We start from the raw sequence: 138,781 nt of genomic DNA on the forward strand, positions 1-138,781 counted from the left end.
CTTGTGTCCACGTGGCTGAGGTTTCTATTGACTCGAGAAGAGACAAAAACTCTAGTAAGTCTCTTGGGTGTGGAAGTCTCTTGACTTCCAGAACGAAGTCTTTCGGCAAATGGGATGTCATTTATTTCCCGCAAGGATCCAGGAAGAAAGAAGTACAGACACAGGCCATGCTGTGGGAGGACTTTGGAGATGTGGCGCTCAGCAAAGAAACCTACTTAGTGAATTTCAGGCCAATAAATCCTGTCTCAGGACAAAAGAAGAAAGGGACTCAAGAAAGGACACCTGACGTTGTCCTCTGACCTCGGCATGCACAGGGCACACATGGGCAAGCATCGAGAAGAGTAGGCAGGATGCCAAATGATGATACTCCAATAAGAAGCTATTTGAGTTGGGTATTCAGTGAGGATGTAACACCCTTGAAAAAAGTAAATAAGTAAATAAATACAAAACCACTATGTTCCTCTTTACTGCAGAATTGGAAAATCCCTCACACCAAGAGGATTATAGTCAAACCACCATCCAGCTTGTTAGAAAAAAGTTGCGACCCTTCCAATACACAGATCAGCTCTGGAATCCTTGTTATTTCTGTCAGCTAACCCGAACTACATTCGCAGCCCAAAATGTGCTGAGCATTAGACAAATGTGTGGTATCTGGAATTTTCATTTTCAGGACAACTTTCATTTTTTAAACAATATTTTTAAGATTTATTTTAGCCTGGCCATGGTAGTGCACGCCTTTAATCCCAGCACTCGGAAGGCAGAGGCAGGTGGATCTCTGTGAGTTTGAGGCAAACCTGGTCTACAGCGTGAGTTGAGTTCCAAAACAGTCAAGGCTACAGAGTAACCCTGTCTTGAAAAAAAAAAGATTTATTTTTATTTATGTGTATGTGTCTATGTGAGGGTATGTGATGTATATGTGGGTGACTTGAGGGGCCAGATTAAGGCATGGGATCCCTTGGAGCTGGAATTACAGGAAGTTGTAAGTCATGGGATATGGATGCTGGGAACACAGCTGGATTCCCTGGAAGAGCAGTAAGCACTCCCAGCTGCTGAGGCATCTCTCTAAACCCTCACAACAACCTCTCAATCTATTTTCTTCTTATTATTTTTGTACTTTAAATTTTTATGTGTATGAGTGCTTCGCCTGCATGTGTGTCTGTGCAGCATTCACAAGCCTGCCTAGGGAAGGACGACACCAGAAGAGGACACTGAGCCTCCTGGGCCTGGAAATACAGGTGGATGGCTGTGGCTGTTAGTGGCCTTGTAGGGGCTGCAATTCAAAGTCGGTTCCTCCAGAAGAGCAGGGAATTCTCTTAATGGTTGAGCCATCTCTCCGGCCACCTCAATCTTATTTTTTTTTGTACATAATCTCATGTATCCCAGGCTAGCCTTGAGCTCACTTTGTGGCCCACACTGTCTTTCAACTCCTGATCCTCCTATCTTGACCCCCAGTACCAGCATGCCAGGTATGTACCGCTAACACTCCATTCATGCAGTGCCGGGGATCAGACCTGACCTCATCCCCAGGATCTCAAGTCAATTTTCTTTTCAGTCAGAGTCTCATTATATAGCCCAGGCTAGCCTCAAATTCACCATCCTCCTGCCTCAGCCTCCCAAGGCCTGGGCACAGGTATGCACCTACCGCCCTTGGCCTCAACAACGCCCTTGCTCCCACGCTGGCACTACTGATCCCATAGCTGTCCTGTTTTGTCTTTCTGTTGCTCTCATAAAAGACACAGACAGAAGCAACTTAAGGAAGAAAGGGGAATTCTGGGTCACAGCTCCAGAGGAAGAGAGGCCACGGTGGGGAGACGGCATGGCCGCAGGCAGGTGTGGCAGAAACAGGATGCTGGCCAGTCTCTATATATCCAATAGTCAGGAAGCAGAGCATGAAGGGGAAGCGGGGTCTGTCTAGAAAGCCTCAAGGCCCACCCTCTGTGACCCACTTCCTCCAGCTGGGCTCCACCTCCTGAAGGCTTTAGGACCCCTACTGAGCACAAAAGAGATAGTACAAACTCAAATTACAGTTGTCATTTTATTATTATTAATTACTAGTGTGTGTGTGTGTGTGTGTGTGTGTGTGTGTGTGTGTGTGTGTGTGAACGCCATCGGTGGGCATCAGATTCCCAGGAACTGGAGGTACAGGTGGTTGTGTGCCACCCTAGGTAGGTGCTGGGACCCACACTCAGGAGAACAAGAGCAGCAAGCGCTCCTAACCACTAAACCATCTCTCCAGTCCCAACAACGGGGCTATTTCAAATGTGTCCACTTAAGAGTTTTCCTTTCCAGCCCCGCCTAGTGGCACACGCCTTTAATTCCAGCACTAGGGAAGCAAAGGCAGGTGGATCTCTGAGTTTGAGGCCAGCCTGGTCTACTTAGTGAGTTCCAGGACAGACAGGGCTACATTGTGAGACCCTGTCTCGAAAATAAAAAGGGAGGAGGGAGTCTTTCTTTCCAGTACAGTAGCCCCTCCAAAACACACTGAAGAACAACCAAACAGGAAATGAGATTCCTCCTTTTGTTAAGTTATCTCTGAGTCTGACGCGTGCGTGATGATGTGTGACTGGGAGGCTCTCTTGCTATGGCACATGTGGAGGTCAGAGGACAACCTCGGGCTTTGGTCTTCACTTTCCACCTTGTTTGAGGCTGCTGCGTTCACCGCACTAGCTGGCCCTTGAGCTTCCAGGAACGTCCCTGTCTGCACCTCCCATCTCTCCCTAAACGCACTGGGATCACAAGCACATATAACCTCAGCGGGCTTTTCCATGGGTTCCGAGTATTTGAACTCAGGTCTTCACGCTTGCACTGAAAGTGTCTTTCCCACTGAGCCCTGATTGGTTGTATGAATCCCGTCCAGGCATCCATTTAAGCCATGGGAAGGTCTCCCGCCTGAAACAGCAGCACATCCACCGGACACAACCTTTCCCCTGTTTTCCTTCAGGCTTGTTCTTTATCAACAGATCAAGACCCAAACCAGCCCTAAGTCAACCCCTCGCCTAGCTGTTCAACAATGTGACTAGAATGCCATGCACCTTGCTCTCCAATATTCCTTTTGCAAAGGTGATCGGTAAGTTTCCAGGGCTTCCATGTGCTGGGGAGGCAGAGTTCCTGGACCTCTGTCTCCGAGAGAGAACGCATAACAAGGTGGATCAAAAGCTTTTGAAGATTTCTCTAGGCAAAGCAACACGCCAGCAATTTGCTTTTGCGGTGTGTGGGCGGATGCGTGTTTAAATTTAGAACCGACAAAAAGACTTTGCTGAGAAATCTATACGCTCCTTGCCTCTTGAATATTAGTGCCATGAAACCCTAATCGTCCCCCTTCACGTGCCAACCGCGAGAATGCTCAGAAACGAGTTTCCTCTCGATCTGTGTCTATTCCCATCATGCTTTGTATGCATGCCTTTTCTTTTACACCACCAAGAAATCATTTTGGAAGCAAGCTTCATACGGCTCGACGGAGCTTGGATAAAGAGTCATTAACTCAAGGAGGGAGGGAATTTATTGAGAAGAATGCCTGAGCTGTCTAAGGACTTGAGTGTGTAAGCAGAAACGGGGCTTTTTTGGGGCAGTCAGCAGAGTGCACAGAAAGGCTTCCGAGGTGGGGTTTTCAGTGCTATCAGCCTCTGGGAAAGGGTCTCAAGGTTGCGGTTTTCCCCCAGTGTCTTCCCAAGACTTTTCCAGTCAGTGAAATCTCCATCAGGGTAGCAGGGGAGCTTTCTGGCTAAGATGCAAAACTCACCCTGCAGTACAGGGGCTTTCTCCTGCCTTTCCCTGAGCCTCAGTGAGGACCAGGGGTTCCACAAGTTAGCTGGGACCTGGTGAGGGTCAGCAGCCCAGGCTCAAGTATTCTCATCCAGCATCAGGAAAGCAGGTCAAGCATCAAGCTGAACATCAGGGAAGGTCAGCGTGGGGTCAGACCACACATTCAGGCATTCTGTTTTCAAAGGGGCTCACGGCGTTTCTAAGGGAGCTGCAAAAGATGAAATTATCTAGGTCTATAGCAACAAAGGAATGGGTAAGGAAAAGATGAATTATATACACAGTGGAGCCTCCATCATCAAGAATGAGGTGAGGCCAGCGAGGTGGCTGTCAGTGAAGTTCTCATCTTGCAAACACAAAAACCAAAGTTCCATCCCCAGAGGCCATGTCTAAAAGCCTGGAGATCTGTCCCAGCCTGTGAGCCCAGCACTGGGGAAGTGGAGACAGGTACATCCCTGAGCTTTCTGGCAGCCCCCTAGCCTAACTAGTGAGCTCTGAACCAGCGATCCTACCTAACTCAAGAAACAAGGTATAGCTGGGTGTGGTAGCACACCTTTAACCCCAGCGGAGGTGAGTGGATCTCTGAGTTTGAGACCAGCTTCGTGCGCATAATTAGTTCCAGGCCAGTCAAGGCTACATAGTGAGAACCTGTCTTAAGGGGGGGGGGGGGGAGAGAGAGAGAGAGAGAGAGAGAGAGAGAGAGAGAGAGAGAGAGAGAGAACAGAAAGAAGGGGAGAATACAGCTCCTGAGGAACAGTAACTAAATTGACCTCTGACCTCCACACATACCGGCACCCCCACCACACACAGGAACCCACACACACAAATGAGGTTATGTCATTCTTAAAAGTAGTCGAAACCGAAGATAATCATGTTAAGCAAATTAAGCCAGTCTCAGAAAGACAGATATTGTATGTATTCTCTCACTTGCGGTTCCTAGATTTTACATAGTCACAGGAAACGTGTGTGTGTGTGTGTGTGTGTGTGTGTGTGTGTGTGTGTGTGTTAAGTGAAAGAAATGAATTTGTTTGGAAAAACAAAGAGAATTAACAGGAAGGAAGAGGAGGAAAGGGCAGGTAGAAGGAATAAGGGAAAAACGCTCAATTTGAAATCTATCGTTTTTAATTTAATGGCTCAATGTTAAGAGCATTTGCTGCTCTTGCAAAGAACCATGTTTGGTTCCCAGCATCTACATGGCAGCCCACAACTGTCTGTAACTCCAGTTCCAGGGAATCCAACTCCCTCTTCTGGCCTCTGAGGGTACTACATGCACATGGTACACATACATTCGGGCAGGCAAAAATATTCACACAAATAAAAAATAAACAAATAAATACTGTTTAATTTTTTAAAGAATTCTGTCAGGTGAGCAATACCTAATTTAAATGAGTAGACTTGTTTCTCAATACCCAAAAGAAAGGAAGGAAGAAATGAAAAACAGAGGGAAAGAGGAAAGAGATTAAATGGGGGCTAGGGTTTAGCTCAGTTGGTGAGTTTGCACAAACTCCTGGAGTTTTTTGTTTTGGTTTGGTTTCTGGTTTTTCAAAGCAGGGTTTACTCTTTGTAACCGTGGTTGTCCTGGAACTCGCTCTGTAGACCAGGCTATCCTCAAACTCACAGAGATCTGCCTGCCTCTGCCTCCCAAGTGCTGGGATTGAAGTGCATGTGCCACCAACACCCAGTCAAACTCATGGATTTTATCCCCACACCACTTAAACCATGTATGGTAGGGCATGCCTGTCATCCCAACACTTGAAAGGTGGAAGCAGGAGGATCAAGAGTTCACGGTCACCCTTGGCTAACCTAGGCTACTTTTTTTAAAAAATATATATATATTTAATATTTATTTATTATGTATATAATATTCTGTCTGCGTGTAAGCCTGCAGGCCAGAAGAGGGCACCAGATCTCATTATAGATGGTTGTGAGCCACCATGTGGTTGCTGGGAATTGAATTTAGGACCTTTGGAAGCCATCTCTCCAGCCCTAACCTAGGCTACTTAAGACCCTGTCTCAAAAAAAGAAGAAAATAATCCCAGAACTCCGAAGGCAGAGGCAGGCAGATCCCTGTAAATTCAAAGCCAGCCTGGTCTACATAGTGAGTTCCACAACAACAGGGCTACATAGAGATACTCTGTCTCAAACACACACACACACACACACACACACACACACACACACACAGAGAGAGAGAGAGAGAGAGTCAAAGTCAGGTACACACCAAATGAAAATAAATATAAACCGGGCGGTGGTGGCACACGCCTTTAATCCCAGCACTTGGGAGACAGAAGTAAGGGAATCTCTTGAGGTCGAGGCTACACAGAGAAAATCTGTTCCCAAAAACGAAAAAAAGAAAAGAAATAGTAACTATTATTGCCATCCCACCCCACAGCTGGGTCCACAGCAGGGACACGAAGCCCTCTACACTGGGTTCAAGCGCCGCCCACAGGGTGTTGAAGCTTCTAGACCCATAAACTGCGCAGAGTTCTTTAATCACGAAGTCTGGCGGGCTCCGTAGCAACGCGGAACCTAAGGCTCTGGGATTGAGGCGAACCACGGACCGGACCAAAGACCGGAACCGGAAGTTCTCTGCTCGCGCGTTTGTTAAGTGTGAGCTGGCTCCGCTGTTCCCGGACTTTTGTTTTTCGTGTGGTTGATACGGTGGTCGCTGGTTGCTGCCGGTTTCGGGCCCGGCTGCAGTCGGTAGTGCCCCAACCGTCCCCAGCCCTGCGGGGTCGGGGTTCCCGGTGAGCTCGGTAGTTTCCTTTCTCCCTGGTATCTACAAGTAGGTGACAGCGGGGAGAGCACTGGGTTGTAATCGCAGGCAGTGTGGCTGGACAGACACTAATAGAAGCCTATCTGAGCATGCGCACACTCGGTTTTGAGTCGGGGCAGGGTATTAAGATAGTGTCTCTCCCATGTAACCCAGGCTGACCTCGAACTCGGGGTCCTCCTGCCTCGGTCTCCCTTGTGCAGGGATTACAGGCATGTACTTGCAACTTGAAATGGCTTGCTTGGCATTTCTGCTTTGGAGCTCCAGGTAGTACCTGACTGACTGCTCCCTCCCCTATTTCTTTCTTTTATGACTGAAGCTCCCACTGAAGAACACAACCATGGAAGACAAACCATTGGTAGTATCTAAACAGAAGACAGAAGTGGTATGCGGTGTGCCCACCCAGGTGATCTGCACGGCCTTCAGCAGCCACATCCTGGTTGTGGTGACCCAGTTTGGGAAGATGGGTACGCTAGTCTCCTTGGAGCCCAGCAACGTGGCCAATGACATCACCAAGCCAGTACTAACCACAAAAGTCCTCCTCGGGAAGGACGAGGTAAAGGGGTTGGGAGAACAATCTTTTTCTGGGAATCATTTGTCCAGAAGGATATGGGGTGTCTGATAGACGCCCCTCTGTACGCACCCAAGGACACAATCGGCGTTCTCCAGGACCTTTCAGATCTGAGGGTGCCCTGGCTGCCCCTAATGATGCTTTCCTGGCGTGTCAGCATTTTACCCAACACTCAGTGGAGGTATTGATTTTGTGACACAGCCATCTCCTCAATTTGACCCCATTGTGTGGCTTTATGCTAATGAAGGCTTTATGTGTATGTCTGCTTCTTGAGTCTTGACAGCAATCCCCTCTGCAGGCGTGTCTGTCTGGGTTAGGGGTAACCACAGAGATGGTACCCAGAGGCACCGAGAGAAAATCTTAACGATGCCTCGTCAGCAGTTGGCTATGTCTGCCGTGTGCGGTCCACTCTGCGCTCTGAATCACTGTGGCTTTGGTGTCCCTGGAGGTGATTTAGGGAAGGTGTGGGAAGCTGGTCTGGGTCCCTGATGGGTACTTAAGGAGAGCATCAGAAAAATAGTGTTTGAGTCGTGTGGTTGTGCGTGCCTGTACTCCTCCCTTGGGAGACTGGAGCAGAACGGTTGCTACGAGTTTGTGATCAGACTGAGCTGTGTGGTGAGTTCAAGGCCAGCTAGGGATAGACCCTTCCCCCCCCCCCCTTAAGAAGAAACAAAAACGAGGGCTGGAGAGATGGCTCAGCCGATAAGAACACTGACTGTTCTTCCAGAGAACCTGGGTTCAATTCCCAACACCCACATGGTGGCTCATAGCCATCCATAACTTCAGTCCTAGAGGATCCAGCACCCTCCTCTGTAGACACTGCACACACATGGTCCACACTCATACAGGCAGGCAAAATGTCCATACACACACACACACACATACATATACACACACACACACATACATACAGCAGGGCAGTGGTGGCAAATGCCTTATATTCCAGCACTCAGCACTTGGGAGGTAGAGGCAGGTGAATTCTGAGTTGTCCTGGTCTACAGGGGGAGTTCCAGGACAGCCAGGGCTACACAGAGAAACCCTGTCTCAAAACAGGGTTTGTTTTGTTTGTTTGTTTTGTTTTGTTTTCTGAGACAGGGTTCTCTGCATAGCCCTGGCTGTCCTGGAACTCCCTCTGTAGACCAGGCTGGACTCAAACTTGTAGAGATCCACCTGCCTCTGCCTCCCAGATCCTGGGATTAAATGTGTGTGCCACCACCACTGGGCCAGGAGTTCAGTTTCATTCCCAGCTCCATAAGGCCAGCATGGGCTATATGAGACCCTTTGTTCAAAAGGCAGGGAGCTATGAGAGAGCCTGGGGGTAAAGCACTTGGCTTGCAAGCCTGTGTTCAGTCCCCTGAACCCACAGTGAATGGAGAGAGTTAGCTGCCACAAGTTGTACTCTCATTCTCTCACACATAAAAGACACACACACACACACACACACACACACACACACGTAGACAAAGGCTGCTCGTTCGTTTCCTGGCCACCCAAACCCAAAATAATCGCACAGAAACTGTATTTTAAAACACTGTTTGGCCTATTAGCTCAGGTTTCTTATTAACTAACTCCTACATCTTAAAATAACCCATTTCTGTTAATCTATGTATCGCCACTAGGCTGTGGCTTACCAGTGCAGGCATGTTACTCCTTCTGCAGCTACATGGCATCTCCTTGACTCCGCCTACTTTCTGTGTCTGTTCAGATTTCCCGCCTGGCTTTTCTCTCTTAAGCCATTGGCCGAAATAGTTTCTTTAATAACCGATGGTAATAAAACATTCATAGCATACAGAGGGGAATCCCGCATCATCTCCCCATTTCTGTCTTAATAAAAAGGAAGATGGGGCTGGAGAGGTGACTCAGTGTTTAGGAGCACTGGCTGTTCTTCAGAGGACCTGGGTTCAATTCCCAGCACCCACATGGCAGCTCACAACTGTCTGTAACTCCAGTTCCAGGGGATCTGACATCTTCACAACAATGTATATAAAATAAAGTTAAATCATTTTTTAAAAAAATAAAAAGGAAGATTTTTAATTTTAACATAGAAAAATTAAACATAACAAAACATAGAGAGAGAGAGAGACTGAGACTAAATAGCCATGTATATCAGTACACATCTTTAATCTTGACACTTAGGAGATGATAGTAGGCCCTGGTCTACATAGCAAGTTCTAGATCAGTCAGGGCTACATAGTGAGCTCTTGCTTCATAAACAAAACAAACAAATAAATAAATAAAATGGAGACCGAGGAAATAGCTCAGTTCCTAAAGTCCTTGCAAGCATGACCTGAGTTTGAGTGTGAGACTCGGCTTGGTGATGAGCGCTTTTAACTCTAGCATTGGGGAGGCCGAGGCCAGCCTCATCTATATAGCAAGTTCCAACCATAAAGAGGTTGAACCCTGTCTCAATATTTACAAAAAAATAAATAAATAAAAGATATTCCCAGTGCTGGAATGGCAGAGACAGAAGGATCCTGGGGTTTGCTGGCCATGCAGTCTGGAGAATTCCAGGTCAATGAGAGACCCTGTCTCATAGTAGATGATGGTGCTCTATAGCTCATACCTAGGGTTGTCTCCAGGCCTCCTCATACCTACGAACATGCACATACTCTTTAAAAAAACAAACAAACAAAACTCACTATGTTAGCACATGCCTGGAATCCCAGGAAACTAAGGCAGGAAGATCGCCCTGAATTCAGTAACCTGGGCTATTTGACTTCCAGGCTAGCCTGGGCTACAGAAATTGACAACCTGTCTTTAAGAAGAATAACAATAAAAATGAGGTTTCCTGTCTTCTCCCCTCCCCAGCCACTCATCCATGTCTTTGCGAAGAACCTGGTAGCATTTGTGTCTCAAGAAGCAGGAAACAGAGCCGTCCTCCTGGCCATGGCTGTGAAGGACAAGAGCATGGAGGGGCTGAAGGCCTTGAAGGAGGTGATCCGGATGTGCCAGGTGTGGTGACCTGAAGTCAGCAGTACGTGACAGTCGGATCCAGTGGACGCTCTGCAGGGTCTCTGAGACCCATCTTCCCAGCACCAGGACAGTCAGGCGGAGGCTCATTCCCTGGCTTTAGCCCTTGAAGCTGGGAACAACATTCAGATCTCAGGGGACTCGCCCTGTGTGGCTACCGTGTTCTGTCTGGTGCACCGGAACCGTTCTGAGATGCAACAGAGGCATCTGCTGAGTGGAAATCACCCATTTTAGGGACTGGCAGCCCTCACTGTGCAGCAGCACCTGTGGGGAGACTTTTTTTTTTATCAAAAATAAATCTAAAATACTTGGATAGCCTTGTCAATAATTCTGAGACATTATGGCCACGTGTCAAGGTTCACTTCAGGACACTGTAAGGAAAACCTCCTGTTTGGCAAAAGCACAGTGTATGGTTGCTGTCGTGGGCGTGTGAGGTAGATCCCAGGCATGTGGGGGCATGGGCCAGAGCCTCAAATTACATAATATAGTGAGGGACAAGCGTGTGCAGAGACTGGACATGTGACAAGCAGAGCAAGGGTGGCCGTGCAGGTGGAGTCCCTAAAGATGGGCTGGATGGGAAATCCATGGGGGAAGTAGGGGGCGCAGGTGAGCCATCCTGAGCTCAGAGAGGAGGAAGTCTGAATCAAGTTGGAATATGCCATTAGAAATACTTCCAAGGCTCACTGCAAGGATTGAGAGCCCAATATTAGGCCTGGACATTAGGTTGGCACTGATGCCCAGAGTTGGCCTGTTGGTGCCCATTCCTCTGAAGATTGGCATCCTGGGACCCCTGGGTCTCCTGCCATGGGAGGAGATGGGCAGGAGGTGGGGTCTCTGATCACAGCTGAGTGGGGATTCCAATAGGGAATCTGCTATGACATTCTGACGGTCACCAGAGGAAAAGAGGCCACAGAGAAGCCAGGTAGAAATCCAGGATGGAATGCAAGCCAGTGCCTTTTCGGGGACCCAGGATGTCACGTGTGTGCTCAGGAAACAAGGACGGGATTGCTGACTTGGCCTCTGAGCCAAAGGTTCAGGAGTGCCTGCCAGGTCCGGGGATGGGTGGTGAGCTTCGGTGGCCACTTTCACTTAGAATGAGTTAGGACTAGCTAGCCTCAAGTCTGGATGCTTGGGCAGGTCTAGGGATAGCTGGGGAGAGCTGTAGGCTGAAACCAGCTCAGCTGGGGTGGGAGTGGGGAGTTGTGCCCAACTTCTGGAAGGTGTTACCGCCTATAACAGGGATGTCCCAAAGCCTCTGAGAGCCCCGTGCTTGCACCCCCATCCCTGGCAGGCAGCTCTCCCACACAACTTTGCCCTTTGTCCATCCTTCCCCAGACCCTGGTTTCCCCTCTCCTTTATGTCCCCTGGGTAGACTGACGGTGGGGTCTGGCACTTGCCAACCAGGCATCCCCTCTGTAACCTCTTCCCCATCCTCCCAGTTGCCACCAGCCTCTGGAGAGTATGGGCCGTCAGAAATCTCACAGGCCACGAAGGAGAAGGACTGGTGTGGAACACAAACAGCTGGTAGAGCCAGCCAGGGCAGGGCATGCTCAGGTGAGCCCGGCAGGGTGGTAGCACTGGCCAAAGGTCTCTGTTTGGTATCGCCCTGTGATTATTCAGATGGATAATAATCAGCAAGCCCCAGCTTCCTTGCCTTAGCAGATAGAGAGCACCCTGGGTGGAGCTCAAGGCCAGGTCCAAGTTCTGGCTTATGGCTTTGGTTTTCTGATTTGGTCCCTAGGCAGACAACTCACATGGCCCATTGGGTGACCCATTACCCTTCGCCAACCTTTTCCCAACACCTGTGCCCCAGAGATGCTATGCAGCAGCTGCTCCTGGGTAAAAGAGCTGGGATTCGAGCCAGATGGAGCACCCAGCCACCAGGTCCTTTAACAGCTCATTCATCAATGTCAGCTCCATCCACCAATAAGGCTCAGGGATGCTGGTTTTGCTTCCAGTCTTCTGGTCCTGGGTCAAGCCGTTTCCTTTCCAGTCATCTCCTTGGGCCCTCCACCAACCCAAAAACGCAAGTGGCGGAGTGTATTCCACATAAGTGATAGCTGGGAGCGTAAAGGTAGCTTCATTCACTTTGTCTGCAGGGCTAGAGGCTGCCTGCTTGGGAAGGGGTACTGAAACTGACCTGTAATTGAACCGGCTCCCTCTCCAAGCTGGGCAGTATTTACAGCTGCTTGAAGCTGTCTGGAGCTGTCTGGTAGCCATAAAACACAGGCCCATAACAAATGCCTTAATCATCTAAGCCAGTGCCCCTGGCCCAAATCTGCTGTGTAAGTCAGCCAAGGCTCTACTGGAGAAGGGACCTGGCCAGAGTGTCCTCTGTGCTCTGCTGCTACCGTAACCCAGGAGGGACCCACGTCACCCCGAAGAGATCCACAGCACCAGCAATTTCTGGGTGGAAAGTATTTCTGTGGACGCAGGGGCTGCACGTGGCACACACCTGGGGTAGATCGGTAATCAACTCCTAGCCCACATAAACATGGATTGCTCTGCCTGTCACCCGCCACGGGCCAGGCTGCCCCCTAAGGGCCATGCCTTCGCCACCATGAGGTCGGTTAGCAGTTTTCTCCTGAGAGCAAGCAGCCTCCCCAGTGGCTAGGACAATGTGCTCTCGCTCAGTCAGTGGCGGCACTAAAGAGGTCAAGGGAGGCCTAGGAAGGTATATATCCTCAGGGGACCCTGCAGGAGCCTTTCCAGGAGCTTGACCAAGCCCTACCTTGCTCCCTTTAACCAAGTAAGCAGCACACGGGCAAGCCAGTGAACTGTCCTGGCTAGAGGTTGAGGACTGGGAAATCAAGAGGCCCAGAGCTGGGATGAAAGGCTTACCAAGCTTGAGGGCTGGAGTTAAGATCTCCAGAACCCATGGAAAAGCCAGGCAGATGAAGCAGTTGCCCAAAGTGCTTGCGTGCCACATACCAAAAGAGAAAAAGACAAGCCCTAAGTGAGCAACTGGAGCAGGGGCCTACGGTGAGGGAGGTCAGGAGCCTACATGATGCACAGGGTGACTGCAGGGGCATTACCGCTATGACTTACAGTTTGCCATCACACATCGGGGCTTGTCTGTAGGGTCAAGAATGCTAGGCTCGGCTGAAAGTGGGAATAAATAGATTCTACAAGGATCACAAGCTGGAAGACCCCAGAGCCCTGCTCAAGTGGCAGAAATCTCTAGATACAAGCCCAAGTAACACAGCTTAAGAACTACGTCCCGGGCCTCAGAGCCCACTGCAGAGTGGACACGGTACCTAAGGCTTCATGGAGCCCTGAACCCAGCCCCACCACAGAGACACAATAGCGTGGGGCGTGACAGACTGCCAACATCATGATGGAGGGCTGAACACAAATGAAGTCAAGGGTGATAGGAAGAAGCAGGGAGATGGGGAGAGAGCCTCAATAAAAAGATTCGGTGGTACCTACCATCCATGAGAAGCATTGGGCATCCCTCACAACTAGGGCCCAACTGCAACTCCCCAAAGCCTTACCAAAGATATAGGACAAACGAGTTTTTTTTTTTTTAATTTGTTTGTGTGGGCATGCATGTCCCATTGCATACATGTGGGGGATAGTGAGGAAGTAAAGTTTTTCCTTCTACCATGCAGGCCCTAAGGATCAAACTCAGGTCATCAGGCTTGGTGGCAAGCACCCTTTTGTTTCCTGAGCCACCTTGCTGGTCCCAATCCCCAAGATTCTGGGAGCGCCCTGACCCACCCACTTTCAAAGCCCTTGGACAACCATGGCAGGCACTTACTTAGCCTGTGTCTCCTGATGCCAGCATCCTGGGACAGATGTCAGTGACCTTGATCAGAGGTTAGAGGTGATGTCTGCCTTCAGGTGCTTCAGAGATGAAAGGAGAGGGAGCTGTGTGGATAGATGGAGAAGCTGGAAGTCATCCTTGCCCTTCGGTCCATACATGTCACTGGCATCATGACCCTACCTGAGAACCCATGTTGGATGTGGAGACCAGCTCCCACTGGGTTCATGGTCACAAGCCTGTCTATCCATCGCAGCTCTAAGGACTCAATCTGTGGACTCTATTGACCAGGACAGGGAAAGAAAGGTTGGTCCCAGAATCCAGGATGACAGAGGGTGTGGCCTGGTGAAGGGTGTGTTCCTACAAGGCTGTTGGGCAGGCAAGGCAGGCCAGGCAGGACTGGGAGGAGTTTCAGGGCCTCCGAGAAGCCATGCTCGGGAAGCAGCAAGGGTATTCAAGGGGCCTGGGCTTCCCTGGTTGCTGAGAAGAAGGACAACAGAGAGCTGGAGACCACACTGAGGAGGGACCTCCTCAGGTTCGGAAACTGCAAAGTGTGTCCTGAGAAACCAAAGCAACGCACCAGCCCAGTGGGCCCTGCCAGCTGCCCAGAGCCACCATGGAGGTGAGCTGTGTGGGTGTGAGTGAGTGTGCATGCGTGTGGGGCTGGCCCAGGAATAGAATGGTGTCCAAGCAGCAGCCCCACGACACCAGCAAGGTGGGGACACACTTGCTGCCAAGAATCAGAGAATCACATCCCCTAACCAATCTTCTCCACCTGTGTCCAGACTCCCTACTTAACTACGAAGGGTCTCAGGACCGGGGCAAGGCTTTGCCCATCTCCAAGTGGAAGGGCCCCCAGGTCCACACCCAAGTCTGGCATCTGACAGATTCTCTGAAGACTAAAGAGTCGGGTCTAGAGAGGGAGGTGGGTACAGGAGCAGGGAGGGGGCACAGTTGGCAGACATCACGGGGATGGCCCACCATGGGATCTAGGGACTTTGGGCACAAGCAGACCCTAGTCATCCCCATGGATGAAAGTCAGGGATCTACCTGTGCTTCAGCTGACACCAAGGCAGCTGAGCTGGCACTGAGTCCCAGGTCCTCACTGGCCTGGTAAGAGAACCTGTAGCCACCTGAGATTAGCAACCCGAGTCCCCAGCTGAGTGTCCAGATCCTCTGTGAAACCATAAACAGAAAGATAAATAGCCTGGGGAAACTGAGGCAAGGCTTGGTCATGTTGACTTGTCTGGCCCCACCTTTCTCAAGGCTGCATCTATCCAAGTGAGGGGCCACATCTCGGCCACCAGAAGGCTCTACATACGCATTCTAGACTCCAAGGCAGGTATGCTGGAAGTCTCAGCTGGAGGAGGCACAGGCAGAGAGATGGGGTGGCTGTGGGGATCCCCAACACGGAAGGCCAGCAATCTGGACTCATCACCCAGACTTCCTGGAACCGGCAAAGAGAGATACCCAGGGCCTCTCAACCTACCTGAGCACCTTGACCCATAGGGAACTCTTGGCTTCATCTCCGCCCTGCCACGCCTCAGGTGTGGGTGCTAGCTGGCTCAGGGCCAGAGCGCTGACAGAAACAAACCTCACTGACAAGGGCTGCCCGAGACCCAGTGAACACTAGCAGGGGATCCAGAGGGTGTGGAGATCAGCCTGGGGCGACTGGATGCCAAAATTATACTGCCCACCCTGCAGGGCCGGCCCTGGACGTGTCAGCTGAGCCAGCGAGTTCTACGAGCAGGTTACTTACCCCGGGGCAAATAAACCCTGACCCCGACTCTAGAGAGACCAGATGGCCAGCTAGAGACTTACCAAAGACCAGCCTGAAGCCGAGTGTGGAAACCTCAGCCTGCATCAGAGGTGGAGGCCATGGGACAGGGGTGGAAGCGAGGAACAGGCAGAGCGGCTCTCCTAAGCCCTCACCCCCAGTTCTCTCAGTACAGTCTGCTGGATTGGCCAGGAGTCTAGTGTCCTGGTCACAGTGAACAGTAGGCTAGTGGGGACTATCCTCATATGGGTGTGGCCAGGGTCCAGCCCTCTGTGAGTGTGGCCTCTGATACCGGCCTCTAGTGAGGCCTCACTCAGCAGTGTGTGAAGAAGCAGGAACAAGAAGCTAGCTAGCCTCTCTCTTGCTGCCTTCCCCTGTGACTCCTCACTTCTCCAGTTGTATCTGAGCTCAGCACAGCAGCGCCCCCTCCTTCTTCAGCTCCCGGAATGTGGTCCTCTATCTAGACTATGGACTCCCTCTCCAGGCGAATCATTTGGCAAACCCTTCCCTTGTTCCAGAGCCAGGCAGCAAAGAAGGTCCCCAGTCCTAGCCAAATCAAGGATGTACAGCGTCAGGTTCCCAAAACTCCTAACAAGGAGGACAGATAAGCACCCAAACAGATCTCAGATGAAAGTTTTTAGCAATGGGATGTGGAAACATTGCTAGGCGTGACAGAAGGCCGGGACATCAGTATCTGGGAGGTGAGGGTGCAGAAGCCATGATCCAGGGCCTGTATGTCAGGGACAGAGGTGGCCTAAGCAGTCAGGGAATGACTCCCATGGCATGTGCTATCAGGGGAAGTACCGGGTGAGAAGACATGGATTGTAAGGGATCGTGGGGTTGGCAGATCTCAGCTTTGTACAGCTGTGTACTTCTGGAGTATCCCAGACACGTGCTAAGCCTCCAGTGTCTGTGTCTCAAGTCCAAAAGGAAAGTAGCCTGAAGCCATGTCTAAGTCATCAGTAGGGTAAGGTGGCACAAAGGACCGGATGGATGACATCATAACACACCCACAGTGGTAAAGCCCATATGAATCCAGAACAGGCCTGAGATATGGCCAGAGCCCCCACCTACTCCAGGAGCCAGAGCAGGTGAGCCTCTTTCCACAGGCATGTCACATGGTAGGGATTCTAGGCAGGTGTTCTACCACTGAGCCACACCCCAGCCCCTCACTGGGTGATTCTAGGCAGGGGCTCTACCACTGAGCCACGCCCCAGCCCCTCACTGGGGGATTCTAGGCAGGTGCTCTACCACTGAACCACGCCCCAGACCCTCACTGGGGGACTCTAGGCAGGGGCTCTACCACTGAGTCATACCCCCAGTCCCTCACTGGTGGATTCTAGGAAGACAGTCTAAAGATGAACTAATGTAGCACACTTTTTACATTTTATTTTTAGATAGGGTCTCCCTAAGCTGCCCAAGCAGCTTGAATTCACTCTGTATCCTTAGCTGGTCTTGGATTACCAGTGCTGCCTCAGATTCTGAAGTAGCTGGGATGACAGGCCTGTGCCATGAGGTTTGATTAAATTTACCCATTTTTATTTTTTCACTCATTTGTATATTCATTCACGAATATGTATAGTGATGGATTCAGTGGGACAGGATTTCAAAGTCCAGTTTAGCCTAAAGCAGTTTGTAGCAAGAATGACCTTGAATTTCTAATCCTTCTGCCTTTACCTCAGAAGTGCTGGGGAAACAGTCAGGTACCATCGTGCCTGGTTTAGGAGACACAGGGGGTGGAACCTTGAGCTTCATGCATGCTAGGCCAGCCCTCCACTAACTAAGCCGCATCCTCAGCACAGCCCAGTTTTAAGCGCACAATTCTGGGAGTAGTAGGGATGCCCACAATAGGCAGCCTCCACTTTGTCTAGTTCTAGACCTTTCTCACCACTCAAAAAAGAAGTTCTATGTCCCTGAATCCCCATGGCCTTCTTCCTCCAGCTGGCCCAGCTCACGCACGCTCTTCTCTCCTGTCCCTGCCTGCTCAACTGCCTGACAACCTGGTGCCAGCAGGTGAAGGTACCTGCCAGCCAGGCCGTTCCTGGAAGCCAGCTGCTGCTGAGCAAACAGCCCCAGAGGGATAGAGTGTCAACAGGGGCGGGGACAAGCCTTAGCTCCTCCTCCCTTTGCCCCTCCCTCAGCCCGAAGCCCAGGTGGGTCATTGGCCAGGTGAGGCCCTGTGTACCTTCCCTGGCCTAGCGTTACCTTCCACGGCTTTACCCCAAACCGAAGCTTGGCCTCCAGTGGGGGCCATGTGGCCGCGTGAATGACCAGCCAGGCTTCCCACGAGGCAAGGCCTCTCAGGCCTGGGCCAAAGAGCTTCCTGCTCACCGAGGTAGGCTCCCGCCCCCGTGACAGACAACTGAGGGTAGGAAAGAGGCCCAAGGCTATTGGCTCCCAGCTGGCACAGGCGCTACTGCTTGCTGCTGGAGCTTGTGGAGACCCTAAAGAGTGGCCAGAGTCAAAGGCAAGCAAGAGTCGGGTGGGGGCGGACTGGCACCGGAGGTGGGGGTGGAGCACCTTCTCCTGCCTGAAGGTATGATTACTGGCTATCCCTCCCAAATGTCCCAGGCAGGTGGATCCCCACTTCCCAGACAAGTTTCGGGTTTGTTGTTTGCTTTGAATTTGAGTTTGGAGATTTTTTTTTCTATTTTGAAACTGAGTAACTAGGTAGTTACTCAGGCTGGCTTTATAGTTGCAGCCAGCCTGCCTCAATACTAGGATTACAGGTGCGTGCCATCGCCACCTGGTTAGAAACAGTCTTTGACTCCCAGGAAGTAGCTGTCAGTGAGCCCAGAGCACAAAGGAACCTGAGGGGGCTTCCTCCCAGAACATCCACCCAGGATCTGAGCCCCAGGCAGCAAAGCGGCCAGGTCCCTTGTCCTTCAAGTGGGATCCCACGCTACCCAGAGTCAGGAGAGTAGATGGGAAAGGGCAGACTCCCACAAAGGGGACAGGTGGCCACGGTGGGCCCCCAAGGAAGCTTCTGTGGATATGGGCGGGGTGCTAGGGATGGTAGCCAGGCAGGCAGAAACGGCTGTGGGCAGAGCTGGCCCCTGGGCGACACCCACATGGCCTTGCCCATCTCCTGCCCCACCTCCTGCCCCTCACACTCTCACGGAGGGGAGGGGGCTGCCCTGGCTGCTCACTCCTCTGCTGGCTTCTGCAGATGAGGAATGCATCAGGCTTTTTGAAAACAGCCGGAGCTCCCCTGGTGTCAGCGACCTGGCTTCCACCCAGCCCCCCTCCGGCAATGCCCACGGTGGCAGCCGGGGCCGCAGATGGAGCGCGTGGACAACGGCTCACAGGGGCCCCCCCAGCTCTTCCTCACCAGTGCATTGGCCCGAGGCGTGTCAGGCGTGTTTGTATGGACTGCTCTGCTCCTAACCTGCCACCAGGTAAGCACCCCAAAACCCTACTGGGCTCACAGTCTCTATGGGACCTGGCACGGCTCAGATGGACCCCCATGGACAGATACTGGGATCATGGAACCTCCAGTGACAGCCTCCAGTACTGGACACTCCAGGCATGATGTCCGTCTATGGCCCTTGTCCAGGGCTTACATGCAGGGGGCCAAACCTAAGGTGGGAGGTCTCTGCCAGACAGAGGGTACTTTGCTGGGTGGGCACCCCCAGTCATATCTGAGGCCTCTCACTCTGCTCACCAAGGTCAGTGATTGGTCCCAGGGTCACAGACAAGAACACTAAGACTCCGAGATGACTGGGGGCTTCCCCAGGCTCACACAGTTGGAAGAGAGAGAAAGGGCCCTTTCCCTCCAGGAATGGCCAGGGCTTGGGCTTTGCTCTATATAGAGAATCTCAAGCCAGACATCGGGACTTTGGGGAGGAGGGCCAGGAAGATGGGGGAAGGAGCTAGGAGAGTGGGGACTGAGAAGAATGGGAAACGGGCAATGAAGGGTACTGAGGGCAGTGAACCGAGTGGTAGGGGTTGGAACTAGGAGAGTATTGAAGTAAGAAGCTGGGGCTGGGGGCTGGGCAGGCAAAGTGGGGAGCTGGGAGAGAAGATGGGCAGCCGGAATATGGGAGCAGTTGGGGAGCTGGAGTCAGAGAGCTGAGGACTTGGAGTTTGGTGTTGGGAGCTGAAAGCCTCAGGCCCTTTGGAACACCCATTTGGCACCAGGGGAGGGTCTGAGTCAGTAGGTAAGCTGTGTGCAGGAACTAAGCAAACACCTCTGCCTGTGACAGCCACCTGCTGACTGGTACCTGGCCAGGTGTGCCTCAGTAACCAGGATACAGAGCTGGCCCTGAGGGCAGGCCAGGCAGGTGTCAACCACGTGTTAGGATCAGCAAGATGACCTCTGGGAGGGGTAGGGGCTGGCAAAGAGAGGGGATCAACACCTCCATTTACAAATGGAGAAACTGAGGCAAGAGAGGGCAGCAAGTTGTCAAGGTCACCAGCCAGGCGGTGCTAGCCTGGGAAAGGTCTCCCGCTGGCTGGTCACGTTCTGCCCTCCCTCACTCAGCGGATGGGGAGGGAGGAAGGGATTGATAAGGAGCTGGTCTCTGACGCCAGCAGCCTTCGCACCCCACTGGGGCCCATGCACACACACAGCATGACCTCCGTGCCCCGCAGGGCACCTCCCTAAGAAGAGTCTTCCTCACAGTGGCCTGGAACCAGGAGGAGGCACCCAACTCCCAGCCTACTTCCTTAGAGACTCTGTACAGAGGGGCTTAGGGGCACAGGCTGACACGAGAGGATCACAAGTGAAGGCCTCCATGGAGTCCACACTGTGTTCAAGACCAGCCTGAACAGCTAGTGAGACCCCCCTACCCCCAGATAAAACAAAGGAAAAAGAATGGCTCAGAAGTAGAGAGCTGGCTGAGGGCACACAAGGTCCTGGGTTCTGTACCTGGAACCGGGGGTGGGGGTGGGGCAGGTTCCTGTTCTGTTTCTGGTAGAAAAAAATACAGACAATTCAGAAAACTTTAAGACGAACAGCATAATCACCTTCCTGGATTGCTTTTTTTTGTTGTTGTTTGTTTGTTTTGTTTTGTTTTGTTTTGTTTTGTTTGTTTGTGACAGCATCTTGTAGGCCAGGATGGCCGGCCTCAAACTCCCTATGTAGCAGAGGATAACCTTGAACTCCTGATCTTCCTGCTTCCATTTCCCAAGTTCTGAAATTACAGGTGTGCATCACACACCTCCCGGTTGATGTGGAGCTGAGGATGAAGCCCAGGGCTTCCTTTGTGCTCGGCAGGCACTCTACCGACTGAAACACATCCCCAGTCCTTTCCTTCCTTTTTCGTTAGGCAGAGATGACGCTTGAACCTGCTCGGTTTCCTAGTCTGACCTCAGGTACCTCGTCTTGTCAGAGGATTTCCCATAGAGCTGTGCACTGGAACCTCGTTCTTACTGACTATATAGTGTTCCTCCACACATAGGCTCTATGGGGTGAGCCTGGCCTCCCATGGTGAGCACAGCCCCAGCAGTCGTTACTGGGGTTCACTGTGATGAACCTCTTTGCACACAGTTTTTTTTTCCCCTCTTTATTTCTGTAAAGGGACAGATTCCTAGAAGGGGTCAAAGAGCAAGAGGCCTTCCACAGTCCCCAAGTTGAGAGCCTGCCTGTGCCACAGGGGACATTTAGGTCTCCTTACTGAGTTCTGACGCTTAGCAGGACCTAGGAAAATCTTGTTGGATGAGTAAATGAGCGTCCTGACTTCTGGAATGTTCTTCAAGATGACCCCACAGGGCATCAAAATACGTTACAGGTTTGAAAATGCCTAAGGAATGAATTTTAGGCTTAGTGTGACAGACAGACTTATCACTTCACCACTGGGGGAGGCTGAGGCAGAAGGATCATGCATTCAAGGCCAGCCTGGGCTACATAGTGTGACTCTCTCTCAAAAGCAACAACAGTGATTTTTTTTTTTTTTTAAGATTTTACACCATGTCACAGAAGCAAGTAAGACATGAGGTTGGCTGGTCTCAGCCTTTTATGTGTCTGTCAAAACAGGAGACAAGCTTGGGGACCAGAGCTCCATCTCTGGGATCCACAAAAGATATGCCAGGCAGAGCAGGACACATCTATAACCTCAAGGAGGGGTGACCAATCAGATCCCTGAAACTAACCAGCCCGCTGTGAGTTGAGTCAAATCAATGAGCTCCAGGTTCAGTGCGAGATCTCATCCCACAGTATGAGCGTGGTGTCTGAGGAATGACCCTGGAAGGTACACTTCTGTCCCTCCTCTCAAGAGTGGAACAAGCACTAGCAGTGTGGCTCAGTGGTAGAGCGTGTGCCTGCAGATCCCCTAAGGACGGGCTGGGAGATGGCTCAGCAGGTAAGAGTACTTGAGGCTCTCGCAGAGGACCAAGCGCCCGCAGACTCAACTGTCTGTAACTCCCGCTGCAGGGGATCTGACACCCTCTTCTGGCCTCCATAGACACCCACACATCATATCCTCAGTGCAGATGCTATAGATGCATAGTGTTTTTATTTGTTAATTGCAAATGCTCTTTTTCTTGGTGGTACTGGGGATTGAACCTGGGACTTCACCCATGCTAGACAAGTGCTTTCCCACTAAGCCACACTCTGTGCCCACTGATACTGTTTCAAAGAGCTGAAGATATGAAGATATGGTTCCGTGGGAAACCACTCACTTAGTCTGTGCAAGACTTTGGGTTACATTCAATAATAAAGTCTAGCTGTGGCTAACACCTTTAATCCCAGCATTTGGGAAGCAGAGGCAGGCAGATCTCAATTCGTTCAAGGCTAGCCTTCTGATCAGCCAGGGCTACATAGTGAGTCAGGCTATACTGAAAAGAAAAAAAAATTAATATATATTTGTATATATTAAGCATGTATTCAATTTTGAGGGAGCATGTCCTAGGGATTGAATCCAGAGCCTTGCTCTTGTTAGGTAAGGACTCTACCTTAGCCAGGCCTCTGCCCTGCTACCTCTGGTATTATTCCTCAGGTACCATCCATCTTGCTTTTAAGGGACAGTCTCTCACTGATACCTGGAGTTCCCTGATTTGGCTGTACTGGCTGACCAGTGAGTTCTAGAGAGCCAGCTGTCTCTGCCTCCCCAGCACTGGGATTACAGGCATGCATCACTGTATCTAGTTTTTTTGTCCATGAGTGCTGGCTTGAACTCAGGTCCTTATGCTTGCAAAGCAAGCATTTTGCTAACTGAGCCACCTCCCCAGTCCTACTTTCTAGTTGGAGCCAGGGATGCTAAACTGGTCTTGCACCACACCCACCCACGATGCTCCTGTCATAAGCAGATTTGACTCTTCCTCTAATATATATGCTACAACCTCTGTCTGATGGCTTCCACTCCCCGTACTAATCCTGTGCTCTATGGAGCATTAGGCAGTGTAGGAGAGGGAGGGCAGCCTGGAGCTCTGCCTGGCTCCGGTTCCTCTTGTATTCGGGCTGGCACCCATGTGGTGGACGACAGGGCCAGGAGCAGGGACAGAGGCACCACGGAAACTCTTCTGCCACAGATCTACTCGCACCTGCGTTCCTACACCGTCCCACAAGAGCAGCGCTTCGTCATCCGCCTCCTGTTCATTGTGCCCATCTACGCCTTCGACTCATGGCTCAGCCTCCTCCTCCTCGGGGGCCATCCATACTACGTCTACTTCGACTCTGTGCGAGACTGCTACGAAGGTGATACTCCAGGCTGGGCCTGCGGGAGCTCAGCGGGGACCCTCAGCTTCACACACGCACACCTACCTGCACACACTTCCCCTGCCATCATCCCCAAGGTGCCCTGTCTCAGCTGGGACCTGCTTCCGGGGTTGCGCAATCGGCAACCTCGATGCCTGGGACTCACAGTCTGAGTAAGCTCGCTCCCTCTCCTGGGGTATGCTGAGTGGATCTGGTGGCGCCTGCATGCGGAGGGGCTCTGTGACTGACCCTCACTGTCATCCCCTGTCCCCCTGCAGCATTTGTTATCTACAGTTTCCTGGCCTTGTGCTTCCAATATCTGGGGGGAGAGAGCGCCATCATGGCTGAGATCCGTGGCAAACCTATCCGGTGAGTCTACCCACAGGCCCCGCCCTGGCTGGGGCCCGAGCCAGGCCACGCTGTAGAACCCCCCCCCCCCCCACAGTTGTCTTCCTAGTGACCTTAATGACATCTTCCTCATCTGCAGGTCCAGCTGCTTCTATGGGACCTGCTGCCTCCGTGGCATGTCCTATTCCATCACTTTCTTACGTTTCTGCAAACAGGTGAGGGGGCCTGCCCACCCCACCCGGCCCCATGCCCTCGCCCCACCCCATCCCAACCTCACTCCCTTCCCCCACCCATCCCAGGCCACACTACAGTTCTGCATCGTGAAACCTGTCATGGCTTTGACCACCATCATCCTCCAGGCTTTCGACAAATACCACGATGGGGACTTCAAGTAAGGGGAACTATGAGCAGGTGTCTCACTGGGGCTGTGAGGGGCAGGGCTCCCCGCAGGTCCCTTCCTGAAGCGGCCTTCTTCCCCCTCTCTGTGGGCTGTAGCTCAGTTGGTAAAGTGTGTACCGAGCATGCATGAGCGTCTGGGTTCTATCCCCAACTTCATATAAACTAGGTGTGGTGGTACACACTTGCCATGCAGCACTTGGGAGGTTAATGGAGGAGGATTAAAAACTGGAGGTCATCCTTGGCTATCTGAGGAGTCTGAGGCCAGCCTGGGTTACATGAGATCCTGTCTCAAAACAAACAAAGACATTGCTAAGGTTGTGGGAGTGCCCAAGAGGACAGGCCACAGCTCTAGGGGAGGGGCCTGAACCATGCCCTGTTCCTGAGGGGTAACCCCGGGCCCCAGCCACTACTCACTTTGGTATTGTCTGAGGCCCTGGAGGGAGGATCTAGATGGAGCTGTCCTGGGGTTGTGGTGCCCAGCCAGGGGACAGGCTAAAAGAATGTCATGAGGGACAGGGACTATTCTAACCAGCACCTCCTCTGACCCAGCATCCACAGCGGCTACCTGTATGTGACCCTCGTGTACAATGCCTCAGTTAGCCTGGCTCTCTACGCTCTGTTCCTGTTCTACTTCGCTACCAGAGACCTCCTGAGGCCCTTTGAGCCGGTGCTCAAGTTCCTCACCATCAAAGCCATCATCTTCCTCTCCTTCTGGCAGGGTGCGTGAGCCTGGGCAAGGGTGTGGGGCCAGGGCTGGCATCCCTGGGACCTGGGTTCAGATCTGACCTCTGTGCCAACCTTGTGTGCCTCGGCATCTGTAACCTTACGAAAAGTCAATAACTCTGCTGCTCAGCTCAGAGCTGGCAGAGTCTGGAGGGGAGCCTGTCGACCGTGAGATCTGTCAACAATAGGAAGCCTTGGCTTCCAGAACCCTGGTCCCCACCAAGCCCCCAACAGGCCATGAGATCTCCCTCAGTCCTCACAGCTACCAGCATAAAACCAGGGATCCCCAGGCCCAAGTTGGATATGTTTGGGAGAGAAACAGGTTGACTTTGAGGTACCCAGCCCTTCTCAACCACAGCCCCTCCACCAATGTGGTCAGTATCAAAGAAGCCCTGGGATAAGGCTAGTCTCCCCCCGACCCCCGCATACCCTTGGCTTCAGTAAGAACCTTGGCAGGGTTCAGCTTCCGTCCAAGGATGGGGCCTGAATGGTTGTCTCTGTCTCTAGGAATGCTGCTGGCCATCTTGGAGAGGTGTGGGGTCATTCCTGAGGTCCAGGCCGTGGACGGCACCAGGGTGGGGGCTGGTACCCTCGCCGCTGGCTACCAGAATTTCCTTATCTGCATTGAGATGCTGTTTGCCTCGCTTGCGCTGCGCTACGCCTTTCCCAGCCTGGTGTACTCAGAGAAGAAGAACTCGCCAGGTAAGCTGGGCCCCACCAACGAGGGGCACCTGCAATGGCTCAGCCATGATGCCCATCCCTGTAGGGGTCTTAGCCAGGCAGGCAAGGGGAGATTATGAGCTCTGAAAGATGCGGACAGAGGAAGCTACTCTCTCATTTTTTTTTAAGACTTTATTTATTTATTATGTATACAGTGTTTTGTCTGTATGCTTGCTGGCCAGAAGAGGGCACCAGATCTCATTACAGATGGCTGTGAGCCACCATGTGGTTGCTGGGAATTGAACTCAGGACCTCCAGAAGAGCAGTCAGTGCTCTTAACCTCTGAGCTATCTCTCCAGCCCCGGAAGCTACTCTCTTAATACTTGGTGCTTGTGAAGGGTGTCAAAAGTGGCTGGGTTGGCTGGCCTAGTGAGTGTGCCGTACTGACCACATGGCTGGTGGCTGCATGGCTCCTGCCCACTCAAGGTGAAGGGCTTCCCCTGGATAGCCCACGACCAAGGCTAAGATGCAGGAGCTAACACCTTTAACCCCAGCACTCAGGAGGCAGAGGCAGGTGGATCTCTGTGAGTTAGAGGACAGCCTGGGCTACAAGAGCTAGTTCCAGGAAAACTAGGGCTGTTACACAGAGAAACCCTGTCTCAAAAAAAGAAAAAACAAAACAAAACAAAACAACAACAAAAACGAAAGAAAGAAAGACAGACAGACAGATAGATAGATGGATGGATGCAGGGGTTGAGCTGGGTCTTGAGTGTCAAAGTATTGAGTATCTAAGGTCACCTACTAGCCAAAAGCAAGGCCTGGATATGCTGGATCCTCAGACCCAGATAGCCCAAGGTGAGACAGGGCTGAGGGACTGGGTTAATGAAGTGGGGAGCTGTGGACCAGAGGACCTGTGATTCAGGCCCACATGTTCTACCTTCCAGCCCCACCAGCACCTATGCAGAGTATATCCAGTGGCTTAAAGGAGACCATCAGCCCACAGGATATCGTCCAGGATGCCATCCATAACTTCTCACCAGCATACCAGCAGTATACACAGCAGTCCACACACGAAGCTCCTGGGCCTGGCCAGGGTGGGCACCCATCATCCAGCACCCACCCTGGCCCAGCCAGCGGCTCCGGAGGGGGTAAGAAGAGTCGCAACATAGAGAAACGCATGCTGATTCCGTCAGAGGACCTGTAGGGACATGGGGTGTGTGGAGCCTAGCTGGGGACCATCAGCATTTCTTTTGACAGAGGCCCAGCCTCTCCTGAGAGCTCACTGTGGGGCACATAGGGCCTTTCTATTCCATATATCGCCCAGAGTGAAGTCACCTGGGCAAGTTGAACAAACCTAAGGACCCAGTGAGATGTCTTAGTTACAGCCTGCAGGTGGAACTATGAGTTGGCCCTTTCTTCCAGGGGCAGAAGAAGCACATGGTTAGATCCCAGGCTGTGTCACTGCAGAGAGAGATGGCCAGAGAGAATGGGCCCAGTCACTCAGGCCTGGGGAGCCGCATAGCCTCGGCCTGGCTGTGTCTATCTTAGATGTATGAAGAAGGCCCCTTGTCCTGCGTTCTAACACAGATACTCGGCGAAGCCCTCCCAGGGGCAGCCTAGCCTTTTCAGCACAACAGGGTTGCCAGTGCGCCAGCCTGCCAGCTACTGACTGCTTATTTATAGATAAACTCCTTGCATTTTTTAGAGTTTGTTGGGCTTTCTTTTCATGTGGGGCTTGTCTTCTGAGTGATGGATCACTAAGTAGTGGGTTCACTGGGGCCTATGGAGCGAGGCTGGGTGTCAGAAACAGCCAAGGTGTGAGCCACGATGTGGCTCAGAGCAGTATAGGGCAAAGGGTGTGGACCTTGTCCCCAGATGACCAGCTCTGTTCCACAACAGAAGTTGGGACAGTCACCTCCCTCTGAACCTCAGGTTGGCCCAACCCTAAAGTGTTTAATAAAACTTGTGGCACAGCCTAGCATGCCTGAGTACAGGGACTCGGGCCTGGGAGCCCCCTTCTGTCTTTCCTCTTCCTGTGGACCCAGTTCAGTGCTCAGGGAGTCTGGGATAGGCTAGACTGGCTTTGGAAACACAAAGGACAAAGGTAGCAGGAGGAGGGAGTCAGTGACCAGCTGTCCAGGCAAGCAACCAGACAGAAATGCCTGGTGGAAACCACCCAGGAACAGCATCACTTTGCCCAGTTACCAGCTCCCAGAGCCCACAGTATCAGACAAGGCGGGTGCACTTCCCTGCCTTCTTGTTCTCGGGGCCCAGAGACAGGAGGAGTCAAGGCCAGTGGCCTCTCCCTGGCCCTTCTGGGTTGATAAGATAGACTCTGTTCCTCCCTGCACCTGACTGTAAAAAGCCACCCACACCTACTTATCTGCCTTCTGGGACAGGCAGGCCCACAGGGTGCCCCTGCCCCCCTACCCCTCCACACACACACCCTCGCAGCCCTCACAGTCAGCAGAACTGAGAGAGGCTCAATACTCTGAGAGACCTACACTCTAGAGGCTCAGCGCTGGCCTGAGGAGTCTTAGGGCTCGGCCAGCAGGGGGCTGCTTTCCTTTGCCCTGGAGAGGCCATATGCAGTGACAAGCTAGGAAAGGTCCGCCTCCCAGGAGCTCAGACACAAAGTAAGTTCCAAGGCCTTGGGCTACCGGTATCTGGGGTCTGCACTTTAGAGAGAAGACAAAATTGATATCACTAAATATCCACACATGCACCAGGAACATCTGTACCCTGATCCTGGGGAAGGTGTGCCAACCAAAGAAATTGAACAAGTTGCCTGCAGTTACTGAGCCAGTAGGGAATGCTACCAGTAGGGGTCACTGTGCCTTGCTTCCCTCTCCCCCTCCACCCCCATTCAGACATGCCTCAGTCCAACCTGACACCAAGCAAAGTTGGACCAGGGATAACATGGCACCCAGGGCTCTGGTGAAATGTGGCTGCGGACTGACTCAGAAGGATCTGACCAGGCCAAGGTGCTCAAAGAATAATGGGGAGTCATTGGAATACCAGGGGAAGAGGGGTGTTTTGGTCTCATGGCCTCTGGTGAAAGGACCAATTGCATGTCTGGCCCATGGGGCCCAAGGAGGGACAGCTTGCCAGGCAGTAGCTGTGCTGATCCTGGCACAACCTTCTGCTATTTCATGTGTGTGTACATGTCTGTGTACATTTGTATGGTCAGAGGTCAATTCTGGGTGTCTTCCTTGGTTATTTTGCACATTAATTTTTGGGACAGGGTACACACATCTAACAGGTGTTTTTTTGTTTGTTTGTTTTATTTTGTGGGTTTTTTGTTTTGTTTTGCTTTGTTTCGTTTTGGTTTGGTTTGGTTTGGTTTATCAAGACAGGGTTTCTCTGTGTAACAGCTATGGCTGTCCTGGAACTTGCTTCGTAGACCAGGCTGACTTCAAACTCGGAGAGTTCGTAGACCAGGCTGGCCTCAAACTCAGAGATTTGCCTGCCTCTGCCTCCCGAGTGCTGGGATTAAAGGCATGTGCTACCACTGCCCAGCTATGTGACAGTTTTTTATGTTGGTGTTGGGGATCTGAATTCAGGTCTTAAGTTTACACGGCAGGCACTATACTAAGCCATCACACTAGCCCCACTCCTTGACACAGGGTCTTACTTTGTAGGTTAGGCTGGCCTGGAACTCACTATGTAGACAAGGCTAACCTCAACCTCTTATGTAGCCAAGGCTACCCCTGGACTTGGAATGATCCCACCACCTCATCCTCCTAACCACAGTGATTTATAGGCATGAACCACCATGAAGGGCTCCTGCCATTTTTGAACCTGTCCTGACCTCTGGTCCCCATGTGTGAGGTGGCCCAAAGTGGTCTACACTGTGCTGAGGGCCCTGGAGCGGACCTAGTATGGGTGTGCCACGTGAGTGGACCTTTTATAGTCTCTGCTCAGAGGTTGGTTACCACTCAGGGACAGGAAGACCAGAAGATTCAGGGGTCAGCTGTAGAGAAGTAATCTGGCCTAGCTAGAGACTGTTTCTGTCTTGAAAAATCACCAAACGGGCTAGGCCAGCCGGCCAAGCCCCAGAGGTCTACTTGTCTCTGCCTCCCTAACACTGAGATTACAAATATGCACCTGGCTATTCTGTGTGGTTTCGAGGGATTGAACCCAGGTTCTCATGCTTGCAAGGCAAGCACTTCAACAAGTCAACGGAGCTATCCCGAGCTCTAGTCAGACTTCTGAGAGCATTTCATTAGCTTCAGCGAACTGGAACATTGCTCTGGGCCTTACTTAGGCCCTGCCCCTCTTGCAATGCATGTCCATCCTAGACCCCGTCTATCATTGCTCAGGGGCTGAGGCCAAGCAGCCGATATGGCCCACCCCATGAGAAAGGGGGGTTCAGGTCCCAGAGGTTCCCAACTATGAAGCACAAGTTGTTCTAGCCTGGACATTCAGACATATGTGCTGGTGAGCCAGGAGTGCAGGTGGAAGGTGTCACCTTGTGCTACTTAGTCACTGTATCTCAGAAGACGGCCTGGGGAGAACACCCAGGTGAGCAGAGTAGAAGGCTAGGCCTCAGGGAAGGGCCAGCCCAGGCTGTAGGGCAGGACACGGGGTTCCCAACCACATCACCATCCACACACCGGAAAGCATCTCAAACAGGAAATTCTTTATTGCAAAGATACAAAAGCAGTCACAGCGACATGTACAGCAATAAATTAGGTGGTGGCCATGAGGCAGGGCACAGACAGGGGGTCAACAGTCTGTGATCTCTTCTCAATAATTTATAACATGAGGGAGGAAGCACAAAAATAAATATTGAAATGAAACTGCCAAGGAGTAGGTGGCTGGGGACACCAGGCCTCCGCGTGGTCAGCATGCGTCCCTGCCACCTTTTGAAAAAGTAAAGCTTGCTTTGAGAAGTCAGAGGAACAAGACAGAAAACTCACTTTTATCTTAAATAAAAACTCCATATATTAAATTGTGACGATGAAATTTCAGTAACAAAGAGCCACGGGGCACGCTCACACCCTTCCCAGCCCCTTTCAGGCAGGTACCCTGCACAGGCGCTCCAGGTGGCATTGAAAGTCCCATCCAGCCTGTAGGCCAACAGTATGGAGTCTCCTCGATGGAGACCACCACAGGCCTGCAGTGGGCAACAACCCACAGCCAGGGGTCACCTGCCTACCACTGGAGACTACCCTGGAGACCACGCATTCAGTGTGATACCTGCTGGAACAAGCTTCACCAGTGACCCAAGCATGCCCAACGCAACCACAGAAAGACTGAGGGAGGCTGTTGGCACTCTGAGCCTCCATCCATGGCCAGTTCCCCACCTCACTGTCCAACCTACTCTGCATTAATAAAAGATCTACAGTATCAAACTGGGAAAGAAAATCGTTATGAAAAAATCTGTACGATAAAATGTGTATATAATTTTATATATATATATATATATCTTCTCTCTCTTTAAATATCCCATGGTCCTTATTGATATCCAATATGGATTACCTACCAAGGCAATGGTTCCAACAGTGCTTCCTAAGTGCCTGGCTTTGGCTCAGCCTGCCCCCAACTCCCTGTCCACCATACTCCTCTGAGTCTGGAGGACATAATCCCTTCAGTAAGAAAGCACAAGATGGCCAATGGCCCAGAACGATATGAAGGAGGAATAGGCAGGTAACAATTGGGCACCAAAGTTGTAGAGTATCTGCACATATAGTCTGCCCTGGGCCCCTGCTGACACCCACAGGGGGTGTCCACAAGGCCCTACAGATGCACCCTTTGTCCCTCCATACTATCTATGCCTCTTAGGCCTCTTCTACATCCCCTGGGCCGCCAGGACTTCACCCTGACTTCACCTTATTCCTATTTTGTTTTGTTTTTTTCCCCAGCAACAAGACACATCTTAACAGCCATTTCTGTATCCCTCAACATCTCTCAGGCTTCACCGGCTCCCCTCCAGCCTCTCCTCTCTGCTAAGCTCTAGAGAACCCGGGCCCTGCTGTTTGCTGGCTCTATGGACAGATGGCCCCTGCACCACAATGGGCAACTTTAACTAACAGACCCCCAGGGACATTCCAGAACATCCATGTAACCCTCACTTACACATACTGGACAGGCTCTCCTGTGTGGCCACCTGGCCCAATGGCTTCCTGTCTTCACACAGGCTGCCATGACAGCCTGTGTACACACAGGAACACATGAAGTAGCCTCTGCAGGAAGCTAAACTGGGAACTGTTTCCCAGGGCGTGGACTCGGCTCTAAGGGCTAAAGCAGGTAGTAGCGCCCTTTGATAAGGACAAGGCCAGAGCCCAGAAAGTGACAGTATGGTATCCACCCCAGCTGGAGGCCCTTAGGGGATGGCACTGATGGCGCTGACAGGCAGGCACCAGAGAAGTGGAAGACAAGTTCTCACTCCCTCCCACAGGGGCCTGGAATTGTTCACACCAGTGGCCCATGTGGCTCCTATCGGCAACGAAAACCACACCCCTGGGGGATGGAGAGATGTGAGTGGGGGTTGCTTGTAGCACTGGCTCATGAGAGCCTCCCTTTTATCCTGCATCCGCCTGTCCCTGCTCTCCTTGCCCTCAGCCCCACAGGGTCCACAGTGGGCAAGTGGACATGAGGAATCTGTACCAGGGAGCCTGGGAGAGGTGTGAGGGCTATGCCACTGCCCACGCCCTGCCCGGCCCCGGCAGGCACTAGGAGGCAGCTGAAAATGGCACAGAGGTGGAGGAAAGCTCTGCAGATTTGACGATGGTGATGACACTGGTGGTGGCCACCTTGGTTGGTGTGACAGGCCCCCGGGCCACGGTGCGTGCAAAGGTCTGCAGGGCCTCGTACTTGGAGCGCAAGGCATCCAGCTCCAGTCGCATGCTGCTGTTCTCCCGGGCCAGCTTCTCTACTTCCTGTTGCAACTCTACACGCTGCCGCTCCAGCTCCTCCTTCTGGGTCACACGCTTGATACGGCAGCTAGCTGCGTAGCCGCGGTTCTTGAGTGTGCGCCGCCGCTGCTTCAACCGAGTCACCTCCTCTTTGGTGAGCCCCCGCAGGTGCTGGTTCAGCTCCCGCACCGACATGGACACCAGCTCATCATCACTAAGCACAGGGGCGTTCTCGCCCGCCTCCTTCTTAACCTAAGGAGCCGTATAAGCAAGAGTCAGCATGGAGGAGACAGCGTCCACAGGACTGGACAGTCACCAAAGGCTGGGATCTGGTACAACAAAGGCCCAGAAGTGCATCTCCTATTGTGTAATGTTCCCATTCTACATCAAGGTGGCAGCATGGGACTCTAAGATTATGCCCATGGCAGGGTACCACAAACAGCCCCGCTGCTGTTGCTGTGACCCCCTTATTGAACAGGAGGACCTGACAGCCAGTCCCTTGGGAAGTAAGGTTTGGGGTCAACTTAAGCTTTCTAGACACTTAAGGAACTGGGCTATTTCACCTCAGATGCTCTTCTAGGTAAGGGACAGGATGATACAGCGGCCTTGCTCTTCCCTGACATCTACCCACTGGTGCAAAGCTTGAATCTGGCTGGTCAGGGCTCACTCAAGGGAGTCCAGCACACAGCACTCAGGAGCCTGCGAGGCAAGAAAGCTGACTCAGCAGCACCTTTGGTGACAAAGGTTGAGAAGGCCCAGAAGGGAGTAAGGGCCTGGGCCGGCAGATGGGACACCAGCTTACCTGAGGATACCCACTCTGCCCACCTGGCATGGGGGTGGGTGAGCTTGGGCAGATGAAGGGCCTGTGGATGCAGCTCCAGGTGGCTAGGATCTATGCAGCACCTGCCTTATCAACCACCCCTCCACCTGTGAGCTACCTTCCTGGTCAAAAAGGCCAGGCTCTTCTGGGCCACTGTACCACCTCTCCTTCTGGGATCCTTCGCCAATCCCTGAGGACAAAGCTGACCTCATTTTAGGGGCAGTGCTGTACAAGTGGGACTGCCAGGACAGGGTGAGTCTTCCCTGTGCCATGCCAGGACAGTGCCAGTCACAGCCCATGCTGGCCCACCCAGCCCACCTTACCTTCAATGCCTTGTTCGGCTTGGGATTAGTCGTCATAACCCGGGCCCTGTCACCAGGACGGAACCACCAGGAAACTGTCGCTGGAAAGACAGAAACAGTGTGCGTCAGGACCCAGCAAGCTACGGGTATTGCCTCTGAGTAACAATACTTGGAAACAGTTTGCTCTCAACAACCCAAGACAGTAACAAGAGAACCTCAGCTCTAAAACAAAGGGGACACACATGTAAATCTGTGTGTGTTCCTGTCCTAGTATGTCTGGCCAACAACTCTATAACATGTTTCAGAACAAGCCCAATTCAGTTACAAAGTAACATGTCCCCCATCCAGTTTACAAGGGCGTACAATAGTGAGTCTTCCTAATGCTGTGACTCTAATCCTGTTTCTCATGTTGTGGTGACACCCCCCCAACCATAAAAGTATTTTCATTGCTACTTCATAACTAGTTTTGCTACTGCTGTGAATCATAATGTAAATATCTATGCTTTCTGACGTCCTTGGACAACCCCTGTGAAAGAGTCGTTTGATTCCCTAAGGGGTCATGTCCCACAGGCTGAGAACCACTGCCTCGAGCAATCTGGAGTGGCCATCCTGGCCAGTCTGCATCTGCCTAGCAGGCAGACATGAGACCCAACCACGCCTCATGCTCCAGCATCAGCCCTCAGAGCAGACAGGCCCCCTAGGTCAATGGAGGCTGCCGTCCTGTTCCCCACCCCAGCTCACGCGGAAGCCATCAGCACTGTGGAGTATCTGCCGGTCATGAGCAATTGTTGCTTTCTGCTCTGGGTCCCCACAGCCCGAATTCAGACAAGATATTTACAGCCGTGGGAAACCAGGTGCTGCATCCTCAAGACCAGAGGGACCTGCCAGCTGCAGAGCCGCAGTACTCAGCTCGGAAAGAGGCCCTGGGACAGTGTCCCTTAGCAAGGGCTCCGCAATGGCTAACCAGGGAGAAGAAAGGCCCTTTCCCGAAATCTCACTCACCCCTAAAGACAGATGGGGTACAGAACACCTGCCACTCCTCCCTAGCCCTGCCCTCCAGCAACCCATGGGACACCTACCGCCGTGAAGGACACTGCAGCTGTGACATCACCACTCCTCCCAGGCCACCCCAGCCCCTCAGAGTGACCCCAAGGCCCCTATGGGTGGGGTGGGGGGCTACTGGCAGGTAGGAGGTTCAGAGGATCCAGGCAGAGGCACACACAGAGAACCGCAGCCACCTGACAGACCCACTAGGCTGTCTGGCAAGGAACTGTCCCTGTGGCCGGCCCGCCAGCCCCCTGGCCCGCCCTTCTCATTCTCCAGTCTGCATTGTGTCACACACCCTCATCATTCATGAAAAAGCCAGCCAAAGCATCCCAAGCATGATTCCCCTCTGATAGTTGCCATGGCGACCTTGGGATGTAGCCAACCCCCCATGGTCTCCATGGCAACGGAGAAGCCCAAAAGCATTCAGGACTTGTGGGTCAAGCCTGTGCAGAAAGACAACACGAGGTTCTCAGGCAGTAAACAAACCCATTCATTTCCTGACAACTGGGGAAGGGGCAAGAGGGATGGGGATGGCCTTTGGTGGGATGCACCTCCATCTCTTGAATTTCAAAGCGTGGCAATGACAGGCACAGAACAAGGGATGTCAGGGAAATCACACAAAGGAGAGTGTGGAGGACAGGCATGAACAAGACAGTGAGTGACCTCCACCGCCCCTCCCCCACAGACCTGGGCCCTCAGGCCCCATCTCTCTACCCTATGATCCCACCTCTGATGGGGTCCTGTCTCCAGTGCCCACCACCCTCACTGTCAAAAAAAAGTCATCAGTGAGAGGCAAGATATTGACTCTGGCAATAGACACCCAGCACCCTGGTGACATCACCGGTCACTCTCAGAGGCAATGGCAGTAGGCAGAGCAGGACAGGGACAGAGCCATCCTAGAGGAGGCTCAGGTAAGCCATCATGCATCTTGACACAGTACCCATCTGGGACCTGAGCTGGGACCTGAGCTGGTGGGTGATCTAATGGAGATAAGAAACCACATGGGGACGTGGGCAAACTATGTAATCACAGATCACCTCCAGCTCCAGCTGGGTTACAGTGGCACTAGGGAAGTCACGGGTTTCCGCCACTCCATTAGGAACTCTCAGGAACCAGGCGCCTAGGAGCCCCAGGAGCCCTGAGAAAGTTTTCCGTAAAGAGGGAGGAGGGGTTGGGCATCTCTTCCAACTTGTAACCCCAGCGTCAGTGACATAGCTATGTGGTGAGTCACGGGCTGTTTACAGAGTCGGCTCACATTCCCACACAAGGACACCCCTCCCACCCGTATGCTCACGGGCCCCAGGGGCCACTGCCAGCGGAAAAGGAAGGTGCTGGGGAAGAAAGGGGACTCAACTCAGACCACGGGAGCTGAGATCCGCAGGCCAGGGCTCAGCCTGGGCAGGACTCTTTCCACTCCCATGATGATGGCGCTGTGACACCCAGGTGGCCAGGATGTGCACAGGGCAGGGGCCTGCCCCCAGGTGACACCATGAGAATCAACTGACCACTGGATGGGGCCACGCGGCCAGCAGGAAGGGCCCCTCCCTGGCTCTCTCCATCTACACCCACCTCATGGGCTTCTGCTGGGGTCTGAGTTCAGGGACCCTTCTTCAGTCCTCGGCTGGCTTCAAGATGAAACATGAAGCCAAGAGGCCATGGACAAATGCCAACCCCTCCCAATGCTCTGGTCTCTTCCTCAGGAAAAGATGAGAGAACCAGCACCAGGGACGGCCGGTGATCCTGGCTGTGACGCCCCACTCAGGAGTCCTGGGGGCACACTTATAATGAGCTGCTAAGTTCACCCCAGCTTATCCTGCCCCAGCTAGGTTTCTGCCTCTGGAACCCCCTGCTCACCAGGGACACTTGAACCCCTGTCAAGATAACTCAAACTTCATCCTGCATGTCCAACACTGTAGAAGTGTGTCCGGGTGAAAGGTGAGGCACACATTGGCCCTGGGTCAGAGCCCTTCTGCCTGCTGCCAATCATGGGGTACAACCTAGGGAACAGAGATCTTCAGCCACTCAGCATGTGGCTAGGATGGTGCTGGAAGGTGCCCCTGCCCCAAATACATCAAGCACATGGGTATCATCCCAACCTATCCATCATAGATCAAGCCAGGCCTCTCATCTTAGTACCCTGGGAGGCTGAGGTAGGAGGATCACAAGTTGAAGACTGGCCTGGGCTACAGAGTGTGTTCACTCTGGACAACTTAGTGAGACCCTGTCTCAAAATAAAAAGCAGAGAGACCTGGAGTTGTAGCCCAGTGACAGACTGTGTACCTAGTATATACATCCATCCACAGAATCATTAAAAAAAAAAATCAAGGAATGTAAAGGGGCCCAAGGGGGAATGTATTGTTTGGAGGTTTCCTGTGGTGCTGGGGATAGATCCCAGGACTTGGACGACCCCTGAGCCTTGCCTGGGCAGCAGAGATCCCTGCATTCGTGATAGAAGTTTGTAAGACAAATGTGATTTCAAAACATCGAGTCACATGGTGGCCATCACAGCACTTAGAACTCAAAGGCAAGAGGCTTGGTGCAATTTCAAAGCCAGCCTGGACTATATGGGGAAGATCCTGTGTAATAATAATAATAAAGCAGCCACACCTGTCATTACAGCACAGGGGAGGGAAAGGCAGGACGGTTAGGAGTTCAAGGTCATCCTTGGCCTGACTGGGCTACTTGAGGTCCTGTCTTAAACAAAAACAAATTTTTTTTCTTGGTTTTTCAAGACAGGGTTTCATCGTGTAGCTCTGACTGTGTATTGGAACTCGCTCTGTAGACCAGGTTGGCCTTGAGCTCACAGAGATCTGCCTGCCTCTGCCTCGGCCTCTGCCTCCAAAAGTGCTGAGATTAAAGACTTGCCACCACCACCCACAAAAAAACAAACTACTCTTAATGGTTTCTGTAAGCCATGAACTCTCAGAGGAGCCTCAAGGCCTCCTTGCTGAGCCAGGGGTTAGAGATTCAGTAGCCACAGACAAACTACACAGGACAACAGGCTGAGGCATAGGAACCCCCAGAGAAGCAGCTGACCCCCTCCCATCATTCCTGTTGCCTTTTGCAATTTGAAAAGGCCATCAAGACAGGGGTCCTGGGTGGCAGTTCTAAGTCACCAATCCAAGCTGGGCACATCAGCCAAGAAGATCTGCCCTAGATCTTCTGATAAACACAGCCAGCCAGCAGGGTACAGGGTGGCCAGATCTTCCATTTCAAGATGGACTGAGGGAGAAGGCCCTATGCATAAAGAGTAGGGAGGCATACTGCAGAGTGTGGGGATCCAGCCTGGGCACCCAGGGATAGCAGGCAGTCCAGGTAGACTGCGGTCTAGTAAACTGTCCTCAGAGAGTGAGCGAGCCAGCATAACATCTCCCAACCCACTTCTCACCCCCACTAGCTGTCCCTCAGACATCCCTCCCTACACAAAGGACATAGCACACAGCTAAAAGGGCCATGTCCAAGTCAAATGGAAAAATAGACAGGAAGCCATGGGGGCCTTGCTACCAGACCTATGGTGGATCAGAAAAGAAAGTCCCACAGTCTCAAAGAGTCCTCATCTTGTTCAAGGTAATATGAAGCCTGGATCATCCACCTCACTCTCTGCTGCAGTTGAGGGTTCTAGATGATGTCCCCTGTTCCACAAGGTGTTACCAACTGCAGCTCCCTGACCCTGGCTCCTTCTGCTCCATCCAGCTGGCAAGGATATGTGCTCTTCAGGTTCCCAGTCTATCAAAATGGGGAAAGGGAGCAAGGAGCAAGGAGCAGGGAGTGAGGTGGATGAGGAGGAGGATGGGAGACCCATTCTGCCCAAGGGAACAGGTTCAAACCCCAGACACCAAATCCAAACCTCTAACAGCTGCAAGCCACAGAACCTAAAGCCACTAAGGATGTGGCCACCTCTGCTTGGGAGCCTTTGACAAGTACCCAGAGTCAAGTACCCTTTCCAGGACCCCAAGGGTACATGGGGCTGACGCATCACCTGCCAGCACACAGTGGGCACATGCTGATGAACCACACCATAGCCGGTCAAATGAGCCTCCTCCCACTACAGACCACTAAGTTTTTACTGTGCCATCCTCCCACAGCGCATGGCGGGGCACCTCCGCCCAGCTCTGGCTGGCCGCCCTCCCATAAGCCACAACTGTCTGCCTGGCCTAGAGGACGTCTGGTCACCTTGCATTTGCAATCTCAGGAAGCTGTGTCATCCCAGCTACATCCAGAGGTGACTCAAGCAGCTTCCAGGCTGACAGCAGGCTGCATGGCACAGTCCCCTCAGCTGTGGCTGCCCTCCCTCTGCCCCTCACCCAGACCTCCCCTCCCTGACTGGCTGAGCGGTTCTCTCTGTCACCAGGTCCTTGTTAGGGTTCCCATCCTGTCCCTGGTGGTCCTCGGGTTTCAGCGACCTTCTAAGCTCCATGTTTCGCTGGGGATGTCTGGTGGGAACAGCTAAGCCCAGATTTGCATATGTGTGTATGTGTGTACTGTCATTCGTCAAATGGTTTATCTGCTGTTTTTCTTTTTAAACTTAAAAATTACGTTTATTTGCTTGGTGTGGTGATTCACACCTTTAATCCTAGCATTTGGGATCCAGGAGTGTGAAGCTAGCCTGATTTATATAAGGAACGTGCATGTGTGCATGCATATCTGTATGTATATGTGTATATATACTTGCCAAATTATATATGAAGGTCAGAGGATAATTTGTGGGAGTCAGTTCTCTCCTTCCATGATGTGGGTCTTGGGGAACTGAACTCAGGTCATTGGACTTGATATCAAGTACCTTTACCCCCTGAGTCATCTCGTTGGCCACACCTCACTTTTTCAAACCAGGGTTTCTCAGCAGCCTGGAACTAACCACTAAGGCTAGGCCAGTGGACCAGCCAGAGAGGCTCAGTGATCCTCCTGTCTCTACTTCCCCAGCACTGGGATTAGAGTGTGTGGCCACACCTAACATGTTTATGTGGGCTCAAGCAAGCACTTTACTGGCTGAGTTCTCTCTCCAGACCTGTTTGTTTAAAGACAGAGTCCACATAGCCCAGGCTAGCATGGAACTGACCTTCTTCTCCTGCCTCTACCTCCTAAGTGCTGAAATCACAGAACCAGTTCTTAACCTCAGCCCCATGGTCTCCTGCCCAGCCCCAAGTATGGTTCAGCGTCTCTCCTTGGTACAACAGATCCCCAATCTGCTCTGGGTGCAGGTCGTGGAGTTCCTTTCTCAGTTTCCTGCTCTGGGCTTCCTTCTCTGGCTGGCGAGTGCTCCTGGATGTGGTGGACACAGGGTCTCTACGCCACCCTCAACTTCTGCTTCTTCCAGAAAGTCCTCCTAATTGCTCTTTGGGAAGTTAGAACTAGACCTGGTTCTAGAATTTTCTTCCAGTAGCTTTGTTGTACAATGAGCCCCAGTTAAGCAGAGAACTTGTGTTACCGACACCAGCTCCCCTCAGGGTATCAAGATACTAAACAAGTTCTGTTTTATAGGCAGAGGGGGGATTCAGACAGGGGAAGAAGCCTTGGAGAAAGTGTGCACCCTTACCCCACCATACCAGATGGTCTCATGGAAGAACCGGCAGATGTGTCACCAGACATGACAGCCCCTAGCCTCTAACCCTGACCTCTGACCTCAGGTCATGCCATCAGGCAAACAATGTAGGCTTCAGGATCCTCCCCTATACCAAGCAGTGCATGATCACCCAGGCCCGGGTCTACCCCTGTGAAATTCTACAGATTTTCAGATAACACTTTCAGTTTCCTGAAACTGCAGTTAAGAGGAACTATAACGCATGTGTGACTTATAAAAAGCAAAAGTAAATACGAGCGACCAGGCATCTTCCCGGAGTGGAGCGGGGGACAGGGAGGGTGGGGCGGGAGAATGAGTCACTGTTTATAGCTCCCGAGATCGGCCACACAAGAGAATTCTCCCAGCTGGCCTGATTTCCATTTCCCGTGTGGACTAACTAGACCCGAGACCCAGAAAGTCCACTCCAAGAAACCTTTAGACTCAGAACAGCCAGGGCAGAAACAGACACAACTTCTTGGTCTAGACTGCGATCAAGAATTGCCAGAGACGGTAAACAAACCCTGGGGCTGGCAGAGCCAGACAGAAAACTGAGGGTCCCTGAGATAGAGTAACCAAGAAGGTCTCACTAGAAGCCTTGAAGGGGCTAGAGGAAGGGCTGGGACACAGAAAGGGCCAACTCTGGGGGAAACATGGCTTCCTAGGACCCTCTGTCCATTTCCCATTTTTAGCAACTACCTGGAAAGTACACAGCCCTGAACTTGGAACCCGGCCCTGCAAGCCCAGCTCAGTTCAAGAACAAGAGGGGAATGTACTCCAGAGAAGCCTGGCTTGGTTTTTGACTCTAATAAATGTTTTATTTTAGAATCACAAAGGAAGTTTAGTTTTAAGTTATAACAGACTTACTTTCTTTACCAAGGTCAAACTCATGACATTTCTCCAGTTGATTTATCTGAGGAGCGAGGAAGCTTTTGTCGTAAGGATTGTCCACAGTGACCCAGACTGTAGGTATGTCCTGTCTATCTACAGCTGTCCTTGTTCCATCCACATGCCTAAATCCATACCTTTTTGTTTGGGTTTGTTTTTTGGTGACAGAGTCTCACCATGTAACCAAGGCTGGTCTTGAACTAGCTAGGTTCAAACTCAGTATCAAACTCAAACTGACTTCAAGCTCAGTATCTTCCTGCCTCAGACTCCCGAGTGGGCACGAGCAGGCATTATAGATATGTCGCCGCCACCATAATATAACAGCTTTAGATCAATGCGGGGGGGGGGGGGAACAAAACAAAACAAAACTCCCTGGCCCTAGAAACACCGGGCTTGAAAATGCCGTAATGAGGCATCACAGTACCCACGTGCAAGCCACCAGATGCCTTTCGAAACGTGGTTGTCACAGTAAGACCTCAGCAGCGCCAACCCTAGGGTCCCAGAGCTGTTTCTGGTGACTCCACGGAAAGTGACGCTTTGCATTAACTACCAGCTGTGGCATAAGCTGGCTTTTTGGGACCGAGGACACCAGGCAAGGGAAAGCTGAGTGCCTGTCGGTCCGTTGGCGGGTGAATTATTAAAGTGCATCTGTGCTGGCTATAGAGCTGTGTGAAAAGCAGGGTGCAGCAAAACTTCACAAGAGAAACAAGAGCACCAAGCAGCCTGGCCTCCCAAACATCAACCGCCTGAGAACAGGGCAAGCTCTGGGAGGCTGGAGTGGCTGCCATCTCTGGGTGTAAGAATGCCAAAAGAGTCGCTCCGGCAAAGGGAGCTAAGCCAGGCACCTAGGACCCACGAGGCTTTCTCCACCTGTGGTCTGCTAGATTTTGCTTCCGATTTCTCGTTGCACACTCTTAACACACCTATCCGCTCACCGACAAGGGGACCTCACACTTCAGAGTTGGAAGAGACCTTGGCCCCTGACCACACCTGAAGAAAGTGGCGGAAGCGATAGGCTGGCCAAGACGGTCACCTGCCTCGCTCCCCACCCACAGCTTCCACATCCGGCACCGCTGGCCGGTCAGCTGATTATAAAGGGACACCAGTTATCCAGGCCCCTGCCGGGTCGCGGCTGGCGGGGCTTGGGGAGCCTACCCCGATGGAAGTGGCCAGGTGAGCACGGCTCCCGGGAGCTGCTCTCCCGCACGTGGCGAGTCCCGAGTGGGCCCTCAGCCAGGTCCCGTGTGACACGTGCTCGAGGCCCACGGTGGGCCTCGCGGCCTTCGCGGTGCGCCGCCTTCAGGTGCGCGAACTCGGGGTCCCCCTACCCCGTCCCAAAGTCCCTCACTCACCCGGGTCGCGCGCGGGGCCGGGCGCGGCGGCTCCTCGTGGACACGCACTCTCCACGCGTGCTTCTGCTCTCTCCCCCCCGTAGTCGCCGCCTCCGCCTGCGCGCTCAGGACTCCACGCTCCGACTCGGCGAAGAACAACAAGTCTCCGCCGCCCGCCGCCCGCCGCCGGCTCCCCAGTACTGACACCGCTTCCGGGATCGCGCGTCAAAGCGCGTCACCGTCCCGCCCCCGTGTGGCCACGCCCCCTACCCGACCACGCCCCTTGTTGTTCACGCCTCTTCGCACACTAAAATCACGCCCCCTTCAGCCGAGCGTTGGCGCCACGCCCCTGTTGGCCACGCCCCTTGCCTCCCTAGTCGCTGACTCCACCTAGATCCTTCCACGTGCTGTTGTCTCAATGCTGAATCCTTGGCCCTGTCCTCCTCCAGCACACCCGGGGCGGAGTCAGTGCGCCCTTCCCAAGATGGGGAATGATAGGCGAGCGTGGCATACACCCGGGGTGTCTGTGTCCCATGTTTCCCAGGCTTTTTAGTCGGACCACCATGTCTGTATGCCACCTACTGTTGTCTGTGCTACCTACTGTGGTCCTGAGACCATGGCTGCTGGATCCTCCCGGGGCCTTAGCAGAGGGAATGGAGGCCAGCTGGTGTTGACTATGTTCTGGACATAACCAAATCCAGGTCAAGGAGGCGAAGGGAACTGAGCTCTGGGAAGTGGATCCCTTTTACCACATAGTCTGCAGGGCAGATGCACCCCACAAAGAAGGAAGAGGTACCTCTTCTGACCCACGCCCTCACCTTTTGACTTAATCTGTCTGAGACAGATAGCATAGGGTCATAACGATGCAGCTCAGCCTGACCTGGGATACTTGTAAAACTTTCAATTTTTTACTTATTTATATGTGTAGATGTATGTATGTGGACTGTTGTGCGCATGCTGCCTCGCATGTGTGGAAGTCAGGGTAACTTTGGGGGGAGTCAGTTCTTTATTTACACCATATGGGTTCCAGAGATCAAACTCAGGTCGTCTGGCATGGAAGCAGATACCTTTACCCACTAAGCCATCTCACTGGCATTGGCCTGGAGCTCTTGATCCTCCTGCCTCCACCTCCTGAGTGAGTGCTGGGATCCCAAGCATGCAACAGAACGCCTGCCTTCATTTCTCTCTCTCTCTCTCTCTCTCTCTCTCTCTCTGGAAGTAATGGATAGAAAGCCATTTCTCTCCAATGTGGTAATATGCTGATGAGGGACAAAATCATTGTCCCATACAGAGCCTCCTGTACTCCAGCCAATTGCTAGGAGTACCAAGATATCCTTAGATGGGAGGCAATGCCCAGAATGCATTTTAACATCCTTCTTTCAGACCTAAGTGCTGCCCAGGGCTGGAACCCGATGAACAGGAGTCAGGCCTCCACTCTAGCAACAGTGACCAAGGCTCTCAAACTCACACACCAAACCTTCTCAGGACTTTTTGGAGTGAGTCGTGAGGCACTCTGGACGAATGTTGGGGGCAATGGCAGCAAGTACCTGGAGGCCCTTGGCTTTTGGTGTCGTCAGTTCCACACTGTAGCCCAGTATGTGGCTGCAGACCCCATGCATGACCTCTGACAGCTGACCCCGCCTCTATTCTTGCTCCTAAATGTTCTTCTGGCACCGACCACTAGAGGGAGCCATCCTAATCTGCCTACAGCAGCAGTGACAGCAAAGCCCATCTGGCGAAGGAGTTTTCAAAGCTATCCCCTAAGATCAGGAGGATGCTTCCCTTCATTCTCACCAGTGCTCCCGCAACCCCACGCACAGCTGGACCTGTCCCAGTTGGTCCTCTCTGAGGGACTCTCCCAGAGGTCGGATGGTTTTGCTGCCATTTATCTGACTCCAGGACTCTGTTCTCATGGAGATTTTGTTAGGAAAACTTATTCTCCTAAGTTCCTTCAAAGCAAGAGATCTAGAAAAGCCAGGCGAGGTGACTCGCACCTTTAATCCCAGCACTAGGAAGGCAGAGGTAGAGGTGAGTTCAAAGCTAAACTTAGTCTATACAGAGAGCTCCAATACAGCCAGGGCTACATATGGAGATCCTGTTTCAAAAATAAAAATCCAGAAAAACAGGCAGGGCAAACATGAGGACTTGAGCTTGACCCCAAAACCCAAATAAAAAGGTGGGGTGTTGGAGAGATGACTCAATGGTTAAGAGCATTTGCTATTTTTGCAAAGGACTTGGCTTCAGTTTCCAGGACTTACATGGGAGCTCTTAGCTGCCTGTAATTCCAGTTCCAGAGGATCACAAACCCTTTTCTGGCCTTCGAGGGTATCAGGCACACATGTAGTACACAGACATATATGAAGGCAAAGCACCATACGCATTTAAAAAATAAATAAATATTTGGCAAAAAAAAAAACCAACCACAGCAAGTGTAGTGGTGTGCACATTGTGTTATTCTGAGAGAGGGAGATAGCTGAGGGACTGGGGCTCACTTGACAAGCCAGAAGAAGCAAGGTGGGTAGTGCCTCAGACACAATACCTGAGCTTTCCCTCTGGCCTCAACATGCTAGTGCGCGCACACGTGCACACACACACAGAGAGTCACAGCTGACTGTGGTGGTGTACACCTGTAATAACACCTGGGAGGCTGAGGCAGAGGGGTTGTGAGTTTAACGACCTGAGCTATGTACCTTAAACTTAGGATTCCCATCTTTACCTCCTGAGCGCTGCGATGGTGGTGATCCGGTGCCCCACCCGACCCATTTCACGTGGGTTCAGTTGCTGAGTGGTTGGGGAGACCTGTGGCCATGGCTTGGCTTGCCCAGATAAATGCTCCTTTTTATGATGGCTTTTATGGTAGAGGCGATGTGGGTTACACCCTGGTAATCTGTCCCTTGTTGCCCTGGAAAGGGTCCTGTAACCACCATCAGTGCCCAAGGCTAAAGCAGGACACGCCCTTCATCCCAGCTGTCCTGGGCTGGATCTTGGGGGAGGGAAATCCACCTCTGTAGGGAAGCTGGGCATCCTAGGAGGTTTAAATACCCTCCAATCCACCTACAGAGAGCAAGAGATGGGAAGAACCCAGATGGCCCTGGCAAAGCTAGGAAAAGGGATATGGCTAGCATCAGAGGTCATTAAGCAATAAAGCTACAGGCAGGAGTGGGCTAGCACCAGCCTGATGGAAAAGGGTAGCAGTTCTGCTGACATTGGTGACCCTAAACACCCCTTTCCCAGGAGCTCAGACTCGCTGAAAAGAGAGACTAGATCCTTGGAGGGGCCAGACTCCAGGATATTCTGTGGTTTCCCCTTAGACATTGGAGCATGGCCCTCTCAGTGCTAATAGGGCAGTGTCTGCTGCCGAGGCCTGAGAGACAGATGATGGCAGACGGAAGTTCATGCCAGTACGACGGCTGCCTCCTGCTCGAATGATGGGTGTAGTGTTTAGCCAGGATTGCCCCCTTCATCTTCGTGAGGGTCGAATCGATGAATAGACAGATGGAGACTGAACAGACACAACTCATTTGTCTAGCCACAGCCGTGCCCTCAGGGATGAACTCTAGTCCAGTTCCCTCCCAGGAGGGTAGGAGTCGTGAGATCCCATCCCTGGCATTCCCTGAGGCTAGGAGGAGAGCTACAGGTATCTATGATGGCTTCTGGGGTAAGGAAGGCAGACTGGCTACGGCTGCCGGCAGACAGGGTCTTAGTGCGAAATAGGAGGTAAACGGGAGCATGGCGGGCTTGAAGGGGGTGGGGAGAGCTTAGTTTTCAAAAGTACCTTGACCTTTGTCCAGTTGTTTGGCCTTGGGCACGTAGTCTCCACCTCTGTGCCCTCATCCTCCACTTTAAGATGACAATCACTGTGATTGTCCTGTGATTCCAGGTAATCCTCCTGCCTCAGCCTGCTGCATGGGAGCCACTGCACCCATTGTATGGCAGCTTCCTGGGCATTAAGACATTCCCTCCAGGAGACTCATAGAGGTAGACAAAGGGCCACTGTGTCCAGGAATGTGAAACTTGGAAGGCTCTCGAAGACCCCTCCCCAGTTTTATAAAAGGAATAAATAATTGCTAGGTGTGGTGACGTGCCCAGCTGCCCTACAGAGGGAACAGATTCTCAGGCTGTCTAGTTGCCTGTGCATCTTGCAGAGAGCCCCAGGGTTGCAGCTTTGCTGCATTGTCTCCTTTGTTTGGGGTGAACTTTTCCATGATGCAACCACTTTTGGGTCATCTCTGCTCCATAAGTAAACCCCCTCCCCCGCCACACACACACACACACACACACACACACACACACACACACACACACACATTTCCGTTAGTACTGCCATGAAAAACTGATTAGTTTACCAAGTTGGACTTTGGTGCAGTTGTTACTTTGGTCTGTTGTGGGGCCAGCTGGAACTTCTGTGCAGCTGAGGAGGGGCTTGAACTCCTGATCCTCCCGCCTCGTCCTCTGAGAGCCGGAAGTATGGGTGCGAGCCACCCATCATGTTTAACTTGCGTGGTGCTGAGATGGCTCTCAGAGCTTCATGCTTGTCAGGCACGCACTCTACAGTGGAGCTACATCCCCGGGCCTGTTTCAGTATCTTAGTGGCAAAGTCACTTATTCAGGGCCACCACCTTCTTAGTGGCCGAGGTCAAAGTGTCCAAGTTCATTTCTACCAGGACCTGTGGCCCAACTCTTGTGAGTCACAGAGGAGGTGGGCCCGAGGTGGTCACAATTATGAGACCACATTCCTCACCCTAGGTATCTCAGCAGTGTATCTGGAATGGGTACCTGCCAGTGAGGTACATTCTCCTTACCTAGGTGACACAGGAAGCCACCAGGGCTGATCACTCCGCAAAGGGTCAAAGATCTAGAGAGTTCTAGCGTAGTATATTTCATCTATGGGTGATTGGTAGGTGGGCAGACGATTTTCCCAGCCAGATCTTTCCTACACACACACACACACACACACACACACACACACACACACACAAGGTCAAGTACCTGGCTTCATACCCACTATGTAGCCTCGGACAGTCTTGAACTTCTGATACCCCTGTCTCTACCTCCCAAGCTCTGGGATTACAGGTGTGTGCCACCACCCTAGGTCTATGCAGTGCTGGGACTAGAACCCAGAGCCCTGTGCATGCTAGGCAAGCATTCTACTGACTGGGCTATGTCCCCAGTCCCAGTCCTTTTCTTTGAGACAGAGTCCTTCCTCAGCTTCCTGTATGCTGGGATGACAGACATGCTCCTCCAATGCCCACTATTCCCAGTCTGACTCTAGTCAAGCTCCTCTGAACTCTTCGACTTGACTCTGACTTCTGGGGTGCTGTGCTAGTCTCTGCACAGTCCAGTTTGGCAGGAATCCCTCCCACAGCCTTCTACGGTCTAAATGTTGATGCCTTCCAGCTTCCAGAGCCACATGTTGAGACCTGAACTTCTGTTTGCCCTTGTGATGTGGCCTTGGAGCTATTAGTAATTGAAAGAGCCTGTGCTCAGTGTGATGGCCAGGCCTGTCATTCCAGCAAGGGGACCTGAATTAGAGGAACAGAGCCTATAGAATGTGTGTGTGTGTGTGTGTGTGTGTGTGTGTGTGTGTGTGTGTGTGTGTGTAAAATGGGGGGATGCTTACATGTCCTTTATATAGGTTACCAGCAGAAGTGTGGTCCAGATTAAAGGTGGATCCTCCCGCCTCAAGGATCTGCATTAGAAGTGGGTCTAATGATGTCACACGCCTTTAATCCTAGCCCTCTGGAGGCAGAGGCAGGATCTCTGAGTTCAAGACCAGCCTAGTCTACAGATCGAGTTCCAGGGTAGCCAGGGCTACAGAGAGAAAACCTGTCATGAACCCCTCCCTGAGAAAAATGTAGGTCTTCCCACTTCAAGTGATTTACTTAATAAAAAAAAAATCCCTCACAGATGTGCCCAATCATTTGGGTTTTAGGTAATTCCAGATGCCGTCAAGTTGACTAGCAAGAATAGCCATCACACGACATGAATTTGAAGACAGCCTGGGCTACACAATGAGACCCTGTCTCAAAACAGAAGTGAGGTGGCTGGTGAGGTGGCTCTGGCAGTTAAAGCGCTTACCACACAAGCCTGGAAATTCTGGAACCCAAGTTAAAAGCTGGATGCAGTGGTACACATCTTTAATCCCAGCATTCCTGTGGAAAGATGGAAAGCAATAGACAGAAGAATTAACCAAAACTCCAGGCCAGGTAGCCTGGAGTATGCAATACTGCAGAAATGATAGCAAGACACTGCTTGAGCAGGACGGAAACCAAGAACTGACTCCCAAAGCTGTCCTCTGACTTTCACACGTGCACCACGGCACATGCATGCCTGAGTGTGTGTGTGTGTGTGCTCAACAGAGAGAGAGAGAGAGACAGACAAACAGACACACACACACACACACACACACACACACACACACACACTTTTAATTTTCTACGAAGAAAAGAAAAGAAGGCTGGAGAGATAGTTCTATTGGTCCTGAATTCCGTGTTTTAAACTCACACACAGAAAAACCCAGGACAATGGCCTGTGTTTGTAATCTCAGCTCTGGGGAAGCAGAGACAGACTCCTGTGTTTCACTGGTCTGCCTGCCTAGCCAAATCAGTGAGTTCCTGGCCGGTGAAACACCCTGTTTTCTGCAAACAAGACAGGAGCTGGAGAGCTGACTCAGCAGTTAAGGATGTGTGCTGCTCTTGCAAAGGACCTGAATTTGGTTTCTAGCAGCTCCAAGCAGATTCTGATGCCTCTGACCTCTGAGGGCATCTGTGCACACATCCACATACCTTCTTCACACACACACATAACTAAAAAATAAAAGTAAAAACAACTCTTTTTTCATTTTTTTGAGACAGGGTTTCTTTCTATAGGCCTGGCTGTCCTGGAATTCGCTTTGTAGACCATGCTGGCCTCAAACTCAGAGATCAGCCTGCCTCTGCCTCCTGAGTGCTGGGATTAAAGGTGTGCACCACCACTATCTGGCAAAACAAACCTTTTTTTTTCCTTTTTTTTTTTGAACTCAGGACCTTTGGAAGAGCAGGCAGTGCTCTTAACCACTGAGCCCTCTCTCCAGCCCCAATTTTTTTTTTTAAAAAAAAAGAGGATGGGGCTGGAGTTCAGTGGTTAAGAACACCTGACTGTCTTCCAGAGGTTCTAAATTCAATTCCCAGCAACCACAAGGTGGCTCCCAACCATCTATAATTGGATCAGATTCCTTCTTCTGGTGTGAATGAAGACAGAGCACTCAGATACATAAAATACATGAATAACAAAATTTTAATATATATACATATATGTACATACATACATACACACATACAAACATACATACATATGAAGCCTGAGGAATGACCCTGAAGTTGATCTCTGGTCTCTACATTCATATGTACACACACATACACCTGTACATACGAACATGTATACACATATACACACAACAATCAAAGAAAGGTGTAGAGAAATGGCTCAGCAGTTAAGAGCACTTGCTGCTCTTGCAGAGGACCCAGTTTCGGTGCCCAGCACCTCCATGGAGCCTTACAACTGTCTATAACTCCAGTTCCAGAAGATCTGATGCCCTCTTCTGGCCTTTGAGAGCACCAGGCACACATGTGGTGCACAGACAGGCATGCAGGCTAAACACTCAAACAGAAAGGGAGCCTGAGGCCTGGAAGTGGGGGAGTTAAGATAGACACATTGTCAGGTAGGACCAAATGTCTCCCAGCCCTGGCAAGTCCTTCCCCGGACCCCCTGTCACACATTGTCTGTCATCCTGGAGGCTCGCCCACTGCCCGCTCCCCTTCCATCCCTGATTGTTTTCCCCCAGGCATTTGAGATCCAGGGCTGAAAAATCAGGGCACAAGATTCTTTTGAGGTCAGGAGGCCTGGAGGTCCCTCCTCTGCGTGCTGCCAGTGTCAATAACCCTTCCTGTCCCACTGCCCCTCCCCATGATCATGACGAGGATTCATTTCCTCGTGAGCTGCCTGGGCTATTTTCAGACAATTGTTGAAAAGCAGGTCTCAGTCCCTGGCCAGAGTTGATCTCTGGGCTTCCACTTCTCAGGCAGAGTTTGCCCAGTGCTGGAGGGTAGCAGCACGACAGGTCTCAGGTGTCAAGTGCAGAGGCTGCTGGACCATGGCTCCCTGGCCCCGCCTCTGGTCCTAGGGATAGAAACCTAGGATTTTGCATATTCTAGGGAAGTGTGTTACTGCTAAGCCACACCCCAGCCCCTCACTGGGGGAGTCTAGGCAGGTGCTCTTCCACTGAGCCACACCCCAGCCCTTCACTGGGGGATTCTAGGCAGATGCTCTACCATTGATGCATCCACACCTCAGCCCCTCACACTGGGGTTTCTAGGCAGGGGCTCTACCACTGAGCCACACCCCCAGCCCCTCATTGGTGGATTCTAGGCAGGGACTCTACCACTGAGCCACACCCCAGCCCCTCACTAGGGGATTCTAGGCAGGGGCTCTACCACTGAGTCACACCCCCTAACCTCCTCTACTCTTAAAATCATGAAGAATTGGGAACATATTTATCATTTAACAAATACTTTGAAAAAATATGAACCCTGAGGCCATGACAAACACTTTACTAACTGAGCCATCTCTCTATCCCAGCCCTTGGGTTTTTGAGACAAGATCCTGCTCTGTAGCCCAGGCTGGAGCAGAACTCAAAATCTTCCTTCCACAGCCCCTACAGTGCTGAGATATCAGGCATGCAACATTATGCCTCGCTCATGGGCTTCCTGAAGATGCTGCTTGCTGCTGCTGCTGCTGCTGGAACATTGCAGCAGGGAATTTAATTAGACCCCTGTTAGGAACAGTCTTCTGCAGAGGAAATCCTGGACACTTCCCTGGACTGCAGATGGGCACCAAGCTACTCTCTCGGGGCACACAGATATGTTGCTGGTTTGAGTCTCTGAGACCCAGCCAGCAGGAGGCTCCCTAGACAGAGAAGCCAATTCTAAATTTAATGGGCAGAGAGGCTGAGGAAGAACCCGCACATCCAGATCATCCAGGGCACGATTCCGGGCCTCTCCACTATGAAATTTATCCCCGGGCCTCTCAGCAACACTCCTGAGTATCCATTTGACAGGTCAGAAAACTGAGACCAAAGATGAAACTTGAATGTTTTTGGCTGGCTTTGTATCAGTTTGACACAAGATGGAGTCATCAGAGAGGAAGGAGCCTCAGTTGAGGAAATGCCTCCATGAGACCCAGCTGTAAGGCGTTTTCTCAATTAGTGATCAGTGGGGGAGGGCCCAGTCCATTGTGCGTGGCGCCATCCCTGGGCTGCTGGTTCGGGGTTCTGTAAGAATCCAGGCTGGCCAGGGGGTGAGGGGTGGTGCAGGCCTTTAATCCCAGCACTTGGGAGGCAGAGGTAGGCAGATCTCTGCCTTCTAGGCCAGCATGGTCTACAGAGTGAGTTCCAGGACAACTACACACAGAAACCCAGATCTAGATTAAAAGTGTCTCTTCCCACTTTGAACGATTTAATTAAGAAAAAAAAAATCCCTCACTGGTGTACCCAAGCTATTCAGGTTTTAGTTCATTCCAGATGCAGTCAAGTTGGCAACCAAGAACAGCCACTGCCCTGACTCAGTGGCCTGGGGACAGTAACATGACGATTGCTTCGAACTGGTGGTGGTGGCACACTTGTGTCCCACCAGCCGTAGGAAGCTAAGGCAGAAGAATTCTAAGTTTGAGCATACGGTGTGAGATTCTATCTCAAGAGCAAATCTAGAAGGGCTCGAAAAATGGCTCAGTGGTTAGAAGCATGGGCACATATGGGTGTGTGGCTACACGTGCGTGTTGGGGGCAGGTCGAGATCCACGTCAGGTGCCTTCTCCCGTTGCTTTTCTACCTTTTTTTTCTTTTAAATTAGTGTCTTTCAAAACATGTAGTCTTGGCTGTCCTGGAACTTGCTATGTAGACCATACTAACCCCAAACTCACAAAGATCCTCCTGCCTCTTTCTGTGGAGTACTGGGATTAAAGGTGTGTGTCCCCACAACTGGCTCATCTACCCTTTAATTTTTAATTTTTTATTATTTTAAATATATATGTATATATATATATATATACATATATATTTACGTCTGTGTGGGTATGTACACATGAGTGCGGAGGCTGACAGACGCCATGGGGTGTCAGATGTCCCAGGAGCTGGAGTTACAGGAGATAATCAGCCGCCTGATGTGGGTGCTGGGGATTGAACTCTGGTCCTCTGAAAGAGCAGCACATTCATTTAACCCCTAAGCCATCTCTCCAGCTCCACTTTTCTACTTTTTTTTTTTTTTAAAAAAGATTTCTTTATTTATTGCGTACACAGTTTCGGTCTGCATGTATGCCTGCAGGCCAGAAGAGGGCGCCATATCTCGCTATAGATGGTTCTGAGTCACCCTGTGCTTGCTGGGAATTGAACTCCGGAAGAGCAATCAGTGCTCTTAACCTCTGAGCCATCTCTCCAGCCCCACTTTTCTACTTTTTAAAGAATAATTTTTAGTGGTTTTTTTTGCCTGCATTTGTGTCTATGCAACATATCCTGGCTTGGTGTTTGTTTTGTAACTGGAGTTACAGACAGTTGTGAGCAGCCATGTGGGTGCTGCTGAGAGTCAAACTCAGGACCTCCAGAAGCGAAGCCAGTGATCTTAACCATAGAGCCATCTCTCCAGCCCCTCTACCATTACATTTATTTATTGAGTGTGTGTGTATGTTTGTGAATGGCTGCCACACCATGCATGTGACAATCAGAAGACAATTTTATTTTTCCAAGATTTATTTATTTTTTTGTTATGTGCATGAGTGATCGCCTGGATGTATGCATGTGTATCACGTGTGCCTGGTGCTTGCAGAAATCAGAAGAGGGCATCAAATCTCTTGGAGCTGGATTTGCATATGATTGTGAGCTGCCATGTGGGTACTGGGAATTGAACCCAGGTCCTCTGCAAACACAGCCGGTGCTCTTACCACTGAGCCATATCTCTAGCCCCAGAGGAAAGTTCTCTAGAATCACTTCTATCCTCCTACTATATGTGGGTCCTGGGGTTAAACTCAGGCCGTTTCTAGTGGCCAGTACCTTTATTCACTGAGCCATCTCTCTAACCCCTCCATCTTGTCTCATCTCACTCGTTGATCTGGAACTTGCTGTGTAGACCAGGCTGGCTTCAAACACAGAGATCAGCGTACTTCTGCTTCTGTGTCTGCCTCCTGAGTGCTGGGATTAAAGACATGTTCCACCATACCCTGCTCTTGTGCTAGCTTTTACCCTGGTGCCAGGGATCTGAACTCAGGTCCTCGGACTTGCCATGTAGGTATTTTAGTGGCTGAGCCATCTCCTCAGCCACAAGGCTTACATTTAAACAGAGGGCAGGGGTGTGTGTAGCTAAACAGTCCTGATCAAGGCGTGGTCCCTGCCCATCCCTGATCCATCACTCCCTCAGCTCTAGTTTCTTCTGCAAGGTTCCCAGATAAGTTGTCAGAACTGTGTGAAATCTACTTCATGGGAGACAAGATTCCCCTCTGGCTGGCACTAGGTTCCAGGTTTTTCCTTTTCCTAGCATGAGGTTCCTGGCAGAGCTCCAACCTCTTAGGGCCCATTGTTTCAACAGTCTGATAGTCAACAGGAAGGCCACAAATCTCCTTAAGATGTCTTCTTTTATCTGGGCATGGAGGCACACACCTTTAATCCCAGGACTCAGAAGGCAGAGGCAGAGGCAGAGGCAGGCAGATCTCTGTGAGGTTGAGGCCAGTCTGGTCTACAGAGTGAGTTCCAGGACAGGCAGAGTTACACAGAGAAACCCTGTCTCAAAACACCAAAAAAGGAAAATTCTTCATTCCTGATGGATTATGGTCACAGGTCACAGGGAAAGGCTGAATGATGTATGAAAGTTAGTAGTCACTTGAAGGGTTGGGTTTGCACTGGCAGAGATGTACCAACTTACCCAAAGTTTTTGGAGAGACAGTTGGCTGTCCAGCAAGGAAGGGGAGACTGTAGGAGTGGTTAGGAATCACCAGTGGTCCTGGTGGAGGAGGTTAGCTTACCTTTTGATGGAAAGGATGAAGTCCAGGCCCTCAGTGAGATGCTGAGCACATAAGTCTGGACTTCCTGAATTCTATCTTCATCCTCAGGTGTCCCTACTTCTCATGTCCTTGAATGGATGATAGGGCAGGCAGGCCTGACGTCTGCTCCTTACATGCCAGAGCTTCCTAGGCACCCTGGCCCTGATAGGAGGGCTTCTGGCAGGGCCTATCTTGGCATTGCTGTATGGAACCTCACATGGTAAGGAGTTCCAGCAGGGATGGGAAGGAAGGAAGACAGCAGATATTGAAGCTAGTACCATGGAGAGGGGGAGTAACTGTAAGTAACTCAGACAGAGCTGGGCTGGAGACACTAGACCCATGCAGGGAGCCACAGAGCCCTGGGGACACTGTCCACTGCCAAAGCTCAGCAGTATGAGGCCCAGACTGGCTGATGGGGACAGCTGCTTCCTGCCACTGGGGCAGTTAGACCGCAGCAGCTGCTGGTCTTCTCCGGCTTGTTTCCAGCACCCTTACCTAGGTTCTGGGGCCCCTCTGTCAACCTTCCCCAAGGGTGTCCTCAGAAGGTCTCAGAGATTGAACTGGGCCACATTATCACTCGGCTCTAGTAGAGTAAACAGACCTTTCATTTTTTTTTGATTTGTCTGTTTTTGTTTTGAGTCAAGGCCTCTCTACGCAGCCCCAGCTATCCTAGAATTCACTGTGTAGACCAGGCTGACCTTGAACTCACAGAGATCCACCTGCTTCTGCTTCCTGAGTGCTGGGATTAAAGGCGAGTGCCACCGCACTGGCTTATCTCTTTTTAATCTAAATTTTATTTAATTGTTATTGTGTGTATGTGTGTGCATGGTATGTCTGTGTGGGCAAGCATGGCATGGTACACATATGTAGGTCAGAGGATAACTTTGTAGAGCTATCCTTTGTAGTTCTTTCCTTCCATTTTCATGTGTGTTTGGAGATTCACCTCAAGTCACCAGGCTTGCTGCATAAGCAAGCTCCTTCATCCACTGAGCCATCTTGCTGGCCTTTGGTCGTTACTGCAGCTCTGACATGACAATAAGCCCCCAAACTGTGGGCATTGCCTGGCATCAGGAGGCATGTTCCTGCGGCTGAACCGGGCTCTCTGCCCCAGTGCCAGGGTGTTCACATACACTCTTCACTTTGCCCACAGACATTTTTTTGTTAAAAATTTTATTTATTTATTATGTATACAGAATTCTACCTGCATATATGCACGCATATCAGAAGAGAGCATCAGATCTCATTATAGATGGTTGTGAGCCGCCATGTGATTGTTGGTAATTGAACTCAGGACCTCTGGAAGAGTAGTCAATGCTCTTAACCTCTGAGCCATCTCTCCGGCCCCACCCACAAACATTTACTATACATCTCTGGGTACCTGTTGGCACCAAGGAGGCTGGCCAACACGGGGACAACTTACTAAGGGTGCCTGGTCTTGGACTCTCGATCCTAATTCTACTACCTTGGAAAACCTATTCATTCACCACCCATTCACCCATCTGTCTGTCTGTCTGTCCGTCCATCTATCTATATGTGTGTGTATATATACATACATACACATAGGCATGCAACACACACACACATACATATATGTATACATGTAAGTCCGCGCGCGTGCACGCACACACGTATATAGAAACATGGTCTCAGAATCATGTTGGTCCCAAAGAAAGATCTGAAATTTTGTTCTTGTCCCAGTATCTAGGCAGCCTGCCCAGGTACTCGGCACTGGGAATAAAACATGGTCAGACCTTGGGACTTTCATGGAGGTGGGAAGCTGGAAGTAGCTCTCTTGAGGGAGAATTTGGGCTCTGATCTCCATGTAGAGGGAGGTGACCAAAGCAGGTCAAATCCAGAGGCCATTGCAGGAGGCCTTCAGCATCTCTGACTTCAGAGCATGTCATTGATGGATCAATAGGGAAGTAGGATCCTGACTTTTTGAACTAGGACCAGCCTCACCTTCCAAATAAGTGAGAGAATTTATGGCCCTCTAGCGGAACTTTCAGACTGACGCGGGGACGGTCTATCCAGCCTCCTACCACCAGAGGGCGGTGCACACAGTGTGTGCACGTTCTGCGGTTCTCTCTTGTCTCTTCCTCACTTTCGAGTCTGTTTTACTTCCGGTTATGTGAAAAAATCGGCGCTGGAAGCGAGCGCTGATCAGTTTCCACTTCCGGAGCGACCGTACTGCGGTCCTGTAGAATGATGTACAGGAGGTGAGAGGTCCGTGCACCCAAGTGAACTCCACTCCCTGCGGTGACATCCGTCTCCGCGCCCGGCCGCGTGTGCTCTGCACCCGGTCCCGTTCTGTTACCCCAGCGAGCGGCCCTGGGCACTCAGCTCAGTGGCCACAGCGCGAGGGATGAATGACTGAGCGAGCGAGTGACTCCCGTCGCCTCCTCCCAGGTGACGGCGCTTCGGCGAGGGGCGCCAGGGCCGCGGGCAGGATGAACCGAGCCAAGCCCACCACCGTACGGAGGCCCAGCGCGGCCGCCAAGCCCTCAGGTGCGTTCCCATGCGCGGCGGGGCACAGTTAACCTAGGGCTACTGCAGGGCATGGTTATCCAAAACAGCATTCCTGCAGGAATGGGTACCCAACCCAGGGTTCCTGCAGACATAGCTACCCTGGAGGCCCTTGAAGGCCAAGGCCATTCATGCTCTGCTGAACATCTTGGAAAAACAGGGTGCCTTGACCAGAATCACAGACCCTGAAGCCAGATGATCTTAATTGGGGTCCTGGAGCTACTTCTTGCTCACTGTGTGACAGTGGACTCATTACCTAACCTCCGGGTCTTATTTGTTTTGTTTTGCTTTGGGCGGGCTTGGTTTTTGAAGACAAGGTTTCTCTGTAGCTCTGGAGCCTGTCCTGGATCTCGCTTTATAGATCTGGCTGGCCTCAAACTCATAGAGATCCACCTGTCTCCCGAGTGCTGGGATTAAAGATTTGTGCCACCACTTCCTGGCCGTGCCTATTTGTAAAGTGAGGTTCTTACTCCTTTTGAAGAAACTCATTGAGAATTAAGTAGACCGGTACTTGTGAGTTAGAGATGGCTTGGCTTGTGGTCAGCACTGGATAACGGTCAGCCACTGCTGGCCCTGGCGAGGTCTTGCTGAATAATCTTGGGCTCTACTTTTATCTCCTCTGGGTCTTGTTTGTCCTCTCTAAGGGTGGGTATCACAAAAGTGGGTGTTCTTTTCTTCTGCAGGGCATCCTCCCCCTGGAGACTTTATTGCTCTGGGATCCAAGGGCCAGGCCAATGAATCAAAGACAGCATCCACGCTGCTGAAACCGGCCCCTTCGGGGCTGCCTTCAGAGCGTAAGAGAGATGCTTCAGCCTCTCTGACTAGTGCCTCCGCGCTGACTGGCCTCACTAAGCGCCCCAAACTGTCATCCACTCCCCCACTGAGTGCCCTGGGACGTCTGGCTGAGGCTGCGGTTGCAGAAAAACGAGCCATTTCTCCCTCGATTAAAGAGCCATCCGTGGTACCCATTGAAGGTAAGATGAGACGGCTTCCTTGCCCAGAGAACTTCCCTCATCCTGTCCATCACCCCAGTGCCCACTGGGGCCACTTCAAGCCTGGGTCTGTTAGCACGGCGGGGTCTTCTGCAGGAGTGGTGTGATGAGCTCTTGGCTTCCTGTGGGCTTGCTTCTTGACATTGTGCACAGATGTGCCTCCCAGCCCCACACTGCTCTGGCCTCATCATTCCAACATTTTTCTGGCATGTCTTTGGCATGCCCCTCTTTAACAACACTGTCCTGAGCCCTGCTGGAGCGGGTGCACCAGGTGTGCTGGCACCCAAGTGGTTCTGGTCCTCAAGTGGGAGGAGATCTTTTCCCCACAGTTTCTCCCTCGGGGACAGGGAGCATTTTGGTGCCGTTTTCCAGGTGGAAAACATTTCCTGATAGCACCAAAGAGACCTTAGAGGGGAGATAACTGCGCCCACTGCCCTGTTCCTAACACTTGTCATTGAATAGCTATTTAATTGTTCCCTGCTTCTTGACACTTATCCAGTGACTTCTTTGATGGTGCCAGGATTGAGCCTAAGTCCTGGTGCATGCAAGGCAAGTGTTTTACCTCTGAACTACAGCCCAGCCCCGTTCGGGGACTCGTAACAGCTCCATGATGCCTGTAGCATAGACCTGTCACCCACTAGCTCTGAGCACCTAACACTCCAGTAACAGACACCGCTGTCTGCATGCCTGCTTAAAGCACTTTCTAGGAGGCTTCCGTGTGAGAGCCCAAAGGACGAGCATCCTGTCCTGCAGGCGTTTGAAGCTGTGTCTCATAAAGCTACTCTATCCCTTGTTACTGAGATGTCATTTGAAAGGCTCAGAGAGTAGCCAGGTGTGGGGGACCTCAACTGCTTGGCAGGCTGAGGCAAGTAACTTGAAAGTTCAAGGTCAACCAGCTATTTAGTGGTAGAACACTTGTCTAGAATCCCCCAGTGAGGGCTGGAGTGTGGCTCAGTGGTAGAGCACCTGCCTAGAATCCCCCAGTAAGGGGCTGGGGTGTGACTCAGTGGTAGAGCCCCTGCCTAGAATTCCCCAGTGAGGGGCAGGGGTGTGACTCAGTGGTAGAGCCCCTGCCTAGAATCCCCCAGTGAGGGGCTGGGGTGTGGCTCAGTGGTAGAGCCCCTGCCTAGAATTCCCCAGTGAGGGGCTGGGGTGTGGCTCAGTGGTAGAGCCCTTGCCTAGAATCCCCTGGTAAGGGGCTAGAGTGTGGCTCAATGATAAAGCACCTGCATAGTGTTTGTGAGGACATGGGTTGGGAAGAAAGGCACTAACTCTAACCCTGGGTGTGTGGCTTCTGGGAACTCAGAGCCTTCATGTGCTGGTGAGATTCGTCTGTGTTGCCTCTAGTTGTCTGCTCCTCTCTGTGGCTCTGGGTGTGATCTCTGCCCCCACCCCTGCTCTAACTTGAACCTCCCGTGTGGTCAGTTCTTCCTACCGTACTGCTCGATGAGATTGAAGCTGCTGAGCTGGAGGGCAATGACGACAGGATAGAGGGAGTGCTGTGTGGGGCGGTGAAACAGCTGAAGGTGACACGGGCCAAGCCTGACAGCACGCTCTACCTGAGCCTCATGTACCTGGCCAAGATCAAGCCCAACATCTTTGCCACAGAGGGTGTCATTGAGGTGAGACTGGCAGCCTGCTCTCCACACCCTCCCTGGACCTGCTGCTGTCTCTGTGTGGTGTGAGCATCTCATGACAACTGTGACTTTACCATCCTTTCAGGCCCTGTGCAGCCTCTTGCGGAGAGATGCCTCTGTCAATTTCAAGGCCAAAGGGAACAGTCTAGTGTCTGTACTGGCCTGCAACCTTCTCATGGCCGCCTACGAGGAGGATGAGAACTGGCCTGAGATCTTTGTGAAGGTGAGTCGTCCCTTCAGGGACTCAGGGAGCAGAGCATTGTAGAAGGAAGGATTCTGGAGACCCATACAAGTGAGGGAAGCGAATCGAGGCTCCCAGTGTGCTAGCCTTCCTCCCTGGGTGTTGACGAGGGTACCTGGCCAGCATCAGGCAGGGTCCAAACATAACTCAACTGCAGGTGTACATTGAGGACTCACTGGGTGAGCGCATCTGGGTGGACAGCCCTCACTGCCGCACCTTCGTGGATAACATCCAGACAGCCTTCAACACCAAGATGCCCCCAAAGAGTGTGCTGCTACAGGGAGAGGGGGCCCGCGGTGGAGGTGACCTTGGTGCAGGTAAGAGATGTCAGATGTTGGGTGGGGTCCAAGGGCATTGCCCACCAACATCTCTTGGAGGGAAAGGTACCCATTGGCTCCCATGGTGCCTGCAGGCAGCAGCCCCCACCCCTCATTGACAGAAGAGGAGGACAGTCAGACAGAACTGCTGATTGCTGAGGAGAAACTAAGTCCTGAGCAGGAGGGGCAGCTCATGCCAAGGTAGGTGGGCTGACAGCCTCAGTCTCAGGAGACCAACGTGGGGGCCCTGGAGCTGGCATCCTTCCTGGCCTCCCTTTCCCCCCTCTGGCCTAGGTACGATGAACTCACAGAGAGCGTAGAAGAGTATGTTCTGGACATGCTTCGTGACCAGCTGAACCGTCGCCAGCCCATCGACAACGTGTCCAGGAACCTCCTGCGGCTGCTCACAGCCACCTGTGGCTACAAGGAGGTGCGACTGCTGGCCGTGCAGCGGCTGGAGATGTGGCTGCAGAACCCCAAGGTGCGCTGTGTTGGTGAAACAGTTCATGGGGGCCCTCCTTGGGGGTCTGGGTTGTCGTGGTGGTGTGCTCAGTGGTCTTCCTGGCCTCCCTGCAGCTGACCAGGCCAGCGCAGGACCTGTTGATGTCTGTGTGCATGAACTGCAACTCGCATGGGCCAGAAGACATGGATGCCATCTCCCACCTGATCAAGATCCGCCTCAAGCCCAAGGTGCTCCTCAATCACTATATGCTCTGCATCAGGTGTGTGGCCAGCTGGGGCAGTGGCCAGTGGGGAGCAGGGGAAGCCTGGCCTGTGCCTCCTCACCTGCTCGGCTCTTGTGTCCAGGGAGCTACTGAACGCACACAAGGACAACCTGGGCACAACCATCAAGTTTGTGATCTTCAACGAGCTCTCCAATGCTCGCAACCCCAACAACATGCAGATTCTCTACACTGTGCTGCAACACAGCTCTGAGCTGGCGCCCAAGGTGCGGACACTTAGCACGGGCCAGCCCACGGGTTTATGTCTAGCTGAGGCTGGGGACTTGTGGAACTACACAAGGAGGAACTGCCAGGTTGATGGGTATGACAAAGGGACCTGGATAGCCATTGACCCCAGCCCTCTGTGGTTCCTCTCTGTCTCAGTTTCTAGCCATGGTGTTCCAGGATCTGCTGACCAACAAGGATGACTACCTCCGTGCCTCCAGGGCCCTGCTGCGCGAGATCATCAAGCAGACCAAGCATGAGATCAACTTCCAAGCTTTCTGCCTGGGACTCATGCAGGAGCGCAAGGAGCCACAGTACCTGGAGATGGAATTTAAGGTGCCTTGTGGCCCCTGCTCACCACTGCCCACTTTGCACTTTCCTGGCCTTGACAGGTTTACCCTGTTGTAGGGATGGCCACATGCCAGGCTCGTGTGCAGACGTGGGCTCAGTGGTTCACACATCCAAGTGTGAAGTGTTGCTCCATCCCTCATAAGGATGGGGAGGGGCTGACCAAGCTGGGGAGCTGGTGACCCCAACATGAATGTGGACATTGCAGCTGGCAGAACTGTGGAATGACTGGGAGGATGGACAGGGCACCCTAGTAAGAGGTCTGCTTGACTGGGGGTGCAGAGCAAGAGATGGAGGAGGCGTTGCTGAGCAGATGAAGCAGGGAGGCTGGGAGATCTCCACGGTCCTGGGCAGGACGGCAGTCCACCCTGGTGGCAGTCTGCCATTGGGAGAGGGTTTTGTCTAGCTCGGTTGGTTGAATTCTTTCCTAGTAACCTAATCGGGAGCTAGCTCAGCCTGGCCATCTCCTTAACCCCAAGGCCTGCTTCTGCTAGCTGTTAGCTTAGCATGGTGGTCTCTAGATGTGTGGACATGCTGGCCTCCTCTATGTTGTCTGTGTGTTCGTGTCTCTATGCCATGTGGGACCTGTGGGAGGGCCCCTTGGTCATGCCAGCCTTGTTACCCTGTATGCCTGTAGGAGCGGTTTGTGGTTCACATCACGGATGTGCTGGCTGTGTCCATGATGCTGGGCATTACAGCCCAGGTGAAAGAGGCTGGCGTCGCCTGGGACAAAGGAGAGAAGAGAAGTAAGACCTGCTGGGCTGGGGGGTCTTCAGATGCAGGCATGCGAACCAAGCCTCGCCGGGCGGTGGTGGCGCACGCCTTTAATCCCTTTAATCATCATGAGACAGAGGCAGATGGATCTCTGTGAGTTTAAAGCCAACCTAGACTACAGAGTGAGTTCCAGGATAGGCTCCAAAGCTACACAGAGATACCCTTTCTCAAACAAACAAGCAAATAACAAACAAAAAAGAAGGAAGCCTTGAGTAATTGCACATTCCTGAAGTTGAGCTGGCTCCTGGAGACAGTGTGTGTGTGTGTGTGTGTGTGTGTGTGTGTGTGTTGAGGGGGGTGCCTCAGCATGGATTCTGGCGGAGGTGGAGGGGCTTCCAGCAGCAGCAGTGCCCTCCTGCCGTCTGGCTGGGAGGACTGTCTGTGCTTGGGACCTGCTGGCTGCAGGCGTCCTGTTGATCTTTGAGGCCCAGAGTGGGGTGGGATGTTCATAACAGGGACAGGGGTGGTCTCTGTAGTGGCTTGGCCTGCTTGAAGCCATGGCCAAAGGGCACCCATGAGCCTCTCACCTTCCTAGATCTTGAGGTGCTACGCACATTCCAGAACCAGATCGCAGCCATCCAGCGTGACGCAGTATGGTGGCTTCACACTGTTGTCCCCTCCATCAGCAAGCTTGCCCCCAAGGACTATGTGCATTGGTAAGAGTCAGGTCACCTATCAGCCTCACAGTGCTGCCTGTTTGGTGCTGCTTTGTTACCTCTGCTGCAGCCACTGACTGGACCTTAGAGCCCCGACACTGGTCGACAGCAGAAGGGCCCTGAGCATGAGACCATGTGTGGGCCACTGTTGTCACAGAGCCCCCATCGATGTCACTCGTTCACTCGTGGCCACTGTGGGCAGGTGGCTTTGGAGTTAGGAAGCCCCAAGCACTTTTCCATCACTGGCTTTTGCCAGGGTTGTCCGTGTGGGGCACTGTTGTGGTGGAGACTCCCTTCCCAGCCTCGTCCTGATCGACACCTGCTCTGTCCCCGCAGCCTCCACAAGGTGCTCTTCACCGAGCAGCCCGAGACCTACTACAAGTGGGATAACTGGCCACCGGAGAGCGACCGCAAGTGAGAGCTGGGGTGGGCGGGGCAGCCAGAGGGTGCAGCCTGTGGGTGCCTGCTTAGCCCATCCTGCCAGCCCTGTACTGTTCTTCACCTACAGTGGGATCTGCCCCAGTTCCTGCCTCTTCCCCATTCCCTGGTCCCAGCCCTAGGCAGCCCCTTCCACTCTGCACTGCCTTGGCTGACTGGCTATCCCTTCTGACCCACTGGCCACCTGCATATCTGCCCTGCCCCCCACTGTCCAGTCCAGCTAGTAGACACTGCTGTCCTCTTGTACCCCAAGCTCTCTTCCTACCCTAGCTGCTACATTTCCCAGCTGCTTTCCAGGGGTTCTATACAGCCTGTCCATCCACTGATGGATGAGCAACCATGAGGTAGAGGAGCAGTGATCTCCCACTGGCTGTCCAGCCATTAAAGGCCAGGACCTAGTGTGCATTCCCCGCGTGGGTCCCTCGACTGAAGAAGATTGCGTTTGTGAAAGGTGGCCTGGAATCGGGCCACTGGCCACGGAGACCCCAGTGGCCCTCACCATCCTCCCAACATCACTTGCAGTTTTTTCCTGCGCCTCTGCTCAGAGGTTCCCATTCTGGAGGACACCCTGATGAGGATCCTGGTCATCGGACTGTCCCGAGAGCTGCCTCTTGGCCCTGCAGACGCCATGGAACTGGCTGACCACCTTGTGAAGCGAGCCGCAGCTGTACAAGCTGACGGTAACACCCCTGGCTTTGCCCCTCGCTCCACATGAGTCTGAGGTGTCACCATCCCAGCTGGGTCTCACACCCCCTGTGTAGCTGTGACTGTTCTCCAGGAGGTCAGGGGCCCAGACTGAGGACCTAGAGGTCCCCCCGTGCTCTGGCAGGCGCTGCAGTTCACCCGTGTTCCCACAAGGTGGACCCTGGCGTGGAGGTGGAGTGGCCCTGAGCATGGAGCTTCCTGTTCTGGGTTCTCACAGCACCGCTTCTCAGACCCAGGGTGGGCTGCTGTCAGGGTTCTGCCACCTGCACAGTCAGTGCCTTGCCTGTCTGTTCTTCCTCTGGTTTGGCCCACCATGCTGTGGTACCAGTCACACACATACCTTGCCTGGAGCAAAGTCCCAGTCTCTCTTCCTACTTATTCCCCACTGCCCACCGAGAGCTGGGCCAGACTCTAGAACCCAGTGCCTTTGAGTTTCAGATGTGGAAGTTCTGAAGGTGGAGCGGATCCAGTTGATAGACGCGGTTTTGAATTTGTGCACCTACCACCACCCTGAGAATATCCAGCTGCCACCGGGGTAAGACTGCAGCCCTGTTCCCGGCAGGTTGGCCTTGCATCAGCAAGGCTGAGGCGGAGCTGGCTTCCAGGGCCACAACTGCTAGCCACCATTCCTGTGTGAGCCATTCCTCATCCTTCTTTTTGGGGTCTCTGACTTTTGGGCCTTTTCTTTCATTTCCTTCCTTCCTTCCTCCTTTCCTTCCTTCCTTCCTTCCTTCCTTCCTTCCTTCCTTCCTTCCTTCCTTCCTTTATTCCTTTTTTTTCTGGCACAGTCTCTTGCTACTATGTAGACTTGGCTGACTTCAAAATCAAAATCTACCTGCCTCTGCTTCCTGCGTACTGGGACTAAAGGCATACACATCCATGTCTGGCTTCTTTAAATTATATTTTCAGAACAAACAGTAGCTCCCAGGGCTTTGCATGTACTAGGCAAACCCTGCCACTGAGCTATATTCCCAGACTTTTTTTAAACTCAACATTTTTGTTTTACTTATTTAGAGAGAGAGAGAGAGAGAGAGAGAGAGAGAGAGAGAGAGAGAGAGTGTGTGTGTGTGTGTGTGTTGAGATTAGACTGCAGATCCTCAGACCTGCTGAGCCATCTCTCTAGCTTTTGTATGTTTGTTTGTTTTAAGGTATGTGTGTGCATGCACTTCTGGTGTTTTCTGTTTCATTTTGTGTGCATGTATACATGTAAAAGTACACATGCCAAAGCCGTGTGTGGAAGTCAGGACAACTCGTGGGAACCAGCTCTCTCCACCATTTGTATCCTGGGGATTGACCTCAGGCCTTCAGTCTTGCTCCCTACGCCGTCTTTGTCCCTGTCTTTTGAGCCGAGGTCTCTTACTTGAAACTCATTAGTTTGGCTGGCCATGGGCCCCAGGGCTCCTTCTGTGTCCGCATCCTAGCACTAGGATTTACAAGCATGTGCAAACATGTCTAGCGCTTTTTTTTTTCTTTCTTTCCTAAGACAGGGTTTCTCTGTGTAGCCCCGGCTTTCCTGGAACTTTCTGTAGACCAGGCTGACCTTGAACTCACAGGGATCCTCCTACCTCTGCCTCCCAAGTACTGGTATTTAAAGCATGCACCACCACTACCCAGCATGTCTGGCTTTTTTACTTGGGTTCTAGGGAACAGAACTGCCCTGGCACTGAGCTCACACTTTTGATGCCCTTGCCTTCCAGATATCAGCCCCCAAACCTTGCCATCTCTACCCTCTACTGGAAGGCCTGGCCCCTACTACTGGTTGTTGCCGCCTTCAATCCAGAGAACATCGGTGAGTTGTCCTGTCCATGGGAGATAGATCATGGGCCAGAGCCTAGCAAGGTGCCAGCTAGCATGCAGATGAGGCCAGAGAAAATGCTGTGGGCAACCTCCTGTTTTCCTTCCCTAGGCCTGGCTGCATGGGAGGAGTATCCCACCCTGAAGATGCTCATGGAGATGGTGATGACCAAGTAAGTGGGTGAGCATTCTTCATCCTAGGGTGGACCGCCTCCCTGGTCTCTGCCTCCTTGTGTGCAGTTTCTGCAGCCAAGTCTGTTGTTCATTGGTCTCATCTCCTTCCTCGGAGCTGGGAAATGTGGTTCATCACCATGGGAGTCCTGTGCACATGAGCTGGACAGCTCGCATACGGCTCACTGGGAGGAGGACAAACCAGGCAGACAGTGGGAGCAGAATGGATGTGGGCCTGGCCCACGGGGAATACAGCAGGTGCACAGCCATGGTGACCTGCACAGTGGTTAGCACAGTTGACAGAGCGTCTTGGTTCTTGCGCTGAAGCCCGTGTGGGTCAGGGTGAGGATTACTGCTGCAGTTGGTCCAGCCCAGCCGGGCAGGCACCACACACAGCAGTGGCGTTAGGTCGCAGCCTAAGGATGTGATATTGTGGAGGTCAGACTTGTATGTGGCCATGATGTTGAGGCCTAGGTGTTTGACTGTGACATTGGGGACTGAGTGTGTGTATGACCATGGCATTGAGGAACAGATGTCTGGCTATGGTATAGGATACTAGGTGTGTAGTTTATGCTTGGGAGACATGGGACATGGAACCTTGTGGAAGGGATTCCTCAAGGAGACAAATTTTTGAGCATGTAAAAGAAAGGGGAGTGTTTGCCTCACAGAAACCTGTGCGTCTCTATGAGGCTGTCATAATGAACAAGGGTCCCGTGAGGTGTGATATGGTGTCACATACTGTGGCAGAGCAGGTGTCGTTGACACTGGAAATCTGACACTAGCTAGATTCCATGCTGAAGGTGGCTGTCATGCTGTGTGAAGTTTCTATGCTTAGTCCCCAGAGCTTGGAGCGGGGGGAGTTACTGGACAGCGTCATTGCTGGCCTAGTGCTCGGTCTGTGCTCCTGCAACAGCAACCTTGTGTGCCTGACCCTGAGCATTGCCTGCTGGGGGCCCATGTGCAGGGGTGGGTACTAGGCCTGCATGCTTGGTCTCCAGTAACTACTCATACCCACCGTGCACGCTGACGGATGAGGAGACACGGACCGAGATGATCAACCGTGAGCTGCAGATCTCTCAGAGGGAGAAGCAGGAGATCCTGGCCTTTGAGGGCCACCTGGCCGCCGCCTCCACCAAGCAGACCATCACCGAGAGCAGCAGCCTCCTCCTGTCCCAGCTCACTAGCCTGGACCCCCAGTAAGCCACCCTCCTTGCCCCAATCCCAGGTGTGAGGGAAGACAGATGGCGAGCAGGCAGAGCTGGCCTTGAGCTAGTCACGCTGCCCCCATGGTGTGGATCTTTGGGGTTAGGCCTTAGGGTGCTAGGGTTAGCTGAGGTGTCCACCCCTCAGCTGGTCACCGCCTGGGCCGCTGGGCGGGGACAAGTATGACTCTCCTGTACTGGGCGGGGACAAGTATGACTCTCCTGTACTTGCACTCTGGTTTTCTATGTGTGGCGTTCTGACTCTCATGTCCCCCATGGCACACAGAGGTCCTCCTCGGAGGCCACCCCCTCACATCCTAGACCAGGTGAAGGCCCTCAACCAGTCCCTGCGCCTCGGACACCTATTGTGCCGCAGCCGTAACCCCGACTTTCTCCTGCACATCATCCAGCGCCAGGTAGGTCCTGCTTTGAGAATGGTGGACGGGGCCACAGGCCAGGAAGGTTCCAGAGGTTTTCCCAAAGGCAGAATGTGTCAGGATGCACTGTGTCCATACATGCTGGTGGTGAACAGACACCATGGATGGTTCAGATGCACACTGACGGCTGCAGTTTGCCACTTACCCTACAGAGGGCACACTTGAGCACCCACAGGCCAGAGGATTCAGGACCTAGTACCTGGGCCTTGTTGGTAAGCTGTCGCCCATGCTGCCCACTCAGGCCTCCTCTCAGTCCATGCCGTGGCTGGCGGATCTGGTGCAGTCCAGCGAAGGCTCGCTGGATGTGCTGCCTGTGCAGTGCCTGTGTGAGTTCCTGCTACACGATGCTGCTGATGCCACTGCCTCAGGGGAGGAGGATGAGGAGGGCGAAAGCCGGGAACAGAAGGCCAAGAAGCGACAGGTATGTGTGTGCAGCTGTCTACCCCACCGGATCTAGCCAAGCACTGGCCCTGACAGCTCTTCTTGGTCCACAGAGGCAGCAGAAACAGCGGCAGCTTCTGGGCCGCCTGCAGGATCTGCTGCTGGGCCCTAAAGCAGATGAGCAGACCACGTGTGAGGTGCTCGACTACTTCCTCCGGCGTCTGGGCTCCTCACAGGTGGCCTCCCGGGTGCTGGCCATGAAGGTGAGTGTGGCCTGGTGTATGAGAGACTTGCTGTATTGGCAGGGGGTCCTGTGGATTAACAGCTACGCATGCTAGGTAAGTGCTCTACCATTAAGCCTTGTCCCCAGCCCCTCACTGGGGGATTCTAGGCAGGGGCTCTACCACTGAGCTACACCCCAGCCCCTCACTGGGGGATTCTAGGCAGGGGCTCTACCACTGAGCCTCACCCCAGCCCCTCACTGGGGGATTCTAGGCAGGGGCTCTACCACTGAGCCACACCCCAGCCCCTCTCTGGGGATTCTAGGCAGGGGCTCTACCACTGAGCCTCACCACAGCCCCTCACTGGGGGATTCTAGGCAGGGGCTCTACCACTGAGCCACACCCCAGCCCCTCTCTGGGGATTCTAGGCAGGGGCTCTACCACTGAGGTACACCCCAGCCCTTCACTGGGGGATTCTAGGCAGGGGCTCTACCACTGAGCCACACCCCAGCCCCTCACTGGGGGATTCTAGGCAGGGGCTCTACCACTGAGCCACACCCCAGCCCCTCTCTGGGGATTCTAGGCAGGGGCTCTACCACTGAGGTACACCCCAGCCCTTCACTGGGGGATTCTAGGCAGGGGCTCTACCACTGAGCCATACCCCAGCCCCTCACTGGGGGATTCTAGGCAGGGGCTCTACCACTGAGCCACACCCCAGCCCCTCTCTGGGGATTCTAGGCAGGGGCTCTACCACTGAGGTACACCCCAGCCCTTCACTGGGGGATTCTAGGCAGGGGCTCTACCACTGAGCCACACCCCAGCCCCTCTCTGGGGGATTCTAGGCAGGTGTTCTACCACTGAGCCACACCCCAGCCCCTCTCTGGGGGATTCTAGGCAGGGGCTCTACCACTGAGCCACAGCCTGTCTCTCTGAGTATGTATTGGATAACCACTGGCTCCCCCATACCTATTTTCTAATCTGCCTGGGCAGAAGGTTCGGGTGCTGCTAGTCTAGTGTGCAAGAACTGGAGCCCTTTGTCTCTTGCCTGTGGCTCTCCCTGGATGGACATACTCTGAGAGTGGTTGGTCAGACTGCGGTTTGCAATATCATATCATACAGGATACTGGGCTGAGGCTCAGGCTCTCTATTCCATCACTAGCACCAAAGAGAAAAGCTTCAAGCACGTGTTTTATGTCGAGTGTGTTGGGCAATCTAGGAATCCCAGCATTTAGGGTGCTGAGATGGGTGTTTCCAGGTCAGGTGACTGCTTAGTGAGTTTGAGGCCAGGCTGGGCTGAGTCAGACCTGTCTCCAAAATCAAGCAGAGTTTAAAGAACTCAGCTCATATTCCTTTTCTCCTCTCAGTCATGTTAGCAATAGGGAGCTGGTGAGTCCCCTTTCACAGGAGCTACCCTGTTTCTGTGGGGCTTGAGGGAACTGGCGTGCTTCTGAGAATAAGGTGGGCCTGCTGCATACCAGGGCAGGCAGTCTTAGGTCTGTGTGTGTACCTGCAGGGCTTGTCACTGGTTCTGTCTGAGGGTGGTCTTCGTGACAAGGAAGAGAAAGAGCCCCCTATGGAGGAGGATGTAGGGGAGACAGACGCGCTGCAGGGCTATCAGTGGCTGCTGCGGGACCTGCCCAGGCTGCCCCTGTTTGACAGCGTGAGGACCAGCACTGCCCTGGCTCTACAGCAGGTGCGGAATGGGCAGAGCCAGTCCTGGAGGGAAGGGGCGGTTGCACGCTCTGCCAGGATCCGTCTCAGACATCCGCACCCTCTCCTCAGGCCATCCACATGGAGACTGACCCCCAGACCATCAGTGCCTACCTGATCTACCTGTCCCAGCATACACCAGTGGAGGAGCAAGGCCCACACAGCGACCTGGCCCTGGTGAGGAAATTCTGACGGGGCGGCTCAGTGTTGCCAATGTTGTGACTGCCGGCTGGGCTAGTGAATGGGGAATCTAGGAGATTGGGCCACTCATGGCCGGAGTCTTTGAAGATTCTGACAGCCCTTACCCCCCTCAGGATGTGGCCCGGTTGGTTGTGGAGCGCTCCACCATCATGGCACACCTCTTCGCAAAGCCCTCCTGCAGCACTGCATCTGATGCTGTACTCAGCGCCCTGCTGTCCGTGTTTTCCCGCTATGTACGGCGCATGCGCAAGAGCAAGGAGGGCGAGGAGGTCTACAGTTGGGTGAGGGCCCAGTGGGCAACAACCCAGTCAGTGGGTGAGAGGAGACGGGGTGGTCATTGGGAGTGAGGAGGGTGTGCGGTGAACTGAGGCGGTCAATAGCTAGGGGCTGATACCCCAGCGGGGCGCAGGGTAGGTGAACTGTCACACCGGGGTCAGTCTTACTCTCTGAGCCACCTGGTGCCTGTCTCTCTGCCATCTCTCACAGTCGGAGTCTCAGGACCAAGTGTTCCTACGCTGGACCAGTGGGGAGACAGCCACCATGCACATCCTTGTGGTCCATGCCATGGTCATCCTGCTAACATTGGGCCCACCCCGTGGTAAGTAGTCTGTCCCAGGCTTTTTGCCAGTTTTTGTTTTTCTAGACAGGGTTTCTCTGTGTAGCCCTGGTTGTCCTCGAACTCTCTTTGTAGATGAGGCTGGCCTCGAGCACACAGAGCTCCACCTGCCTCTGCCTCCGGAGTTTCTGAGTGCACCACCGCTGTCTGACTGTCCTGGGCTTTTCTGAACTCAGCTTCTAGTTAGGACGGTCTGGGAAGAACCCTGTGGCCTAGCTTGGGTGTGCCCCCGCCCACTGCACCGCAGCTGCTGAGTGCAGCATGAGTGTACAGTTGAGCTCCCATTATCCCCCTGGTCCTGTGGGTTTGCCTGGGAACTCAGTGTGGCCAAGTTCAGAGCCTGGTAAGCCCAGGCTGACTGGAACTTCTCTAGCCAGTAGCCTTCCCTCTGGTCCTGGTCACTGGCAGCTTGTACACAGGTACCCAGTTATGCCTGAGACAGTAGAAAGGGTAAAAGATGCCCTGACTGGGACTTCCGGGGAATGTGGGTGGGTTCCGCTGTCATACTTAGGGAGAGGTGGTCATCTGTGGTGTGTGTCTGCCATGTTGCCCTGAGAAAGGACATCAGGGAAGGTTGACTTCACGCTGTCTCATCTTGTTGGGTCTCCTGGGCTCTACAGAGCCCAGGGCTGAAGGCACTTTGAGAACAGGCACTTTGTGCTGAGATTCTTGTGGTCACGTGAGTGCAAGTATGGTGACCTTGTACAGGAAGCTATGTTTCACCCGCAAACCCAGGATACTGTTTGCCACCCTACAACAGACAGGGTAACATGAAGTCATGGGCCCCGTGCCCTGTCATTGTCTGCATTTGAGCCTTTTCTGTTCCCCTAAAACTTCAGTTTCCCCACTGCAAGAAGTATAGCCCTTGGTGGTCTGTGGTCCCTCTTGGGTTCGTGGCTCCGCAGATAATACCACTGTTCCCTGTGTCCTCCCTGAAGCTGGAGATGGCGAGTTCCATGAGCTGCTGGACATCTGGTTTCCCGAGAAGAAGCCGCTGCCCACAGCGTTTCTGGTGGACACCTCTGAGGAGGCCCTGCTGCTGCCCGACTGGCTGAAGCTGCGGATGATCCGCTCTGAGGTTCCCCGGCTAGTGGACGCTGGTACAGCAAGGCTGGGCTGGGGAAGAAATGGCTATAAAAGACCCGGCCTCTAGAGGCACAAGAGATGGTGTCGGGCTCTCCGGGTAGTCCTCGGAGGGCGTGTGGGCTATAGGCAAGCTGCCCTGAGCAGAGGATCCCAGCAGGGGTTGGGCATGTGTCCAGCTTAGCAGGGAGGGAAACTTCAGAGTGACCCGGGGAACTTGAAAAGCCCAGTGAAACGTGTACTAAAGAGTCTGGACGCCAGTGAGCCATAGGGTCTTTGGTGACGTCCTACCTTCTACCTAATGGAAGTCTTAGTGGACCGCATGTGGTAGAGATTGGCACTGTCAGGCCCTGTGGTGGGGCACCTGAGGGTTACCCTTGCGAGTCCAGGGCTGGTGACGGACCTGGAATGGCTCAGTGGGCAGCTGAGCATGCCTTGCCCACAGCCCTGCAGGACCTGGAGCCCCAGCAGCTGCTGCTCTTTGTGCAGTCCTTTGGCATCCCTGTGTCCAGCATGAGCAAGCTGCTGCAGTACCTGGACCAGGCAGTGGCCCAGGATCCCCAGACCTTGGAGCAGAACATCATGGACAAGAGTAAGAGGCCCTGGGTGCCTATGGGACTAGACACTGTTCTTGTTAGGTTGGGGGTCATCTACATTTGGTGGGTCCTGGAACTCTTGATACTAGATTGCCCCATACTGACTGACTTTGAGGCTGGAGGGAACCCTGGATCCTCTGCTGGGAATCTGTAGCTCAGCTCCTGCAGTCTTTGTTTTGTTTTTTGTTTTGTTTTGTTTTTGAGACAAGGTTTCTCTGTGTAGCCCTGGCTGTGCTGGAACTCACTCTGGCCTTGAACTCAGAGATCTGCCTGCCTCTGCCTTTGCCTCCTGAGTGCTGGAATTACAGGTGTGCATCACCTAGCTCCTGCAGTCTTAGAAGAGCTTGCTGGGTGTGGTGTGGCAGCCTCTGGTCCTTTGTTCTGTGGGAAGGCAGTCTGACTTCACCCTCCTCCAGTGATCCCTTGGCTGATGTCTTGCAGATTACATGGCCCACCTGGTTGAGGTGCAGCACGAGAGAGGAGCTTCCGGAGGCCAGACCTTCCACTCACTCCTCACGGCCTCCCTGCCACCCCGACGAGGTACAACCCCCACCACCACCACCACGTTACTGTCTAGGCTGAACTGCTTTGGCCTGCATGCTGTTCCCTGGCTGGTACCAGCCTCCAACCAGTGGGGCTCTTATTTTTTATCTACCCTCCATGTGGGCCCAGGCAGGATGGTGCCAGGAGCTGTTTGGAAAGTTTTGAGGCCACATACTTTCTGTTTCTCTGCAGACAGCACAGAGGCTCCTAAGCCAGAAAGCAGCCCTGAGCCCCCACCAGGCCAGGGCAGGACTCGGGCAGGGACACAGGTTCCGGTGCTTGGCCCTGAAGATGACTTGGCCGGCATCTTCCTACAGGTACCAGGGCTGTCGTGTGAGGGTCTCCCAGCAGTACCCCCTGCACATGTATGTCTTCCGGTCTCTCACGGCATGTGTGTCCAGCTACTACTATACACTCACTCACCATGCTCTCAGTATGAAGTCTGATTCTGGCTTCTAGCCTAGACTCTGTGGGCTCTAGGTACCTCTGCCCTTCACAGCAACTTCTGGGGTGTTGGGGTCCTTTGCCACTCTTCCAGCACAGATCCCAGGTCCCTTAGTTCATGCAGTTGAGCCCAAATTAGACGGGCTTGAGGTATACATGGGAGCCACGGGCACAGGGCCCCTGCGTTCTTCACACCTTCTGCTTTCAGATCTTCCCACTGAGCCCCGACCCACGGTGGCAGAGCTCCAGCCCACGCCCCCTTGCCCTGGCACTGCAGCAAGCCCTAGGCCAAGAGTTGGCTCGCGTCCGCCAGGGGAACCCTGAGGTGCCGGGCATCACAGTGCGCCTTCTGCAGGCTATGGCCACCCTGCTGAACTCCCCACATGGTGGCACTTTGGCTCTGGCTATGCACCATAGCCACTTCCTTTCCTGCCCACTGATGCGCCAGCTCTACCAATACCAGGTACACTGGCACATGAGCAGTTGGGAGGGAAGGGCAGCGGGAGACTGGTGGCCCGGAATGCATGGACTCTGCCTACTGCATCTCCCAACCCAACTCCAGCAGTCTTTTCTCAGCAGGCCTAGATTCCCTGTCCTTAAATGTAAAAAGCCAGCTACCTGGAGCGGGCGTGGACAGGGGTCTTGTAGTGGAGGGTGAATGAGGTCTCTGTCATCCTGTCTGCAGACTGGTCTGGGTCTGCTGTGTTGCGCACACACATGTGAGTGCATCTCTGTATGTGCTGTGAATGTGTGCACACCTGTGTTTCTTCTCTGCTGTATGATTTGTTAGTGGAGGTCTCTCCCCAAGGGACAGGTCTTTAAACTCCTTCAGGGTCATCCTGGCATTTAAGAGACTTGAGTGGCAAGTGGGCTGATGTGGGGTCCTGGCTATGGTACTGGTCCCCAGGCAGGGCTGTTGGAGTCCTTTGCCAGTGTGCTCGCTCACACATGGCTGGCTGTCCCCACAGCGTGCTGTCCCTCAGGACACTGGCTTCTCCTCGCTCTTCCTTAAAGTGCTTATGCAGATCCTGCAGTGGCTGGACAGCCCCGCCGTGGAGGATGGGCCCTTGCAGGCCCAACTCAAGTTGTTTGCTACTCGCTACTCAGCAAGACGCAGGATCAGTGACGGTGAGCAGTTGAGGGCGGTAGGCAGGCAGGGGCTGGTTGGTGTTAACGTGGGAAGGAGGGAGGCATGCCTTCAGAGAGGCAGGCTGAGAGTGTGTGGGCAAACCAGAGCCCTGGCATTAGTCACATGGTTTGCTCCACCGCTCACAGTGCGCAGTGGGCTCCTGCACCTGGCTGAGGCCCTGAACTTCCACCATGACCTGGAGGTGGCCAACTCCACTGTGCGGGCCGTCATTACCACCCTGAAGTCTGGGGAGAAGTGTGCTGTGGAGCCTGAGCTCATTAGCAAAGGTACCACCCAGCCCAGTACTGTCCCCCATTCCCTGTGTCCCACATGGACCCTCTTGAGTTGTGCGTGTGTCTGCCTTGAACTCCGGGTTGTTGGCCTACTTGATTCAGCCAGCTTCCTGTCCCACAGTGCTCCGGGGCCTCATCGAGGTGCGCTCCCCCCACTTGGAAGAGCTGTTGACAGCGCTTTTCTCAGCCACTGCGGAGACCTCCTGCCCGAGTTCGGCCTCTGGGCCCATTGTGGTGGTGAGCTCCTTGCTGCTGCAGGAGAAGGATGAGCTCCTAGGCCCTAGCAAGCAGGATGCTGAGGGTGCCGGGTAGGTAGGAATGTGGCCAGGGGGTGGGAGGGTGGTGGCTCTGCAGCCCGCTCTCTGTTCTGATCCTTCTGCCTACAGCACAGAGACCATGCGCCTGGGACCAGCCTCTGGGCTACTTGTAGACTGGCTGGAGACACTGGACCCGGAAGTGGTCAGTAGCTGCCCTGACCTTCAGCGGAAACTGCTCTTCTCACGAAGAAAGGTGACAGGGACATGGCCCTCCAGTCTGTCACTCCAGACTTTGTGTCTTTTAGCCCCCAGAGGAGGGGCAGGTTAGCCAGGCCCAGCCTTCCTGGCCCTGGTGGTGCATGTCTCTTTGGATCGACATTGGTAGCCACATGTATGACAGGGGCTGGAGCAGGGGTGAGCGTAGGACAGTTGCTCCAGCTCCTAAAATCTAAGGAAGCCAGGTTAGCCAGAGGTGTGGGGAAGATGAGAAGATGGAACCCCGGGACCCTGCCTGGCATGGCGGAGATGAGATAGTGCCAGGCCCAGCCCTTTGCTGCCGTTTCCGGGGCAGCCCCACCAGAGCATGGCCAGCTGATGTGACTCGTCAGAACTGGTTGTCCCTGGACCCAGTTGAGACCATCCTGACTTCTTTCCTTTCCAGGGTAAAGGCCACATAAGTGCTCAGGTGCTGTCTTTTCGCCCCTACCTCCTCGCCCTCCTCACACACCAAGCCAGCTGGTCCACACTACACCGCTGCATCCGTGTCCTGCTAGGCAAGAGCCGGGAACAGAGGTGAGGCCAACCCCAAATCCCTGGGAGCCATGAGTTATGTTCTTGCACCTTGCTTCAGGGCAGTAAGCACCTCCTGAGGGGTCTCCTGTGTGCTCAGTGCCTTAGGACACTTGCATACCCCCAACTGCCGGGCCAGGATCCTGATATGGGTGGGTACCCAGCCCCTAACCAAGGGTAGACAATCCAGCCTCTCCTATCTTTTTGCCACATTCTCATCTGTGGAGAATTTGGCTTAACTCCATGCCGTGGTATGGGAGGCAGAGGGGCTGTGAGAAACTGCCCATCTGACCTCGTGGTCCCTTGGCCGTGACAGGCCCATCCTATGGGCACAACCTATGCTTGAGTTTTCTCACAGGAGCCATCAGGTGCCCAGCTCACAAACACACAGGGAGTGCTTGGCTCAGGGAGACCCGTGTTGCCTCCCATTGTGCACCAGGGACTCCTCAGAAAGACAGTGGGGCCCTATACAGAGGCCCTTTTCCAGGAAGTTTGCCCTGGCTCTGTGTTCAGCGGCTGCTTGCTTCCTCCAGGCTCGACCCTTCAGCCTCCTTGGACTTCCTCTGGGCCTGCATCCATGTTCCACGGATCTGGCAGGGCCGGGACCAGCGTACTCCACAGGCAGGTCTCAAGTTGTCTCAACCCTGTGGGTGTTGGCGACATGTCCTGGGGCTGACCTGTGGCCACTTGATTGCAGAAGCGGCGGGAGGAGCTGGTGCTCCATGTCCAGGGCCCAGAGCTGCTCAGCCTGGTGGAACTGATCCTGTCTGAGGCAGAGACCAGGAGCCAGGATGGGGACAGTGCCGCACGTACTCTCATCCAGACCCGGCTGCCCCTGCTGCTTAGCTGCTGCCAAGGCAACAGCGAGAGCGTTGGAAAAGTGACGGAACACTTGACCAGCTGCATCCAACAATGGGGGGACAGGTACCTGAGTCCCCACTGTGACCCCTTGCTGTAGGTGACTGCTCTCACTTGAGAGTGGCTCCTTCAGCACGTGGCCCTCCCCTGGCCACATCATCCCAGTGACCTGGTCCCTCTACCCTGTGCTCTTTGCAGTGTGCTGGGCCAGCGCTGCCGAGACCTGCTATTACAGCTATACTTGCAACGGCCGGAGGTCCGGGTGCCGGTGCCCGAGGTCCTGCTGCAGAGTGAAGGTGCCACCAGCAGCAGCATCTGCAAGGTGAGGGGCACAGTCTGCTGTAGTCCTGCAGCCCACAGCCCCTGAGCAGTGGGAGGAGGGGCTGTGCCATCAATCTCACCTGACCTCACTGGAGCCCTGAGGGTGCTGTCGTAGGCTCTTTCCTGGAAGAGCCGCCTGGATGCATAGGGGTGCTTTCCACTGCCCCTCGCTGCTCTGCGCTCAGATGGTGGACAGACAGGAGGTGGCACATATGTGTTGTGTAATGTGGACAACATGGCCTCCGTCAGGAGGGGTGTGCCCTGTCACCCCGAGTGTCCCTGAACCTGCCTGCTTTCTACACAACTTGGCCAGCACTCCACTGTACCTCGGTAGGGTGGTCAGCTTGTGTCCTCAGCTTTGTGTGAGAGGCCACATGTGGTCCTGCCTGTGGCGTGATCTCCAAAAGTCCATGCTGAGCATGCTGCTGCCCAGTGAGATGGAAGAATTCAAAGCGTGCATGGACAAGTATTCCCCCTCATGTCTCCCCTCCCCACAGCTCGACGGGCTCATCCATCGCTTCATCACGCTCCTGGCAGACACCAGTGACTCCCGGTCTTCTGAAAGCAGAGTGGCCGATGCCAACATGGCCTGTCGGAAGCTGGCTGTGGCCCACCCCATCCTGCTGCTAAGGTACTTACTCTCACAGAAGTGGGCACACCATGAGGTTGGGGTGTCTGGTGGGAAGACGTGACCCCGGGTGCCCTTCTCTTGCCCCCCAGGCACCTACCCATGATCGCAGCCCTCCTGCATGGCCGCACACACCTGAACTTCCAGGAGTTCCGGCAGCAGAACCACCTGGCCTTCTTCCTGCATGTACTGGGCATCTTGGAGCTGCTGCAGCCGCGTGTCTTCCAGAACGAGCACCAGGGGGCTCTGTGGGACTGCCTGCGCTCATTTGTCCGCCTGCTCCTGGTGGGTGCCAGGCAGCTTGTCCCCACAGTCCTCAGCCCAGACATCCACCCATGCCCCCTCTTGTCTTTCCTTGACTTCCTTCTGCTCCCACAGGAGAATCTCGAGCGAGGGCCAAAGCCAGGCCACCCCTCTAGTGGCTTCATCCTCCGCTGTCTGGAGACCAACTCTTTACTAAGGTTCCTGAGCCCCAGCATCTCCTGCTTGGGGAACCCCATATTCTAGACCTCTGGTGCTAAGCCCCATTGTGTGCTGTTTGTTGGCATCAAATGCCCTTCGCTCTGATATTATGACAAAGACAGGAGTCATGCCAGCCAGGTGTAGCAGCACCTACACCTTGGGTGACTGAGGCAGGAAGATTGCAAGTTCTAGACCAACCTTGGCTATAATATCGTGAGGCTATATATAGGTTAGATATCTCAAAAAAAAAAAAAGAAGAAGAAGAAGAAGCAGCAGCAGCCCAGGGGTTGAAGCTAGGACTCAGTGATTAGCGAGCACTGGCAGCTTGCAGAGGACTTGGTTCCCAGCACTCACATGGTGGCTCACAACCATTTCAAACTCCAATTCCAGGGGTTCTGTTACCCTCTTCTGGACTTTGGGTTCACTTGTGTGATGCACAGACATTCAGGCAAAACATCATACAGTAAAATCTAAAAACCAAAGCACCGGGCCCCAGTCAGCCTGGCTTTGGGCCCAAGGTCATCATGGGGGGTCATGTGTCACCACGAAGGTCTGAGGAAGCCTCTGGTGCCTCTGCCCTCTTTATAGAACTACCGGAAGTCCTCCCGCCACCTGGCCCCCTTCATCAGCAAGTTCGTGCAGTTCATCCACAAGTATGTGGCCTGCAGCGCACCAGCAGCCGTGGCCTTCCTGCAGAAGCACGCAGAGCCCCTCCAGTGAGTTCCCACACCTGCCGTGGCTGGCTGGTGTCCCCATACTTGAGCCAGGAGGGGCAGTCCAAATACAACTGTCCTGGTCGGAACTGCAACCCTCATCCGCATCCCCGCTTGCTCCTCCTCACTCACTCCTCCCTACCTCTCTCTTTCCCACTGACCTCAGCCCAGGCAATCCTTCCTGCCCTGCTGCGTTGTCTCTTCCCTGCCTGGCCTCTAGAGCAGTGGTTCTCAGCCTTCCAACTGTCATTTGCTACTGTTGTGAATCATAATGTTAATATTTGAGGGGTTAAGGTTTGCCAAAGAGGTCGCAACACACAGGTTAAGAACCACTGCCCTGAAGTGAACCCATGCTCTCTCCACAGTGACCTGTCCTTTGACAACAGTGACCTGGTAATGCTGAAGTCTTTGCTGGCAGGGCTCAGCCTGCCCAGCCGGGACGGGAGAGCTGAACAAGGCCTGGATGAGGAAGGCGAAGGTGAGGGGAGAGGTAGCTTCTTGAGTGAAATGTAGGAAGGGTTCTGGTGGGACCTTACATGTGCATGTGCTTGGGTGGTCCCATGACCAAGTTGACTGATCAGAACCTTCCTGTGGGAATGTCGGGTTCTGCTCCCATGTCAGACATTAACCTTCTAGATGCTTCCTGGGCAGGCTGGTCCTTAGATCAAGGTCTTTCCCCTTGCTTGTTTAATGGTGGCACATGCCCACAGGCAGGGCTCTACGCTTTGCTGACATGGTCACTGGCGGGTGAGTGATGACTCAGCCAGGGATACCTAGAGGCTCAGTGATTGTGGCTGGGCTCTGCTGCCTGTGTGGGCCTGATGACTGCAAGCACAGACGGTATTTCATAGAGGACACACTGTCCAGACATCAGTCTCCCATGTGGAGTGGCACCCTGAGGACAGAACCAAGAGAATGGTCTCCTAGGCTGGCTGTAGGTCTACGGAAAACATGTGCTGTGTCTCCCAGAGTGGCCCAGCATCCACATGATACCTCCCAACCCCATGAACACCACATGTACCAAACACTGTTGCGTCCTGGGTAGTAGTCAGTGTGCCTCTGGGATGGGCATAGTCTTTCCATGGAGACTGCAGGTCTGGCTGAGCCCTCAGTGTTCAGCCATTGCCTGACCCTGGCTAACTTTTCACAGATGAGCGTTCAGCCGGCTCCCTACCCCTGGTCAGTGTCTCCCTCTGCACCCCACTGACTGTAGCTGACGTGGCTCCGCACATGAAGAGGCTCTCCCGGGGCCAGGCTGTTGAGGGTGAGTGGGCCAGCTGATCCTAGACCACCCTGGGTGCACTGCACCATTGACTCAGATAGCACAATGGACCCCAGAAGCATTGAGGTGCTTAAGGAAGACCCAGCAGGGTGACTGATAGACCTGTCCATCTTCAGAGGAGAAGGAGGGATTGAGAGAGGGGGCTGTTTCAAGTATCCTGATCACAGGGTGAGCCCCTTGTCAAGTCCTCGCTGGGGACCAGTGTGAGTCCAAACAGGAAGGAGGGCATAGTGTCAGTACCAGTGGGCATGGCACCCAGTGCCTGGTGCATCCCGGGGAGCCTCTGGAGGACTGGGATGTCTGGGGACTGTCCCTTCCTGTCTCTGGGTTGCTTGGGGTGGGAAGGAGACCCCTTAGGTCCTCCTAGATGCCCCAACCATACCCATTGTTCTCAGATGTGCTTGAAGCGCTGAGCGACATAGACGAGATGTCGCGGCGGAGACCCGAGGTCCTGGGCTTCTTCTCGGTGAGTGAGGCTAGGAGGGACTCATCCTGCTGCCATGTGAGCCGGGCACTGCCCCAGACTGAAACAGGAAGCCAAGCAGGCTGTCCTACTGCCCTGGTGGCACCTTGGGAACAGTCCATGTAGCTGCCACTAGGCTGAGTCTCCATGGTTGCCTAGTGACGTTCTTCTCCCACTTGAACAGACCAACTTGCAGCGGCTGATGAGCTCCGCGGAGGAGTCTTGCCGCAACCTGGCCTTCAGCCTCGCGCTGCGCTCCATCCAGAACAACCCCAGGTGAGTAAAGCCCCCACCGAGGGCACTGTCACCCCCAGCTAGCCAAGCCAGACCAGGAAGACTCCTGGGCTATGGGGCAGTACCCACTGGAGCGTGTCTCTTGCAGCATCGCTGCTGACTTCCTGCCCACCTTCATGTACTGCCTGGGCAGCCGGGACTTTGAGGTGGTACAGACGGCCCTCAGGAACCTCCCAGAGTACACCCTGCTCTGCCAAGGTGAGTCACCCACCCCGCACCCACCTGCTGCCCTGGGAGGTGCCGCTGGCCCACAGCTGTCTGACTTCAACTTTTCCGTAGAGCACGCAGCTGTGCTGCTGCACCGAGCCTTCCTGGTGGGCATGTATGGCCAGATCGACACCAGCACTCAGATCTCGGAGGCACTGAAGATCCTGCACATGGAGGCTGTCATGTGAACCACTGTGCTCACCCTGATTCCGAGCTCTACCAGCAAGCCTGCTCTGTGATCGCCTCATCCCTGAGCCCCCTGAGGCTGGGTGGGACTGAGAACAGCTCTCTCCAGCCATCAGCTGGTGCTGGTAATTGGAGTACTCGCCAACTCTCTGGTCACTGGATAGACAAGGAGAGGCTGTTGTGCCAGCGAAGCACACTGAGGGCCACTTTAAATGAAGCATCAAGTCCCTCTGTGCTGTCTGGTGTCCTGTGTTGTCCCTGGCCAGTGTGGTCTGGGTTCCTGTACTTAGCGCAAGGCTTTTAAGGGGTTGAGCGGAGGCCTGGTGGGGGCAGAGCCTGAGGCCTCCTGATGGACCACCTGCAGGCTACCCACATTGGCCGCCTCTCTCCAGTGGTCTGACCTGCTTGGTCCTCTACCTGATCTGGGTCCTCTACCCCAAGATCAGCCGGGTGGACTGGTCTCATCCCAAACAGATGATAGAGCCATGTGGTGCAGGCAGGAATAGCCCAGTTTGTGATCCTGGGCAGGCCCTATGGGTAGCCCCAGAGATGACCCACCAGTTCTCATCCACCAGGCGACATAAAGGTTCCCGAGGGGAAATTGCAGTTGGTGTGGGATTTGTCTCTGATGGGCTCCTGCCCTCCACGGTGTCTCAGGGTGGACAAGGGCCCTTCCTACTGTAGCACACCATCTCCCCAGACTGCCCCAGCAGGATTGGCCCTGGTGAGCAACTGTTCCATCTCTGGCCACCAGGGGGCACTGTTTCCTAGGAAACCAGTTGAGTCTTAGGTTCCCCAGAAGTCATACTGCTTCTGGTGATGACCTGGGCTGCACAGGTTCAGCTCCACAATCCCTGGGCCCATGGTCACCACTGAGCCAGGGCTGCCTACCCACACACCTTTCCAGACTGGCTGACTGCTTCCCATTCTGAGTCTTCCATAGCAATGTGGGTTCGATGGCAGGGGCTCTGATGGGCCAAGGCTGGCTTTGTCCCCAGTAAAATCCTAGGGTGATTTGAAGGACCAGGTTAGGCAAGGAATGAAGACCAGGAGGCAACCTCAGGTGGTCTTGTTCTCCCCAGGCCTTCGCACACCCAGGCCCATGCATAGGAGCTGGTCTCGGTGTGTACAGGTAGGGGTGGCCGTGATGGTCCCCCTGGATGGCTGAAGGTGCCTGGACACAGGGAGGTTGCCTTGTCCCCCTATATCACTACTCTCTAGCCCTCTGACTTCTGCTGCGGGCCAGTCCCACCGAGACCTGGTCCCACACAGATCTCACCTCCAGGGCCATTCATGGCACCTGTGCTCTTCCCTTGGGGGACCTTGAATAGGACCCCTGGAGCTGGGTGACCGCTCCTCAGTGTGGGCCAGTCCCACCCATGTATGAGAGACCAGAGAATGAATGGAAGGGTGTCCACAGCACAGCATGGAGGCCACTGTGCCCCCCCCCCCCAGTGAAGGCCACTGCACAGTGTACTTTGTACCCTGCCAAGGTGGGGCCCAGCGTGGTGTCCAGGAATCAGCACATGACACCAGTTACATCCCATCTCCTTGCTTAGTGCCTAAACCTGGCCTTGTGGGTCACTGCCTTTGGCACATGTACTTATTTCCAATCCAAGTGCTGCCACCTCCCTTCAGACCTGTCACCCGGCCAGGCAAGCGGTACCTTCCTGCCCCTAAATCTTGGAAAGGCAATGGGAACTCCATGATGGGAGAGTTGAGACCACACCTTGTGCCTGCATCTGCCCCTCCTCAAACCATAGTGTATAGAACAATGGGTACCAAATAGCAAGTGGCTGCCTCTGAGGGTGAGTGCAGGAGTCCTGGGCACTTCCCACATGAGCACCCAGCCAAGGCCTGGGGCTCTCCCTCACTCCCAGACAGGGTTTCTCTGTGTAGCTCTGGCTGTCCTGGGACATTCAATTCAGCAGAGACCCAAGACTCATGAACACCAGGGGCCCACATGGGTTCAGTTGGCCAGAAGTAGGTGCCTGGGAAGTTTTTTTGCTACAGCAAACAGCATCTGGGTGCCCATCCTCAGCTACTACCATCTGCCATACACAAGAGGCTAGGTGGCAAGGGCAGGGTGCCCCTGATATAGGGAAATGGATCCTAGAGGCAGCAGGACTCCTAGCTTAGTAGCTTGTGCAGAGGGCCAGAGGTCTGTCCACACCCAGTGCTGAAGCTCACAGCTCACGAGACAAGGCAGGGCTGCTGACAACTCCTGGAAGTGGGTGTGTAAGGTGCACGGCATCACTCACAAAAGCCATAGGGGTTACAGAGCGGCAGGTGTCCCCAGGTCTGTTGGGTCTCAGGATAAATCTGAAGGCTGATCTGCCGTTAGCCTGGAACCTGCAGCAGACCACACGCTAGCCTCCAAATCCAGACTTCCTCTGGGAAGGCACCTACATTCCACACTCCAATGCCACATTCTCTGGCAGCCTTGGGCCTGTATTCTCCTGCTCTGTGCAGAGCTGGGAGATGGCCAGTGTCCAACTGTGTGGCAGAATCTGTATCTTAAACAAGGCCCAGCCCGAGGAGAGGGAATGAGATCCAGGTTAGGGTCGTGAGCCTGGCTGCTGGAAAGGGTACAAGAGTCAGCCATGTCCTTGAACCTGAGTCCAGAGGGACAGCTGATGGCCCCGCTCAGTGTCCAGTACTCCCGGTATACGGAAAAAACGGGCAGGAGCTGAGGTCATCTCTAGGTCATTCTGGTCTCAGTTTCCCCTCATTGTAAAGGGAGTGTTCACACTTTTCCACCATTCTGGGGGAGGGATGGGGTGAAGGGTGCCCTACACTATAGCCAGGCTGTTGAGGACAGGGTCCAGGGACTCCACATACACCAGGCCAATGATTTCCATAGTTCTTGGAGAACAAGAAGCCCAGCATGTCCCCAGTTCAGAAGGGGCCACAGTGTAGCCTAGATGAGACAGAAGGCAGACATCATGGGCAGGTCTGCGGTGGGATGGCTGCAGGGCCCCTGCTAGTGAGGGACTGTCTGGTGGGATTAGGGTCTGTACAGTATCAGGCCAGCCAAAAACACACACAGGACCTTGGTGCAGCCCGTGAGCTGGCTCCAGGCTTTGCTTCCTCCCCATCAAAATCCCAGAGGTCTGCTATTGGGCACTTCATAGAGTACAGGACAGCCACATTCTGGGGTGGAGAATATGGGGTCAGCCTCCTGCAGTGGGGCAGAAGTTCCCCCAGGCAACCCCATCTAAGCCCAGGGTCTTGCCAGTCCTCAACCTTTTATTCTGAGAAGGAAGAAGAGATGGATATAGGACAGTGTTCCAAACCCACCTGCTTCTCTGTGGCTGCTAGCTGGTGCCTGAACTTAGGGTGTGGTGTTGTCATGGTGATGAGCATACCCGCTTCCTCCTTGCCATAAAAAAAGCCTTTGGGTTTCATTTTCAATTCTGGGCAACTGACCTTCACATGAGGTGAGAGTTCTGGGAACCCCACACCTGGGAGTTCCAGGTACTCAATCATCTCTTCTGCCAGGTAGACAGAACAGGGAGGCCCATGTGGCTCAAGGTTGTGCTTGAGGGTGGGAACCTGAGACCTGGGAGGTTCTGGGGACTCATGCCCCTCTCCATTTCTTCCTGAGGGCAGCCAGGAACTCTGACCCAGTTAGCCTGACCAGGTAGGCTAGGGTCATGCCAAGTATCTACACGCGAGGCTATGTCTAGAAGCCTCATGGGACTGTGGCTCCTTCCTTCCTAGAAGGTGACCTGCTAGGAGGACAGGGAGGCTCAGCTAGTCCTGGATATCCCTCCTCAGCCTGCATAGCTGTCGATTTGAAAGGACAACTTGGGCTCGCTGGTCCAGTGGCTTACTAGAAGCATGAGAAAGTAACATATCAAAGGGATGAAGAGGAGCCAGGCATGGTGGTGTGCGCCTTTAATCTCAGGAGGCAGAGGCAGGTGGATCTCTGAGTTCGAGGCCAACCCAGTCTACAAAGAGAGTTCCAGAACAGCCAGGGCTCTTACACAGAGAAACACTGTCTCAAAAAACAAATAACAACAAAAAAAGGGGTGGGGGAGAGAAGAGGAATTTTCCTGGGAAGTTCTTCAACACACTGATTTCTGCTGAGGACTCAGGAGTCGCACTGACCCTGTGGGCATTTGCACAGGAAGCAGTCTGGTTCCCGTGACTCCAGGGAGGGAGATAAAGACCCAGAGGAGAGAGAGGCCCTCCTGGAGATAGGAGGATGTCACTCAGCAAGGCTTGGCCTCACTCACCCAAAGTCAGGGCCACCCAGAGAGTGGGACGGGCTCAGGGCAGGAGCCTCTTCAATGCCCAGGACCCCACCAAACCCTAAGTTGAGGGGCCTTGTGCTGTCCGTCAGTGGCTCTGCACTGGGCTCCTGCTGGGGCTACAGGTCCTGGGAGCAGAAATGCTGGGGACTGTGCTGGGTCCCTGGTCCCCTCATCTGTGGTGGCAGTACAGCAGGGGACCACAAGGTTCCTGTAGAGACCTCTGGGTGTGCTGGGTAAGGTGTGTCACTTAGAGGTTGTTAGCCAGGACTGGATCCTGCTCTCCCTTCCCTGGCTGGGCCCTCAGGCACATTTCTGAGCCGCAGGGAGGCTGTGGGGAAGAGTGGGCTGTGCAGGGTGTGTGGAACAGCTTCTGGCGCTACGTGAACCGAGAAGGAATGTGATTTGACAGGCCACACAGCCAACAGCACAGGTCGGCTCCCTCCATCCATGGATCCTGCTGCCCTCAGTGCCGAGTACTGTTTGCTGTGTGTGTAGCGGGTCGGGCCCTATTACAAGGGGTTCCTATCAATGGTATGAAGAGGATTAATAATGTATTTATAGCACATCGTTGTGGTAGCCGAGAATGATCTATAAATGTGCGGTAAATGTTTTATAATGTTTTTGTAACCCGTTATAAATGATAAATGGCCGACTCTAGATGCGGGATCAAATATTTATAATGCATTGTGCGCAACGCTGGCCTGCAACAGTCCAGGAAAGCCATTAATAATAAAGTGGATGGAAATGTAAAAGTTACGGGCATGCCCGGCAAAGCCATTTATAATGAAATGTAAAATTTGGCTGTTAGAAGCAGCCCATGGCCAAAGTTCCAGCTATGGCCAGTGTCTCCCATCTCCTGGAGGCCAAAGAGAGGTGAGAGGGAATGTCCAGAAGACCATTCAAGGCTATTAACGTACCCACAGTGACCAGTACTCTTTTGTGAGGCCTAATCAATTAGCTAGTGGGCCTACAACCGGGATTCACAGCCTTCTCTCACTCTGCTCCCTTGCCTGGAGCTGTAGGGATACCTCCCTCCCCAGCCACCCACACAGATCCATGAGCAAAGTCACGTTGGGAACCGCTGGGCAGCATCAGGATGTAAAGGCTCTGACAAGTCCTGCAGGGAACAGTCTGCTCTAGGTCTTGCTGCGACGTTTCTTTTACACCTGCCCATTTCCTACTGTTCTGTTGTCTCTGCTTATCAGCCCTGAGCCAGTCACCACTTTAGGGGTACACCCACCAGTGGAAAGTCTACAGGCTCTGCTCTGTGAGGTACCCCACCCAGAGTGAACCACCAAAGCCCCTATAGGCTACAGGACAGAAGTGGACCATAGGACTGAGCTAGTTTTTAAGTGTGTGTGTGTGTGTGTGTGTGTGTGTGTGTGTGTGTGTGTGTGTGTGTGACCAGAAGAAGGCACCAGATTCCCTGGAGTTGGAGTTATAGGTGATTGTAAACCACCACATATGGGTTTGGGAACCCAGACCTGGGTCCTCTTGAGCTATCTCTCCAGCCCCCATGCTAGCTTTTGAATTAATGTGAACGATACTTCCTTTCTGGATCCCCAGCTCTGCCTCTGCTGCCTTAAGACAATGCATCACAGATAGAAACAGGAAGCAGGGAAACTGAGGCTGACCTGGAAGTTCTGCCCTAGACCCCCTAAGGAGGCCACACAGAGAAAGAACCACTGAACTGGCTGGATCTCCAAACCCCTCCCCACGCTGGGATGGGGCAGAGCTGGCCTGGGAACCTTGTTTTCTTCAGCCAGAGTGAAAAAATGGAATGTGAGGATGGCTGAAGAGGCCAGGCCAGGGCCACTGCCCTCCCCAGCTCTCTCCCAAATCACCCTGTGGGCCTCACCAGCTGTACTTCTGCCCATTCCTGACTCAGGGCCTTTGAATGCCTGGCCCTCTGGCCCTTCCTCCTCCTGGCTGATGCACACCTCCTTCAGGACTCAGTTCTGACATCCTTTCCCTGGAGAAGTCTTCCAGCCTTCCGGACCCTGGTCCTATCTCCATGTGTGCAAGATCCAGCTGCAGTCCCAGCCGCTTTGCTCTCAAAGTTCTTTGCTGTGTGGCCCTGTGGAATCACCACACACACACACACACACACACACACACACACACACACACACACACCGCACGCACGCACACACCACACCACACCACACCACACATACACCACACCACACACACATACTACACCATACCACACGTACCCCCCACACACATACCACACTATACTACACATACCACACACACACCTGCTAGGTGCCACTGGCTAGTAGTAAGGGCTTAACTTTCCCTAAGGGAGCCAAGCAAAAGGGTGGTTTCCCTAACACCTACGCCCACCTGCTCTCGGTAAGGATGCAGTCAGCAGACAGCACAGACGGAAAAGCCTCAGCATGCCTGGTGCTGGGGGATACAACAGGGAACCCGCAGACAGCTTTCCTGGTCACAAGAGGCTGCATCACAACAGGTTGGATGGAAAACCGTGAGAGGAACTTGGGGTTTGGAGTTAAGCAGGGGTGGTAGTAGTCTCTCAACAAGAAGGAGATATTTGAGCAAACAGCCAACAGGAGATGAGGGGGAAATCTAGCAGACATGGGGCAAAGGTCCTGAGGCAGGAATGTCGGACCGCAACCCAGGCACAGCTGCGGAGTGGGTGTGGGGATGCTGAAGGGACTGGGACAGAGCCCCATGCTCTGATGTAAGTGAGGTGTGCAGGGCTTAGGAAAAGGGATGGGACCAGAAATGGTTTGTCCAAAGAGACAGGCAGCCTGCCCCCACTTAGCAGGCCCCATAGAATCCCAGGTGAGAACTAGGGGAGCCACCGGGGTGATGTGCAGCAGGTAGATTAGGGGCCAGTGCTGAAGGCTAGACTCAAAAGTGTCCAAGAGCCAGGCTGTCTGTCATCCAAGCAGCTGACCGGAGTGGTGGCCTCAGCTTTGTAGGGCTGGGATGCGTGGCCCTGGGCCAGAGAGTCAGGCCTTCAGTTTGAGCAACAATGAACATGAGGCTGCCTGGAGTCATCTAGGATGCTTGGGCCCAGGCCAGAGGCAGATGCCTGGGATTCATCAACAAGAATGAGAGTTTAGGAGCTGAAGAGATCACTTAGGAGTTAAGTGCACTTGCTGCTCTCACAGAGGACTGAAGTTTGGTTCCCAACACCAAGACAGGTGGCTCACAGTCACCGTCCTTGATCCACTCCAATGGTTCTCCAATCCCCTGGCATCTATGGGTCCTGTACCACATCCACGAACTTGCACTTGGACAAATATATAATTTATTAAAATAAATATTTATTAAAAATAAATAGTCGGGGGGTGGTGGCACAGACCTTCAATCCCAGCAGCACTCAGGAGGCAGAGGCTAGCCTTGTCTACAGAGGGGTTTCCAGGACAGTCAGGGGTACACAGAAGCCCTGTCTCAAAAAAAAAAAAACCAAGGAAATAAGTAAATATAAATAAAAAATACATTTTTGTTTGTTTTTTTCAAGACAGGATCTAGCTGTGTAGCTCTGGTTGTTCTGGAATTCCCTCTGTAGACCAGGCTGGTCTTGAACACACAGAGATCTGCCTGACTCTGCCTCCTAAGTGCTGGGAATGAAGGTGTGCGCCACTATGCCTAGCTTTAAAGATAAATCTTAAAAAACAACACAAAGGGGGGGCTGGAGAGATGGCTCAGCGGTTAAGAGCATTGCCTGCTCTTCTAAAGGTCCTGAGTTCAATTCCCAGCAACCACATGGTGGCTCACAACCATCTGTAATATCTGTAATGAGGTCTGGTGCCCTCTTCTGGCCTGCAGACAGAATATTGTATACATAATAAATAAATATTTTAAAAAACAACAACAACAAAGCTGGACAGTGTTGGCACATACCTTTAATCCCAGCACTTGGGAGGCAGAGGCAGGCAGGTCTTTGTGAGTTCAAGGCCAGCCTGGTCTACAAAGCTAGATCCAGGACAGCTAGGGCTGTTACATAGAGAAGCCCTGTCTCAAAAAAAAATTCAAAAACAAAGCAAAACAAACAAACAAACAAAAAACAAAGAAGTCAGAATGTTCAACTAAAACTGGTGGTGGCTATGTGCCTGTCATCCCAGTACTCAGGAGACTGAGCCAGGAAGGAGTTCAAGGCGAGCATGGGCTAGCATGGGTTACACAGCAAGACCTAGACTCAAACATGCAAAAAAACAACTAAAGAACCTGTCATGAATTCACCAAGGACGAGAGAGGGAAGGCAGTCAATGGTGGGATAGGGGGGGACGCAAGAGTGGGATCAGTGGCCTCGGGATCTGGCTGTAGGCTGCAGTATGAAGGAGGATGATGGCCTTACCTGAGTGACTGCGGAAGTGGTGGGGTGGGGACCTCGGGCAGCAGATTCCTGGGCACATGGAGGTGGGACAGGGACAGTGTGGTCCACTGCTCTTCGTCTTGCTATGGAGGGAGAAGTTGGGGAGGGATGGGAGAAGCCACAGATCTGGGAGGCTAGAGGGAGGGAGCTACTTGGAAGGGCTTGGTTACGGGAGAGTCATCATAGCCCAGGGTGGTCGCAGGAGATGGCAGAGCCCACGGACTCATGCTGAGACAAGGGGGACAAGGTGGGAGTCCCCAGAGGATTCCTCCAGAGAAGCCCAATTTCTGAGTGCAATGACATCTGCAGTATAATAGGATGAAAGCCTGTGTTCAGCCTCCCTGCACACACACACGCACACGATACACACACACACACACCACACACACACCACACACATACACACACACCACACACACACCATACACACACCACACACCACACATACGATACACACACCACACACACACCACACATACACCACACACACACCATACACACACCACACACCACACATACGATACACACACCACACACACACCACACATACACACCACACATACGATACACACACCACACACACACCACACACATACCACACACCACACATACGATACACACACCACACACACACCACACACACACCACACACCACACATACGATACACACACAACACACATACACACACACCCCATACATGATACACACATACCACACACATATACACACACACACAATACACACAATTCTTCTCTGAACAGCTGTAGCACAGTGGACAATGGCGCAGGTTGTACACTGCACATCTCCAGGGGCAGCCATGTGCTTGGTCCCATGTGTTCCTCTGCACATGGCCCTGTGACTCATCTCTGATGGCCTCCCCAAGGCTTTCCAGGCTCAGCCTACCTCACTCATAGGTGTGTCCTCCGGCTCTCCCGACCTTTAGAAATAGGCCACCCAAGACATAAATCCTGTAAAAATGGTATGGGGAGCACAGGGACCAGAAATCTCCGAGCATGTGTGGGGGTGGGACTCACCTCTGACATTGCTGCAGCTGCAGTGGCGACACCTCTATCTCCCTTTTAAATGTATCTGTATGTTTTTCTGACATGTATGTATGTGCACCGTGTGCATTCAGTGTTGTTGCGTAGGGTTTCCTCCAAGACGGAAACACCCCATCCTGCAGGGAAGTACAGAGATCCACCTGCCTCTGCTCCCTGAGTCCTAGGATTAAAGGCGTCCTCCACCACTGCCCAACTGAGCTATTATTTTTCATACTTTTAAAAAGCCAAATCTCCTGGATGGAACTGGAGTCACAGATGGTTGTGAATCCCCGTGCGCGTGCTGCGGACATGACCTGGGTCCTCTGCAGAAACAGCAAATGCTTTCAGCGTCAGCTGCAGAGTCGCAGAGGCCCTGTTAGCCTTTTCCCGGGAACTGGTCGGTCTTCTGTGCTCTGTCTCTCTAGTCTGTATCTCTCTCTGTCCTGAGTCTCTGTCAGCATCTCTCTCTCAGTCTCTCAGCATCTTATTCTCTTTGTTTTTCTCTCTCTGTGTTTCTGTCTTGCTCTGTCTCTAGGTGTTTCCCTCTGTGTCTCTGTTACTCTCAGACTGAAATTAGCAAAATGCCCTACAGGGTCCAGACACCCCACCACCACCACCCAGGGGACCAATCTGAGTAAGAAAGACTCGTCTGTGAGCACATGACCCTGCGTTCATTGAGTACCTACTGTGCATATGCTCGCTTGTGGGGGAAGAGCTGTGTTTTCCTTTGCGGCAGGAGAAACTGAGGCTGAAGGTGGTAGGGAAAGCAGTGGGTTTGATACCCATCTTCCTGACCTCCCCGGGCAGGTCAATAGGTCTGCTCCCCCACACAGTGACCATCACCGATGAAAGTTGTCTTGGTGAGAGTTGGGGCTGGGTGCCACCAGAGTGGAGGCGACGGGGTGGGGAAAGTTTTCTCAGACAGCCATGGGGGCCAGAATTTGCACTGGTGGTGGAGGCTTCGAATAGGCAAGCACCAGCTATAGCGGGAGAATGAGGGCTGAAGGGGAGGCAGGAAGGAGCAGAGAGGGGCACTCGGGTACATCAGTGGCCCTCTGGCGCTGGACAGTGGGCTCCTGAAGAATGCTCTGTGTGGTCAGCTGGGGAACCAAGGCCCAAGGGGAACATGGCAGGGTGTGGCCTGCTGAGAGGCGCGATAAGCAAGACTGGCAGGTTCTAGGAGCTGATAAGGTTCCTGGACTTTATTCTGAGGAGAGCTGGCAGGAGGGCATCTGGAACAATCAGGGGGTCCGCAAGGTGTATGAAGGCACTGATGTCATGATGGGTTGAGTTGTAGGAAGGTGGCAGTGGTGGGCAGATTGGTGTATTCTGGCTTTGGGGACTCTGGGAAGGCAGGTTCTGTGAGGTGCTGGTGGTGACATCACTGGTGGCCCCAAGGGACTGTCACAAAGGCTGTCCGCAAGCTACTATGGGAACAGGAGCTGGGGGTGGGGAGCATGCGGAGGTTGGCCACATGGTGACCCTCGAGATGAGCTGAGCGCTCAGACTCTGGCATGGCCCTCTCTGCCTTTGCTCACCCTTTCTTCCCACTTCTAGACAGTTGCCTTCTATACCAGCTTTTCCGGTTCTTGTAACTGCTGCCCTCAAGGTTGGGAAAAGCCTGGTTCCGGGACCAGGCTCCGGCTGAATAGGCGTGATGCTGCACTTTGTCCCCTTGATGAAACCCTCAGGCAGATCAGCTGCTTCGACTGGGCAAGGGTTGTGACTGTAATCCCAGGCTTGTGCACTGTGTGGAACAAGGACCTCGCTGCCCTCTCACGGACTCCACACCTGCTGCCTGTACCCAGGGGCCTTCTTGATGCCAGTTTATGGTTTGGGCATGGAAAACCTGTTTTCAGTCCTTATTGAGGGTGTAAAAAGTCACCTGGTTCCAAATCAGATGCCACTTTTTGGAAAATCCCTACCTTCCTAAAGGTCCTGCCTAGACAAGCCTTGGAGCCCAGTTGGAAGGTGTCACCTCATTGTTGGATAGTCTGGTTCATCTGACTACATGCAGATTCCTGAGGAGAAAAAAAAAAAAAAACAAAACAACACAGCTAGGTGGTTGGTAGGTCTTTAATCCCAGCACGCTGGATGCAGAGGCAGGGGGATATTTGTAAGTTCAGTGACAACCTGGTCTACAGAGTGATTCTAGGACAACCAGGGCTACACAGAGAAACCCTGTTTCAAAAAAAAAAACAACAAACAACAAACAAACAAACAAACAAACAAAAACAAAAAAAACCCAACCAACCAACCAAACAAACAAAAAACCATAGAGGGCAGCCACCTGGCCAGTTGAAGCTCTGAGAGAGATATTTTCCTTATCATCCATGTCAGCTATGGAGGCTCCAAGTAGAAAACAGACCCCACAAGCATGCAGGAGGCCAAAACTCTCCTGTCTCCACAGAGACCTCAGGAGAGTCCCCCACAGCCTCAACTTCCTCCTCCGTGAATGTGAGGCGTGAATGTGAGGCATTACTCTGGCTGGCTGGCATCCCTGAGGGTGAAGGGAAATGAGGCGGCATTTTAATGTTTGCGACAGGGTCTCAGGTAGACCAAGTCAACCTGGAGCTCTCTATATATCAGAGGACGAGCTTGAATTTCTGATCTTCCGGCCTCGACCCGCTGGGTGTGGGATTCCAAGTGTGAGCCACACACACAGATTCTGCAGGGCTGAGGAGGAAACAAGGACAGTGTGTGACAGGCAAGCATCCTACCCGCCAAGCTGCACCCCAGCCTCTAGCCGGACAGCTTTGTCCACCCTGAAACAGGGGGTTTCCTTCTCCACCAAGTTTGCGTTAATTCTACCCCCTGTTTTCCCAGATGTCAACAGGCCCCGTCCTCCACTTTTGCACCAGGGTGCTAGGGGGCACCTGGCAGTACTGGCCTGCCATCCCAGCCAACTCTAGAGGCTGAGTCCGGAGGGTGACAAGTTTAACTAGTTAGTTCAAGACCAGCCTGGGAAACTTGGACTCTATCGACTTTTTTTTTTTTTAAATCTTTTTTTTTTTAAAATTGTGGTTGGTTTGGGCTGGAGAGATCAGTCAGTAGTTAAAAGCATTTGTTGCTCTTCCAGAGAACCTGAGGGGTTTAATTTGCAGCACCCACATGGTAGCACAACTGGCTCTAACTCCAGTTCCATAGGAGCCAGGCCCTCTTCAGGCCTCCTGGGGTACCAGACACACAAGTGGTAGAGATGCACGTGCATGCAGATGCATGTTCATACATGTAAAATAGTATTAAAAGTTAAAAAGAAAAAGAAAGAAAACTGTGGCTGTGGATGTAGCTCAGCTGCTGGCATGCTTGCCTGGCATGCAGGGAGCCCCCACACTGCCGAAACCAGGAATGGTGTAAGTCAGAAAGGCTTGTGATCTCAGCACTAAAGGAGGTGGAAACAGGGCAATCTCAAACTCAACTCAAGGTCAGTCTTGCTTACATAATAAGCTTCAGACAAGCCTGAGCTACAGAGGTTCCCGTCTCAAGGAAAAAAAAAAGAAAGAAAGAAAGAAAGAAAGAAAGGAAGGAAGGAAGGAAGGAAGAAAAGAAAAGAAAAGAAAAGAAAACCCCGACGCCTCTGCTGGGAGTCATGGCTGAAAGCCAAGGCTAGAGCACCCGGCCTCTATTCTCCCAGTCCCAGGAAGGAGGGGGCGTGGTCTTCTATGGGCGTGGCTTTCCCGGGGCATGGGTGTGGCCTGAGCAAACTGGGGCGGGGCGGCCAGAACAGAGGCGCCTGTGTGGAGCTTGGGGCTTGTGAGACGGGCCTCCAGGGGGCGTGACCATATGGGGGCGGACCCGAAAGGGCGGGGCCTCAAGGGGGCGGGGCTGGCGGCCTCGCCGGCGGCTTCAGTGTGGGGCGCCGGTCGCGTTTTCTTCCAACTCGGCTGGTCGGTGGTCTGCGGGTCTGGTCCTCGTCCGCGCCTCGGGCCCGACCGGGGTCTGTGGCCAGCTCCTCGAGCCGCCGGCCCGGCCCGCCGCCCTCATGGCGGCCATCAAGGCCCTACAAGAGTGGTGCCGGCAGCAGTGCGAGGGCTACCGAGACGTGAGCATCACCAACATGACCACCTCGTTCCGCGATGGCCTGGCCTTCTGCGCTATCCTGCATCGACACCGGCCTGACCTTATGTGAGTGCTCTTTGACTCCTCAGTCCGACTCTGAGGTGCTGTTGCAAACGGGAAACTGAGGCCACGCCTGCCCTGGGTTCTGGGTCAGAGTTTGCAGACACACCCCTCTCAGATGGGCCACCAGGACAGGATGGAGTACTGCAGGCACAGTCCACTCGGTGGTCCCCAATGCTGCTGCAGTCAAGTGACCTCTGTGCAGGCCACCAAGTGCAGCTGGGCCAGGGGCCAGGACGTGGGCTGTCCAGCCGGCTTAGTCAGTGGTGACTCAGGGCAGCGTCCGCTTTCCCCTGCTCCCTGAGAAAGGGCAAAGGAGCAGCGTCTGGGAACCTTCTGAGACCCTGTACTGTCCTGAGGTTTGACCCCAAGATCAGGGTTATTTGAGGCATCTAGTGGAAATACTACCTTTCCCCCTGCTTGTCCAGGCATCTTTGGGCAAGCATTCAAAGAGGGAAGTCCAAGGCTTTTAGCACCTTAGAGTTATGGGGGAACAATGAAGACTGCGTCACTCTCCCTGGAAGTAGCAGGAGTGGGCAGGGGATGGAGTCTAAAGCCCTTACCAAAGAAGAGGCTTTGGCATAGGACGTTGGGAAGTAAGCTGGCTCGGTTTTGCTGAGGGACCTTGGCCCACGGCTGAATCTGTTCTGTAGGTAATTCACTTAGCAAACACTTTGGCAGACTGTTACAGAGATCTAACTTAGGCTGGTGGCCAGAGTCCTGGAATGGGACAAGATCACCTGTAGCCCATGCTCTTCTGAGAAAAACTGTGCTGAGACATGGTAGCTGGAGTCGGAATGGCTGGCCTGGGAGTGTTTCTCAGGGAGGACTTGAGGCTAGATGAGGCAGCTCCTTTGGAGCCAACCTTATTCAGGCTTCTTGCAGTGCAGACAGGGAAATTGAGGTTAAGGGGAAAAAAAGCAACAAATGAACAAACAAACAAAAATTCTTATTCAGGTTACACAGCGTGGCAAACAGAGCCAGGCCTGGTACCATCCGGTTCCCTTGTGCCAAGCCTTGTTCTGCTCGGGAAGTGGGAATCTTGAGCAAGAAGTAGTATTCTGCCCCATGGTTGTGAAATACGCTGCCCCCAACCCCCGCACCCTGAGCTGCTTGGGGAGGCCCCATGGCCTCAATCACCCTCAGGGAAGTGGATGGTGTGAGTTCAGAGGGTCATTAGTGATATGGCAAGCGAAGAAAGCCTTGGTGGATATCGGGCCAGGGATGTGGACCTTGGAAGATGGCCTTAGCACATGGGGATGTGGGTAGCCAGGTCTCTCTGGGCGGTGCAGGGGGAGGCTGATGATGGTCCAGAGCAGGGAGCCTAGATGAGAACTGTGGGACAGATTTTCAGATGGCGGAGACAATGGCGTTGGTTTCTGCTGGTCTAGCAGCCTCAGTTGGTAACTAGATGGGGACAGGACCTTTGCAGATACAGAGTTTCCATCTGCTCCGAGGCAGGGGGTTTATGTGCTCCGACCTGACACATAGTACCCACAGACGAGCAGGGGCATACACACGGTGGTGTACTTTGTGCTTGTCTGTGTACTTGTATGTACACATATGCCGGCACCAGCAAGTGCCAAATATTTGCTCATTTGACTGACAGTTACTAGGTGCCTGCTGTATACTGTGTAAGATTGCCTCAGCCCCCAGTGTGCAGGGAACAACTTCCTGGTCTCAGAAACCGAAGCTCAAGGTGATGACAGGGAACCAAGAGACTGACAGGAAGGAGGCTGGAGGAAGAGGCGCCTGCTGAGTTCCACTCTGGGTGGGTTATCTCACACCCTGCTGACTTCCTTGCTGCCTGTTCCAGTTGAACTGAGAGCTCGAGGTGATGGGGGGGGTGTCTCTTAGTTAACACTGTGTGGAAGCTGGAAGCGGCTTGTCTCTATGTCGCTAGAGTCCCACAGATGAGGTCATGACGCTGGAGCTCGGTAGATGTTGATAGAAGCTTGGGAGGAACCCCTGTAGATTTGGAAGGAGTTTGGAGGTGACAGAGATGGAGACATGAGCTAAGGGACACCCTGGAGTTCCCAGAAGCTGGGAGAGATAAGAAGGACCCTCCCCTGGAATGAGTGTGACCCTGTGACATCTTGACACTGGATACCTGGCCTTTGGCGATCGGAGGACACATATTCCTTGGTGTGGACATCTGTAATAGCAGCGGTGGGAGAGGAGTGCAGCTTTCGGCAGAATTGCAGTGGTTGGTGCGAGGCTAAAGCAGTGGTTCTCAACCTGTGGGTCTCGAACCCTCTGCGGGTAGAGCACCCCTTTCACAGGTCATACATATCAGATTACAATTTATAACAGTAGCAACATTACAGTTAGGAAGTAACAACGAAAACCGTATGGTTGGGGGGTCACGACAACATGAGGAGCTGTATTAAAGGGTCGCAGCATCAGGAAGGTTGAGAGCCGTTCTTCTAAAGCGTGGCTGAGTGCAGGAGGAGGGACGGCCATCTGCATCTAAACCTTAAAACCCTCCCAGTGTTGTGGTCTGGTCCAGAGTTGGGCTTGCCACCAAGCCTGATGATCTGCCTTGGATCTGCGGGACTCACCCACGTGATGGAAGGAGAGAGGTGACTCCCAGAAACTGTTGTTTTTACCTGCACGTGTGCAGGGCTTCATGCGTGTTCTCCTCCAAATAAATAAATGTCGTTTTTTTTATTTTTTTAAAAAGCTTCCGGCCCGTGTCCTGCTGTGCTCTGGTGCAGGTGGTGGGTGGGCTGGGAGATGTCTCACTGCAAAGTTGGGTGACTACCAGGAGGGGAAGAAAAGTGTGACGGACCACAGGTACAGAGGGGTTGTCCTCTCTGAGGAGCCCTGAGGTCAGATCTTGGCAGGGGGTGGGGAGACACAGGTCCCAACACCCCAGTACTCTGTACTCTAGTTCACTTCTCCCCCCCCCCCCCCCACAAGACCCTCTGGCAGCAGGAAGGTGGACATCCTGTCTCCTTGTCCCTAGCTTTGCCACCAGGAAGTCCTTCCCTTTGTCTGTTCCTCCTGCCTGCTGAGTGCGCTTCCTGTGGCCCTTGGCGGAGCAGAGCTATGAGGGAGCAAGCCTGGGCACGGAGCCAGCCAGGTGGGGCCAGGCTACAGGCAGTGAGTTCACGTGTGCTGTGTCCCTGACCCTTCCACATCGCTAGGCCCACAGGACTGAGGAAGCAGGCTTTCCAGTGAAGCCACCTGGGCCAGCTCCCTGCCTCATGCCACGTGTCCCTCCCTGCTCCGCCTCAGAGCTTGGGTTTTCCACAGAATTTAAGAGGGCCTGCTTGCAAGGACATTTCCGCTATGATGCCACCGCGCAGCTGCCAGGTGAGAGCTGGGAAACCACCCAGCACAGCAGCCCAGCCCACCTCTAGTCAGCAGCCCTGCCCCAAGTAGGGAGCCGCCGTGGGCCAGCTTCCCTTTGGACCTCACCAGGAGGAGCCACCATACGGTTCTAGCTGGGCCATGAGGGCAGAGGCATAGTATTCTGTTGGTCTGAGCCAAGAGGTGGGGGAGGTTGCTTCAGAAAAGCTCCCCTCTGGCAGGAGAGCCCTGTGGGACCCCAAGATTGAACTCAGGTTGTCAGACATGTATGATGGAAGAGCCTTTACCCAATGAACTGTCTTGCTAACCTCTCTCTCTCTCTTTTTGTGTTTTTCTTTTTTTGAGACAGAGTCTCATTATATAGCCCTGAAAGCTGGGAACTCACTATGTAGATCAGGCTGGCCTTAAACTCACAGAGATCTTTCTGCTTTTGTCTCCCGAGTGCTGGAATTAAGGTGTGTGTTACCACATCTGGTGTCTTTTTCTTTTGTTGAAATGGGGGGGGGGTGCTCATTTCGTCCAGGTTGGCCTTGAACTCCCTATGTTGCCAAGGATGACCTTGAACTCCCGATCCTCCTGTCTCCCTCTCCTGGTGGAATTACAGATGTGTGCCACGATGCACCATTTTTGCTGTGCCGGGGATAATCAGAACCCAGAGCTTCATGCGTTCTAAGCAAGCCACACCCCCACCCCCAATGGCGGTGTTCTGTTGTTTATTTGGAGACAAGGTCTTGAACTTGAATTTGGAGACAAGCTTGTCTAGAACTCACTGCATAGCCCAGATTGGCTCAGATTTGGGCCAATTCTCCTGCTTTAGCCAGTGAGCTCTGGGATTATAGGTATGCACTGTCATGGATGCTATAAAGGCAGAGTTCTGGGGAAACTTCCTGCTCTTGGTCATTGGTGGGGTGACCTGAAGGTCCTCAGGGTCCCTACAGCTCTGGAAGCTAATGTCAAGGCCACCGCTAGAAGCAGCAGGTGGCCGAGGCAGCCTTTGTATGGGTCCCTTGTGGTGCCTCTGACTCCTGTCTAGACTGCAGACTGTCCTGCTGAAGGTCAGGGGTTTCCCAGGGTGTGCTCTATCCCAAAGCACCTCTGGCCAGAGCTGAGAGTGGACCAGGAGGCAAAGCCAGCTTCCTTCCCTCCCACGAAGGCTTCGGCCAGCGGGAAGCTGCTTGGGCATAGAGGCCTTCTGTTCTGCAGCCTGAGGCTGGCTGCCCAGACCCTGCCACTGCCTTCTGGCTGAAACTGTCCAGGACTGTGGGAGGGGGCTGCTGCCCTCCCAGGGGACAACCCAGCCTCGTGCTGGCCTTTCAGAGGCCTTGTTCCCTGTGCCCGATTCCCAGACTCCTAGAGGGCTGGTCTCCGGCTTGGTCCCCCTGGTTCCACACTCACCCTCATTCCCTCTCTCCACCTTGGAGCCGAAGACCCCTCTCTAGCTGTCTCTTCTCTCTGCCTTCTTGCCAGTGAGATTAACTCCAGATGTGCTGGGAATTCCCCTCCTAGCCTGGTGCCTACCCCTGCATAGTTGAGTTTTTTTCCAGGAAATACAAGAATGCGAAGTCAGCCATGTGGGAATTTAGAAGGGGGGGACTATTCCCAAGAGCCCCCCAGAGGTGCTGGGGGGGAGGGGCTGGAGGCTGGCTTCCTCCACAGCCAAAGCTCACAGGGCTGGGAGAGAGGGCCATTGTGTTCCGTGGTGGATGGGTGGGTTGTTCTCATCCCAGACTATTCGGCCATCCACACACTGGCAGGTGACTTTTTACCCCACTTATTGATTTGTTCGGTTCCTCATAAAATGAAATACAGCAGTGACTGGGGAGGTGAGGACACAGTTCGCTCCCCAGCACCCATGATAGTGGTATGATAACCAGGGATAGTGGTGTGCCCTTGTCACCCCAGTGCCGGGGAAGCGGAGACAGGAGACTGTCAGAACTTGCTGGTTTGCCAGCCTGTTCTAACGGGCAAGCTCCAGGCCCCAGTGAGAGACCCTGTCTCAAAAAATGGGATGGACGGCTGGCTCCCTAGGTCGATGTCTGGCCTCCATATGTGTTCACACATTCTTGCACCCGCATGACCCACCCCCTGCACACACAAACATACATGAAATAAAGGAAAGAAGGAAAATGAAAGAAAGGGGAAGGAATGCCAGGATCTTCCTTAAGATGTCTCAGACAGAGGAATCTAATACACGTGGTGCCGCACACCCCTGGTCCCAGCTCCAAGAGGCTAAAGAAGGCGGATCTTAAGTTCCAGGTTGGTTTGGGTGGTGGAGTAAGTTCCAAGCCAGCCTGAACTGGGAGCTCAGGGAGACACAGTCTCAGTGAGTGTGAGGCCGACTGCTGGGGATTGTAGCTTTGTGGTAGAGACCAGCAGTGTGTGTGTGAGGCCCTAGGGTTGATTCCCCTCCATCCCCCCCCCCCCATACTAGAGAGATAAGTGAAGCTGGAGGGCAGGGCCGTTCTTCAGAGGCTGTGGAGAGAAGTCTTGCTTATCTCTGCTGGTTTGTGTACAGCCTGTTGCCTGCTGTGGTCCGTCATGTCCTCACGCCTTCCCTCCTCTGTGTGCGTCTCTGTTCAAGTTTCCCCTCAGCGTAGGGACACAGGCATCTCTGGTCAGGCTACCCCAATGACATCATGTTTATTTGATCACATCTGTGATGACCCTGTCTCTAAGTCCAGTTACACTGGGAAGTTCTGGGGTACTGTGAGTGCGTGTGTACCTCCACGTGTGCCCCAGCACAGGCATGCGTGTGTGTGCGTGTTATATGTGTGTGCTTCAGTGCATGTAGGGGGTATTCTTATTCCTTGAATGTTAACCACGTTGTTTTTACTTTTTTAAAAAAGATTTTTAAATGTTACTTTATGTATATGGATATTTTGAATGCATACATGTCTGCGCACCACGTGCCTGCCTGGTGGCCTGTGGAGGTCAGAAGAGGATTTCGGGTCCCCTGGAACTGGAGTTACAGAACGTTGTAAGCCATCATGTGGGTGCTGAGAACTGAATTGGCCCTCTGCAAGAGCAGCAAGTGCTTTCAACCACTGAGCCATCGCTGCGGCCCCTACCTTGTTATTTATTTATTTATTTATTTAATGTATATGAGTGACCTGTCTTCAAGGACACCAGAAGATGGACTCAGATCCCATTGTAGAGGGTTGTGAGCATGTGGTTACTGGGACTTGAACTCAGTACCTCCTCAACAGCCAGCACTCTTAACCGCTGAGCCATTTCCCCAGTGCCCTCCCCCACAACCTTGTTTTCTGAGACAGAGTTGCTCACTGGCCTGGAGCTCACCAAATTAGCTCGACTGGCTGACCAGAAGGCCTAGAAAGCTCCCTGTCTCTCTACCTGCCCAGCACCGGAGCTACAAGCTTGCACCACCATGCCTGGCTTTCTGCATGGGTTCTGGGGATTGAACTCAGGTCCTCATGGTGGCACACGGGCAGACGTGGCTCTAGATGAACTGAGAGTTCTACATTCAGATCCACAGGCAACAGGAAGAGAGACGATGGACCTGGCTTGAGCATTTGAAACCCCAAAGCCTCCCCTGGGTGACACATTTCCTCCAGCACGGCCACACCTACTCCAACAAGGCCATACTTCCTAATCCCTGTCAAGCAGGACCACCCCCTAAAGACCAAGCATCCAAATATATGAGCCGATGGGGGCCGTTCCTATTCAAACCACCAAGGGTTCATTTGGCTTCTTACACTTTCAGTTCACACTGTGTGGTTGAGGGAGGTCAGTGCAGGAACCTGGAGGCAGGAGCTGGAGCAGAAACCATGGAGGAATGCAGCCAACTGGCTTGCTCCCATGGCTTACTCGGCCTACTTTTTTTTTTTTTTATAGCACCCAGGATCACCTGTTCAAGGTGTGTGGTGGGTGCACAGCCCACAATGGGATATGCCCTATCACTAATCAAAAAAATGTCCCACCAACTTGCCTCCAGGTAATCTGATGTAGGCATCGTGTCAGTTGAGTTCCCTCTTCCCAAATGACCCTTGCCTGTGTCAAGGTGACGTCATAACTAACCAGCGTAGCCCCCTAGGGAGCTCAGCCTAGGCTATCGGAGACACAGCCTCAGACACTAGCTGTGACGTATCCACTGTAAGTACTCAGTTTGGAATGTGATGCTGGATCCATGCTGTGTCCTGGATGCTTTCTGGGATGGTCAGCCCTTACTTGGTGGTCTCTGTCAGGACTCCAGGGCATGACTCACACCTGTAATCCTAGCACTTGGAAGGAAGAGGCAGCAGGATCGAGAGTTCAGGGTTATCCCTGGCCACAAAGTGAATCTGAGGCCATCCTGGGCTATGTGAGCGCCTCTCAAAAATGAGTAAGTAGGAGGTGGAGAGATGGCTCATCGGTTAAAAAAAACATTGGCTGCTCAGCCAGAGGTTCAGTTCCCAGCATCCAACCAACCCAGATAACAACTGTTTATCACTCCGGTTCCACAGGGTCCAAGGCCTTCTTCTGGTTTCTGTGGATGCTGCACACACATGGTTCACAGATGTATGTGCAGGCAAAACACCCATCCACGTAAAATAAAACTAAAGCTGGGCAGTGATAGTTCACGCCTTTAATCCCAGCACCCAGGAGACAAAGGTAGGTGGATCTCTGTGAGTTGGAGGCCAACCTGGTCTACACAGTGAGTTCCAGGACAGCCAGGGCTGCTACCCAGAGAAACCGTGTCAGAGAAAACAAAACAAAAACCAAAACCAATAGGTAAATAAATCCTTAAAGCAAACGTAAATGAAGTCATAACGAAACTCCAGGGCCAAAGAGATGGCTTAGTGGGTAAAAGTGCTTTCTACACAAACCTGGTGACCTGAGTTTGATCCCCAGCACCCACATACAAATGAAGGAGAGAACCAATTCCATAAAGCTGCCTTCTGATGTCTACACATATGGAGCAGACATAGCACCCTCCGCGTCATGTGTACACACAATCATAATAATGACAAAGAATTCTAAGGTAGTTCGGATGGACTGCCTTGTTGGCTAGCTCAGGTGACGGCAACTGAGGGACAGAACCGCTACCTCCTGTACCCCATGCCAGCGGGGGACATGAGCTCAGGGAATGGAAAAGCAATGTCCACCTGGGGACCTGAGTGCCCTCAGGTGACCCCGGTCAGTGTGTCGGGCAGAGGCCGGGAACAGCTTGGGTTGAGGTGCCGAGGCTGGGCCTGGTGTCAGCAGGATGTGGTGATTGAGGGACTGGTCAGGGTGCTTCCATTCAGTCATGGAAACCTTTGGGCCCAGGGAAGCAGTTTATACTTGGTCCCGAGCGTCAGCTGGAAATGGATGTTTAGTCTCAGTCTCTGTCCCATGCCCCTTCTCAGAGTGTGGCTGCACTGTTGGAAGGCTCGGCAGTACCTGGAGCTGTGGGCTAGAGGACAAAATAGAGCTGCAGGGAGGCGCTGGGCCCCCTGGGTGTTCAGAGGCGAAAGTAGGAGGCTGGTAGCTCGCCTCTTCCTGTTCTGTTTGGAAACAAAACACAGCTTGTTGTCCGGCCTCCTAGCAGTAGCCATTTAGGTCAGTGACCCTGGGCACTGGAGAAGAACTTGTGCTTTCTTTGAAAGGGGTGGGGGATGGGAGGGACCAGTGTGGCTGGAGGACTCGGGCTTGTCGGGTGCTGGACACTCCACATGCCCGGCCGTGGACAATCTAGAAACACCTGGCATCTGGGGACAGGCTCAGGTGGATGGTGCTCACGTCGGTGCATGAGGCCACCCAGACTTTGGGGGCCTGGAACCCGCCCTTCCCCGCTCCTGTCATCTGTTGGTGCCCCTCTCGCTGTGCGGGTGGTCTTGGCATCTGGGATGCGTTATCGGAGCTGGTCCTGGCCGGAAGTGCCGAGAGTTTCCTGAGGGGCTGGGTAGCTGGCAGCTGGCTGGCTGGACTGAAAACTGAAGGGGAAAGTTTTTTAAGGAGGGAGGGGACACACTGCAGCCCTCCCCCCGCCACCGTGTGGCAGGACTGACTGGTCTCATTTCACTTGGTCTATAAAATGGGCTTGCAGCCCAGGCTTCTCCTGATGTAGACTGGGCAAGGCTTGACTTCTGCAGGCAGACTGGCTTCAGAGCTAGGCTGTCCCAGCTGAGGTGGCCATAGGCACCCAGAACCTTCCCGCTTCTTTGTTGAGACAGCCTGTGTACTGGGGACATGGCTGTCAAATCTGATCAAGTGGTGTCCTGAGTAGGACTCAAATTTGGGGCTGAGATGGAGCCTAGTGATAAGAGGTGTTTTTAGCATGTCCCCAAAACGTCAGGGAGGGGAGAGGGGGAGGAGGGAAGTGAGGAGGAGGGACTGAGGAGATAGTTCAGTTGATAAAGCATTTGCTGTGCATGAGGCCCTGAATTCGAGGCCCGGAACCCATGGGAAAAGGCAGGTGTTGTGGTACACATCTGTAATCTCAGGGCTGGGGCAGTGGTGGTTGGAGACAGGGGGATCTCCGGAGTCCCCAGCCCTCCTAACTGAATCTGTGAGCTCCAAGTTCCCCGAGAGACCCTCAAAAAGTAAGGTGGAGAGTGATTGAGGAAGACACGTGACAGCGACCTCTGGCCTCCACATACGCCTGCACACAAACGTGCACACGTGCATACATAGAAGACTGAGACTATAGCACAGTATAGTACATGCTTACCTAGCATGTGTGAGGCCCTAAGTTCAATTCCCAGCACCAGGAAAAGAAAAAAGAAAAAGAAAAAGAAAAAGAAAAAGAAAAAAGTTTTAGGCTTGGGCTGGCAAAATGAGTCAATGGGTAAAGGAGTTTGCTGCCAAGTCTGATGACTTGAGTTCAGTTAGGATCCACATGGTGGAAGAAGGGAACCGACTCTATCCTACACACACACACACACACACACACACACGCACACACACACACACACACACACACACACACGGCACACCCATGCCCACGCACAAGCACACTGGCTAAATAGATAAAAATGTAATAAATATTTTAAATAGAAAAATAAGACGAAGGAAAAGAAAGAGAATTCTGTCTCTTTCAGAAACTTTGCTGTCCTCACAGGCTGGGAAACTGGGGTCCCAAGGGAAGTGGCCTGCCCGAGGCAGACACTAAGAAACAGGACACAGTGTTTGGTCAGAGACCCTTCCTCTGTGCCAGGAAGCTTCTGGAACAATTTAGGTCACTCAAGTGGCAGCAGCTGCCTCCTGGGACCCACAGACAGCAAGTGGATAGATGGGCAGTTGTCGGTCTTTAACCAGTTTGCCCAGGGTGCCAACAGGCTCTGGCTGACCTCTCTTAGTAACATCAGGCTGGGCAAGGCAACTTGCAGGTGAGCCGGGGTGTGTCATGTTTGGGTGTGTCAAGGGCATGTTGTGGCATGCACATGGAGTCTGGGGCCCCCTGGGTACCTGGGCGGGTGGCACCCTTGGCTTCTCCAAGAAAACTCGACTGTCCAGGCTGCTTGGGGCACCACCTTGGGTACTTCCTAGGACCACATGGTCACATATGAACTAATTTCTGGCACCCCGGGACCAGGTGGAGCCTCTGGTGAATAGCAAGTCACACCTTCCCGTGAATGAAAGATGGAGGGGTTGGCCCTGCCTCCTATGGAGTGACTTGCATGTGCCCCCAAGCCTCTCTGCCTTCACAGTGTTTCAGCCCACAAGACCTGTGAGCGTTCAGGAAGTATGTTTATGAGTGGGTCAGAACAGCGCCCCCTGCAGGAGGTGCCGTAAAATTGTAAGTGGTGACCAGATTGATAATATGGGCAGTCACTTGCTAACCCTGTGGCATTCCATCCCTCTGTGTTGGCTTTGCCCTCTGCCTTAGGGCCTCTCATGTTCACCATGTCTTGTCCTTTCTCCATTGGATGGGGCCTCCTCTGAATTGTCTTAGCGGGACCGCCCTGAACTGGTGGCTCTATCTCTCTGGATTTGGGGCCTGCTGCTTCTAATGGGGCCAGGAGTGGCAAGCAAGGGCTCAAGCTCCTCAAGGGGCTGGAGGTGAAGGCTGTTCTGGGGGTCCACTGTGGGTCACCAGTACCCAGATTTTAGGGGGAGATCCAATCTGTTTGTTCTCGGCTGCCCAGACCCAAAATAATCACTCAAAAACTATACTATTTAAATCACTGCTTGGCCAATCACTTAAGCGAATTGCTAATTAGCTCTTATATCTTTGGTTAACCCATTTCTATTATTTTATATTTTACCATGAGGTTTGTGGCCTATGGGCAAGGTTCTGACTGGTGACTCACATCTTTCTCCTCTGGTGGTTCCATGGCTTTTCCTTGACTCTGCCTTCTTTCTCCCAGCATTCAGCTTAGTTTTCCTGCCTAGCTCTACTCTGCTAAGCCACTGCCTGAAACAGACTCTTTATTCATTAGCCAACAAAAGCAGCACATATACAGAAGGACTTCCCACACCACCCAGATGATAGGAGGTGGGGACATCATTGTGGTCAGAGTAGGTCACAAGCCAGACCCGGTACCAGCCTGGCTCAAGACCTGTTGAATTCACAGCCCTGCCCTAGCCTCAGTTTCCTCATTTGGGCAAGATAGTCCCCGAGGCCCTGCTTCCTTCTTAGAGTTGAGTGACTTTGGACATAAATACTTTGTTTTGTTGAGACAAGGTCTTCCTACATAGACCTGCCTGTCCTGGTACTTGCCATGTAGACCAGGCAAGCCTTGAACTCACAGAGATCCACCTGCCTCTGCCTTCTGAGTGCAGAGATAAAAGGCATGCGTCATCACACCTGGTTTGACATAAGTGTTCTTATCTTCCAGAAACTTCAGTGCCCTCCGGAAGGAAAACATTTACGAGAACAACAAGTTGGTGAGTTGGCGAGCTGATGCCCTCTGTCCTGTCCTCTAAGCCCTCTGCCTCGAACTTCCAGCTCTTGTTTTGTTTTGTTTTATTGTTTTTCAAGGCAGGGTTTCTCTGTGTAACAGTTCTGGCTGTCCCAGAACTCGCTTTGTAGACCATGCTGGCCTTGAACTCACTGACACCTGCCTGCCTCTGTCTCTCAAGTGCTGGGGTTAAAGGCATGTGCCACCACCTCCCAACCCAGCTCTTTTCTGAAGGCCACTGCACCTCAGTGGAGAGAACCTTCCACTAGGTTATCCAGGGGTCCCCTTCTGGGAATTTGGCCTCCCCATGACTTCTCAGCCTGTCCCAAACTGGGCAGTCTGTGTTCTGAGAGCAACTTTTGATCTGGGATCCTAGGCTAGGCCCCATGGACCCCTCTCTTCCTCACCAGGACAGAGAGTCCCCAGGGAGTAGCAGCCAACCTCCTTTCCTGTGGATGGCCTTGCCAGTTCACCCAGGGCAGAGCAAGGCCTGTGGAAGCTGTGGAGTGGGGGGATCCTGATGGTCCTGGGGGTGAGCAGGACCACCTTCCTGGCCCCTTGGTTCCAGACCTGCTCTGTACACCCATTGTAAGACCCTTCCCTGTGCCAACTTAAGTTTCCCTGCTACAAGATATACCCCACTATCCCTTGGACTGATACATATCTGTTCTTGCTCTGAGCCAAGGAGGGTCCGCATGGGCCCCAATACTGGTCTTTGGTGCCGATGCATGGGAAGTGGGGACAGGGGACCTCAAGAGCAAGCTGTCTAGCCAGACAAGCCCAGCTGGCTAACTTTGGATTCAAGTGAGAGACTCTGAACCAGTACATAGGGTGGAGAGTGACCCAGGAGGACCTTACTGTCAATCTCTGGACTCTACATGTATGGGCACATAGTACACACACACACTCCATGACACGTACACACATGCACATTTGAACATGTGTGCACATACCCCCCCTCCAAACATATTTAAAAAACTAAATATAAGGTAGAGAGCAATTTTGGGAGACATCTGACCATGCACTCTGGCTGCCATAGGCATGCATACATGCACACAGGGACACACACACGCACACACACCAAAGAGAGTTTGTTTAGTGTTGGCCACATTGTAATACACTGCTCTAATAGCACTGGGCGTGAGATGGGGAGATGAGGCTGGTGTCCATGGATACCTTGTTGGCAGGCTGTGGATGGTTTCAGGAAGTCATTCTGGGGCTACAGAGTGCTGGGCAGGACACGTAGTTGAGGAGCCAGGGTGGGGGTGGCGTCTCGAGGCAGATGCAGATCACGGTGGAGAAAGGATTCTGGGCTTCTCTCCAAGCCAGTGAGACTGGACCCCTGGGAAGCATGGACCTGCCTGGAGGCCCTCCTTCTCCAGACTCTGCAGGAGAAAGGAGTGTCTGCTGAGGTCACACGGGAGGGACACATGGCCTTCAGTGGAAGTGGCCAGATCCTGAGCCTGTTCTGTGGCTTAGAGATCGGAGGCTTGGTATGAATGTGGCATGGGGCCCTAAGGAACTGCACACGTGTGAGCAGTGTAGGACCCCAACTTGGCATCCACATGGAGGCCACACAGGCATCTGGAAGAGAAGCCTCAGTGAAGGGATCTACAAGAGAGTCCTATGAGTCATCAGGGACCGGGTGAGGACACCAGGGACTTCTGCCCTGGGCTAAATGGAGCTGGTGGAGTTTTACATGTTTTAGATTTTTTATGTATTTTGTTTTGCGGTACTGAGACTTAAACCTAGGGCATACATACTTTACCACTGATCCACACCCCAGCCCCTCACAGGGGGATTCTAGGCAGGGGCTCTACCACTGATCCACACCCCAGCCCCTCACTGGGGGATTCTAGGTAGGGGCTCTACCCCTGATCCACACCCCAGCCCCTCACTGGGGGATTCTAGGCAGGGGCTCTACCACTGATCCACACCCCAGCCCCTCACTGGGGATTCTAGGCGGGGGCTCTACCACTGATCCACACCCCAGCCCCTCACTGGGGATTCTAGGCAGGGGCTCTACCACTGATCCACACCCCAGCCCCTCACTGGGGATTCTAGGCAGGGGCTCTACCACTGAGCCACACCCAAGTCCCTCACTGAGGGATTCTGGGCAGGGACTCTATCACTGAGCCACACCCCAGCCCCTCACTGGGGATTCTAGGCAGGTGCTCTACCACTGAACCACACCCTAGCCCCTCACTGGGGGATTCTAGGCAGGTGCTCTACTACTGAGCCACACCCCAGCCCCTCACTGGGGGATTCTAGGCAGGGGCTCTACCACTGATCCACACCCCAGCCCCTCACTGGGGATTCTAGGCGGGGGCTCTACCACTGATCCACACCCCAGCCCCTCACTGGGAGATTCTAGGCAGGTGCTCTACCACTGATCCACACCCCAGCCCCTCACTGGGGGATTCTAGGTAGGGGCTCTACCACTGAGTCACACCCCAGCCCCTCACTGGGGGATTTTGGGCAGGAGCTCTAAGGCTGAGCCATAGTCTCAGTACCCATTTTACTTTTTATTTTAAGATAGTATTCCTAAGTAGGCCTGGGTGGCCTTGAACTGACTCTGTAGCCCAGCATACTGTTAGACTCATAGTCATCCTGCCTCAGCCTCCCAAGTAGCTGAGCTATGCCTGCATCCACAGTTGGCAGTTGGAGAAGGGCTTGAGTGGGTGGAAGTTATCAGCAACCACAAGTGGGTATCTCAGTGAGGCCAAGAGTCAGATGCAGACAGGGGATATACAGGGAATCCACCACATCGGGGATTACTTGATGAGGGAAGCAAGTGGGGAAGGCAAGCATGGCCATCGGTCAGTAATTGGAGCCTCCCTGGGACTTTGGTGCTGGAGGTGGGCAGCAGACAGTAAAGGTGGGAGAGACACTGAGCTGTCAATCATCGACCCAGCTGTAGAGGCTCAAGGTTGTTACTAGAGTGATAAGCCCCAGGGGTGGGGTGAGCATACACACCAAGAGCCTTCTAGAGCCAGGCTGGGTGGTACAATCCTGTAGTCCTAGCTACTCAGGAGGCTGAGGCAGGAGGATTACAAGTCCAGGGCCAGTGCTGGCACTCGGGGTATGACTCAGTGGTAGAACACCTGCCTAGAATCCCCCAGTGAGGGCTGGGGTGTGGCTCAGTAGTAGAGCACCTGCCTAGAATCCCCCAGTGAGGGGCTAGGGTGTGGTTCAGTGGTAGAGCACCTGCCTAGAATCCCCAGTGAGGGGCTGGGGTGTGGCTCAGTGATAGAGTCCCTGCCCAGAATCCCTCAGTGAGGGACTTGGGTGTGGCTCAGTGGTAGAGCCCCTGCCTAGAATCCCCCAGTGAGGGGCTGGGGTGTGGCTCAGTGGTAGAACCCCTGCCTAGAGTCTCCCAGTGAGGGGCTGGGGTATGGTTCAGTGGTAGAGCCCCTGCCTAGAATTCCCCAGTGAGGGGCTGGGGCATGGCCTAGCAAGTTGGAGGTCCTGGGTTCAATTCATAGCATCTGCCCCTATCATACAACTTAGCCTTCTGGGTCTGGTCTCCTGAGGAACATCTGTTGGGATGTTGGTACTTTGAACCTTTATACAAATGGACACACTGAGCCTGGGAGGTCATACAGGCAGGGGTCCTTGGACTTGTAGCCTAGGCTTCTATTTCATCTGGGCTGGTGGCTCAGTCAGAGGCTTCTAGAGCTATGTGGCTCAGTCATAGTTCTTTCTACTGTCTGCCCTGCTGATTTAAACCTCTCTCCAGGCCTTCCGAGTGGCTGAAGAACAGCTGGGCATCCCAGCCCTTCTGGACGCTGAGGACATGGTGGCCTTGAAGGTTCCAGACCGGCTGAGCATCCTCACCTACGTGTCACAGTATTACAACTACTTCCACGGCCGGTCCCCAAGTGAGTCCCTGTCCAGGGGGGCCCTCCCGTGCCAACAACATGGCCAAGATTGTCGATGCTCTCAGGACCACCAGCCCAGGCTACAGTCTCCCCTTTTGAGCTCCATGCCCACCCTCAGTCCTCACGCCACAGCACTGGGCCCAAGGGTGGGTAGTGATGCAGGAAGGGTACCTTTCTGAGACTACTCATGTGGGTTCTCGTAGCTGTATCTGTTACCAAGGAGACCAGAGGCCTTTGTGCAAGTATAGAGTGAGGCCCTGGGCTCCCTTGTTCCCCAACCTAGTCCTACTGGGAGACACTTAGCAAGGCTTGTGCCTACCCTATGCTCCTGTATGACTCCTGTCCTCGTCTTTCTACCCTCTTTGCCCATCCTGACCCCCAAGGTCTTAGACAGCTGCTGGAATCATTCAGCAGACCCTGGGTGCTGCTTGCTTGACTGTGACCATGGAAGCTGTGTGTCCCAGGCAGGGATAGTAAGGGAAAGGGGCACAAGCGGGTCTTTGCCCAGCTCTGTGAGTGGGGAGCTATTTGGCTTCCTGCACCACATTCCTCTTAGAAATCTCCGGAATCCCCCTGGGCCGAGGGCCAGCCTGGAGGAATGGTGGTTTGGAAACAGAAAAGTCCCTTTCCGTGACCCTAGATGGGGTTGTCGGCCGGGAGACGGGGTGAGGGCCAGGTCAGGGTTTGCTGGAAAGAATGTGCCCTGGGGCTGTCCTTTCCCAATTCTGAGCCCACCAGCTGTCCTAGGAGGCCCAGGCCTTTCACTGTGGGCACAAGGACCTCTCAGAGGGTACAAGTTCTGGGTGAGACCCTCCTGACCCGTTTCCTGTGTCTCATGCCAGTTGGGGGCATGGCTGGTGTGAAGAGACCCTCATCAGACTCGACTGAAGAATGTTCTGAAAAGAAGGTCCTGCCACCACCTGCCAAGGTGCCCTCACCAGCTCCAGCCCAGAGGTCACCACTGTCTCCAGCTAGGACAAACCCCGTGGTTCGAAGGAATGAGAGTGGCTCAGAGAGGCCGTCTCCAAAGGCTGTAAGCATGTCTTGGTTGAGTAGGCATTATAGGGCTAAGTATATCCCAAACAGAACTGTGTGGGATTTTCTCTTAGGGTACAGTACCCCTTCCCATGCTTTGTATCCAGCGTACCCACTGAGGTGGCTCTGCTCAATGTGGCAAGAGTTGTGATTCCCATAATACAGATGGGTAAACTGAGACATAGGAGGTCATCCAGGTGGGATGGAGCTGAAGGAAGGGACACTGGTTTGGACCTTGGCCGGTCCTGGCCAGTCCTGAAGTGCTAAACTTCAGTGCCGCCTGCTGTCTGTTAGTGGTTACTGCAGCTTCCATGAAGGCAGAGCAAGGCAGGCCTGGATGCCCGTGGATTGGCCTGATTTCAGAGCCTGGTGGGGTAACAGAGGGTACTAGGCTTGTCTTTAGCCCCACATTGGGTCCCCAGGATCTCCGAAATCAGGCCAGTGTGGAGGTCCTGAGTGTGCAGCCATGCCTATGCTGAGGCTGGCGGCTCCCCAGGGTCACAGCTCTCAGTCCATCAAGTGGGATCTGTTGGCCACGTCTGGGCTGAGGTGGGAGTCTGGAGATGTCAGCTGCCCCTCAGCAGCTCCTGACACTTCCCTGCAGGCTCTGGGAACTGCAGGCAGCTCCGTCAGCAGCATCTGTGGGATCTGTGGCAAACACGTTCACCTTGTGCAGCGACACCTGGCTGATGGGCGGCTCTACCACCGAAGCTGCTTCAGGTATGATTTCCAAACACTGCATGTCTGGGTCCTTGCATCTGTCTTCCACTGGGGACAGTACTACTGAACCCTAATGTCCTCCTTTAATGTCAGGGTTGTCCTTTAGACACACTGATTCAATCTCAATCTCCCTTGTTGTCTCCACCCTTTGTGTTGGTTTTTATTCATTTATTTACTCTGTGATCCTTCGTAACCTCCTCCTTGCCTCTCGGAAGCTTCCAGATTTGGGGGACAAGGAGTGAATCTCATGTCCATCTTCTTCAAGCTTGGGGGGGGACTCCTGAAAGTGGGGCACACTCTATGGTCTTTATGTATGCATCTGCTGACGCTTTCTGTGGTGTCCACACCTCTGACCAGCGTGCCAGTGGACGCTGCAGCTCACAGTGATGGAAGTCATTCATGAGCCGTTAGTTGTCGCATGACTCGACGGCCGCATGCGTGGATACGGGAGTATGGCGACGTGTGCTTTTGGGAGGATGAAATGAATGAGCAAGGGATGCGTGAGGGATTGGGCAAGGGCTCGGAACCTATCTCAGTGGCTTCCTCCCGCAGGTGTAAGCAGTGTTCCAACACACTGCACTCGGGGGCCTACCGTGCCACAGGAGAGCCGGGCGTCTTTGTCTGTACTCATCACAGCCAAGAAGTCACCTCTGGGAGCCCCAAGTTGTCAAAGCTGGCCTCCAGACAGCCAGGGGCTGTTGCTGCAGACACCAGGCCAATCAATGCCTCACGGAAAGTTCAGGAGGCAAATGGGCTAGGAGAGGGGACACCGCTGAGGACCAAGGCAGCAGCCTGGGAGCCCGCTGTAGGCAACACAACTGCTAAAGGTTTTGTCCAGACTGAACTTAACCGGCCAGCCACCTCCCGTGGCCATGTGGGGAGCCCTGCAGGGCCCAGGCTGTCCACCAGCCCAGTGGCCACTACTTCTGTGACCAGCAAAGCCATCACCCATGTGACTAATAGCTCCCCGACAGGCTGGTCCTCACCTGCCAAGAGCAGCAGCACAGCGGCCATCGACTCCCGTCCCCTTGTGCAGCCAAGTACTCTGGACTCTCACCCGTCTGTGCCCCAAGGCCAGGCAACTTCCAAAGGTGTTAAGACTCAGCTCAACTTGAGCACAGCATCTCCAAACACAGCGGCTACCCCAGCCTGGACCTCCGCAGCTTCTAGGACTCAGCAAGCCCGAGAGAAATTTTTCCAGAATCCTGCCCTAGCCCCATCCAACAATAGTCCTGCCAGCAGGGTCCCCCCTGTGGTAAATACCTCCACCAGCAAGGTCCCCACTGTGGAAAATACCTCCACCAGCAAGGTCCCCACTGTGGTGAATGCCCCCAATGGCAGGGTCCCCTTTGTGGTGAATACATCCACCAGCAAGGCCACCACTGTAGTAAATGCCCCCACCAGCAAGGTCCCCACTGTGGTGAATCCCCCCAATGGTAGGGTCCCCACTGTGGTGAATACCTCCACCAGCAAGGTCTCCACTGTGGTGAATGCCCCCACCAGCAAGGTGTCCACTGGGGTGAGTGCCCCTGCCAGCAAGGTCTCTGCTGCTGTGGATACCCCCGCCCAGGAGAGCAGCCGTGAGCAAGCGCTAAGTGTACTTAGGAAGGCCCTGCCAGGGCTGACGGGATCTGGTACCCAGACATCAAGCAGGTAGGTGGGAGAGATATGGGGTGTGGCTGTGACCTGCTCCACCGGGACATGGAGAAGTTCTGTCCCTCCATGACTGTGTGGCCTTAGCAATCTTATCTGAAAAGTGGAAGTGGGGGACAGGAGAGAAGCAGGAATGTAGGGTGTGGTGGTCTTACAGGCATTGCTGGTTACAGGTGGCCCACACTAGACTGGTACTCCAGGACCTTTATGCTTGTCTTGTGGACAGGAAGATGGGTGTTAAAACGGAAGCCACACTGCCTGGCTCCATGCCTTGGATGACTTGTGTGAGGGGAGCTGGGTTCTGAGCATCCCTTTGTGCCTGACACCTATAGTGTCTTCCACTAGACACTGACCATATGATGCAGGTAGAGGGGGCAGTAGTCCTCCCTCACAGGACAGCTTCAGTGGCAGAAGCATATCCTGTGGCAGGCCACATGCTCCACCAGGGCTGCAGGGGAGAGAGTCCTTTTACCCCAACATCTGCAGGTTCCTGGCAACCCTGGGTTGGTAGCAGCCTTCCTCCATCTCTGATTCCATTTTATATGGACTCCACTATCCTCTGTTTTTTCTTTTTTTCTCTTGTGTAGAGTGCTAGAAATGGAATTGAGGGTATTCCACATGCGAGACAGGTGCTCTGCCACTGAGCCACACCTCAGTCCCTCACTGGGGGATTCTAGGCAGGTGCTCTACCACTGAGCCACACCCCAGCCCCTCACTGGGAGATTCTAGGCAGGGGCTCTACCACTGAGCCATACCCCAGCCCCTCACTGGGGGATTCTAGGCAGGTGCTCTACCACTGAGCCACACCCCAGCCCCTCACTGGGAGATTCTAGGCAGGTGCTCTACCACTGAGCCACACCCCAGCCCCTCACTGGGGGATTCTAGGCAGGGGCTCTACCACTGAGTCACACACCCCCCGTCTTTCTTATATATGTATTATGTATGATGTGTGTGACATATGTCACAATGTCTGTGTGGGGGTCAGAAACCAATTTTTTGGAGTTGGCTTTTCCCTCCACCTTTATGTGGGTACTGGGAGTTGAATTATGTGGGTACCGGCTGCCAGGCTTCCATGGCAAGCACTTCCATCCATTGAACCGTCTCACCAGCCCAGTCCTTGTGTTTCTGAGACAAGGTCTCTTCTATCCCAGCTGACCTTCAACTCCAAGTCCTCTTGCCTTAGCGTCCCCAGTGCTGAGATTACGCTGTATTCTAGTGTGACTGCATTATAATGCGATCACATCTACTGTGCCTCCCCGCCCCCTTTTTTAAGACAAGGGTTCTCTGTGTAGCCCTGGCTGTCTTGAAACTCCTTCTGTAGACCAGGCTTGATTTGAACTCACAGATTTGCCTGCCTCTTCCTCCTGAGTGCTGGGATTAAAGGTGTGTGTCACCACTACTCAGCACCTCCCCCCCCCCCGCACTGCACTTTAAAAATAAGATCATATATCAAGTTCCCCAGTAAATCTGAGTTTTAAGGTACTCATTCAACCCATTACAGCTGTTTAGTGAGTCAAGAGGTTCTATTCTGGGTTGGTCCTTGATTTCAGGGTGGGACATTCCTGGCTCATAACTGCTGGAACCTATTTGGGCTGGTGCTGGGGTCAGGAGGGTTGCACATTGCTGCTCCTGGTCTGTGATAAGCACCTCTGTCATGGCCCTGTAGAATAGGCTTGGCAGAGCTTGGAGTGGTGCCACATGTTGCCTGGGCTTTGTGTTCCTGCGTGTGAGCTGCCTGAGGGAACGTAGGTAACCCACAGCCACACTGCCCAGGTGGAGGCTGGTTCCTGGCTGGACTGTCCATCCTATGAGTAACTTAATACTTATCTGAGCAAGTGCAGGACAGCCTTTAGCTCCAGTCAGGGCCTTCCTTGGTCCCTCAGCTCTGCACCCATGCATGGTATATCTGGGGGACATTTTAATCCCAGTGGACACCAGATTTAATAGGATAAAAGAGTTATCAGTGCATCTAAGGGCCACAAGTAGATGCCATGGGTCATCTGGCCTGGGGAAGATTGTCCTCAGTTCATTGGGGTCACTCAGGAAACTAGCTTCTTGTGTGTGTGTGGGGGGTGTGACTCGTGGATTCGCCCACACCTGACACCCACTTTCTTCTCCACAGGTCCTCCCCAGCCACCTCTTCTATCTCAATCTCTCTTCCCAAGAATGAAGTACCCCAAAAAGTTCCCTCTCCCAAGCTATCACATTCAACCACCCCTCAGCCCCCTGCTTTGAAGATGGAGCCTACCGTCCCCCTGAGTGTGGGCAATACCTCATGGACATCTGTATCACTCCAGACTGGCAACAAAAGCCTGGGTATATCTCCAGGGGTTGGTAAGACCAGTCCTGGCTCCAGGCCACAAGCAGAAGCGGCAATACCAAAGGGTAAGAGTTCCGGCTATGGGATGGGGAGGGGTGCAGAGGTGCAGGACCCTGGGGTGGCCACTCCCCAAGTATTGCTATAGGCCCAGGCTGCCTTTCTCTTTGAAGGGTGTTCTAGGTGTCTGCTGTCCTGTGGCTTCGCTCTCAGAACCCCATAGTCCTCTATGGGTCTTCAATTGCTGCCTCTCTGTGGCTGTGGCCAGTGTCCCCAGGGTCTTACCATGATCATCATCCTAGATTCATATGTATGCCAAGACCATGTTGACTTTTGTCTTTAGCTGTGCCCCCAGGGTGCAGAAGGAGGCCCTGTCCACCTTCACAATGGCTCTGCCTAGGACTGGGGTTCTGCTGTCCCCCAGGAACGCTTCCTAGACCCCCTGGGTTTACATAGCCCTTTCCGTGGGTGTCTGGGGAAGTAGGGTTCAGGATGGACCAGAGTTGTCTTTCTGCAGCTTTCCCTCTGACTGAGCTCCCCCATTGAATCCACGGCTAGGCGTGCGCCAAGAGAGACTCTGGAGAGGGGGCCGTGCCCCTTCATTGCTCTTCATGTCACCCCCATAGAGAAGGGAAACAGGGTGAGGCCTAGAAAGGGGCAGTGATTCCCTTGGGGTACACAGCACAACAGCCAGGCTGGAAGCCCTGCCTCCATCCTGCATGCTGGGCTGGCTCTGGGGTGTCAAAAGGTCCAGTTGGCTATGAAGGGGTAGCCAACCTGTCTCAACCTGTCTCACCTGCTTGATCTGTTTTCTACACTCAGGTCCAGGTTCCGCCTCTCAGGAAGGCCGGGAGGAGGGACCAGAAGGATGGAGGGCCCGCCTGAAGCCTGTGGATAAGAAAAACTCTGCTGGGAGGTGAGCGGAGGTGGCTGCTCACTAGCAGGGCCACACCCATGCCTGGGGGTCTACAGTATGAGCTGAGCCCGCATACAGCAGGTGCCTAATTGTGTGTGTGAGCATGGCAATATACATCCAGGAATTGATATGACCAGAATGTATACACACACCTGGACCTTTCAGTATCCACAGAAAAAGTTGACTCACACCAGCTTGAGTGTCCTGGAACTCTTCACCTACTGGCTGATGGGGACAGAGTGACAGAGAGGCCCCATCCCAGTGAGATGACTTAAGGGAAGTGGTGAACTCAGAACAGCAGGCGTGCCATGTCAGACAGCTCCCATGAGCCTGGCTTGGGGTGGGTGTCCATACATTTGGTATGTGGAGCATGTGGAGGCTCACAGCCCTGTGTGTCCTGGGCAGGTCCTGGAATTAGAGGCCAGGATGATGCAGGCCTGGCCAGGTGGCTTCCTGCAGACCATGTGGACCTTGGACATAGGCATATGGCTCTTGAGACACTCCTGTCTGAGCTGGGACTCACCTTATCTTCTACCTAGGACTCTGGAGCCAAAGGAAGTACCTGCCCAGGCAGAGCCGAGGGCAGGAGATACTCCCAGCAAAGTCTCCAGCAGCTCTAGCCCCAGCGCTCACATTTTCTTGACTCCCGTTCAGAACAAGAGGACACCATGCCCGGCTGGTTCCGGGCCCAGCTCCGCAGGTGATGCCTGTGGGAACTCAGATGTGTTCTTGTGTGGGGTATATGCTCTCGCTCGGACTGTGGTTAGGCAGAGGCCCTGCTTAACCAGAGGGGCTACTTATGTATGTGCATGTGTGTTCCTGGATGGGTTTAATGTACACTTATGTATTCAGGCACAAGATATGTGTGTGTATACATGTGGTCTTGTATGAGACATGTATATGAGGGATGAGCATACATGCATGTTCAGAAACAGGATTTATGTACACACACGTATTTGGACATGGGTTATCAAATGTATGTGCATGCTTAGATATAAGAGATATGTGTGACTATGTGTTCACACATGGGGTAAATATGTGCATACATGTTCATACATGGTTTGTATGGGTACTAGGCATGTTCAGGTGTAGTCTGTGTGCTCATGTGTGTTTAGGCATGGAAGTGTACATGTGCGAAGCATGGCCTGTACATATGTGTACATGCATGGGATGTATGTGTGTGAGGCATATTCAGACATAGTCTGAATATGTGTGTATGTTTTGTTAGGCACATGCATGTTTAGGTGTGCCTGTAGTGTTGGGCCACTTTTGCTTTTAGCACAGTTGAGCTCTTTGTGGGAAGTCTTTGTGACTTCCCAGGTCACATTCTGAGATGTCAATAGCCTTGTGGGTCTCTTGGATGTTGCTTCCGTGAGTGGATGTGGCCGGTTTGGGCAGGACAGGGACCCTATCTTGGGAGGTGCATGGATTGCAACGCTGGCTGTTCTGGGACAGAGTAGGTGCTTAGAGCCCTGGTTCCCCTCAGTGTCAGGGCTCTGGCCAGCAGGTCTCGCACATCTTTAGCCCCCACCTTTGTTCCAGCAGCCCCCTCTCCTTCTCCGTCACGCCGCAAGAAACTAGCTGTCCCTCCCAGCCTTGATGTTTCTGCTGATTGGCTCCAGCCAGAGCTCAAGACGCAGAAAGCTCAGGCCAGGAATGGGAAGGAGGAGAAGACACCCACCTGGGGCACAAGAGGTCAGTCCCAGTGATGCCATTCGGTTTGGAAGATAGTAAAGGGCGCAATGCCTGCTGGGCCTCATGGCCTAGAATAGATGGCTCTGGCCATGCCCATGCCAAATCCAGGTTCTGTTGGGCTTGGTGCCCTGAGACTGAGGGTCTCAGTCATCTGTCTGTTTTCTAGAGCGCTTTGCAGTCCTGGACAGTACACCTGCTCCGCATGGTGAGACTGTGACCTCCCCAGTCAGGGTAAGTACGCAGGGCACTAGGGGGTGACTCAGCTTTGGTCCTGTGCTTGTTCTCATGCTCCATTTTCTCTCCAGCTGCACCCCGACTATATCCCCCAGGAGGAGCTGCACAGGCAGCTGCAGGAGATTGAGAATCAGCTCGATGCCCTGGAGCTCAGGGGTGTAGAGCTGGAGAAGCGGCTGCGGGCAGCCGAGGGAGGTGAGCAGCTTGGGATACGCCCCTGCCAGTGACCATTGCTGCAAAACTGACCACGTACCCACTGGTGGCTGGTGGCCACACTCTATACACTTTCCATGCCCCTAAACGATTGTCCACACTTCTACTGGCTTTCCACACTCCCAGTGGCTGACCACATCTCTGAGGGCTGACCACATGCTATAGCTGGCCGTGCCCATGAGCTGGCCATACCCCTACCGGCAGGTCATGTTCCTATAGGCTGATCACACCGACACTGGATAGCCATGGCCACACTGGTTGTCTACCTCTTACTGGTTGCAGACTGACCATGCCCCTTACTAGTACAGGCTGGCTCCACCCATGCTAGTTGCGGACTGGCCCTCCTGAGTACCTCTGGCTAGCTTTCCCCATCCCAGGTCTGCGCTTCTGCACCAGAGGGGGTGTCAGGCACGCTGTGGCCTCTCTGCCCCAGCTGTGTTTCTTCACAGATGCTACGGAGGACAGCCTCATGGTGGACTGGTTCCGACTTATTCACGAGAAGCAGCTGCTGCTGAGGCTCGAATCAGAGCTCATGTACAAGTGAGACCCCTGAGCCTTGCAGTACCCTGCCGGGACCAGCCCACGGATGTGGTGGGAGCAGCCTGGTCAGGCTGGGCCTCAGACATGTGTGTCCTGCAGGTCTAAGGACCAACGCCTGGAGGAGCGGCAACTGGACCTCCAGGACGAGCTGCGGAAGCTGATGGACAAGCCAGGTACGTGTCTGTGTCCGGGAAGCCTGGCCTGAGAGCCATAGACCGTGTGCCAACTTCCCCATTTGCCCTGCCTTGACCTATGAGAGTCTAAAGGTGATATGGTTGTGGCTAAGCCGTGAGGCTTCTGGCTTTTGTTCCTATGCTGCTTCTGACTGTGTGACCTTGCACTAATGCCTTAATTTCTGTTTGACAAAGTGAGGACCCCACAGTGTGCTCCCTGCCCTGTCCTACCCCCCCGACAGCTAGTGTGAAGTTCAAGGGGATGACATGGGAGGGGCACTTTGAGCAATGGGGACAGCCTTCATACCTGGCTGGAGGACCCCTGCCTCAGCCTTGCATAACAAAGACATAGAGGCCAGAGGCCCCACACTCTGGCTCTGGATCAGGTTCCTCCATCCAGCCACAACACATAGGCCGTGTGCTTGTCCTGTCCCTGAGCACAGTGGGGCCCCTACCGACAGCAGGCTGTCCCCACAGAGGGTCTGAAGTCCCTCCAGGACCGCCAGCGGGAACAGGAGCTGCTGAATCAATACGTGAACACGGTGAATGACCGCAGTGACATCGTTGACTTCCTGGATGAGGACCGGCTCCGGTGAGGGCAGGCTACTCTTACTCAGTGGGACCCAGGTTGCATGTCACAAGGACTCAGGTTGGGGGAGGCTAGTCCTCACATGGGGCTCTTTCTCACTCAGGTCCTTTAAGGACTAGCACTGGCCAGGGCAGCTAACGAAGGAAATAGACTGTCGTTCATGCTGTCCAGCGTGGCAGCCATGAGTGGCTAACAGACCATGACCGTTGGCCTGTGAAACTGAACCGTTGAGCCTAAAATGACTTTTGGAAAATGATTTGTTTGCAATTTTTATACATGTGCCTGTGTTCCTACGAGAATTTATGTGCACTGCATGTGTACAAGGTCAGAGGAGGGCATCAGATCCCCTGGAACTACAGTTACAGGTGGTTGTGAGCTACTATGTGGGTTCTGGGGCTGAACCTGGGTTCTTTGAAAGAGTAGTAAGCACTCTTAACTACTGAGCCATCTCTCCAGCCCCTAAAGCTACTTCTATCTTAAACTTAGCCTCATGAATGCTAGGCAAGTGCTCTGTCACTGCACCCCCAGCCCTCACTGGGGGATTCTAGGCAGGGGCTCTACCACTGAGCCACACCCCAGCCCCTCACTGGGGGATTCTAGGCAGGTGCTCTATCACTGAGCCACACCCCAGCCCCTCACTGGGGACTCGAGTGTGCTATAGCCCCAGCACTGATGTTACTTTATTTTGAGACATGGTCTTACTAAGTTGCCCAGGCTGGCCTTGAACTCACTCTTTGGCCCAGGTATACTGTGAATTCCATCCTCCTGCCTCAGACTTAGCTGGGATGTTATCCAAGAAGTAGCTGGGATGATAGGCCTACACCATCAAGCCTGGCTTAGCACTTTATTTTAACCAGATATGTGTGGCTGTGTGTTTCCTGGTGGCTGCAAAGCTTCTCCATGATCCTGGATGTGACAGGAACTGGAGACAGCTAGTGACGTCAGATCTAGTCACAAGCAGAGGGACATGAATGTCAGCATGCTTGTGCTTGGCTCTCTAGTATCCAGTGAGGCCCAGTGTCCAGGGTACACAGGGTCATCCCAAAGCTGAACTTAAGCCGGACTCCATGTGACCCCAACATGGGCTTAGCCAGTGTCAGAACAGGCCATTTGCTATCCCCAGGTCACTGCTGAGTGGCTGGGCACCTGCCTGGGGAAGGAGGGAGGAGTGGCACGCGGGGCGGGAGGAGATAGCCAGTACTGGGTGGGGCTGACTCTGGTGTTAGAGTGGAGAGAGAGAGAGGGAGAGAGACAGAGAGACAGAGACAGAGGGAGAGAGAGATAGAGAGACCTAGGCAGACAAAGAAAGAGACAGACAGACAGACAGACAGACAGAGAGCGGGAGAGACAGAGACAGACAGACAGAGAGTGCACACACATGTTCTCTGTAGCTCTCCAGGGCCCATGTCTCTCACAGTTACCCTCTCCCCATTCCAGGGAACAAGAAGAGGACCAGATGCTGGAGAACATGATCCAGAACCTGGGTAATGATGGGTGCACAGCAGGGGGTAGGGAGGATGGCCTTTCCAGATAGGGTGGGGGGCAGAGCTTCCTGTGGGAGTGGCAGCTCCGTGGAGTGGTCAGGGAAGGACACACAGGAACCTCAGTGGGAGCTTCATGGCTCTGTCCTCTCCTCAGGCCTCCAGAGGAAGAAGTCCAAGTTCCGCTTGTCCAAGATCTGGTCCTCAAAGAGCAAAGGCGGGCAGACCTGAGCTGCCCATAGCTGGCACCAGGACCCTGACCCTTCTCAGGAAGAGACTGGTGCTGGGACCCCAGAAGGATGCTTGGGGGTGCCAGGGCCCATGCTTCCCCCTCTGAGTCCCTATATCCTCAATAAAGACATCGACCCTCCCACATCTGCCATGTGTGTCACTGTGCCAGGGGCCAGGCACCTGTGTCCCAGCCCTGGGCAAGTGCTGGGTGCTTGGGTGGACACTCATCCTCTGTCCCATTTCTCTCTGTTGCTATGGTGATGTATCTGGACAAGGCAACTAAAGGGAGAAAGAGCTTGTTTGAGCTCTCAGTTCCAGGTTACCGTCTGTCACCGCAGGGAAGTCACAGAGGGCGGGCCTCGGAGCAGCTGATCACATGACACCCACAGTCACAAAACAGAGAGAAATGAGTGTGCACACACTTAGTGCTCAGTTTCCGTTTTCTTTTTCCGAGACAGGGTTTCTCCATGCAACCTCCCTGGCTGTCCTGGAACTCACTCTGTAGACCAGGCTGGCCTCGAACTCAGAGATCCGCCTGCCTCTGCCTCCTGAGTGCTGGGATGAAAGGCGTGCGCCACCACCGCCCAGCTCAGTTGGCTTTTCTACTTTTTGATAATTCAGGTCCCAACCCCAGAGAATGCTGGTGCCCACTTTCAGGCTGGGCTTCTCTGCTTCAATTGAGGCAATCAAGACAATCCCCCACAGATGTGCCTTCAGACCAACCTGATGTAGGTGGTCCCTCACTGAGACTCTAGACTGTGCCCAGCTGACAGTTGAAGGTAACCGTCACCCTCTCTGGACATGTTAGTTACTCTGTGTGAGCAGATGGACAGGAGGACAGAGTGGAACACTATAATAATTATGTTCCCATGGCCTGGGAGCTGTGCCCTGGATACAGGTGGGCCTGGGGCAGAAGATGCCTAGGGTTGATGATAGGGCCCCTGAGTAGCTGCAAGGGTGTGTCTTCTCAGAGCTGGGGTGTACTCTACAGGCTTGAGAAAGACCAGTGGGATAAGAGAGGCTTGGGGGAGTCAGGCCACAGATGGGTATGGCTGGTTCAATAGCAATGTGGCTAAGTGTGGCAGTGTGCTGCCTCCTAGTTTTTTTTTTTTAAACACTACTATTTATTTATTATATATACAATATTCTATCTGTGTGTATATCTGCAGGCCAGAAGAGGGCACCAGACCCCACTACAAATGGTTGTGAGCCACCATGTGGTTGCTGGGAATTGAACTCAGGACCTTTGGAAGAGCAGGCAATGCTCTTAACCACTGAGCCATCTCTCCAGCCCCTGCCTCCTAGTTTTATGCCAGTTTGACACAAGCTCGACATCAAAGAGGAGGGAACCTCAGTTGGGGAAATGCTTCCATAAGAGGGGGCTGCAGGCAAGCCTGTAGAGCATTTTATTAATTAGTGTTTGATGTGGCTTGGCCCAGCCTATTGTGGGCGGTGCCATGCTTGGTTCCTGGGTTCTGTAGGAAAGCAGTCTTGAGAAATCCGTGGAGAGCAAGCTGGTAAGCATCCTCCTCCATGGCCTCTGCATCAGCTCCCACCTCCCGGTTCCTGCCCTATTTGAGTTCCTGTCCTGACTTCCTGCAGTGGTGGACTATGGATGTGGAAGCCTAAGTCAAATAATCCTTTCCTCCCCAAGTTGCTCTGGTCATGGTGTTTCCTCACAGTAATGATAACCCTACCGAGGACAGAAATTGGTCCTAGGAGTCGGGTATTGCTGTGACAGACCTGACCATGTGTTCTGGGGAGTACTGAGCTAGAAAAGCGATCGAGTGTTGAGATCTCAGTGAGCTGTTCTGTGGGATCTTGGAAGAGAAGAACGTTGACAGCCGTGTCGATGATGGAGTCCTGGCTTGTGAAGTTTCAGAGGGAAGTCTGTGAGTCCCTAACAACTCTACCAGAGTCGTTTGCCATTTTGAGTTAAGAACCCATGGTTCTGGTTAGCGGGGGCTGAAGAATCAGAGTGATTAACAAGAGAGCGGAACCTCTGAAGTAAAACCTTTGCTTTACGGGGATAATGGAGGCTGGTTGGCTGGGGCTGAAGAGTCAGCTGTGATTAAGAAGAGGCCAGCAGCACTGAGGTGAAATCTGGGAAGTGTTTCCCGAGAGCACACAGGAGCTGAGTTCCGGAGGCAGCCAAGGTTGTACCTCGTGCTGGTGGCTCAACTCGGACGTGTGTAAGAGTCACCCAGGTGATGCTGGTTTTGAAGACATGAAAAGGGTCATGGAGAACAGCTGAGGTCTGGCACCAGGAGAGGAGAGGCCACTGGTGAAGGTGCAGCCGGAGTGGCAGTGGAGGCCCCAGGATTGAGGGGTGATGGAGAAGGTTGAGGCTTGGCACGGCGACAGCCTAATAGAGGCTACTGGTGAAAGTGCAGCCCGGTTGCGGCAGGTGACCCAGCATTCGGAGATGCCAGTACCAGGGGAGGACCACCAAGAGCAGCAGCAGAGGGTGGAGTGGAACCGGCCTCAGCCTAGCAGTCAAACTGTGTGTGCTGGACAGGGTGGAGCTGGAGAAGTGACCCAAGCCTTTTGGAGGATCCCAGAAGATCCTGAGTGGATCCCAGATATTGGGCATTGAGTTTTTACACTGTTGGAGTTTGGTTTTACTTTGATCTGATTGTGGCTGTGGCCCGGTTCTTCCCTTTTGAAATAAGAAATAGCTAATTTTTATTTTGTAGGAGCCCACAGTTGAAAGGCATTCCATTTTAAAAGAGACTTTGGCCTTTAAGAAAAAAACCCTGGTTTTTTTTTTTTTTGAGACTGAATTTTTAAAGGGTTTGAATTTGTAAGACGGAAGGACTTTTTTTTTTCATCTGTAAAACGGTCTTTATTGTGATGGTTACTTAATGTGTGATATTAGGGGTGAATAAGGGAGAAAAGGCTGTGGCTTTACAGCAGTGTGTTTGTGGCTCAAGTTGGCCAGTTGTGCTAGATAGTTTTATGGCCCGAGCTTGACCCAAGCTAAAGTTATGAGAGGAGGGAACCTCAATTAAGAAAATGCCCCCATGCCATGCATGGTGATGTACACCTTTAATCCCAGCACTCAGGAGGCAGAGGCAGGCAGATCTCTGAATTTGAGGCCAGTCTGTTCTACTGAGCAAGTTCTAGAACAGCCAGGGCTACACAGAAACCATGTCCTGAAGCCCCCCCCCCCAATAAAGAAAGGATAAAAACACTTCCATAAGACTGGACTGTAAGCAAGCTTGTAGGGTATTTTCTTAATTAGTGATTGATTGGGGGAGGGCAACCCATTGTGGGTGGTACCATCCCTGGGCAGGTGGTCCTGGCAGGCTGAGCAAGACATGGGGAGCAAGCCAGTAAGCAATACTCCTCCATGGCCTCTGCATCCGCTCCTGCCTCCAGCTTCCTGTCCTGAATTCCTTCAAGGATGGGCTACAACATGGAAGTGTAAGTCAAATAAACCCTGTCCTCCCTGGAGTGCTTTGGTCATGTTGTTTCATCACAGCCACAAAAACCTTAATCAGTGTGGTCTTGTTCATTGAGTCTTGGGCTCCACGGTCAGCTTGGAGCTCCAGAAACTTTTGTGTATTGAGGGCACAAGGCTTGGAGGGGCCTGGGCAGACCCACCTGGCCCTTGAGTTAGCCACCCCCCGCCTCTCCCACCCAACCCCCTCTTAAACCATCCAGGGACCCACTGCAGTACAGCCACTTGATCTCCAGGGGAGGCAGACTGTCACACAGTAGGGTTGACTGGGGGTGCCAACAGGTGCCAGGAGCAACTCATCTTTATAGATGGGGTGATCACTGAGGTTCAGAGAGGTCGTGCAATTCCTGGAAGTCACACAGCAGGTCAGTCTCCTGTTGGAGACTGGAACCCAGAGGTAGACGGCTCTCTGAGCTCCTGGGCTGTGTCCCATGGAATGGTTACCTAGCAGGTTATGTGGAAGAGGGGCCAGGACACTGGTCCCCCACCTATTATCTGGCTGCTCTCCGTGGACCTCAGATGTCTTGGGATTTTCAACAGTGCTTGGTGATCTATAGGATGGTCCAGAATCTGACCCAGGCCTATGTGGCATCCCTGCTATTTCCCAGGGGCTCAGTGCCTGCTGCCCTACAGGGTATAATGGCAGAAGGGGCCAGGAAGTCATCCTTGGAGCGCAGGAGTTGACTGCTAAGCCCCTTCAGTCAAGGGGCAGAGCATGAAGGGCCTCTGGAACATTGTGGTGGCCTGTGGGGACAGATGGGGTTGTCTTCACTGCCACCCCCAGCTTGGAATCAAATCAACAGCAGATTCCACTTGCCACAGGCCCCTGGGATAGCTCACAAGGATGAGAGGAGTCCTATGTACACTCTTTTGGAGTCAGCCCTGAGGGTACCAAGGTATCATAGTCGGATGCTCTTTGTTGCTTATGTATACAGTTAGTGCATAATATATGTGCCATTTCTGTTTCCAGGGTTAACCCAGAACAGTAATATTCCCGTGTCAGTATGGAGTTGGGTGTGGGCGTTCTTAGGGGAGGGCATGTGTCCCCTGTACTCACGTTCACATCGGTCTTCAGCCCTGAGGATCGGAGGATGCTGAAAGATGTTCTGGGTTTTGGGGAGCAGGTGGGACTAGAGCCTGACTCTGGGGTCTGTGACTGCGGTGGGGAGAAGTCCGGGAACTGAAGCTGAGAGTAGGGAATAAGACACTGTACTGGCTGGGTTTGTGTGTCATCTTGACACAGGCTAGAGTCGTCAGAGAGGAAGGAGTCTCAGTTGAGAAAATGCCTCCATGAGACCCAGCTCTAAGGCATTTTCTTGATTAGTGATCAGTGGGGGAGGGCCCAGCCCATGGTGGGTGGTGCCATCCCTGGGCTGGTGGTCCTAGGTTCTATAAGAAAGCAAGCTGACTGAGCCAGGGGGGAGCAGGCCAGTGAACAGCAGCCCTCCATGGCCTCTACATCAGCTCCTGCCTCCCGGATCCTGCCCTGTTGGAGTTTGCTGTCCTGGGATGAACAACGATGTGGAAGTGTGAACCAAGTAAACCCTTTCTTCCCTCGCTTGCTTTTTTTTTTGTGTGTTGATGTTTTGATGCAGCAATAGAAACCCTAACTAAGACACATGCTATGTCTGGGTACATGGGCATGACCTTGTCTTCACAGGTCCTGTGAAGTACCTGAAGTACCTCCCACTTCCTCTCCTACTGTCAGGCTCCTGCGCCTGGGGTCTTTGCACCTGCTCTCTGGCTCACAACTGGCTCCCTACTCCCAGGCCTCTGGGTAACTCTGCCCTTCTGTTCTCGTGGAGGGTCCTGAGCCAGATTCAGGTGTTGCTCTGTTTCCCGAAGTCTAAGGTGGATGACCTTGAGGTCAGGGTGTGTTGCTTTTGTTTATGCTGCATTTGTTTAACTCTGTGAAGCTGTGATTCTTTGCCTGTCTAAAACACCTGATGGTCCTAATAAGTTGCTGAATGGCCAATAGTGAGGACGGAGAAAGGATAGGCGGGGCTGGCAGGCAGAGAGAATAAACAGAAACGAGGAAGAAAAAACAGAGGGAGCAGCGAGAGAAATGAGGAGCAGGAGAGAAAAGGAGAGGAGGATGTCAGGGAGCAGCTACCCAGCCAGCCACGGGGTAAGAAGGAAAGTAAGACATACAGAAATAAGAAAGATAAAAGCCTAGAGACAAAAGATAGACAGGATAATTTAAGATAAGAAAAGCTGGCTCGGGCTGGAGAGATGGCTCAGAGGTTAGGAGCACTGACTGCTCTTCCAAAGGTCCTGAATTCAATTCCCAGCAACCACAGGGTGGCTCACAGCCATCTGTAATGAGATCTGGTGCCCTCTTCAGGCCAGCAAGCATACACAGACAGACAGAACACTGTATACATAATAGATATATAAATCTAAAAGAAAAAAGAAAAAGAAAAGCTGGCTAGCAACAAGTCAAGCTAAGGCTGGACATTTATAACTTAAGACTAAGCCTCCGTGTGTGATTTATTTGGGAGCTGGGTGGTGTGTCTCCCAAAAGAGTTAAAAGAGCAAAAACATCCACAACAAGGGGGGTTCATTTCTCTCCCACTGAGGACCCCATGTGCCAGTATAGTGCCTCACACACACTGAGGGGGTCCTCTGATATTTTCTGAATAAATGAATGAATGAATGAATGAAGAAGACCTGTGTCTTGAACCATCAACTGCTTTTTGAGCCTCCGCGGACATCAGTGCAGTCAGTGTCCATTGGCACAGAGACAGACACTGTCTGAGCTCTGCCCAGCACCATCTTGCTGTGGGGCCCTGGAATTGCTCCTTAGAGCCAAACTGGGGAGGATGAAGGGTAAGAGAAAGTGACTCAGAGTCCCTTGAGGACTCCCCGAGAGCATCTGAGCTGGGGACCATACCTGGAACCTAGGGCTGAAGGATGCTGTGGGCTTGCTTAACTGTGTCCCTAGTGACTCAGTACTGTCTTCATAGTTGCTCAGCCACAGCTGTGTGTGGATACCCCAGCACAGGAGGCCTGTGGGGGATATTCAGGGTTCACTGGGGTGTGCTTAGGAGCCCTGAGATGCTCAGTGTGAAGTGGGAGGTGGACATGAATTCCATGGTCACTCTCATCTTCCTGGAGGCTTCCCCCTTCCAGGACTGGGGAGGCAAGGGATGGGAGTCCAGCCATGATACTTGCCAACCACATCCTTCTGGGTTCTGCATCCTGCAGTTGCTCCTCCCATAGTGCCTTCTTTGGCTCCCACCTGTCCCATACATTTGGAACCCAGTTCACCTGGCCTGCCTTGGGATGTCCCTCTCCAGCCACCCGCACTATTTCTCACCAGAGATCTCTGACCGGGTGCCCGTGGCATGTGCCAGGAGTCTGTGGCTGGTCTGCTGAGCTGGCCTCTCCTCGGGCTGGGCTGCACTGAGGAAGTACAGCTCTCCCTTCATTCCCAGACTGGAGCTCAGGGGTTCTGCGTTAACTAATCTCTCAGGTGATTGGAGCCCTGATGGAGATGGATAGCCCGAATGCGGCCCATTAAACTTCCAATAAAGAAAATCCCCACACCTTCGTCTGAGGCCGCTGGCACTTTATAAAACACACTGGATGTAATCCAATTGAAGGTGCAGCCCGGAGGACACCTTTATCTTATCTCAAATTGAAATTACATCATATTCTCTTCTTAAATTAAAAAGCAAGAATCTTTATGTTCACTTTCACATGGTCGTGTAAAACTTAATCAATGGTTTTCAAACATTAGACACCCAATATGGACCCTTTCTAGCCTTGTTATTGATGGGGAAGAAATTTCCAGAAAGGAGCGGTGGGTTTGTAGATGAAGATGTCAAGTGCTGGGCTGGTGCCAGGAGAGATGGATGTGTCCCATGTGCCATGGTGGGTCAGGGGCTGGGAGACAGTGGGACCACTTTGGGATGAGTGCGTTGACGTTTTAAGAATTTTCCTGTGAGTAGGGACTTGCGGCACAGGCTTTTCGTCCTGGCTACCATGGAGGCCGAGGAAACACCACCAGGAGTGTGAAGCAGTGGTGAAGAGTGTGAAGAGTGTGAACCTGTGGGTTGTGACCCCCTTGGGGGGCAAATGATCCTTCCACAGGGGTCGCCTAAGATCACTGGGAAACACAGATGTTTACATTACGATCCATAACAGTAGCAAATTACAGTTATGAAGCAGCACCAAAGATTTTATGGTTGAGGTCACCACACCATGAGGAACTGCATTAAAGGGTCGTAGAAATAGGAAGATTGAGAACCACTGGTTTAAAGCCTACCTGGGCAAGTAAGTGAAATCTTGTCTCAGAATAAAACGAAGGGTTGGCAAGATGGTCCGGTGAGCAAAGGTGCTGCCAGCAGAACTGAGCTCGATCCCAGAGTCACATGACTGAAGAGAGCAGCAACTCCTACAGGTTGGTTTCCTCTGACTTCAACACGTGTGCCATGGCTCATGGACACACACACACTCTCACACTAACATTAAAAGATGTAAAAAACAAGTTGGGAGTATATTTAGTTCAATGGTAGAGCACTCACCTAGAATTCTCCAGTGAGGGGCTGGGGGTGTGGTTCAATGGTAGAGTCCCTGCCTAGAATCCCCCAGTGAGGGGCTGGGGGTGTGGCTCAATGGTAGAGCACCTGCCTAGAATCCCCCAGTGAGGGGCTGGGGTGTGGCTTAATGGTAGAACACCTGTCTATCATGGATGATGCCCTGCACTCCAACTATAGCGTCATAAAGTAAAACTTGCTTTAACTTCTAGTTTCTCCAAACCCAGTCCTGGCAGCTGAGGACACTTGGCTGTCTTTTGACATGTGACAGATGACGAGGGTCATGCAGGTTAACCACTGCTGATGGGAAAACAGAATTCTCAATGCTCAGCAGCATGCTACAAATGGCCACTGGCCACACATGGCTGTTGAGACCTGAATCATGGCCAGAGGAATAAAGGTGTGTGGGAGCTTTAAATATGAGGAACTTCCTCCTTTTCTTGATGTTGGGGATTGCACCCAAAGCCTCTAATACACTGGGCAGCTGTTCTAACACTAAACCTCACTCCAGCTCCTCACTGGGGGATTCTAGGCAGGTGCTCTACCACTGAGCCACACCCAGCTGTATTTGTGGGATTTTTTAAACCACTCAAGAGAAAGCATGCAGCATCTGTGCATAGTGGTTCACACCTTCAGTTCCAGCACTGGGAAGCAAAGGCAGATAGAGTACTACTCGTTCAAGAACAGCCTGGTCTACAAGGTGAATTCCAGGGCAGTAAAGACTACACAGAGAACTTGTTGAGAGAGAGAGAGAGAGAGAGAGAGAGAGAGAGAGAGAGAGAGAGAGAGAAACAGACAACATATCACTAGCACTTCCTTTGCATAATAATGATTCAAATGGTAACCCTTTAACCCTTTAAGTGCCTCGGCGTGTGAGGTCAGAGCATAACTTGGGGAGTCAGTTCTCCTCTCCCATCCTGTTGGTCCCAAGGATTGCGCTCATATCTGCAGGCTTGGTGGCAAGCACCTTTAATGGGCAAACCATCTTGCCAAACACTTTTTTGGCCTTTTAAATGTGGCTTTCAGAGAATTTCAGATCCTACATGTAGCTCTTCACTTGTGACTGGTGTTGTATCTCTGTAAGATGTGTGACTCCACTAAGTCACTGGAGATCTTTTGGGGGGTGGTGTCTGCCTGGTGTCCCCTCACACAACCTTACAGTGCAGGTTCAATCCCCCACTTGGTGCATCTGCTTGCTGAAACCGTTCCTGTGTGCCTACCCTGCCTCCTATGACCTGGGCAGGGCTTCTGGTGTCTCCTGACCCTCTCTTGTATTAAGGAGGTTAAATGGAGTTTCATAGCTGCGTCCTCCAGGCCATGTGTCACCTGGGAGCTTGTCACAGGACTGTGTCCTGTATCTGCCAGCCTCACTGATGTCAGTAAAGTCAGTAGCCTCCCTCCTTTCTTTTCCTTCCACCATCCATTGGCTGTCCTTCTAGCAGGTCTTTTTATTTTGTGTTTTTCTTCTCTTCTCTTCTCTTCTCTTCTCTTCTCTTCTCTTCTCTTCTCTTCTCTTCTCTTCTCTTCTCTTCTCTCCTCTCCTCTCCTCTCCTCTCCTCTCCTCTCCTCTCCTCTCCTCTCCTCTCCTCTTCCCCTTCCCCTTCCCCTTTCCCTTCTTCCCTCCCTCCCTCCCTCCTCTCCCTCCCTCCCCCCTCCCTCCCTCTTTCTTTCTTTCTTTCTATCTATCTTTCTTTCTTTCTATCTATCTATCTTTCTTTCTATCTTTCTTTGAGACAGCATTTCTCTGCATAACAGCCCTAGCTGTCCTGAAACTAGCTTTGTAGACCAGGCTGGTCTTTAATTCACAGAGATTCATCTGCCTCTGCCTCCTAAGTGCTGGGATTAAATGCATGTGCCACCACTATCATGCGTGGCTTTGTTTTTAAGATAGGGCTTCGCTATGGAACACAGGCTGGCTCCAAAGCCATGATTCTCCTGGGTGCTAAGATAATAATCCTGTGCCATGCTCAACTGCAAAGGGTTTATCTATAACTGCTGGCTAGTACAAGTCAATTGGGAACAAGTAGAGACCCCTAAGGTCCAGTCATCAAGGATGGAACTGCGTGCAGTCTGGGGACTCAGGGGACTATGAGGAAATCTTGGGGGCTGTGGAGCCCTGAAGAGGAGTAGGATGTCAAGTGCACTGGTGAGCGAGGCCTGTGCTGCTGCAAAGGTCCCAGGACACACAGTGGCCAGCTTGTCGATACTGATGGCGTAGGGGTCACGGGAGCAGCAGTAGGAGCGCCCCAGCTCAGTCTGGATAGTGTCTGAGTTTTACCACGGCATCTCACACTGGTCCTGGCTGCATTGTGGAGGGAACAGAACCCTCAGAGGGCAAGAAAACCTGATGATGTCAATCAGATGACCCCAGTACCCGCCTACGCAGTCTGCTCTCTTTTCATTGGTTAGAGTTTAGTCACATGGCTCTGCGTTACTCTACTTGGTGAGGGTGGTCCCCTTAAGGCCCTCACTGCAGGGCAGGGATAGCTTGGTTCGAGAAGAAGACAGAGTATAGATATGGGGGGATAAACATAAACCCCATGGCTGAAAAAAAAATGAAAGTGTTCTTTGGGGGTTTAAAAGATCGCAAAAACTCATTTTTCAAAATGGAGAATTCTAGAAGCCCGAAGACTGAGATGTAGGAGTCAAGGCGTGGTGCTCTGGGAAGGCTCGGAGAGGATTCTTTCTACTTTGCTCAGTGTGGGATGGCTGTCAGAATTCTTGGCTGTGGACTTACCTCCCTAGTTTTTTTCCCCACATTTCTCCTTCTAGGCATCCTTCCCTGCACCAGTGTGTCCAAGTTTCCCTCTCAGGTGGATGCCAGCCACAGGCCTGGGGTCCGTGACACCCAGGACAGCCTCTGCCAGCCAGCCTTGCTTTTAGGAGTGGAATGTGAAGTGTTCCCCTGAGGCTCCTGTTTTAGCGCCTGGTGTCCAGCAGGTGGCACTATTTCGAAGGCCTTGGAGCTTTTAGGAGTTGGAGCCTGGCTTCAGGAAGTAGATCACTGGAGGCGGGTCTTGAAAATTATACTCACCTCTGTTTCCTGCCTGACGCTCTGCTTCCTGATCCAATACAATGTGATCGGTCTCCACTCTTTACAACTTCCACTGTGATAGACAGGAACCTCTGAAACCATGAGCCCAAATGCATCCTTCCCCACTAAAGTTATTTCTGTATGGTGTTTTGGTCACAGGGACACAGCAGCATGAAGTGACATTTGCCGAAGACTATTTCCAAGGAGGAGCTTTGGGGTACTCCCTCAGGTGGGATTGCAGCAACCCCCTGCCTAAACTACAGTGGTTTGCATCAAGGCTGGGGAAACTGTAGGAAGTATTCCCACGCTGGTCTGCATTAGCTCCCTCCTGTGGCTTTGGAAAAGGCCGAGGGAGGAGGAGAAGGAAGGGAAGGGAAACGAGAGCTGGTCAATGGCAACCACTCTGAGCCCTAGAGGAATTATGCTCTAGCGGATAAGTACACTGCCTGAACCAACACCTGTGCTGGCCAAAGGCTCAGTGAGTTGGTGCAAACACTGATGCCAATGGAGGTTGGCACCCAGAGGCTTAAAAGGAAGAAGCCTGGAGGATCTTTCTGAAAATCTGCTACCTTAGCTGGAGACCACCCGGGATGTGGAATGCTTCGGTGGGATGTGGGACTCAAGGAGCCTCCGCAGCCAGATTGGTATGATGAGGGCTAAGAGAGCCGCTAAGCAGAGACCGGCCGGGCAGAAACAGGGAACGCTCTTAGTGGATACCCTGCTCATGTCCCTGAGCCGTGGATGAGATCACCTGGGACTTTTCTGACCAACGGACTTCTGGCTTGGAGGGGAAATGAACCCAGAATTCTTTGAGGTACCTGACAGGAGACTTCTGATGGCCTGCCCAGGCTCCAGCTGTATCCAACCACATTGTGCCATCCTCGGTCCTCAGACTGAGATCCCCAGAGACGGAGCCCTGACTCTGTCCACCAAATCCCATGGCCCCTTGGGGCTTTCTCTGGGTTCCCCACTGCACTGTCTAGGTCTCTCTCTCGCTCTCTCGCTCTCTCGCTCTCTCTCCCCCCCTCTCTCTGTCATTCTCATCCATTCTGGCTTCTGGAAGGCTTAGGAGGGCTCAGGAAGTTCTACCTCTTATCTGACCAGTACAAGAGACTGAGATGTTGCTGCTTGGGGCCACTCCATCCCTTTTAGACTTGAATGCTGGCCTGTGGTGGAGGTGGGTGGAAGGTAGGAGGTGGGGGTGTTTCCTACCTCTCAACTTTCTCTAATAACCTTTATGTACCCCCCCCTCAGTGGGTGGGCTATCAGGCAGGGACCCTGTACTGTGAAGGGGAGGGGACAGTACCAGCTTTGCCCTGAGGCCTCCCCGGACTTGGCAAGGCTCCAGGTAACAGCCAGGTAGCTGGCTGTGCGCTCCCTCCCCTGGAAGTGTGTGTGGGGGGTCCCAGGGGAGGCCCCCCGCATCACATGACCCCATCAGCTGATGGAATAGGATGACTCAGCCGGCAGCTGTCGGCCCCCTAGAAATAATGACAGAAACAATTAGCAACTCAAGCAGTAGCCTTTCCTTAATTATCTCCTCCGAGTTTAATTAACTAGCTAAATTATCAGCAGTAATGTAGGCATTAATTATGTCAAATTACAGCGTAAAACTCACAAAGTGTGGAAAACGTCAACTCAGCTAGCCTCACCTGCCAAGCGCAGTGGCGGGTGCCCTGTACCTGCGTGCTGCAACTGGGGGCTGCCGAGTAGGGGCCCTGCCAGTGTCCTGGGGGCCTGGGCAAGGGGTTCAAGCCCTGGGAACAGGGCAGCCAGGTCCTTGAGAGCTCATGGGGCTGAGACAAAGTCTTGGCTCGGGCAAGAGGGAGGGAGAGTACCCTGCTCCTTGGCCAGATGGCCAGGATATTGAATTATTAAATTATGAATATTAACACAAACCAGACACAAAAGAGGTAATAATTTTGGTGCCTTAAAGAAATAATTAACGTAATTTTGATAAATTACATGATAAAGGGATCTCAGAATGGAAGGAGATTTATCTTAATTAATATCTTGGACTGGCTTTGGAAGGTAAATGGCTCCTGTGGGGACAGGGCAGGTGAGGCCAGGTGGCGATCTGGCCCAGCCTGGGACACGGTTCCTGCTGTCGCAGAGTTGCTGGAGGGAAGAGATGGGACCTCAGTTGGGTAAGATTCACGGGAACGTCTCAGCTCTGTGCCTTAGTTTCCCTTTTTTGAATCTGACCAGCTTTTCCAATGCCTTTAGCTCTGACTATTTAAGATTATAAGATTATAGTATGTTCTGGCTTTTAGCAGATTCAGTAAGTTCTACCTCTCGTCTAACCACTACAAAAAGATCCAAGCATTCCTGTCAGGGGTGGTCTGGCTTTGGTCAGCGTCTCCCTGCGAATGTTCTAGTTGTGCCCTGGAATATCTGGTTGTGGCAGCAAGGTCCCCAGTAAATAATTTATTACTTCATCCCTGATGGACCTAAGCTGGGGCTTCTCCATTCCAGGCCTCAGTTTCCTTCAAGTGCAGTGAGCTTGGGTTGCTTGGACTTTAAAGATTGTTAGCTGCCCCTCCCCCCACCACTCCATAGGTGCCAGCCAGTCCTCTGGGGACATTCTCAATCATAAGCACCTCCAAAATTGGTGGGCCAGACTCCTACAGTTGGGTTCCCAGAGTTTCCCCAGTCCTGGTTAACGTCCCCTGTCTTAGTGTTCTACTGCTGTAAAGAGACACCATGACCATGGCAACTCTTATAAAGAAAAACATTTCACTGGGGCTGGCTTACAGCTCAGAGGTTTACTCTATTATTGTCATAGTGGGAACCAAGGTGGCAGGGTGGGCAGACATAGAGCTGGAGAGGTAGCTGAGAGTTTTACATCCATATCGACCGGCAGTAGGAAGAGAGAGTGACACTGGGCCTGGCTTGAGCATCGGAAACCTCAAAACCCACCCCCAGTGACATACTTCCTCTAAGAATGCCACACCTCCTAATAGTGCCACTCCCTAGTGACCAAACATTCAAACATATGAATCTATGGGGGCCATTCCTATTTCAAACCACCACACCCTCTATTCCAGAAGCCTGGCTTCCCGTGACCTGGGACCATGAGTGTCTAACTGGGGAACTTGCTACCTGGAGGTCCAGAGGCTCTCCTTTCCTTCCCTTGACCCAGCAGCACAGGTTCCTATAGGCCAGCAGTCTCCTGCCCCTGGGCCTTTGCTGGTTGTGTGGCCTGGAGCTGTCACTTAGTTTCCCCTGCCGTCCTGGCTGTCAGTTTCCCAGTGGCCCTGTTCAGCTCCACTCTGGAGTCCTGTCCCCTCTCCTCTTGTTTGCCTCCCCTCAGTTCACCTTGACATCTGGCTATTTGTAGTCACCAGCCTTCCTCAGAACATGAGTCCCAGGAACACAGAGGGGTCATCCCCTCTCTCTGCTACTGTGTTTTGGTGCCTGGTACTCAGTAGGTCTCAGCCAACTCATGGATTAACATGGTAGATGTTTTCTTTGGTCCCAGACTGGTAGCTATGCCATAGCACCTGGTCCCTGGGCTCAGCAAGCCATGTCTCAGCAGCCACACATGTGTATGTCCTGCCATCATGCACTCCGTGGCAAAGGGCCTGTTACTTATGTGTATTACAGTGCATTTTCTGTGGCAGACACAGGACATCCATGGGGCATGGCACACATTTGCCATACCACATATACCTGTGTGTCACAAGCTGCATGTTCTTGTGTGTATGTTTTATGAGCAAAAACGTGTGTGTGTGTGTGTGTGTGTGTGTGTGTGTGTGTGTGCTTTTTCAAGAGACACTGAGAGCTAGCTATGTTGTTCCTGAGGCTCTGGGCAAGGTCTGTCCTTCTTTGCTGAGCCTTAATTTCCTTGCCTCAGGGTCACTCTCTGTCCTGGACAAGCAGGGGTGGCAATGTCCCTGGGCCTGTCCCCACCACAAACCTGGGCTGGAGATAACGCCAGCACCATGAGAGGAGGAAGTTGACACTTGGGCTATGTGGGGCCTCCAGGGTCACACAGAGCAGGATGAGGAGGGATGGGTGCTTCTGTGGCTAGCATGTGGCCTGGTGGAGTTGACAGGACAGCAGGGCCTGGCCCTGCTGACAAGCAGCTGATGAGATCTGGGATGTAGGGCAGAGGGTGGGCACCCTGTCGACCTGACCCAGAGCCTGATCCCTACCCTGGCTAGAGAAAGTTCTGCTTCCCACACGCCCACCATCAGGCCCAGCACAGCCTACATTTGGTTCCTCCTAGGGATGGGATGCTCAGTACCCGCCAAGGCTTCTCCAGGTAAGTGCTGCAGTGAGGTCCAGCAGCCAGCGATGGGATTAGTGTGCAGCCAGCTGTGAGGATGCAATCCACTCAGGCTGGGCTCACAGACAGGTGTAGGGGTTATGGGAAGGGGTGGGGGACAGTGGACATGTGGGGAGGGGACTTCAGTCTAGATCCTGCTATGTACTGGACTGAACCTCAGCTCCCAACAGAGGCCCCTGGGCCCTGGCCCAGGGTGGGGACGGCGATCAGAAGGCAGTGCCCTTCAGGTCTGTGCCCTCACCCAGTTCCATGTCAGGGAGCGATACCGGGAAAGGAACAGATACAGCACCAGCCACCTCTGCCTGCAGCCAGGTCTGCTCCTTTCTCTTAGCCAGCTCTGCCAACCCAGACCAGAAATGGAGGTCCCCTTGTCCTCTTCCCATCTATATCCACCCCAACAACTGCAGACTGCAACCTGTGAGTTCTAAGACAGGCTACTTGCCCCTCGCACACCTCAGCCCCCGAATCACCTCCCACCTCTGCAGACCCTTCCCCCACCCTCCCCCTCCCACTAAGATGCTGGCACGTGCCCATCACTCCTGCCCACCTCCCACCTCCTGCTGCTCCACAGTCACCACTCTGGGTGGCCAGGTTCATCTCAGAGCCCTAGTGAGGCCACAGGGTAAGTTTTTCTCTTGGATCCCCTTCATTCAGACCCTCAGTCTAACCATGACAAAATCCTTTGACCCAGTCGTTCTCGACCTTCCTCATGCTGCGATACTTTCACACAGTTCCTTATGTGATGGTGACCCCCAACTGTAACGTGAC

General features: G+C 53.1%; 5 protein-coding genes, 1 long non-coding RNA gene and 1 other non-coding gene across 18 annotated transcripts in view; 4 read left to right on the forward strand and 3 right to left on the reverse strand.

Moving 5' to 3' along the window:
- Positions 1-41, reverse strand: part of LOC148123102 (uncharacterized) — a 3,938-nt gene extending 3,897 nt beyond the window's left edge. Inside the window, exon 1 of the long non-coding RNA XR_015737268.1 lies at positions 1-41. This exon is cut by the window's left edge and continues 213 nt beyond it. This is a non-coding gene — a long non-coding RNA (uncharacterized LOC148123102).
- A 6,295-nt stretch (positions 42-6,336) lies between these two features.
- Psmg3 (proteasome assembly chaperone 3) lies at positions 6,337-10,388 on the forward strand. Of its 2 annotated transcripts, none has more exons than XM_048436915.3 (3): positions 6,337-6,515; positions 6,852-7,088; positions 9,912-10,388. In XM_048436915.3, the coding sequence occupies exons 2-3, from the start codon at positions 6,873-6,875 to the stop codon at positions 10,062-10,064; spliced, it is 369 nt and encodes a 122-aa protein (XP_048292872.3). In that variant the 5' UTR covers positions 6,337-6,515; positions 6,852-6,872; the 3' UTR covers positions 10,065-10,388. The 2 variants fall into 2 exon arrangements, with proteins under 2 accessions (XP_048292872.3, XP_048292871.3); XM_048436914.3 differs by having other exon boundaries at positions 6,339-6,506.
- LOC125402258 (uncharacterized) lies at positions 9,208-15,890 on the reverse strand. The gene is made up of 3 exons (XR_014999783.2): positions 15,658-15,890; positions 13,834-13,943; positions 9,208-10,337 (listed from the first exon to the last, which is right to left on the reverse strand). It is a non-coding gene; the product is annotated as an uncharacterized LOC125402258 (transcript).
- On the forward strand, positions 14,230-27,357 carry Tmem184a (transmembrane protein 184A). Of its 7 annotated transcripts, XM_087903343.1 has the most exons (10): positions 17,176-17,948; positions 18,814-19,011; positions 23,084-23,249; positions 23,528-23,618; positions 23,737-23,812; positions 23,897-23,988; positions 24,546-24,715; positions 25,227-25,421; positions 26,324-26,527; positions 26,802-27,357. In XM_087903343.1, the coding sequence occupies exons 1-10, from the start codon at positions 17,880-17,882 to the stop codon at positions 26,822-26,824; spliced, it is 1,284 nt and encodes a 427-aa protein (XP_087759469.1). In that variant the 5' UTR covers positions 17,176-17,879; the 3' UTR covers positions 26,825-27,357. The 7 variants fall into 7 exon arrangements, with proteins under 7 accessions (XP_087759470.1, XP_085539465.2, XP_087759469.1 ...); XM_087903344.1 differs by lacking the exon at positions 17,176-17,948 and adding an exon at positions 14,230-14,458 and having other exon boundaries at positions 26,324-27,357; XM_085683339.2 differs by lacking the exon at positions 17,176-17,948 and adding an exon at positions 14,231-14,458 and having other exon boundaries at positions 18,783-19,011; positions 26,324-27,357.
- A 2,649-nt stretch (positions 27,358-30,006) lies between these two features.
- Positions 30,007-42,385, reverse strand: Mafk (MAF bZIP transcription factor K). 2 transcript variants are annotated; one of them, XM_048436917.3, is made up of 3 exons: positions 42,203-42,385; positions 33,383-33,462; positions 30,007-32,491 (listed from the first exon to the last, which is right to left on the reverse strand). In XM_048436917.3, exons 2-3 carry the CDS (start codon positions 33,416-33,418, stop codon positions 32,057-32,059), a joined length of 471 nt encoding a protein of 156 aa, XP_048292874.1. In that variant the 5' UTR covers positions 33,419-33,462; positions 42,203-42,385; the 3' UTR covers positions 30,007-32,056. The 2 variants fall into 2 exon arrangements, with proteins under 2 accessions (XP_048292874.1, XP_085539472.1); XM_085683346.2 differs by lacking the exon at positions 42,203-42,385 and adding an exon at positions 34,441-36,707.
- Positions 42,386-56,394: 14,009 nt separating this feature from the next.
- On the forward strand, positions 56,395-81,330 carry Ints1 (integrator complex subunit 1). Of its 2 annotated transcripts, none has more exons than XM_087903347.1 (47): positions 56,395-56,745; positions 57,447-57,737; positions 59,181-59,377; positions 59,478-59,615; positions 59,791-59,950; positions 60,046-60,150; positions 60,238-60,431; positions 60,527-60,672; positions 60,758-60,899; positions 61,057-61,233; positions 61,883-61,991; positions 62,555-62,675; positions 63,012-63,089; positions 63,636-63,793; positions 64,257-64,353; positions 65,516-65,607; positions 65,725-65,785; positions 66,782-66,979; positions 67,272-67,401; positions 67,664-67,843; positions 67,917-68,066; positions 69,538-69,717; positions 69,807-69,911; positions 70,049-70,216; positions 70,422-70,533; positions 71,490-71,651; positions 72,080-72,226; positions 72,672-72,770; positions 72,966-73,090; positions 73,426-73,680; positions 74,186-74,345; positions 74,493-74,633; positions 74,761-74,947; positions 75,026-75,149; positions 75,558-75,688; positions 76,219-76,306; positions 76,383-76,609; positions 76,742-76,865; positions 77,362-77,495; positions 77,585-77,777; positions 78,543-78,670; positions 79,033-79,145; positions 79,818-79,931; positions 80,345-80,415; positions 80,597-80,688; positions 80,795-80,904; positions 80,986-81,330. In XM_087903347.1, exons 1-47 carry the CDS (start codon positions 56,607-56,609, stop codon positions 81,099-81,101), a joined length of 6,669 nt encoding a protein of 2,222 aa, XP_087759473.1. In that variant the 5' UTR covers positions 56,395-56,606; the 3' UTR covers positions 81,102-81,330. The 2 variants fall into 2 exon arrangements, with proteins under 2 accessions (XP_087759473.1, XP_048292876.3); XM_048436919.3 differs by having other exon boundaries at positions 56,396-56,745; positions 60,046-60,151; positions 60,245-60,431.
- Positions 81,331-94,578: 13,248 nt separating this feature from the next.
- Positions 94,579-122,828, forward strand: Micall2 (MICAL like 2). 3 transcript variants are annotated; one of them, XM_048436920.3, is made up of 17 exons: positions 94,579-94,875; positions 106,944-106,992; positions 110,746-110,887; positions 111,730-111,920; positions 112,527-112,642; positions 113,195-114,295; positions 116,418-116,680; positions 117,435-117,528; positions 118,068-118,228; positions 119,071-119,223; positions 119,390-119,454; positions 119,529-119,652; positions 120,120-120,210; positions 120,310-120,383; positions 120,861-120,975; positions 122,410-122,456; positions 122,611-122,828. In XM_048436920.3, the coding sequence occupies exons 1-17, from the start codon at positions 94,733-94,735 to the stop codon at positions 122,682-122,684; spliced, it is 3,003 nt and encodes a 1,000-aa protein (XP_048292877.3). In that variant the 5' UTR covers positions 94,579-94,732; the 3' UTR covers positions 122,685-122,828. The 3 variants fall into 3 exon arrangements, with proteins under 3 accessions (XP_048292877.3, XP_048292878.3, XP_048292879.3); XM_048436921.3 differs by having other exon boundaries at positions 119,074-119,223; XM_048436922.3 differs by lacking the exon at positions 94,579-94,875 and adding an exon at positions 98,098-98,187.
- The last annotated feature ends 15,953 nt before the right edge of the window (positions 122,829-138,781 follow it).

Source organism: Myodes glareolus, chromosome 2 (genome assembly GCF_982192425.1).
Source record: "Myodes glareolus chromosome 2, mMyoGla1.1, whole genome shotgun sequence".
In the NCBI taxonomy this organism is placed as follows: domain Eukaryota; kingdom Metazoa; phylum Chordata; class Mammalia; order Rodentia; family Cricetidae; genus Myodes; species Myodes glareolus.

Excerpts from the sequence above, each read along its gene's own strand:
- Tmem184a (XM_085683341.2), top strand. The coding sequence starts at position 17,880 with ATGACCAGCCAGGCTTCCCACGAGGCAAGGCCTCTCAGGCCTGGGCCA. Across the intron at positions 17,949-18,813 it reads AGAGCTTCCTGCTCACCGAG|CCGGAGCTCCCCTGGTGTCA; the intron begins GTAGGCTCCCGC and ends TTTTGAAAACAG. Across the intron at positions 25,422-26,323 it reads AGAGAAGAAGAACTCGCCAG|CCCCACCAGCACCTATGCAG; the intron begins GTAAGCTGGGCC and ends TCTACCTTCCAG.
- Psmg3 (XM_048436915.3), top strand. The coding sequence starts at position 6,873 with ATGGAAGACAAACCATTGGTAGTATCTAAACAGAAGACAGAAGTGGTA. Across the intron at positions 7,089-9,911 it reads TCCTCCTCGGGAAGGACGAG|CCACTCATCCATGTCTTTGC; the intron begins GTAAAGGGGTTG and ends TCCCCTCCCCAG.
- Ints1 (XM_087903347.1), top strand. The coding sequence starts at position 56,607 with ATGACTGAGCGAGCGAGTGACTCCCGTCGCCTCCTCCCAGGTGACGGC. Across the intron at positions 57,738-59,180 it reads ATCCGTGGTACCCATTGAAG|TTCTTCCTACCGTACTGCTC; the intron begins GTAAGATGAGAC and ends CCGTGTGGTCAG. Across the intron at positions 64,354-65,515 it reads AATATCCAGCTGCCACCGGG|ATATCAGCCCCCAAACCTTG; the intron begins GTAAGACTGCAG and ends CTTGCCTTCCAG.
- Mafk (XM_048436917.3), bottom strand. The coding sequence starts at position 33,418 with ATGACGACTAATCCCAAGCCGAACAAGGCATTGAAG. Across the intron at positions 32,492-33,382 it reads AGCCGAACAAGGCATTGAAG|GTTAAGAAGGAGGCGGGCGA; the intron begins GTAAGGTGGGCT and ends ACGGCTCCTTAG.
- Micall2 (XM_048436920.3), top strand. The coding sequence starts at position 94,733 with ATGGCGGCCATCAAGGCCCTACAAGAGTGGTGCCGGCAGCAGTGCGAG. Across the intron at positions 106,993-110,745 it reads TTTACGAGAACAACAAGTTG|GCCTTCCGAGTGGCTGAAGA; the intron begins GTGAGTTGGCGA and ends ACCTCTCTCCAG. Across the intron at positions 114,296-116,417 it reads GGTACCCAGACATCAAGCAG|GTCCTCCCCAGCCACCTCTT; the intron begins GTAGGTGGGAGA and ends TCTTCTCCACAG.